The sequence below is a fragment of the Hyperolius riggenbachi genome, chromosome 4 (genome assembly GCF_040937935.1).
Source record: "Hyperolius riggenbachi isolate aHypRig1 chromosome 4, aHypRig1.pri, whole genome shotgun sequence".
Classification (NCBI taxonomy): domain Eukaryota; kingdom Metazoa; phylum Chordata; class Amphibia; order Anura; family Hyperoliidae; genus Hyperolius; species Hyperolius riggenbachi.
The window spans coordinates 97094124-97238302 of NC_090649.1; the positions used below are offsets into that span (position 1 = coordinate 97094124).

Here is a 144179-nt window from a genome sequence, read left to right on the forward strand (position 1 = left end):
GACAGAGTTGAGATATCTGAGCTACCGTTAGAGTCTTGCAAATCCCCTGGCTCATCACCAGGTAATGGCATTAGTGCTGGGCAATGGACCCTCAGAAGCTAATGTCTGAACTGGAATAGAAGGAAGTTGATTTTTCTTACTGAGGAAACAACCTCCTGAACTGCATCCTTGAAGCGTATTATTTATTCCTGCGGCATCGCTTTTTGTTCCAGTTCAATTGAATTTTTGATACAAGTGGGTCATAACTTCTTGGTATAAGCTTCTGGCAATCTAACATCTCGTGCAGAGCAAATGGGATTTTTTTCTTAGAAGAAACTATTTTAGGCTTAACATCTTCAACCCCATTTCTTTTTGACCTCCTTGTCCTCTACCATCCTACATGAAACATATAAGACCAACTATCAGCTTCTCTGGTAACTACTAATCAGCACAGAGGAAGCAAAAATAAATGTAAACCCACATACTCACACAGTACAACACAGAGAGAAACAGAAGCCCTGCCGCCCACAACATAAGATGCAACTGAAGAATACAATTAAATGCAACCTGTTTAATAAAACAATAAAATAACTTAGGCAAAAAAATAAATAAATCTGTCTTACCTGTTTAGTGACAATTGCATGCTCCTCCTTCTGGATACTTTTTCTTGCCAGAAACTAACACACCCAACAGTATTATAGTAGTATCACTATCTGTCAAACGCTTCAGGCTACAGAGTGCCCAGGGAGACTAGGTGTGTCAGAGTGCCCAGGAAGACTAGGTGTGTCAGAGTGCCCAGGAAGACTTGGTGTGACGCAGTGCCCAGGTGGACTTGTGGTGACACAGTGCCCAGGAAGACTTGATGTGCCAGAGTGCCAAGGGAAACTTGGTGTGACAGAGTGCACAAGGAGATATGATGTAACAGAGCGCTGGGGAAACTTGGTATTACAGATTGCCCTGGTAGACTTGATGTGACAGAGTGCCTAAAGAGACTTGGTGTGGCAGAGTGCCTAGGTGGACTTGGTGTGGCAGAGTGCCCAAGGAGATATGGTGTGACAGAGCGCTCAGGGAAACTTAGTGTTACAGAGTGCCCTGGGAGATTTGGTGTGGCAGAGTGTCTAAAAAGACTTGGTGTGACAGGGTGCCCAGGTGGACTTGGTGTGACACAAAGTACCCAAGGAGATATGATGTAACAGAGCACTGTCGAAACTTGGTGTTACAGAGTGCCCAGGTGGACTTGGTGTAACAGAGTGCCTAGGGAGACTTGGTGTGATAGAGTGTCTAGGTGGACTTGGTGTGACAGAGTGCCCAAGAAAATATGGTGTGACAAAGCGCTAGGGGAAACTTGGTATTCCAGAATGCCCTGGGAGATTTGGTGTGGCAGAGTGCCAGGTGGACTTGATGTAACAGAATGCCCAAGGAGATATGGTGTGACAGAGCAATCAGGGAAACTTGGTGTTACATAATGCCCTGGAAGACTTGGTATGACAGAGTGCCCAAGGAGACCTGGCGTGACAGCGTGCCCAAAGAGGTATGGTGTGGCATAGTGCTCGTGGACACTTGGTATTAAAGAATGCCCAGGGAGACTTGGAGCCCTATGCAATTGCTGAACTCACCACTGTTGAGCGCGCAAGTTCGAAAATGAAGTGATGAGATGCCACCTAATTTAATTGTAATTATCACCCGGCCAGGCGTTAAAGAACTCACATTGGTATTTAAACGACCCTATGCAATTGCCGGTATCACAAATTGGGAAACGGTGCTTCCCGTCAAAACATAGGTTACGTATCCATGCTTCATTGGGCATCTGGGACTGGAAGCCACCTTTACTAAGGAGACCCCAGATGCCAGGTAAAGGGAGTCATTTTTGACCCCCTACCTATTTTGCGTTATAAAAGAAAAAATTCTCAGTGCCGCCCACCAGCCCCAGGCATTGGCTCCAGTGGTTACTGATTGGAGGAAGAAGGAGGCCTGATGTCTACTGTGACTGCCGGGGACCAATGTGGTTCATTTTTGACGGATGCTTGTCTTAAAGGGACAGGTGTTACCATCACAAACACACGTATATAATATAGAACACTGCCGCCCCTTGCTTCCTGGTGCCCTAGGCCATGGCTTTTTGGCTTTGCCTGAAATCCGGCCACAGAATTCAAACCTTGCTGGAAATCTAGTCACACAGAGAAGACAGGACTACTGACAGACAGTCTCTGATGAGTATCAGGTCGGGGCTACAGGGGTTTTTTAAGCCACACTTTGGAAAGGCCAAGGATTCCAAGAACTCTAGACTAATAAAAGTATATGGTGGTAAACCCACAGGACTGATTACAATTACCCCAAATGACAATTGTGGGTCCTGCAGCATTTTTGCTGTACAAAATTGCTTTTTCTTCAGCGATTGAAAAAAAAATTTATATTTTAAAATACAAATCAGAATCGCTGATTTGCATTTTTTAATTATAAATGGCTCCAAAAACCACTTGCAACGCATTGAGCGTGTGTGCTCGCAATTTGCGATTTCCAGTGGACCCCAGCCCTCTGTCTCTGTCACTGTCCGTTTGGGACCAGGCAGGCAGTACAACAGACAGACTTGCCAGGGTCCTTTCAGCCTGGAATAAGCTGACACTGGAAAAACAAGACAGGTAATTAAGACAACAAGCAAATCTGAGCCACCATGAGTTTTTCCAAATTCAGATGGATGATTTTGGTTATTGGAAATGCATGTGTGCGATTTGTTCTGGTTAGGGTTATCTAAATAAGGTTAGCATAGTTGCATTTCAGCACAGGTAATGAATATCTTCAAACTCAAATGTCAAACAGCAGGTGAAATATTGTACAAAAAAAATGTCCCGTGTTCGGTAAAAGTCTCTCTTTAAAATGCCATGTCTCTTGATTAATAAAACATTTCGTTTCCATGAACTTTTTGCAGAACCCCTTCTACCTGGCTTGTGAAAACAGCGATCCGCGGGACATCGCTGACATTTTTCCAGAGATATTTCCTATGTAAAAACAGCTGGTATTTGTTTCATAAATCACTGCGATACAGCATGATTCCGGAGCAGTAACCAAGTAAATATTCTAAACACATATTTCTCCTATCTCTATGACCATCTCCTTACTTGCAGAATCCACCCAACGCTTCAAAATTTATTTTAACAGCTGCAGGCCTGTGTAATGCAATATTTTACTTACAAATATATATCATACAAGTGACTTTTTCACATAAAACAAAGCCTTTAAAGAGAACCCGAGGTGTGTTTAAAGAATGTTATCTGCATACAGAGGCTGGATCTGCCTATACAGCCCAGCCTCTGTTGCTATACCAATCCCCACTAAGGTCCCCCTGCACTCTGCAATCCCTCATAAATCACAGCCGTGCTGTGAGGCTGTGTTTACATCTGTAGTGTTAGTCTCAGCTGCTCCCCCGCCTCCTGCATAGCTCCAGTCCCTGCCCCCGTCCCTTCCCTCCAATCAGCAGGGAGGGAAGGGATGCAGGTGGGGACTGGAGTTCTGCAGGAGGCGGGGAGAGCAGCAGACTGACACTATAGAGATAAACACAGCCAGCTCTGACAAGCTGTTTGTCAGCAGCGTGGCTGTGATTTATGAGGGATTGCAGAGTGCAGGGGGACCTTAGGGGGGTTTGGGATAGCAACAGAGGCTGGGCTGTATAGGCAGATCCAGCCTCTGTATGCAGATAATATTCTTCAAACCCACCTCGGGTTCTCTTTAAAGTGACCCTGAACGGATACAGTACGCAGCATGATGGGATAAATGTGTATATAGTGCAGGGGGGTATCTAGAAATCACTGGTCTCCCTGCTTTGAATGAGGCCCCCCCAGGTATAGGTGCCCCAGTTTAGATAGCCAGGTATAGGTGCACATCCTCAGTATAGGCATGTGTAGGTGCCCCCAGTGTAGATAGCCAGTTATAGGTGCTTGTTCCTAGTATAGCCAGGTGTAGGTGCCCCCAGTATAGATAGTCAGGTACAGGTGCTGCTAATATAACCAAGTATAGGTATCCCCAGTATAGCTAGGTATAGGTTCCCTCAGTATAGCCAGTTGTAGGTGCCCCCAGTACAGATAGCCAGGTATAGGTGTCTCTAGTATAGCTAGGTATAGATGCCCCCAGTATAGGTAGCCAATTAAGTTCCCCAGACCCAGCGTTTAAGCACGAGTGGGGAGCAATGGCCACACACAGCATGGGGAGGAAGTAGCATGAGGCGGACCTCCATCGCATGGAGACCGGACCTCTGTCGTATGGAACGGGGAAGAGGTAAGTCCGCATTCCCTGCCCACTTGCCGCAATTGCTGAAGGAGGAGCCCAAGGTGAGGAAGGTCCCCCTACCAGCAGGTGTGTGTGGCCATTGCTCCCCCCTCATGCTAAAACCCGGGGCCTGGGGCACCTAACTGGTTACCTATACTAGGGCACCTATACCTAGCTCTACTAGGGGCACCTATACCTGGCTATCTATACTGGGGGCATCTATATCTGGCTATCTATACTGGGGACATGCACCTATACCTGGCTATCTATACTGGGGGCACCTATACCTGGCTATCTATACTGGGGTCATCTAGATCTGGCTATCTATACTGGGGTCATCTAGATCTGGCTATCTATACTGGGGACATGCACCTATACCTGGCTATCTATACTGGGGGCACCTATACCTGACTATCTATACTGGGGGCATCTATATCTGGCTATCTATACTGGGGACATGCACCTATGCCTGGCTATCTATACTGGGGGCACCTATACCTGGCTATCTATACTGGGGGCACCTATACCTGGCTATCTATACTGGGGGAATCTATATCTGGCTATCTATACTGGGGGCATCTATATCTGGCTATCTATACTGGGGACATGCACCTATACCTGGCTATCTATACTGGGGGCACCTATACCTGGCTATCTATACTGGGGGCACCTATACCTGGCTATCTATACTGGGGGAATCTATATCTGGCTATCTATACTGGGGGCATCTATATCTGGCTATCTATACTGGGGGCATCTATATCTGGCTATCTATACTGGGGACATGCACCTATACCTGGCTATCTATACTGGGGGCACCTATACCTGGCTATCTATACTGGGGGCACCTATACCTGGCTATCTATACTGGGGGCACCTATACCTGGCTATCTATACTGGGGGAATCTATATCTGGCTATCTATACTGGGGGCATCTATATCTGGCTATCTATACTGGGGACATGCACCTATACCTGGCTATCTATACTGGGGGCACCTATACCTGGCTATCTATACTGGGGGCACCTATACCTGGCTATCTATACTGGGGGAATCTATATCTGGCTATCTATACTGGGGGCATCTATATCTGGCTATCTATACTGGGGGCATCTATATCTGGCTATCTATACTGGGGACATGCACCTATACCTGGCTATCTATACTGGGGGCACCTATACCTGGCTATCTATACTGGGGGCACCTATACCTGGCTATCTATACTGGGGGCACCTATACCTGGCTATCTATACTAGAGGTACCTTTACCTGACAAATAGACACAGGTTGGAGGGAGCGCATCTGCCAAACAGGTACGTTTGCTCTGCTACAAATACTCTGTGGGGTAGCTCTACTCACTTTGGGGGGTCCAACAGCCAGTTCTGGGGCCCTGTGAGACAAAACAACCTAATGCTTTCTGGGGAAGGTGGGGGAGAGACAAAGGGCCACCTAATGCTGCATTACGGAGAAGCTCAATGCAGTGTTCTCCCCAGAATTGTTTTCCTGCCGGGTGGCATGAAAAAGTAGCCGGGTGGCATGAAGAAGTAGCTGGTGGGGCGAGATGAGAGAATACAGGGCTGGTGCTTCTCTGCACAATTCTGCTTACAGCATAGGAGGAGGTGAGCCAATGACAGCCGGGTGCTCACCAAAACTAGCTGGGTGGAGCACCCGGCTAAAAGGGCCTGGGGAGAACACTGGCTCAATGTAATTGGCTAGGACCAGCCCTGACTACAGGTGTATTTTAAAGTGTACCAGAGATGAAAGGAAAGTTGTGGAACATTCCAGTTTATTGTTTTCTGTTTGGCCTCTGCATCACCTAAACCCCATCTACTTAAAGTGTACCTGAGATGAAAGTAAAGAAGAAATATATACATAGCTGGAGGTTCCTCCGACCCCATTCAGGCTGATCGGTCCCTCGCTGTTCTCCATCTCCTGGATCCACTACTACGGCTCACCGTAATTCGGCCTGTCGGGGCATAGTGTGCAGGCGTGGGGCCCGGAGCATTCTGCGCCTGCACAGTACTTCTGCGCAGATGCAGAACGTTCCCAACCGGGAGAGTGCCGGCAACCGGATTGCGCCTGCGCCGACTGGTAGAGTTACAGGGAGCCAAAGAAGAGGATCAAGAGGAGGAGGAGGGCGGTGAGGGACCGATCTTCCTGTAGGGGGTCGGAAGAAGCTCCAGGTATGTATATATGTCTTCTTTACTTTCATCTCAGGTACACTTTAAGTAGATGGGGTTTAGGTGATGCAGAGGAAAAACACGAAACAATAAACTGGAATGTTCACTACAATACAACTATGAAATCAGAGTTTAGAGGTTTTTTTTTGTTTTCTTTGTACTAATCTTGAGGAAAGTGTGCACTACCAACTCATCGAAATTGGCTAACGTAACATCTAATAATATATAGTATTGCATAAGACAAGGTTTTCTTAAAAAAATAATTTACTGCAGGACTCCTCATTAGGTTAGTTATTTCAGTCTTACCAACATTGCAAATTCCTAACCTGTATGGCATTTTGTTAAAATGTAACTTTATAGTCAATACTGACATCTAGTGGTAAGACGTATGACTGCAACCATTGTAGATCATGGTCCTCTTTTAAAAAAATCTTATCTCCAAGTGGGATCACACACATACTGATATATTAAAATATGTAAAAGAAACCAACCCCACTCCCTCCCTAAGGGCCTGAGCCCACTAACGCAGTCGTACGCAGTTGTGTCCGCTTTTCAGCAACACAATGTTACAGATGCTGAAAAACAGACACAACTGCGTTAGTGGGCTCAGGCCCTAAGGGAGATTGGTAACAGAGCGAGTAGTTAGTGATTGGCATTATTTACCTGTAGGGAACTACTCTTTTGCACCCCATCTATGGATTTGCCATCCTCCCCAATGGAGACCCACAAGTGCTGCATTTTGAAACTCCTGGCGTTGTTGAACGCTCCTAGCCACCGCAGTCATTTGACTCTTGATCTCCCAGCATGCATTGCAGCAAAACGAGCATGCGACAAAACGAAGAGCTTGAATCTGCAACACTTGTGGGTCTCCATGGGGAAGATGGCAAATCCCATAGGATTGCCAATTTATCTCACTCAGGGGTGGGCAAACTATGGCCCGCAGGCCAATTTCATCCGGCCTGCCGATGCAGGGCCGGATAGTGTGCATCCCCAGGAGGTGAACTGGTTTGCGGCATTAAATGGACTCCGTGCCAGTTCACCAGCTGTGGCCCACAGCTCACCTCCAGCCTGCAGGAGTCTGTATGTTCCGGCAGGCAGATCAGGGCTACGGGAAAATGGCATCCAAAGCCCTGCACTGGAGCCTATTTGTGTCTCCAGTGCAGGGCTTCGGATGCCATTTTCCCATAGCCCTGCTCCTCCTGTCTGCGTCAGTTATCAGGGTGCACAAATGGAGGGGGGGGGGGGCATAGAAGAGGAACCCTACCTAATGTATTTGAAAGGGAAACATGTGTGTTGTATTTCGGTGAAATGCCTTGCACTGTGTGTATTTTTGGCCACATTACATCAATTTTCTGGTGAACCGCTGCCGCATTACATTCATTTTTTGGGGGAATTGCTGCCGCATTACGTGCATTTTCTGGTGAACCGCTGTGCCATTATGTGTATTTTCTGGGGAAGCGCTGGGCCATTATGTGTAGGTAAAACACTGCGACATTATCTGTATTTTCTGGTGATACACTGTGCTATTATGTGTATTTTCTGGTAAAACCCTGCCACATTATCTGTATTTTTTGGTGAAACACTGCCACATTACGTTTCTTGCTGTCTGAGGGGGTCTGCCTGCTGTCCTTGGGCCTTTGTTGTTTGGTGCCGAAGAAGTCTGGCTGGTGCCATTTGCTGTTGGGAAAGTTGGCCATTTACATTTAGGGCTCTTTCACACACAGATGTTGCATTAGAGGAGACGTTAAGGTCGCATAACGTTCCCCTAACGCAACGCATGGTGGTGCTAATGGTGGACGCTAAATAGAGCTTTGGTGCGCCGTTAAACTGTGGAGACCACGTGATCGGAACACTCCGCATCACGGGGTCCTGCTAGTGACGTCAGCACAGTGCAGTGAATAATAATTAGCCATGTGCCTACTCACAATAGACATTACTGCGCATGTGCACACAGTCTAACACAGCCGAATACGAGTATAACGCACAGCACGCTGCTGTGACGATTGTGGGATATCTCCTTGGTCAGCGCACAAGATGTGCGCTGACACTGCGGAAGTCCTCCACAAGCGTATTAAACGATAGAACCCAGATTTGGTGCATAGCACCTGTAGAGAGAAAAGTAGGCACAAAGACAGAATGTATGTGTGTCCACCAATCTAGTCGCCACCCAGCGATGGTGAACACACAATAGCGGAAACCAAGTGGGAACGCAATCGCAAGAGTGGCGATTGCCAACAGCGACACAAGACTGAACGAGCACAGAGATAGAATGTATGTGTGTCCACCAATCTAGTCGCCACCCAGCGACGGTGAACACACAACAGCGGAAACAAAGTGGGAACGCAATCGCACGGATGGTGATTGCCAATAGTGACACAAGACTGAGCAGGACAGAGCACAAGAGTAGCAAAGACACAGCAAATAACCAAGATCAGAACATCAAGGAAAATAACAAACGCTAGCTAAACGCGAACACCGCACTCATTCGCAACAGCGAACGCGTTTAAGCACGATCACTGCGCATTAGGCGCCCAGTGATAAGCGTGCCACCCTAACTAACCAATGACACACACACACAAAATAGAGAACGCGAACGCTTGCTAAACTGTTACCTCACCGAGCCTACAGCAAGCGTTCGTACCAGACAAGACAGACAGATGGGGCTACCAGTAGCAACTGCTGCTCTGGCTAGCACCCCTAAGGCAGAATACAGAAGGAACCACCGCTGCTACCGCTAGAGCGGATGCGATCCAGACAGACAAACAGATGGGGCTACCAGTAGCAACCGCTGCTCTGGTTAGCACCCCTAAGACAGAATACAGAAGGAAGCACTGCCACTACCGCTAGGGCGAGTGCAATCCCAACAGACAGAACGATTTCCTGTCGACCGCCGCTGGCGACAAGGCAATCACAAGACAGAAGGAGTAACCAGTAGCAACCGCAGCTCTGGCCTACACTCCCAGACAAAGTACAGAAGGAACCACCGCCCCTACCGCTAGGGCGAGTGCGATCCCAACAGACAGAACGATTTCCTGTCGACCGCCGCTGACAAGACAATCGCAAGACGGACAAGACAATAGGCAGTACAAATTATACAAAAACAGATTGCACTAAATAGGAGTGCAAGGAGCACTCCCCAGAATTAGCTATACAAAAGGTAGCAATGGCTGACACTCCAGGTGAGTTCAGCAGGAACAAACCTCTATAACCAGCAAGGGATTCTGGGAGCAAAAGGTATTTATACTGCAAGCCATCAAAGGAGGCGGGTAGGCAATTTGCATGTCAAGTATATGTAAATTCTTCAGCAGCAGAGCAACTCTGAAACTTGCAAAGGGAAGACAGGTCTCTTTTCCAGAGACGTGCAACACTCAGACCTAAACAATGGTCAAACAGCTGTCTGCCTGTGCGGACAGCTGAGCGGATCATTACAGCTGCACTTTCATTTACGTTATACTCCAACGCAAAGTGGGCACTGTGAACAGCCCATTGATTTATTATTGCTGTGAGTTGGGCTGCGTTACAGGCTGCTGTAGTGCGCCTGTAACGTCCCACTGTGAAAGCAGCCTTAGGGTAATTTTGCCTGTGCTTTGGGAGAAAACATGGGCCCACTGCGATATACTGAACTGGTGGTAACATCTTTTGTTCTGCCAAATGATCTGTATGGAATGTTCATTTACCGAGAGTTCTATGCACACAGGGAGATATTGCTTGATTGGCAGTTGGAAAAAGCTGTTTTTTCTCACAATGCAACAAGATTCACAGACAGCAAACTGTCAGGACCATGGTCATAATACAAGAGAAAGGGGCGCTCTGAGACTCCACAATTTACTATAGCACGCTCCCAACAGACAGGTCTCACCTGTAGCCACGGTGCGCTTGTGTCCCACTATGAGCCGGGGACCAGGCTCTCTACGATCGCCGGGCGGAGGTGTCGTCACGCTCCCAGGATCCTCCTCGTGTAGATCGTTATGGAGACCAGGACGCTCGCTCTGCTGGACCCAGTAATGCACAGCGAGCGGCGCCTGCATTTGCATGTAGTGTGACGTAGGGGGAATGAAGGTCGCCGCAATAAGCGGCATAAAGAAGATATTGAATACAGTAAAAAAAGTATACATTTAATAAAAGTGACAGCGCGTTTCACGGAGGAACACCCTCCGCTTTTTCAAGTCATTCAACAACATTTAAAATACACAGTTCATTATATACAACAGGGGTCAGGAACCTTTTTTGGCTGAGAGAGCCATAAACGTCACTTTTTTTAATTTAATTCTGTGAGAGCCATACCATATGTTTCAAACTGACACAGTGCGCATACGCAGCAGAGGGCTCACATCCCTGTTGCCATGGTAATGTGTATACAGTTGATCCGCCGGGCACCGGAAGTTTCAGACACGTCTTCAGCTTCTCTTGGGTTTCATCAACATCAGCGATTTCCCCGAGAGCCAAACAGGAGAAATACAGACTAACAGCTTGTACAATTAGCTAGCTGGCTTGGGGGTTGATTCACTTTGTAGGACGAGATCCCCACACTATGGCCCAACAGGCTGCCTGTCAAGTGGCAGAAAGCCTATTTGGCCAATCAAAGTGCGGAGATCTCATCCTACAAAGTCACTGGACCTGATAGGGTCCAGAGTGGGACAATTAGAGCAGCTGTTAGTTTTGGTAGGAGCGTGAGTAAGTTAGTAGTGCATGCTACAGCAGTAGTGTGCCAACTTTGAAAATTTCACTTGTGCTGCCACACTAAGCTGTACTTCTTGAGCAGTGTAGCTTAGTGAATCAACCCCTGTGAGCTAGATGTAACCATCAAAAGAGCCACATCTGGCTCCCGAGCCATAGGTTCCCTACCCCTGATATAAGATCTACATATGGACACAATCAGGAACTGGCCAATTAGCTTTGCAAGGGAGGGGATAAGAAGCCATATTGCTCCTAATAGTACTGAATGAATATATATTGCTCCTAAAATAAGGGCACTGCGAGCTCAATATTATGCGGAAGATACTAAGTAAAACCCAGTGAAAGTATGGTAAAAAGATATATGGGGCCATCTATCATCATATTTAGCCCATTTTGTCTATAATGCATACATACACACATGCAATGCCAATCGGTCATCCAAAATAGATTATTGCAAAGACTACACATGTATCAATTATATTGGTAACAATAAAAAAGGGGGAAGGGGGAGATAGAGAAGGGAGGGGGAAAGAAAGGTAGAATGACAAGGGAAAAACCAAGGGGGAGGGGGGGGGGATGTGGAGGAGAGAGAAGGGACTGGTGGGAAGGGGGGGAAGTAGAAAAATAAATAGATAAGAGGGGGAACTAGATCAAGGAGAGGGGAAAATGCCCAAATCATAGAGATATATAATATTAAACCCAAAACCTACATCAATGTACCATTGGCTGTAACTGGCTCATTTCTGCCAAGCATTTACTCTCACAGAGGTGCCTGGCTCTTCTACTGACCACATATGCTATTGCTCCGTTGTTATTGCCTGATGAAGCGGGATCAATCCTTCATAAATAAAATATATTGACTGTCTTTACTACAGTTGTTGTGTGTCTACTTGGAGGAGTTTAAGGTAACCAGGAAGAAGGCTGCATACCTTGAAGGCGGATCACAAAGCGCATTAGCTGATCTCCTACAAGTGGTCAGCACTGTGATCCGGTGAGCGGTTAACATTACCTTCATAATATCGGTGGAGGGTCGTCACGGTTTTAGCACTGTACGTGTGGAAGTGCTGTACTTGATGTCACTTACGTTATAGTGTATACTGGATTACGCTATGTCCTTGTATCCCTATTTGAGTTCTAGATAAAAGCTCGATTGGAGACCGATGGGATATCATCAAAAATACGCGTTTTTAGCTGATCTGTAACACAATCAGCCTGCAAATCCGGTGAGAGTACTCAGTGTGGGTCTGTTTGTTTGAGTGGAGTTTATGAAGATTATCAGCAATTTGAACTGTCACTATTATCTTATGAAGTTCATCAGGAATTGGAACTGTTGATTTTGACTTGAAATATTGGAACTGTTACTATTGTTGAGACTTGATGTTGAGCGCCTGCACAGATAACTACTATATCTGCCAAGCATTTGTTGAGGCTCCCTGGTTCTAGAGTCCCCAATTTCAGAATCCAAAAGGACTCGTGTCTACACAGGACGCAATACCTTACGTATTTGTTGGGATGATGTACCTGTTCTATAATTGTGGCCCTCAAAACATCAAAATTCCTATTGTGAACAAAATGGAAATGATTAGACACCCCATGTTTCAGTTCACCCTTATTAGACCTATGTTTATTAAGTCTGGCTTGAAATTTTTGGAAATTACGTTGTCCCTTTTATTAAATGTATACTTTTTTACTGCATTCAATATCTTCTTTATACCTCTTATTGTGGCGGTCTTCATTCCCCCTACGTCACACTACATGCAAATGCAGGCACCGCTCGCTGTGCATTACTGGGTCCCAATAAATCCCACACATAAATTCATACCTATTCAATAAATGCACTAATCAATACTGGCCAGTATCAAAGAACTTGCTGTGCACTGCAGTGCTAAAATATGAAAAAATGACTAAAAAATGCCTAGAAAATGACTGAAGTCTCTTCCCTTGCTGACATACAGCTTCTTCTGAGAGTAATCAGTTTGGTATTATATAGTTCGCTGACATGCAACTTCTTCTAAAAATGATCAGTTGTTCCAATGGTAGGGTTAAGGAAGATGAAAGATGAAAAAATGACTAAAAAATGCCTAGAAAATGACTAAAAAATGCCTAAAAAATGCCTAGAAAATGACTGAAGTTCCTTCCCTTGCTGACATACAGCTTCTTCTGAGAATAATCAGTTTGGTATTATATAGTTCGCTGACATGCAACTTCTTCTAAAAATGATCAGTTGTTCCAATGGTAGGGTTAAGGCTTTTGATAGCCCACACACTCACGGTTCCGTTGCTTAGCTTGGATACTTCCTTTAGTGTTCGTCCACTCAAGTCTGTAGCAGTTTTCTAGACTGGGGAGGAGTGGGTCAGGCTGCGTTCCCAGCAACTAACGATCGTTGTTACACAGGTCCCGGCCGGAGACCCGCTGCTTGAGGTTCGTGCAGCACACGGGGAGAGCTCCGATATGCGTGTTTGGAGTTGTGGGTGACGTCACCACTCTGCTTCCAATTGCCGACCGGTTTCAGTAGGCACGCCTACCTTCGTCAGGGCTTGCTCTATTGGATACTCTCCCGCTATTTCATAGCCACTGGGACATGCCTCCTCCTTCAACTCCTCACATAGGTACCGCCTTGTTTGCTAAAATGCAAACAATTCTATGTCCAAGTTTAACCCTTTCGGCGCTAGACTGTCTAGTGTGAATATCCATTGTGATTCGGCTCGGGACATTTTTTTAATATAATCTCCTCCTCGCCAGTCCTTCTCTACTTTTTGAAGCGCATAAAACTTCAAAGTATTTAGTGTACCCAAAGGGCAATCTTTAAAATCTTTGCTTAGCGGATGTTTACTTTTACCACCTTTAATGTGGCTAACGTGTTCTCCAATTCTTTCCAATAATTTCCTCTTAGTCCTCCCCACATACTGTTTTTTGCATCCACATTCTATAACGTAAATTACACCAGATGTTTCACAGTTCAAATTTCCGCTTATCTTAAACTCCTCCCCAGTAACATTGGATGTAAAACCACTGATTGGTGCTGCTTTTCTCGTGTTCCTGCACGGAAAACAAAAGCCACATCTCTTAAATGTCCCATCCTTTTTCACCACTGTTGGTTGTATTTCAGTCACCGTTGGGGCAATCATATTCTTTAAATTAGAGGCCCTCTTAAAAATCAACTTCGGTCTCTCTGTCAGTATGCCATTTAAAGTTTTATCCTGCTGCAATATATGCCAATGGGTTTCTATTACCTTCCTAATGTCCCTCGATTGATCACTGTACTGCAGTAAAATCCCCAATGGGGGTGTGGATTCAATTTTACTTTTTTCTTTCAATAAATCGTTTCTATTCAGAGTTCTTACATTTCTTATATCATCCTGCAGCCTTTGCTCATCATACTTCTTTTCAGCGAATCTTTGTTTCAATACATCAGCCTGTTCATCAAAAATAGATACATCAGTACAGTTCCTTCTTATTCTAGTGAACTGATTCCTCGGAACATTGCTCAACCACTTAAATAAATGGCAACTGTCTCTCAAAATATAACTATTTGTGTCAACCCTTTTAAAATAAGTCTTTGTTTTCACCTCATTACGTTCAATATAAATCTCTAGATCCAAATAGTTAACCCTCTCCTCACTATATTCACAAACAAAATTCAAATTGAAATCATTTTTCACATTCAACCATTCCACAAACACCTTCAGTTTCTCCTCCCCCCCCTTCCATACAAAAAGCGTGTCATCTATGAACCGCTTCCAAAGGACGAGGTCCGCACCGGGGCCCCCCGGCCCCCCCAAAATAGTCTCCTCCCAGTAGGCCATAAATAAGTTAGCGAACCCCGGCGCGAACCTCGTCCCCATCGCGGTCCCCACCCTCTGCAGGTAATATTTGGAATCATGCATAAAATAATTATGAGTTAGTATAAACAATATTGCTTCTTCTATGAATTCAATTTGTTCTTTTTGCATCGTTGTCATTTTTTCCAGGAAGTGTGACACTGCCATAGTTCCCAACTTATGATCAATAACTGTGTATAATGAACTTATATCGGCTACACACAGGATGTACCCTGGTTTCCATTCAATATCCCCCAAAATCCGTAAAATATGTCCGGTATCTTTGACATATGAGTCAGTCTTAATTACTACTTTCTGCAAGTATTCATCAATGTATTCTGATAAATTTGAGGTCAGTGACCCAATCCCTGAGATGATAGGTCTCCCGGGTGGGTCACTGACCCTCTTGTGTATTTTCGGCAAATGATAATATACCGGTAATCGCGGATGTTGTTGGATTAAATAATCAAATTCCTTTTCCATTAATATACCTTGTTCTTTACCTTTTCTTAATAGGGTTTCCATTTCCCCCTGGAATTTCTGACTGGGGTTATTGTTAAGAATCTCATATGTTTTTTTGTCCTGCAGTTGTCTATTCGCTTCTTTCATGTATTCAGTGGTGTCTTGAACAACAACCCCCCCCCCCCCTTATCTGCAGGTCTTACCACTATGGATGGATCCTCTCTCAAAGTTTTAATTGCCTTCTTTTCCTCGGCTGTCAAATTAGAGTTCTTTTTTAATTTAATTTTCCTCATATCTCTCAAAACCATATTTTCAAAAGTGATCATAGAGTCACTCATTTCATAAGTGGGGTTAAATTTCGATCTTTCTTTCAAATTGGTGTGCATATAAACATCTCTATTTAAATTCATTATTGGTTCTTTCTTTAAAAAATATTTTTTTAGGCACAATTGTCGCATGTATTTCTTAATGCCGACAAAAGTGTCAAACTTGTTCAGTTGATTAGTTGGGGCAAAATTCAATCCCTTCTTTAGCAGTGTTACTTCCGATTTGTTCAAACTTCGATTGCTGAGATTAAATATCCCATTTCTTATTTCTTTTGGTCCCATGTTTACTTCATCCTTTTCATTTATTTTTTCTTTTTTACCACGGCCCCTCCCCCTACTGCCTCTAGCTTTGGCTCCTCTGCCCTTCCCCTGTATAAAAAATGGTTCGTAATTCTATTACTTTGCACCCCACTCTGACTATGATGTGGCGTTTTCATGTTAGATCTTAATTCCATTTTTCTTTTTTCTGGGGCTTTGCCTCTCTGGTCTAGCACTGTTCTATAATCTATAAAGTTTAAGGATCTCCTCGGGGCCTCCTGAGTATTAGTTAGGGGTTGAAATTTATTGTGTGTTGGAATCTGTACAATTACATTGGTTTCCAAAGGTATTGGTGGTTTGTCCAACCCTATAGCCGTTATATCCACTAAATGGTCTTTACTACCAAAGCTAATTCTACCCTTTGTCCTTTTGCTACTCGTCTTATTCTTCTTTTCCTCCACTGTTCTAACAACCTTCTTTGGTGTCTGTACTCTAACCCTCTCCCCCCTCCCCTCCCCCTGATTGGTCTCCAATTCGTACTGTTCTGAGATGGCTTTCTCCCCATTAATTTCTAGATCTTCCTTGCTTGTGCTCCCTGTTTTCAAATTCTTCTCCCCAATTGGTGTCTGGTCTGGTGTCGCTACATACTCATCTAAGACCACTAACTGTGTTTCACTAGTGTCTTGTATTTCCTGACTGTCCACTTCCTGCTCACCTCCCCTGCACCTAAATGGTTGCAAATCTTCACAATGTACTGAATCTCTTGTGAATTTCTTTAATTTCCTCTGCATAATCTCTTCCTCCATTCTAATTAACCTCCCCTGTATACTCCAATCTAAATTCTTAAAGGTCTCGTTATCTGCAAACGATTCTAATTTCCCATAGAGACTCCTAACTTCCTCACTTCTCGCCATAACCTGCATCTCCCGCACTTCTTTAACAAACTCCAGTACTTGCATAGAAAATGATTTAAACATCCTGTCCCAACTTTCCTGAATTTCTTCTGTGTGTAAATCATAAGCTAAATTTTTATAAACTTCTAAACCAGGTGGACACTTCCCCTGCTCCCTGTATCTATCAAGTGTATAAATTTCCCAAAGATTCTTAGTTTCTTGGGTTAGTAATTTCTCAAGTTTGCGGCAATTGTACTTAATTTCATCATCATCATGATTGTTAATTGGTCTTTCATTCCCTGAATGGAAAAACGATTCAATCCTACTCAATCTATCTTCCCTGTATTTCCACAGGTCTGAGCTATAGTCAAAAATATTATTAGAATTGTCCTCCATCATACCAGCTGCTGGCAACAGTATGAGAGTAAACTAAATATAAAAATAAAAATGTTATGTCGCCGCGCTGTGATTCAATGTGAAACAGTTCCACTTAATTGGCAGCAAGGTAATTAATTGGGGTTTTACACTCTCATCCCCTTCGAGCAATATATGAAAAAATATATATAATACCTGCGCCTTTACATATCAATTATGCAATTTGGAGTTAATAAAATGTAAATTTATTCAAAATACACCAGTAGTCTTAAAAGTTAATCTCAATAAATCCCACACATAAATTCATACCTATTCAATAAATGCACTAATCAATACTGGCCAGTATCAAAGAACTTGCTGTGCACTGCAGTGCTAAAATATGAAAAAATGACTAAAAAATGCCTAAAAAATGCCTAGAAAATGACTGAAGGGATTGGGTCACTGACCTCAAATTTATCAGAATACATTGATGAATACTTGCAGAAAGTAGTAATTAAGACTGACTCATATGTCAAAGATACCGGACATATTTTACGGATTTTGGGGGATATTGAATGGAAACCAGGGTACATCCTGTGTGTAGCCGATATAAGTTCATTATACACAGTTATTGATCATAAGTTGGGAACTATGGCAGTGTCACACTTCCTGGAAAAAATGACAACGATGCAAAAAGAACAAATTGAATTCATAGAAGCTATATTGTTTATACTAACTCATAATTATTTTATGCATGATTCCAAATATTACCTGCAGAGGGTGGGGACCGCGATGGGGACGAGGTTCGCGCCGGGGTTCGCTAACTTATTTATAGCCTACTGGGAGGAGACTATTTTGGGGGGGCCGGGGGGCCCCGGTGCGGACCTCGTCCTTTGGAAGCGGTTCATAGATGACACGCTTTTTGTATGGAAGGGGGGGGGAGGAGAAACTGAAGGTGTTTGTGGAATGGTTGAATGTGAAAAATGATTTCAATTTGAATTTTGTTTGTGAATATAGTGAGGAGAGGGTTAACTATTTGGATCTAGAGATTTATATTGAACGTAATGAGGTGAAAACAAAGACTTATTTTAAAAGGGTTGACACAAATAGTTATATTTTGAGAAACAGTTGCCATTTATTTAAGTGGTTGAGCAATGTTCCGAGGAATCAGTTCACTAGAATAAGAAGGAACTGTACTGATGTATCTATTTTTGATGAACAGGCTGATGTATTGAAACAAAGATTCGCTGAAAAGAAGTATGATGAGCAAAGGCTGCAGGATGATATAAGAAATGTAAGAACTCTGAATAGAAACAATTTATTGAAAGAAAAAAGTAAAATTGAATCCACACCCCCATTGGGGATTTTACTGCAGTACAGTGATCAATCGAGGGACATTAGGAAGGTAATAGAAACCCATTGGCATATATTGCAGCAGGATAAAACTTTAAATGGCATACTGACAGAGAGACCGAAGTTGATTTTTAAGAGGGCCTCTAATTTAAAGAATATGATTGCCCCAACGGTGACTGAAATACAACCAACAGTGGTGAAAAAGGATGGGACATTTAAGAGATGTGGCTTTTGTTTTCCGTGCAGGAACACGAGAAAAGCAGCACCAATCAGTGGTTTTACATCCAATGTTACTGGGGAGGAGTTTAAGATAAGCGGAAATTTGAACTGTGAAACATCTGGTGTAATTTACGTTATAGAATGTGGATGCAAAAAACAGTATGTGGGGAGGACTAAGAGGAAATTATTGGAAAGAATTGGAGAACACGTTAGCCACATTAAAGGTGGTAAAAGTAAACATCCGCTAAGCAAACATTTTAAAGATTGCCCTTTGGGTACACTAAATACTTTGAAGTTTTATGCGCTTCAAAAAGTAGAGAAGGACTGGCGAGGAGGAGATTATATTAAAAAAATGTCCCGAGCCGAATCACAATGGATATTCACACTAGACAGTCTAGCGCCGAAAGGGTTAAACTTGGACATAGAATTGTTTGCATTTTAGCAAACAAGGCGGTACCTATGTGAGGAGTTGAAGGAGGAGGCATGTCCCAGTGGCTATGAAATAGCGGGGGAGTATCCAATAGAGCAAGCCCTGACGAAGGTAGGCGTGCCTACTGAAACCGGTCGGCAATTGGAAGCAGAGTGGTGACGTCACCCACAACTCCAAACACGCATATCGGAGCTCTCCCCGTGTGCTGCACGAACCTCAAGCAGCGGGTCTCCGGCCGGGACCTGTGTAACAACGATCGTTAGTTGCTGGGAACGCAGCCTGACCCACTCCTCCCCAGTCTAGAAAACTGCTACAGACTTGAGTGGACGAACACTAAAGGAAGTATCCAAGCTAAGCAACGGAACCGTGAGTGTGTGGGCTATCAAAAGCCTTAACCCTACCATTGGAACAACTGATCATTTTTAGAAGAAGTTGCATGTCAGCGAACTATATAATACCAAACTGATTATTCTCAGAAGAAGCTGTATGTCAGCAAGGGAAGGAACTTCAGTCATTTTCTAGGCATTTTTTAGGCATTTTTTTGTCATTTTCTAGGCATTTTTTAGTCATTTTTTCATCTTTCATCTTCCTTAACCCTACCATTGGAACAACTGATCATTTTTAGAAGAAGTTGCATGTCAGCGAACTATATAATACCAAACTGATTACTCTCAGAAGAAGCTGTATGTCAGCAAGGGAAGAGACTTCAGTCATTTTCTAGGCATTTTTTAGTCATTTTTTCATATTTTAGCACTGCAGTGCACAGCAAGTTCTTTGATACTGGCCAGTATTGATTAGTGCATTTATTGAATAGGTATGAATTTATGTGTGGGATTTATTGAGATTAACTTTTAAGACTACTGGTGTATTTTGAATAAATTTACATTTTATTAACTCCAAATTGCATAATTGATATGTAAAGGCGCAGGTATTATATATATTTTTTCATATATTGCTCGAAGGGGATGAGAGTGTAAAACCCCAATTAATTACCTTGCTGCCAATTAAGTGGAACTGTTTCACATTGAATCACAGCGCGGCGACATAACATTTTTATTTTTATATTTAGTTTACTCTCATACTGTTGCCAGCAGCTGGTATGATGGAGGACAATTCTAATAATATTTTTGACTATAGCTCAGACCTGTGGAAATACAGGGAAGATAGATTGAGTAGGATTGAATCGTTTTTCCATTCAGGAAATGAAAGACCAATTAACAATCATGATGATGATGAAATTAAGTACAATTGCCGCAAACTTGAGAAATTACTAACCCAAGAAACTAAGAATCTTTGGGAAATTTATACACTTGATAGATACAGGGAGCAGGGGAAGTGTCCACCTGGTTTAGAAGTTTATAAAAATTTAGCTTATGATTTACACACAGAAGAAATTCAGGAAAGTTGGGACAGGATGTTTAAATCATTTTCTATGCAAGTACTGGAGTTTGTTAAAGAAGTGCGGGAGATGCAGGTTATGGCGAGAAGTGAGGAAGTTAGGAGTCTCTATGGGAAATTAGAATCGTTTGCAGATAACGAGACCTTTAAGAATTTAGATTGGAGTATACAGGGGAGGTTAATTAGAATGGAGGAAGAGATTATGCAGAGGAAATTAAAGAAATTCACAAGAGATTCAGTACATTGTGAAGATTTGCAACCATTTAGGTGCAGGGGAGGTGAGCAGGAAGTGGACAGTCAGGAAATACAAGACACTAGTGAAACACAGTTAGTGGTCTTAGATGAGTATGTAGCGACACCAGACCAGACACCAATTGGGGAGAAGAATTTGAAAACAGGGAGCACAAGCAAGGAAGATCTAGAAATTAATGGGGAGAAAGCCATCTCAGAACAGTACGAATTGGAGACCAATCAGGGGGAGGGGAGGGGGGAGGGGGTTAGAGTACAGACACCAAAGAAGGTTGTTAGAACAGTGGAGGAAAAGAAGAATAAGACGAGTAGCAAAAGGACAAAGGGTAGAATTAGCTTTGGTAGTAAAGACCATTTAGTGGATATAACGGCTATAGGGTTGGACAAACCACCAATACCTTTGGAAACCAATGTAATTGTACAGATTCCAACACACAATAAATTTCAACCCCTAACTAATACTCAGGAGGCCCCGAGGAGATCCTTAAACTTTATAGATTATAGAACAGTGCTAGACCAGAGAGGCAAAGCCCCAGAAAAAAGAAAAATGGAATTAAGATCTAACATGAAAACGCCACATCATAGTCAGAGTGGGGTGCAAAGTAATAGAATTACGAACCATTTTTTATACAGGGGAAGGGCAGAGGAGCCAAAGCTAGAGGCAGTAGGGGGAGGGGCCGTGGTAAAAAAGAAAAAATAAATGAAAAGGATGAAGTAAACATGGGACCAAAAGAAATAAGAAATGGGATATTTAATCTCAGCAATCGAAGTTTGAACAAATCGGAAGTAACACTGCTAAAGAAGGGATTGAATTTTGCCCCAACTAATCAACTGAACAAGTTTGACACTTTTGTCGGCATTAAGAAATACATGCGACAATTGTGCCTAAAAAAATATTTTTTAAAGAAAGAACCAATAATGAATTTAAATAGAGATGTTTATATGCACACCAATTTGAAAGAAAGATCGAAATTTAACCCCACTTATGAAATGAGTGACTCTATGATCACTTTTGAAAATATGGTTTTGAGAGATATGAGGAAAATTAAATTAAAAAAGAACTCTAATTTGACAGCCGAGGAAAAGAAGGCAATTAAAACTTTGAGAGAGGATCCATCCATAGTGGTAAGACCTGCAGATAAGGGGGGGGGGGTTGTTGTTCAAGACACCACTGAATACATGAAAGAAGCGAATAGACAACTGCAGGACAAAAAAACATATGAGATTCTTAACAATAACCCCAGTCAGAAATTCCAGGGGGAAATGGAAACCCTATTAAGAAAAGGTAAAGAACAAGGTATATTAATGGAAAAGGAATTTGATTATTTAATCCAACAACATCCGCGATTACCGGTATATTATCATTTGCCGAAAATACACAAGAGGGTCAGTGACCCACCCGGGAGACCTATCATCTCAGGGATTGGGTCACTGACCTCAAATTTATCAGAATACATTGATGAATACTTGCAGAAAGTAGTAATTAAGACTGACTCATATGTCAAAGATACCGGACATATTTTACGGATTTTGGGGGATATTGAATGGAAACCAGGGTACATCCTGTGTGTAGCCGATATAAGTTCATTATACACAGTTATTGATCATAAGTTGGGAACTATGGCAGTGTCACACTTCCTGGAAAAAATGACAACGATGCAAAAAGAACAAATTGAATTCATAGAAGAAGCTATATTGTTTATACTAACTCATAATTATTTTATGCATGATTCCAAATATTACCTGCAGAGGGTGGGGACCGCGATGGGGACGAGGTTCGCGCCAGGGTTCGCTAACTTATTTATGGCCTACTGGGAGGAGACTATTTTGGGGGGGCCGGGGGGCCCCGGTGCGGACCTCGTCCTTTGGAAGCGGTTCATAGATGACACGCTTTTTGTATGGAAGGGGGGGGGAGGAGAAACTGAAGGTGTTTGTGGAATGGTTGAATGTGAAAAATGATTTCAATTTGAATTTTGTTTGTGAATATAGTGAGGAGAGGGTTAACTATTTGGATCTAGAGATTTATATTGAACGTAATGAGGTGAAAACAAAGACTTATTTTAAAAGGGTTGACACAAATAGTTATATTTTGAGAGACAGTTGCCATTTATTTAAGTGGTTGAGCAATGTTCCGAGGAATCAGTTCACTAGAATAAGAAGGAACTGTACTGATGTATCTATTTTTGATGAACAGGCTGATGTATTGAAACAAAGATTCGCTGAAAAGAAGTATGATGAGCAAAGGCTGCAGGATGATATAAGAAATGTAAGAACTCTGAATAGAAACGATTTATTGAAAGAAAAAAGTAAAATTGAATCCACACCCCCATTGGGGATTTTACTGCAGTACAGTGATCAATCGAGGGACATTAGGAAGGTAATAGAAACCCATTGGCATATATTGCAGCAGGATAAAACTTTAAATGGCATACTGACAGAGAGACCGAAGTTGATTTTTAAGAGGGCCTCTAATTTAAAGAATATGATTGCCCCAACGGTGACTGAAATACAACCAACAGTGGTGAAAAAGGATGGGACATTTAAGAGATGTGGCTTTTGTTTTCCGTGCAGGAACACGAGAAAAGCAGCACCAATCAGTGGTTTTACATCCAATGTTACTGGGGAGGAGTTTAAGATAAGCGGAAATTTGAACTGTGAAACATCTGGTGTAATTTACGTTATAGAATGTGGATGCAAAAAACAGTATGTGGGGAGGACTAAGAGGAAATTATTGGAAAGAATTGGAGAACACGTTAGCCACATTAAAGGTGGTAAAAGTAAACATCCGCTAAGCAAAGATTTTAAAGATTGCCCTTTGGGTACACTAAATACTTTGAAGTTTTATGCGCTTCAAAAAGTAGAGAAGGACTGGCGAGGAGGAGATTATATTAAAAAAATGTCCCGAGCCGAATCACAATGGATATTCACACTAGACAGTCTAGCGCCGAAAGGGTTAAACTTGGACATAGAATTGTTTGCATTTTAGCAAACAAGGCGGTACCTATGTGAGGAGTTGAAGGAGGAGGCATGTCCCAGTGGCTATGAAATAGCGGGGGAGTATCCAATAGAGCAAGCCCTGACGAAGGTAGGCGTGCCTACTGAAACCGGTCGGCAATTGGAAGCAGAGTGGTGACGTCACCCACAACTCCAAACACGCATATCGGAGCTCTCCCCGTGTGCTGCACGAACCTCAAGCAGCGGGTCTCCGGCCGGGACCTGTGTAACAACGATCGTTAGTTGCTGGGAACGCAGCCTGACCCACTCCTCCCCAGTCTAGAAAACTGCTACAGACTTGAGTGGACGAACACTAAAGGAAGTATCCAAGCTAAGCAACGGAACCGTGAGTGTGTGGGCTATCAAAAGCCTTAACCCTACCATTGGAACAACTGATCATTTTTAGAAGAAGTTGCATGTCAGCGAACTATATAATACCAAACTGATTATTCTCAGAAGAAGCTGTATGTCAGCAAGGGAAGGAACTTCAGTCATTTTCTAGGCATTTTTTAGGCATTTTTTAGTCATTTTCTAGGCATTTTTTAGTCATTTTTTCATCTTTCATCTTCCTTAACCCTACCATTGGAACAACTGATCATTTTTAGAAGAAGTTGCATGTCAGCGAACTATATAATACCAAACTGATTACTCTCAGAAGAAGCTGTATGTCAGCAAGGGAAGAGACTTCAGTCATTTTCTAGGCATTTTTTCATATTTTAGCACTGCAGTGCACAGCAAGTTCTTTGATACTGGCCAGTATTGATTAGTGCATTTATTGAATAGGTATGAATTTATGTGTGGGATTTATTGAGATTAACTTTTAAGACTACTGGTGTATTTTGAATAAATTTACATTTTATTAACTCCAAATTGCATAATTGATATGTAAAGGCGCAGGTATTATATATATTTTTTCATATATTGCTCGAAGGGGATGAGAGTGTAAAACCCCAATTAATTACCTTGCTGCCAATTAAGTGGAACTGTTTCACATTGAATCACAGCGCGGCGACATAACATTTTTATTTTTACATTACTGGGTCCAGCAGAGCGAGCATCCTGGTCTCCATAACGATGTACACGAGGAGGATCCTGGGAGCGTGACGACACCTCTGCCCGGCGATCGTAGAGAGCCTGGTCCCCAGCTCATAGTGGGACACAAGCGCACCGTAGCTGAGTACGGCCATTGGATAAACAGGTGAGACCTGTCTGTTGGGAGCGTGCGATAGTGAATTGTGGAGTCTCAGAGCGCCCATTTCTCTTTCTCTTGTATTTTCTCCTTTGTGGTTTTATCTGGGAGCAGCCGAGCATTTACAAGGTGGCCTGATCGCACCTAGAGGCATATCCACTACCATACAACGTGTGGGACCATGGTCATGACATCACACTGTGGGAATGGTTTCACCACAATATCAGCCACAGACCTCAAGGGAGGCAAAAAGACCACCGGACATTTGGGCACCGCCATAGGATGTAATGTGAATTTTGGCTACAGCTGCGTTCAGAGGGTAATTTGAACGTTGGCAAAAAACGGAGAGCAAATTACAAGAAAAGCAGCGCAATTCGAGTCCATGGCAGCCTGGAGGAAGAATAGTAATTGAAGAGCAATTGTTAGCCATAATATGCCCCCACAAAAAACACACATGTACAGTGGAGGAAATAATTATTTGACCCCTCACTGATTTTGTAAGTTTGTCCAATGACAAAGAAATGAAAAGTCTCAGAACAGTATTATTTCAATGGTAGGTTTATTTTAACAGTGGCAGATAGCACATCAAAAGGAAAATCGAAAAAATAACCTTAAATAAAAGATAGCAACCGATTTGCATTTCATTGAGTGAAATAAGTTTTTGAACCCCTACCAACCATTAAGAGTTCTGGCTCCAACAGAGTGGTTAGACACTTCTACTCAATTAGTCACCCTCATTAAGGACACCTGTCTTAACTAGTCACCTGTATAAAAGACACCTGTCCACAGAATCAATAAATCAAGCAGACTCCAAACTCTCCAACATGGGAAAGACCAAAGAGCTGTCCAAGGATGTCAGAGACAAAATTGTAGACCTGCACAAGGCTGGAATGGGCTACAAAACCATTAGCAAGAAGCTGGGAGAGAAGGTGACAACTGTTGGTGCGATTGTTCGAAAATGGAAGGAGCACAAAATGACCATCAATCGACCTCGCTCTGGGGCTCCACGCAAGATCTCACCTCGTGGGGTGTCAATGGTTCTGAGAAAGGTGAAAAAGCATCCTAGAACTACACGGGAGGAGTTAGTGAATGACCTCAAATTAGCAGGAACCACAGTCACCAAGAAAACCATTGGAAACACATTACACCGCAATGGATTAAAATCCTGCAGGGCTCGCAAGGTCCCCCTGCTCAAGAAGGCACATGTGCAGGCCCGTCTGAAGTTTGCCAATGAACACCTGAATGATTCTGTGAGTGACTGGGAGAAGGTGCTGTGGTCTGATGAGACCAAAATAGAGCTCTTTGGCATTAACTCAACTCGCTGTGCTTGGAGGAAGAAAAATGCTGCCTATGACCCCCAAAACACCGTCCCCACCGTCAAGCATGGGGGTGGAAACATTTTGCTTTGGGGGTGTTTTTCTGCTAAGGGCACAGGACAACTTAATCGCATTAACGGGAAAATGGACGGAGCCATGTATCGTGAAATCCTGAACGACAACCTCCTTCCCTCTACCAGGAAACTGAAAATGGGTCGTGGATGGGTGTTCCAGCACGACAATGACCCAAAACATACAGCAAAGGCAACAAAGGAGTGGCTCAAGAAGAAGCACATTAAGGTCATGGAGTGGCCTAGTCAGTCTCCGGACCTTAATCCAATAGAAAACCTATGGAGGGAGCTCAAGCTCAGAGTTGCACAGAGACAGCCTCGAAACCTTAGGGATTTAGAGATGATCTGCAAAGAGGAGTGGACCAACATTCCTCCTAAAATGTGTGCAAACTTGGTCATCAATTACAATAAACGTTTGACCTCTGTGCTTGCAAACAAGGGTTTTCCCACTAAGTATTAAGTCTTTAATTGTTAGAGGGTTCAAAAACTCATTTCACTCAATGAAATGCAAATCAGTTGCTATTTTTTATTTAAGGTTATTTTTTCGATTTTCCTTTTGATGTGCTATCTGCCACTGTTAAAATAAACCTACCATTGAAATGATACTGTTCTGAGACTTTTCATTTCTTTGTCATTGGACAAACTTACAAAATCAGCGAGGGGTCAAATAATTATTTCCTCCACTGTAAGTAGATAAATACTTGTCATACTTACATAACAGATGTATTGCACTGTCCACGTTTTGGATTTCATTTTTTATTTCAAATTTCTTCATTCTCCTGGCAGTGGCCATCTTGTGCCCTCCAGGTTAAAGAATCCCTACCTCCCCCCCCAACATCCCCCCTCCTCCCCGCACTATTTGTGAGCACAGCGGGGAGGATAAATGCAGCAGGAACAGACTCACCACAATAATGGATCCAAGCGCTGCTGTTCCCATCTATACCGCCGGCGGTAGTGCAGAGAGTATAGAAGGGAACTGCAGCGCCTGGAACCATTATTAGGTGAGTCTGTGTACGCCGCCTTTATCCTTCCCCAATGTTCATCGCGGGGAAGAGGGGGAATGCGGCGGGCGGAAGAGGAGGCAGACATGTCACTGGAGGAGGGGGGCAGAGGATAGTGACAGGAGACAGCCTCTGGCCCCCCTTCCTGCGCCCTAACAGCAGCAGCTACCACCGCAGTGAAGGGGAGACCAGGCGGCCAATCAGAAAGGAGAGAAGTGAGCGACAGAGGCTTCAGCCAATTAGGCTGATTCAGCATGCCATATCACTTCTCTTTTGCGTCTGCGTACCAATATAGAGCCTGGGGGCATGAGGAGAGAAAACCTAATTGGGAAAAAAGTAAGCTTGATTTTAAATTTTGAATTTCATGGTTAGCATTCTTTTTACCCATGTAACAGCCTACAATAGAATATTACTTTTGTATTTAATGCCTAACAGTTACTCTTTAACACCACCAGAACTTTTGCAGGAGCAGGGGGAGACATTTTTTTGGCTTCACCCTACTCCCAAATTTGCCGACACTGTTTCTGGATGTAGGTCACAAACCCCCCTGAAGATATGAGAAGAAAAAAAAAAGATTTTGTGGGAAAGGGGGTATCAGCTACTGATTGGGATGAAGTTCAATCCTGGGTTAAAGTTCCTTGTTTAAAGTGGATCTGAACTCTTGCACGGGACAGAAGGAAAACCTATAGAAATGCACCCTGTAAGTACTTAAAGCAGTTAGCCTGTCTAATTACTCCTCATCTGTGACTAAGCACAAGTTGGACTGGTTAAGGACTCTGCCTCTGACACAAGAGACCTGGGTTGTAAACACAGCATGTTAACAGCATGGCGGCTTCCGTGAAAACAGGAAGTAGACAAACTTCAGATTTATAGCAGGATTTGTATCAGCTGTAACAAAGAAATGTTATTTCTTTAAAAGGTTATTATGCTGCTGCTTATCTTTTAGAGCCGAGATAAAGTTCCAAGTTCAGGTACGCTTTAAGGACTGCATGAGGGAAATTACTAAGTGAATACTAAATGATTTATCACCAAGGGGATAATAGGAAAAACAACCCCAAGTCAGGAGATATGTTTAGAGAATTGTGCCCATGGTCCATATTTTTATGTACCTGTGTTTGTTTTGACTCTGTACAGCACACAAAAGAGTATGGTGTTACATAAATCAATAATAATAATATATAATGCAGAGAGGCCAAGGTATGCACAACAATAAGTGAACATACAATTAAACAAAGAATAACTGAAAGCAAATAGCAGGTTTACACATTTTTACTTTTTTTCCCTTTCTAAAACATTCACACTTTGGTCAATTCAGACAGCTGTTATTTCTGCGACAAAGTTGAGGCTCAGTATGTGTGGTACCCTATGATACAAAAGAACATTCATCTACAGCAAAAACAATCCCTTTAGAGTGATGCATAAGAAATATACAACATTTTATAGCAAAACAAACTAAAAAAACAAACAAACAAAAAAAAACGTTTTAGGAAACAAGGAATGGCAATGGTAAAAAAGAAGTATGCGGATCGTGAACTCAAAAGTTTAAAAACAGATCAACTTGCATAAAAGTTTAAAAATGACATTTCCAAACACGCATTGATGATGTAAGTCGTCTGTACATTGTGCGATCCAATCCTCGTATCTCCAAGATGGTGCGGTTCCCATGATCCAGATATGGTGTCAGACATGAACAGGAGTCCATACTAGAATGGCACGCTCAGTGTCTCTGAAGCTGGTGGGCCTGCAATGTATTCCATGTAACATACAGCCTCCAGCAGTGAACGCAGGGCAACGCCAGCCCAATGCATGCTCTCTTCATTAGGTTGGCAGAGGGTCATCATCACCTTTACTGCATTTGCACTTGCAGCACAAGACAAAAGGCGTGGCCAGTAAAAGGAAAGGTGAGGCTACTAACAGCAACAGCCCGAATCCTGCAAATATTCCCACCACCTGTGGGGAGATAAAAAACAGGTTGAGTATAGATACCTGTGGAAATCCAACAGTGTAATTGCAGAAAGCCACCACAAGGTGGTGCTGGTTGGTAAAGAATGATTATTGTGTTTGGACTTATTGGAATGGTACAAACTGTAGTTGTGGGGATAATAATAATGAAAATAAAAAATAAAAAAAAACCTATGGGGCTCATTCACACAAATGCAACAACATGCGATCCTACTAATGACAAACAGCCATAAAAAAGCGATAAAAAAAACCACACATTTTCCTTAGGGCTTTTTTCCACATATTCCACTACCACAAGTCCTCCATGATCCATCAAGTGTGCGGCGCAATTGTGATGTGTTTGCGATTTAAGCCAGGAGGAAAAAAATTGAGCAGCAAAACATTTTGTGCTGCCAAATCGTGGAAAAATCACATGGCAGTGCAATTGCCGTATAGGAGCTCAGTCGCAAACATAAAAAAATGCAGCAGAAAAATAGCGTCACAAACGGACTGCACTAATGGAAAATTTTATCTGGGGTTTCAATCATTTTAGGGGCCTTTTTCCCTACCAGAGTTTTGCGATCCAATTCAGATTAAGTGCAAATCACAAAAGGCTAGGTGCAGGGAGATGGAAACTGCGGAGGTCGTTTCCATAAGTGCGATTATGGGAACATTATGGGTGCACTATGGGTGTCGGAGGCAGGGGCAGACTGATCATTAGGGCACTTGGGTATGGACCGAGGGCCCGTGGTCAGTATGGGGCCTGCCCCTGGCGCGATTGAGAGGCAGGGTGCAGCGGCGGACGAAGCATGCATAGCTGTTTCAACTCACCTTCCGCCGCCGATCCTCTATCTTCTTCCTCTCTCTATGGCGTCCGTCGCGCTGGTTACAGCACCTCCCTGTGATGACATGCGGTCACGTCATCACAGTGAGGTGCTGTAACCAGCGCGACGGACGCCAGGGAGAGAAGGAGGAGAATAGGAAGAAGATAGAGGCTGCGGGGGATTGGCAGTGTAAGGTGAGTTGTAACAGTAATGCCCGCTCCCCCCACAGCTATGCCCGCTCCCTCTGCCGCTAGAGGCACCTTCCTATCTAATCTATACTACAGGCACCTACCTATCTAACCTATACTGGAGGCACCTACCTATCTAACCTATACTCAGGACACCTACCTATGTAATATATACTGCGTGCACCTACCTATCTAATCTGTACTGCGGGCACCTATCTAACCAATATTGGGGGAACCTACCTATCTAACCTATACTAAGGGCACCAATCTAACCTATACTGGGGGCACCCACCTATCTAACCTATATTCGGGGCACCTACCTATCTAACCTATACTGCGGGCACCTACTTTTCTAACCTATACTGAGGGTAACTGTACTGGCTACCTATATTGGAGGCACCTACGCCTCCACCACACAAGTGAGTGTAGCTTGAGGGTGTACGGGGCCCCAATAATAACCAATTGCCTGGGGGCTTAATGAGTTGTCATTCGGCCCCTGGTCGGAGGGACATTAAGGGAACACTATGGGTGATCTTGTGTCAGAGGGACATTATGGGTGCACTGGTGACGGAGTGACACTATGGGAAAACTATGGATGCACTTGTGATGTAGAAACCACTGTTGATGGAGGGACACTATGGTGCACTAGTAATTGAGAAATGCCTCTACCTCCACCCACCCCCCCCCCCCCCCCCCCCCATTGCAAAACAAATCTGTTTAGTGTGGAGAAATGGAATGTCACATGTCTGTACTGAAGAGGCTAAACTGTGCAGAATAAATGGTAAGAACCACAATAACCCACAATAGCCTCATGTGCCAAAGCATGCTTTCTCAAAGTAGTGCCGAGTGCTCTGGCATGTGGTACGGTTGTAGATTATTGTGGCTCACATGTTTACTGCTGGATTATATAAAGACATTTAAATTTGGATGTGCGGGATCCCATCTCTCTCTGCGCGGCTGGGTTGGACTTTGAGGTAGGATCTGAGGACCAAGAGACTGGAAATTACATACACAGAGGAGACTACTTGTCTCTCTATAACTAGACCTTCAGAACTTTTTAATGAGCGTTGCTTTTTTATTTTAGAGAGTCTAAAAGCTGGAAATCATTTTTGTTATGTAACGCAAGCTGAACATAGCATGTGTTTAACCTCCTGGGGACCGCCGAGTGTAAATCCTATGCCGCACTTGTGGCTGCCCAACATTCATGTGGCGTATGATTTATGCCGCCTGCTTTTACCGCTCCTGCTGCGATCGTGTGCACCCGAGAGGGGAGATTACACATGTCATATGACAGCCGACATCTCCCCTCACTGATCAGGAGCCATAGCGATTGGCTCCTGATCACTATGATTGCTGGCTGATCATAGTGATCACTGAAAGCAGCAGTGGTAGGAGGCGAAGAACAGGCCTAGGACTCACCTTCCTGATGTTCCAGCAATGCATACGAGAGATAACGGCGCCGGTAGACTTGGGCGCAGGACACAGCCAGTATATGGCTGATCCTGCTTCTGCACAAGTTCCTGGCAATGTTAATTACTATTCCCCCTACAGGCCGCCATGGATAGTGGGGGAATGAAATAATTCGGCTTCCAGCAATTGCTGGAAGCCGAATTATTGTTTTAAAAGCAACTTCAGCTCTGTCTTCTGACGGCGCTGAAGTTACTCCCTGTGCCTGCGATAGCCGTAGTTCCTATTACGGCCTATGGTGGCGCCGGCTGCGTCCAAGTCTCCTGCGCTCAAGTCTCCAGCGCTGGATTTAGCGTGTTCGCCAGCAATTGTCACTCTGCTCAGGCCAGCATCACAGCTCGCTCTGTCTCTGTTGGGTCCTGGCTTGATGACATCATCAAGCCGGGACCCGGAACTCAGCAGCAGTGCGAGCAGGGATGCCATCCAGAACGGAAGAGGGTAGAGCTGCTCATCATTGGACCCTGGGAGGTGAGTAGTGTTTGCTGGCTATACGTGGGACACCCATACCTAGCTATCTATACTGGGGATACTTCTGCCTGGCTATCTAAACGCCTCCAATGCACAAATTGCTCTGGTCCTTAAGGTGGGTGGAGTTGCCAGTCACCAGATGGTTAAGTGCAGGAGAGGGGCGATGTGTACAATGAAGGTTTGACAGCCTGTTACCTCACTGGCTTCTATCATGTCTAAAAATCCCTGCTGAAATTCTCTCTGATTAGTTAATCCTATCAACCTGCTATGGGCGTTTTAAAACAGCATGAAAGGGAACATGAAGTGAGAAGGATTAGACCCCGTTCACATCACAAACGCGGATGGCCATGCGTGCGGAACGCAACGCATGCGAATGCACGCCATCCGCGTTTGTGTGCATTGCGTGGCTGATCCCATCACTGAAAAGTGAATGGGACAGCCACGCGTTTTTTTACAAAAAATGCATGCAGCATGCGTTCCCGGACCGCATGCAGTGTGGACATCAGACGGTGCACTCAATGCACTGTCTGATGTCGTGCGTGTCGGCCTCCCGCACGCGTTTCCAAAACGCGGCTGGAAACGCGTGCAGTGTGAACGGGGCCTAAGGAGGCTTCCATATTCATTTTCTTTCAAGCAATACCAGTTGCCTGGCATGCATGCGGATCTCACACCCGAAACAAGTATGTGGCTAATCTTGTGAGAAACATATGATCTGCAAGCTTGTTCAGGGCCAATGGCTAAACATATTAGTGGCAAAAGATCAGCAGGACAGCCAGGCAACTGCATTGTTTAAAAGGAAATACATATGGCAGCCTCCGTATCCCTCTCACTTCCGGTTCTCTTTAAGATCAAAATGTCTCCATCCTCTTTTTTTTGTAACAATTTGTTACAACCTTTAAAAAGCTTACTAAAAATGCACTTGAAATAGTTCAAATCTTTGCGTTTACCTTTTTTTAAAACCTGATCAAAATTGGTGTGCAGATGTCTGACAGCAATAGATCCCTTTTTGATAAGATTCAGAGAGGGATCTAACTGATGACTGAATCTTTTGCCCATCTGCCAATGTATGGGCACCCCAACGCTACCAGATAATATTTAAAAAAAAAGAAAACTTTACAGCAAAATCTCTGTTATCCAGAACTCAGGCAACCAAAAGTCTCAACTAACCAGCATGGCTGATGAATAACGGGAACAGTTTTTTAGCGGGATTTGGAGGCATTAAATACTTATCGAGCCTCCAGCGATGTCTTGTAGACTCCCTGCTGCTTTCCGGCACCGTGCATGGAAGCCAACATGTCAGGTCAGGTGACGTGCACGGAGTACGTCGGAAAGCAAGCTGCTAGGAGCTGCAGGGAGACTACAAGACATTGCTGGAGGCTCGGTAAGTATTGAGTGGGGGAGTGTCGTGCTTTTTAGGCAGGTTGCTCAAGCAACTGGCAAGCACATGTATCCACAACAGACGATCCCCCCCAGTGCCAGATACTGGCGACTCTGCTGTATATATTTTACACAGAGGACACTTCTCTGGGACAAAGGAAGGTAGGATACCTATCTTGGTAATAAGGAATTGGCAGACAGGTGTTCATTGCATGATGTGCCAGACTGGAATCCTGTTACTAGTGGGCCTCTTTGTCAAATAAGGATAAAACCAAACCCTTCACCAGTGAGATGTACCAGGTGTGGGGAGTAACCTTCCATAAGGGCTTTTCACTTAATCGGTCCATAAATTCCTAGACTGAGCTCTCTCTTTATATATAAAGTACAAGATAAGGCTCACCAACCTGTGTTCTGTGCCATATGACGGATGCTCGGGAATGGCCTAGTTTGTTCCGACAAGGTCCCTTATCATAATGTATCAGCAGGAAGTCATCCTGTTAAAACATAATCATGTTTAGCAACTATACATTTTCCATTTCACAGCAATGCTGAACTGTGTGATGTAGAAGAGATGTATACTGACATCCAGAGACTCCAGGCAGTACCAGCAGAAGGCATGCTTGCAGTTCTTACACATCATCTGTGCACAGCCTTCATCCCGCTCTATGTAGACCTTACATTTAGGACAACGCTTGATGGGCACATCGTCTTCCACCGCTTTCTGTGCAGAGCTGAAAGAACAAAGCCTCAGATTGAGACAGGCATCCTCACGCAAGCATATCTATTATTATTATACCATATTATTATTGTACCAGCATATAACATTGGGGGGGTTGATTCACTAAGACTAATAGCGCAAGTAACCTCCTGTGCATAGAGAGCGCTAGTAACTTGCGTCTGCTCCATCCTGATAACAGGCTCTCTGCTCGTCCTGCCCTGAGCCCCTTTGGGTCCAGTGGTTTCAAAGGACGAGATCCCTGCCTTCTGATTGGCTCACTTGTCAAGTGACAGGCAGCCTATTGGGCCAATCAGAAGGCAGGGATCTCATCCTTTGAAATCCACTGGACCTGAAGGGGCTCAGGGCGGGACGAGCAGAGAGGCTGTTATTGGGATGGAGCCGAAGTTAGTTACTAGCGCTCGGTCCCGCCTCTTGAGCTCTTCACCTCACAATGGAATGTCTGTACCATCGTCATAGTCTAATGTTCCTAGCGCACTTGCACATCAATTTTCAGGTGAACCAATTTAACAGACTGATGTTTTTGGGAGAAAGCCCATATAAACACAGGGGACACATACAAACATCACACGGTGTTCTCGCCAGGATAATATGTTACCGTGCTGCCCCTTATTTTCAAAGTCCTATTCAGTAACATGATTGGTCTAATTTTAATACTATTTTAAACCTTAAAGTGGACCTGAACTCTTGCACAGGAGAGAATGAAAACAGATAAATGCACCTTGTATTTAGAAAGTTTAGCTTGTCTAATTCCCCCTCATCTGTGACTAATCACAACTGTAAATTGATCTGTCAGCTCAGGAATCACCTCTGACACAGCAGCTACTTTGTAAACACAGGATGTTAACCCTATGTCTGCTTCCATGAAAGCAGGAAGTAGACCCTGCAGATTTTTTTCAGAATTTATTTTAGCTATAACAAAGACATGTTTTTCTTTAAAGATTATCATGCTGTTTCCTCTTTTTTTAGAGCAGAGAGGAAGTTCTGAGTTTAGGATCACTTTAATGGATACTCAAGTTGAGTGGGATATGCAGATTCTCATCGTTATTACATCAAAAAAAAAAAAAATACCAGCGGCCTGACCCTTTTAGTAATTGTTTATTCTCAGTAATGTTTGAAAAAGGTGAGGAAAGAATTTACAATGGGAAACACTGACAAAATAATTTATAAATGAATTTTGTAAAAAAAAAAAAAAAAATGTTTATTCATTATGTTATTTTCACATTATCACATTATTTACAGTTCTGCCTTAAAAGGCTTTTCTTTTTTTCAGAAAATCAATCAACAGTTGAAAAGTTCATTTTGGCTAACTTGTTGAATATTGATTGCTGTAATGATTGCATCATATATAGCCAACAAGCGAAAAAGGTCAGGCACATAAAGGGGTCACAGCGGCCAATCAGGTTCCTGTTCACTGAAATAAGGTTATGAGAATGCATTCTAAACTTTCTGACACCTGACATTTTTATTTTACAATTTGTCCTATTAAAATAGGTCATGTGGCTGGAAATCTAACCTCTGGCTAGGCAAATACACACCCATTTTCTTTACAATAGTGTCTCAAGGGTATGCGATAGGACAACCTGAAAACTTTGTGAACCACTTAAAGGACAACTGAAGTGAGAGGGAAATGGAGGCTGCCATATTTATAACTTTTTAAATGAATACTATCGAAGTATGAATTTATTTTTAAATGCTGTATTTTGTAGCACACATTAGGACAAGTACTAGGAGCAATTTGATTCCTCACACAGCTGTTTCTCTCAGCTGTAAAATCCTCCTCAGTTTTGAATACAAAATGTATCTAAATACTGAGGCTCCCAGAGGGCTAGACCATGTCTCTGCACAGGGGAGTTGCTATCAACTCCTCGTTTTATAGTTTAATTATCACTTTGCTGAAAGAATCTTATTAATATGGTGGTAAGGGGTTAAAGATTCTAGCAATGTGCGTTTATTATCTTTGCTTCTCTTGACTGATAAAGATACTAATAATGCTAATTGTAAACAGTGGTCTGCCCCTCTCAGCAGCTTGTAAAGTGGATGCAGCCTGGAGTGAATAACCTCAAGCAGGCAACCAGACTAGTGTTATACTGTAGCTAGTTATATTCCAGCAATATTCCAGCTCATTTAGTTACCTGTTACCACCTCAGATGAGCCTATTTCTCCTCATGTCTCCTGCATGCTGTGAGTGACACAGTGACATATATTTGTGAGCTGTGTGAGAAATTACTTTTTATTGGTAATGTGTACACTAATTTAGAGAAGTAAAAAAAAAAATGAATTTCAATCGATAGTATTCCTTTAACCACTTGAGGACTGCAGGGCTAAACCTCCTAGTGACCAGGCAATTTTTAGCTAAATTGGCCACTGCAGCTTTAAGGCCAAGCTGCAGGGCCGCACAACTCAGCACACAAGTGATCCCCCCCCCTTTTATCCCCACCAACAGAGCTCTCTGTTGGTGGGGTCTGATCGCTCCCCCCATGTTTATTTTTTTTTTAAATAAATATTATTGTTATGGTTTTTTTTTTCAAAACCCCTGTTTCTTTAAGTTTATTCCCTCCCTCCCTCCCTCCCTCCCCACAGCCAGCCAATTATGGCGATCGGCTGTCATAGGCTTCTGCCTATGAGAGCCGATCGCTCTCTTGTCCCCCAGGGGGACAGCCGTGTCACACGGCTGTCCCCAGTGCAGCGCTGCTGCTCATCGCAGCGCTGCACCAAGTAAATAGACGGCGTGATCGCCGTCTAACAGTCTCCCGAGCGGCAATAGCCGCTCGGAGACTGAAGGCGGGGCGGAGCTCCGCCCTCCGAGCATGAGATGCGCGCGCACCATGCGCGCGATCTCATGCAAAACAGAGCCCCAGGACTTTACGCCAATTGGCGTTAGGCGGTCCTGGGGCTGCCGCCGCGGCCACGCCCACTGGCGTGACGCGGGCGGCAGAAGGTTAATTAAGTAATACCAGCTGCCTGGCACTCCTGCTGATTCTCTGCCTCCAATACTTTTAGCCATAGACCCTGAACAAGCATTCCGCAGATTAGATGTTACTGACATTATTGTCAGATCTGACAATATAAGCTGCATGCTTGTTTCTGATGTTATTCAGACATTTCTGCTGTCAAATAGACCAGCAGGGCTGCCGGGCAACTGGTATTGCTTAAAAAAAAATTAAACATTGCAGTCTCCATATCCCTTGTCATTTCAGTTGTCCTTGAAAGTGGAACTAAACTCAGAATTTCCTTGCTGCTTTAACCACTTGAGGACCACAGTCTTTTCGCCCCTTAAGGACCAGAGCCTTTTTCTCCATTCAGACCACTGCAGCTTTCACGGTTTATTGCTCGGTCATACAACCTACCACCTAAAGGAATTTTACCTCCTTTTCTTGTCACTAATACAGCTTTCTTTTGCTACTATTTGATTGCTGCTGCGAGTTTTAGTTTTTATTATATTCATCAAAAAAAGACATGAATTTTGGCAAAAAAATGATTTTTTTAACTTGCTGTGCTGACATTTTTCAAATAAAGTAAAATTTCCTATACATTTGAGCGCGAAAGTTATTCTGCTACATGTCTTTGATAAAAAAAAACCATTCAGTGTATATTTATTGGATTGGGTAAAAGTTATAGCGTTTACAAACTATGGTGCCAAAAGTGAATTTTCCCATTTTCAAGCATCTCTGACTTTTCTGCGCACCTGTCAGGTTTCATGAGGGGCTAAAATTCCAGGATAGTACAAATACCCCCCAAATGACCCCATTTTGGAAAGAAGACATCCCAAAGTATTTAGTGAGAGGCATGGTGAGTTCATAGAAGATTTTATTTTTTGTCACAAGTTAGCGGAAAATGACACTTTCTGACAAAAAAAAAAAAAAAAGTTTCCATTTCTTCTAACTTGCGACAAAAAAAAAAATGAAATCTGCCACGGACTCACTATGCTCCTCTCTGAATACCTTGAAGTGTCTACTTTCCAAAATGGGGTCATTTGTGGGGTGTGTTCACTGTCCTGGCATTTTGGGGGGTGCCTAATTGTAAGCACCCCTGTAAAGCCTAAAGATGCTCATTGGACTTTTGGCCCCTTAGCGCAGTTAGGCTGCAAAAAAGTGCCACACATGTGGTATTGCCGTACTCAGGAGAAGTAGTATAATGTGTTTTGGGGTGTATTTTTACACATACCCATGCTGGGTGGGAGAAATATCTCCGTAAATGACAATTGTTTTATTTTTTTTACACACAATTGTCTATTTATAGAGATATTTCTCCCACTCAGCATGGGTATGTGGAAAAATACACCCCAAAACACATTATACTACTTCTCCTGAGTACGGCGATACCACATGTGTGGCACTTTTTTGCACCCTAACTGCGCTAAGGGGCCCAAAGTTCAATGAGTACCTTTAGGATTTCACAGGTCATTTTGAGAAATTTCGTTTCAAGACTACTCCTCACGGTTTAGGGCCCCTAAAATGCCAGGACAGTATAGGAACCCCACAAATTACCCCATTTTAGAAAGAAGACACCCCAAGGTATTCCGTTAGGAGGATGGTGTGTTCATAGAAGATTTTTTTTTTGTCACAAGTTAGCGGAAATTGATTTTAATTGTTTTTTTTCACAAAGTGTCATTTTCCACTAACTTGTGACAAAAAATCAAATCTTCTATGAACTCACCATACTCCTAACGGAATACCTTGGGGTGTCTTCTTTCTAAAATGGGGTCATTTGTGGGGTTCCTATACTGCCCTGGCATTTTAGGGGCCCTAAACCGTGAAGAGTAGTCTTGAAACCAAATGTCGCAAAATGACCTGTGAAATCCTAAAGGTACTCATTGGACTTTGGGCCTCTTAGCGCACTTAGGGTGCATAAAAGTGCCACACATGTGGTACTGCCGTACTCAGGAGAAGTAGTATAATGTGTTTTGGGGTGTATTTTTACACATACCCATGCTGGGTGGGAGAAATATCTCTGTAAATGACAATTGTTTGATTTTTTTTTTACACACAATTGTCCATTTACAGACAGATTTCTCCCACCCAGCATGGGTATGTGTAAAAATACACCCCAAAACACAATATCCTACTTCTTCTGAGTACGGCGATACCACATGTGTGACACTTTTTTGCAACCTAGCTGCGCTAAGGGGCCTAACGTCCTATTCACAGGTCATTTTGAGGCATTTGGATTCTAGACTACTGCTCACGGTTTAGGGCCCCTAAAATGCCAGGGCAGTATAGGAACCCCACAAGTGACCCCATTGTAGAAAGAAGACACCCCAAGGTATTCCGTTAGGGGTATGGTGAGTTCATAGAAGATTTTTTTTTTGTCACAAGTTAGCGGAAAATGACACTTTGTGAAAAAAAAAACCAATACATATCAATTTCCGCTAACTTGTGACAAAAAATAAAATCTTCTATGAACTCATCATACACCTAACAGAATACCTTGGGGTGTCTTCTTTCTAAAATGGGGTCACTTGTGGGGTTCCTATACTGCCCTGGCATTTTAGGGGCCCTAAACCGTGAGGAGTAGTCTTGAACCCAAATGTCTCAAAATGACCTGTGAAATCCTAAAGGTACTCATTGGACTTTGGGCCCCTTAGCACAGTTAGGCTGCAAAAAAGTGTCACACGTGGTATCGCCGTACTCAGAAGAAGTAGTATAATGTGTTTTGTGGTGTATTTTTACATATAACCATGCTGGGTGGGAGAAATATCTCTGTAAATGACACATTTTTGATTTTTTTTACACACAATTGTCCATTTACAGAGAGATTTCTCCCACCCAGCATGGGTATGTGTAAAAATACACCACAAAACACATTATACTACTTCTCCTGAGTATGGCGATACCACATGTGTGACACTTTTTTGCAGCCTAGGTGCGCTAAGGGGCCCAACGTCCTATTCACAGGTCATTTTGAGGCATTTGTTTTCTAGACTACTCCTCACGGTTTAGGGCCCCTAAAATGCCAGGGCAGTATAGGAACCCCACAAGTGACCCCATTTTAGAAAGAAGACACCCCAAGGTATTCCGTTAGGGGTATGGTGAGTTCATAGAAGATTTTATTTTTTGTCACAAGTTAGTGAAAAATGACACTTTGTGAAAAAAACAATAAAAATCCAATTTCCGCTAACTTTTGACAAAAAATAAAATCTTCTATGAACTCATCATACACCTAACAGAATACCTTGGGGTGTCTTCTTTCTAAAATGGGGTCACTTGTGGGGTTCCTATACTGCCCTGGCATTTTACGGGCCCAAAACTGTGAGTAGTCTGGAAACCAAATTTCTCAAAATTACTGTTCAGGGGTATAAGCATCTGCAAATTTTGATGACAGGTGGTCTATGAGGGGGCAAATTTTGTGGAACCGGTCATAAGCAGGGTGGCCTCTTAGATGACAGGATGTTTTGGGCCTGATCTGATGGATAGGAGTTCTAGGGGGGGTGACAGGAGGTGATTGATGGGTGTCTCAGGGGGCGGTTAGAGGGGAAAATAGATGCAATCAATGCACTGGGGAGGTGATCGGAAGGGGGTCTGAGGGGGATCTGAGGGTTTGGCCGAGTGATCAGGAGCCCACACGGGGCAAATTAGGGCCTGATCTGATGGGAAGGTGTGCTAGGGGGTGACAGGAGGTGATTGATGGGTGTCTCAAGGTGTGATTAGAGGGGGGAAATAGATGCAAGCAATGCACTAGCGAGGTGATCAGGGCTGGGGTCTGAGGACGTTCTGAGGTGTGGGCAGGTGATTGGGTGCCCGCAAGGGGCAGATTAGGGTCTAATCTGATGGGTAACAGTGACAGGTGGTGATAGGGGGTGATTGATGGGTAATTAGTGGGTGTTTAGGGTAGAGAACAGATGTAAACACTGCACTTGGGAGGTAATCTGATGTCGGATCTGCGGGCGATCTATTGGTGTGGGTGATCAGATTGCCCGCAAGGGGCAGGTTAGGGGCTGATTGATGGGTAGCAGTGACAGGGGGTGATTGACGGGTGATTGACAGGTGATCAGGGAGGATAGATGCATACAGTACACAGGGGGGGGGGGGGGGGTCTGGGGGGGGGGGGGTCTGGGGAGAATCTGAGGGGTGGGGGGGTGATCAGGAGGGGGCAGTGGGCAGGGGGGGGGGGGGATAAAAAAAAATAGCGTTGACAGATAGTGACAGGGAGTGATTTATGGGTGATTAGGGGGGTGACTGGGTGCAAACAGTGGTCTGGGGGGTGGGCAGGGGGGGGTCTGAGGGGTGCTGTGGGCGATCAGGGGGCAGGGGGGGAAATCAGTGTGCTTGGGTGCAGACTAGGGTGACTGCAGCCTGCCCTGGTGGTCCCTCGGACACTGGGACCACCAGGGCAGGAGGCAGCCAGTATAATAGGCTTTGTATACATTACAAAGCCTATTATACATATGTTCAGCGGCGATCCGGGTGCTAGTAACCCGCCGGCGCTTCCGAACGGCCAGCGGGTTACTACGAGCGATGGGCGGTGCGAGTCCCCGGCGGCTGATCGCGTCACGAATGACGCGATCGCTGCATAGCCACTCCCGCAGCCGCCCCCGCCGATGGGCGTATTGCGGTCGTTTGGGCCCAGTCTTTGCCGCCGCCCATCGGCTGGGGGCGGTCGGCAAGTGGTTAAAGGACACATCCGAGCTATTAAAAAAAAAAAATCTACTTTCCTGGGGCTTCCTTCAGCCCCAAGCAGCTGATCTGTCCCATGCTGCAGCTCCACTCTGTGCCGCTCGGTCTCGGACCCCGGCAACGCCTCGGTAGGCCGTCCTCTACTGCGCCTGCGCGAGCACCGCTGTCAATCAAATCCACGGAGTCCGGACTGTACTGTGCAGGCGCAGAACTACTGCGCTTGCGCAGTAAACTCCGACCACGTGGATTTGATTGACAGCGGTGCTCGCGCAGGCGCAGTAGAGAATTTAATAGCTGGGACCTTCCCTTTAAAAGATTAACCACAGCTTTTTGGACACACACACACACACACACACACACACACACACACACACACACACACACACACACACACACACACACACACACGTTTAGAACTTGATTTCACCTTGCAGGAAGCACTTAAGGGTTTAAGTCAGAGGTGCCCACACTTTTTCACCTTGTGAGCTACTTTAAAAAAAATAGCAAGTCAAAATGATCTAACTACGTACAATTTCAGGAGCACACTTGTATATACAGAATGGAAAATGTAGTAGGGCCGGGATCTACCATAAAGTCCTTTGCAATCTACCGGTACATCATAATCTACCTAATGGTCACCCCCCCCCCCCCCCCGGTTTACGTAAACCTATAAAAGAAAAAAAGAGCCCCTGGGGGGGGGGTTCTTACCTTGGGAGGGGGAAGCCTCAGGGTCCACATGAGGCTTCCCAGTCTCCCTCCGAAAGACCCGATCCAGTGCTGTCAGCCTGGAGGAGAAGCCAGCCACAATATTTACATCTGCGCTCCTGCATAGACGCAGAATCTGCTCTCCACTCGGGCTTCAGCAGAAATAGCCGAGCCCCAATGGGTCTGCTCTGAGCCGCCTGCGTAATAGCGCAGAACCAATCAGGCTCAGCCATTTCCATTGGAGCCCTAAAGGAGAGGTGCTACTGCCCATGCATGCAGGTCAACAAGGAGATCTTCGTGGAGTACCAGCACTGGATCCCCTCTGCTGCAGGGGACAGGGGAAGCCTCTTTAGGATACAGAGGCTTTCCCCTCCTGAGGTAAGTACCCCCCCCCCAAGGGGCTCTTTTTCTTTTACAGGGTTTACTTTCAGCCTCAGTGTTGACTGCATGGGGAGAAAGCTGTAATGGTGCTCCTGCAGTCTATTCACAGTTGGTAAGAACTAATTAGACATTTTGATTTGGGTAGACAAACACAGACACAAAACAGTGGATTTCTTCAGCATCTATATGTGGAATAAAGACTTTTTTTACTGCCCACTGTGCAAGAGGTCAGTTCTGATTCAAAATAGAAATCAATTTGTTAAAGTTACAAAATTACATTTGGAGTGGACCTGCTCTTTATACAAAACACGGGGTCATCTATAAATAGAAGGATGAACAGAATTCTCTGAACAGTGGCAAAATGTGATTGAATAAGTTTTCTCTGAAAAATTAAAGTGGATCTCCTGTCACAGAAGACGCTTACAGTGTGCCTAATGTGAAATCAAATGGAATTATTACACCCTGCACCTTGGAGTACTCAGAAAGCTGCTGCTCATGGGTTTGTACTGTGCAGTCTGATACTCACTGATGTTCACACAGCTTATATTAAAACAGGCGAGTTAAATACAGGATTGCCGATAGGAGTGTATGATTGTTTGTATGAAGGGGGCGGATCTTGCCTCCTTCTCTGAGCCATCTCTCAGCGTTTATCGATCCTCTCCCCTCCTCTGGAACTCGCTCCCTCAACACATCCATCACTCACCCACCCACACTTGCCCTTTTTTGGCGCAACCTAAAAACTCACTTTTTCAGGCAAGCATACTCTCCTACCTAGGACACTTTGGCAACTGACCTTCATTTTGCCATCTAATACACACCACCTCTTCACTTATGACCCTATCCCTTAACCCTTTAAGACATTTTGGCCAGGGCTCGCTTTCCCCTTCTATCTCTGCTGTTTATTATGCGGAATTATCTTCCACCTCTGTGCAAAAATCTGTAGTCGATATATTCACTGCATCAGCCGTAACCACCATTGTCTTTAAGGTTAACTGTTGTATTTTTTTATTTTGTATGGTTATACCCAGTTTTCTGTTGTACAGCACCACGGAAGATGCTGCCGCTATATAAAATAATAATAATACATGAGTGGAGGCACATCAGATAGTGAAGGGAATTATATTGGATGTCTCAAGGATAGAAGGAGTGTTGCAGTCCACTAGACCTTGGGTTCTCAACATGTGGTAAGCATACTTCCTGGGTGGGTGGGTTGGTTTTGGGGAGTACTTGAAAGTGTCATATCAATCTATTACAGTAAATTAGTAGATTTAATAAGAAATCCAACATAAATCAATAAGCCTGAATACCTTATATACTCGCATATAAGCCTAATTTTCCATCACAAAAAAAAAAAAAAAACGTGCTGAAAAGTTACCCCCTCGGCTTATATGAAAGTCAGAACAGATGGTGGTGGAGAAGGTTTTGTTAATGGCAGAGGAGTTTAAGGATTGTGCACTAGTGATCCTGCTCTTGCCAGCTGGTTCCCTGATGTGTCCATGCCCCCCATCCCCTGCAACATGGTGCGCAGAGTGCACTGCTCAAGACTACCTGTGTTCCCGGGCTTGTGGATCAGAGCCTGCAAGCAACGTGTCAGCAGTGCAATGATCGGGTGTTCTTCCTGTGAGCAATTGCTGTCTCATATTCATGACGCCATCGAGTGGCATCTTGAGACAGCTGGATCATCCTTGGGTCACACCCAGCTATAGGGAGGAGGGCTGACTTGTACTGGGGGCACATCTGGCTACCATGAAGGGGGCTATACTGGGGAGGAGGAAAGTAATGTCGGTTAACCATAAAACAAGCATGTTTTTGTTCCAGTTGTTTGTATGAAAAGTAAGCATTTGTCCTGTACCTGGATTCTCCGGGGAGAAAGGTGATTGGCAGGTTCTCTTGACAAACCTGTCCTGGGTGCCAATTGGCTTTACATGATGAACAGAACTCGATGTCGCAGGAGGTGCACTGTACCAGCTGTGGATTCTGTGGACCCTTTTCTTGCAGCTTGCACACTGCTTGGCAGGAAGACGATGGACACCAAGTCCTACACGGGTCCAAGAGCACTTCTGGAAAAGAATCAACACATTTTTAAGCCAACCTATCAAAGAATCCATAAAAATAACTGTTTACACTGAGAGAGAAGTGTGTAGCTACATGGCCAAAGCGCAACTCTGTCCACATCATTGAAGAAATGTTGTACTGATACATAAAGGGAACTCAAGGTGAGAGGAATACGGAGGCTGCCATATTTACTTCCTTGTAAACCATGCCAGTTGCCTGGCAGCCCTGTTGAACTTCTGGCATAAGTAGTGTCAAAACCCTGGAACAAGCTTATAGCTAATACAGTAAAACTTGAGCCAGAGTACCTGATCTGCTGCATGCTTGTTCAGGGTCTATGGCTAAAAGTATTAGACACACAGAATCAGGGGACTGCCAGGCAACTGGTACGGTTTAAAAGGAAATAATTATGGCAGCTTCCATATCCCCCTCACCTTGGGTTCCCTTTAAAAGCTCTTTTTTGCTCTTACTACTTTAGCATCAAAACACTATTGTACTATGATGTCTGTTAATATTGTCCTAGGACAGTGATGGCTAACCTTGGCACTCCAGCTGTGACAAAACTACAAATCCCATCATGCCTCTGTCTCCCCGAGTTATGCTTAGTGCTGTCATTGCAATGCCTCATGGGACTTGTAGTTCCACCACAGCTGGAGTGTCAAGGTTAGCCATCACTGTCCTAGGATTTCTAGAAATCTCCCAAGATTTTCTCTTGATAAGTCTGCCCTATTGGTCTCTTCATTCACCCAGCCTCCATGTTGCATCACTTCCGTGGTACTGTGTAACCCCCCCCCCCCCCCCCCCTTCCCACATGGCAAAAAAAAAAAAAAAAAAAAGATCTCAGCCAGGGCAATATGCCTTATGTAAATGTATTTAAAGTAGTCCTGAACTCAGAACTTCCTCTCTGCTCTAAAAGATAAGCAACAGCATAATATCATTTAAAGAAAACATTTTCTTTGTTATAGCTTACAGAATCGTAACTGTGTCTCTTTCCTGCTTTCATGGAAGCAGAGAAAGGGTTACATGAGGCCTCGTTCCCATCATAAGCGCTTCCGTGCGCATTTGGAAGCGCATATGATGTGTTTAAACGCAGGAACCGCAGAAGAGCATAGACAGCCCTTCTACCGTTCACATCTACTGTGCTGCGCAGCAGTACGATGCGCTATGAAACGCTTGCGTACTGCTGCCTGCATTTTGCCCGCAAGCGCAGAGCTGATCCCATCACTGTCAATGGATGGGATCAGCAGCGCAGTGGGCAGCAGCGCAGATGGCGTGCGATCGTACGCGTTGCATTCCGATCGCACACCCATCTGCGCTGAAGAGATGTGAACGAGGCCTTAGCTGTGTCTGCCGAGTCTGATGAATTTCTAAGCTGACACAGCTGAGAGTTCAAATCACACTTGTGATTACTTGCAGATGAGGGGAGGGGGGTGGGGGGATTAGAAAGGCTTTTATGTCTAAACACAAACGGTGGATTTCTCGGTTTTCCTGGCGTCCTGTGCAGGAGTTCAGGTTCACTTTAGAAGCAAACATTCTCTAATGCTATTCAGTATTTTAAAAGTATTTTGGAAATATTGATTATATACAATTTAGTATTCCTTGAAACCCAAACATGTTATAAGGACCTCTATATCAATCATACTAAGTACCTCCTGTAATAAACATGTCACAATACTGAGAATATCTGCTCTCCACCACTCAGTTTCAAATCAATACATATTATATATATATATATATATATATATATATATATATATATATATATATATATATATATATATATATATATATATTTTTTTTTTTTTTTTTTTTTTAGTTCATTTTAGAGGGATAACATTAAAAACAATCTTGGAATTCAAAGAAAAATGTAGCAACAATTACATGCCTATCATTTTCAAAACATATTTTGATCAGTTGTTTAGTGCAGATATTATTTAGTATTTATATAGCACCGACATCTTCCACAGCGCTGTAAAGAGTATATAGTTGTGTCACTAACTGTGTTATGTAGTTTGGGTTGTGGGAGGAAACCGGAGTGCCCAGAGGAAACCCACACAGACACGGGGAGAACATACAAACTCCCTGGTGCCCTGGCTGGGATTTGAACTGGGGACCCAGGGCTGCAAGGTGAGAGGGCTAACCACTACGCCAACATGCTGCCCAAACTATCCCTTTAAAGGAAGCCTGTAATGAACTAAAAAAAATAAATAAGGTTGAGTTAAACTTACCTGGGGCTTCTACCGGCCCCCAGCAGACGTCCTGTGCCGGCGCCAGGACAAAACGATCCTTCGGTCCCCTGCCGCAGCTCCGTTTTGGTTTCACAGTTGGCTGCGCGGTGGCCTGTCCCTTTGCTGGAAGCGTCCTGCGCAGGTTTTCTCGCACTGTGTCTGCGAAGGACATTCCCGGGAACGGGAGCGCAAATGAAAATGCACGAGGCCAAGGCCGCGCAGGCACAGTGGCCATCGACTTGTAAGTCAGCAAATCCGAAACTGAGCTGCGGTGGGAGACCGGAGGATCGTTTTGTCCCGGCGTGGGCACAGGATGTCTGCAGGGAGCCGGTAGAAGCTCCAGTTAAAGAGAACCTGTACGGAGTAAAATTATTTAAAATAAACACATGAGGTAACTTCAAATGAACATTAAATAGTTACCTTGCCATCAATTCCTCTCAGAAGCGCACCATTTTCTTCTTCCAATGATCCCTTCCAGTTCTGACAATATTTTGTCAGAACTGAAATATATCAGTTGCTGTCAGTTATATATCAGTTGCTGTCAGTTACAGCTAAGAAGAGAACTGATGTGTCCATGTTTTCCTATGGCTCAAGTGGGCGATGTTACAGTTTAACAGTGTGCTGACCAGGAAGCTGTTATGGGGTAATGGCCATTTGCAAAATGGAGGACGGAGAATTCCATTGATCACAGTGGACAAACAGGACGCAAGAGAGGAAAAAAAGATTGAGGAGTAGACTACACAGGAGGTAAGTATGACTTGTGTATGTTTATTTTGTCTTTTAATCTTCAGTTCAGGTTTTCTTTAAGTTCAACGGTTTTGGTTTTTTTTTTTTGTTTGTTTGTTTTTTACTTCATTACAAATTTCCTTTACAGTAATATATGGTCCTCGACTTGCTTACCATCTTACCACAGAGTACAGAAAGAAATGCGCTGGAGCTGGCTAGAGCGAGTAATTTGTTGGCTTAAACATTACCTATTCTTTACTGTCCAGTTTCTGAATCATCACTAGAAATGTAAAACTGAGCAGGTCTGCTTTGCTGGAACACCATGTACACTAATACGGACATACGTATAGCAGTGTGCTTGTACTGATGTTATTTATTATACACTGGTTAGGGACACTAGTTATACTGTGACTTATAGGACCAGCGTAGAATACTAGGCTTCAATTATATCCCCTGTGGAGTGATTTGAACAGATTAAAAATTAAACAAAGATTTTTTTTTTATTTTCCATATACGTAATGTTACAACACTAAACACAGTGTGCACTGATCAGACAGTTCTGGAGAAACTGAAAGAACAGAACATTCCAAGTGACATCTCAGCCTACCATGATGGGCCTAGCAAGTACTCCTCATCCTACCATGATGGGCCTAGCAAGTGACTGCTCATCCTACCATGATGGGCCTAGCAAGTGACTGCTCATCCTACCATGATGGGCCTAGCAAGTGACTGCTCATCCTACCATGATGGGCCTAGCAAGTGACTGCTCATCCTACCATGATGGGCCTAGCAAGTGACTGCTCATCCTACCATGATGGGCCTAGCAAGTGACTGCTCATCCTACCATGATGGGCCTAGCAAGTGACTGCTCATCCTACCATGATGGGCCTAGCAAGTGACTGCTCATCCTACCATGATGGGCCTTGCAAGTGACTGCTCATCCTACCTTGATGGGCCTAGCAAGTGACTGCTCATCCTACCATGATGGGCCTAGCAAGTGACTGCTCATCCTACCATGATGGGCCTAGCAAGTGACGGCTCATCCTACCATGATGGGCCTAGCAAGTGACGGCTCATCCTACCATGATGGGCCTAGCAAGTGACGGCTCAGCCTACCATGATGGGTCTAGCAAGTGACGGCTCAGCCTACCATGATAGGGCAAGCAAGTGACTGCTCATCCTACCATGATGGGCCTAGCAAGTGACTGCTCATCCTACCATGATGGGCCTAGCAAGTGACTGCTCATCCTACCATGATGGGCCTAGCATGTGACTGCTCATCCTACCTTGATGGGCCTAGCAAGTGACTGCTCATCCTACCTTGATGGGCCTAGCAAGTGACTGCTCATCCTACCATGATGGGCCTAGCAAGTGACTGCTCATACTACCATGATAGGCCTAGCAAGTGACTGCTCATCCTACCATGATGGGCCTTGCAAGTGACTGCTCATCCTACCATGATGGGGCAAGCAAGTGATTGCTCATCCTACCATAATGGGCCTAGCAAATAACTGCTCATCCTACTACTTACCTGGGGCTTCTCCCAGCCCCCTGCAGGCGTCCTGTCCTGCGCCAGTACTCAAAGATCTTCTGGTCCCCTGTCAGGGCTCACGTTCATTACTGCCGACTTGTAAGTCGACAGCCACTGCGCGGCCCTATCTGCGTGCGTTATCGTTCATGCTCCCATAACTGGGAGCGTCCTGGTCAGCCGCAGTACGAGATAGCCTCGTACTGCGCCAGCACAGGACGCTCCAGGCTAAGGGGAACGTGAAAGAAGACACGCGCGGACAGGCCCGAGCAGGCGCAGTTGCTGGCGACTTGCAAATACGAAAGTGAGCTGTAATGGGGGACCAGAGGATCGTTCAGAGACGGCGCGGGCACGGGGAGGCTGTAGGGGGCTGGGAGAAGCCTCAGGTTGGGGAGGGGGGTGCATTACAGGTTTCCTTTAAAAAGAAAAAAAAATCTTTAGGGAAACATTCATGCCTAGAGTTTGGCTTCCACTGAAATCTGCATAGTAATCCCTCACAGTAATACCCCCATACACACCAATGAATGCGCTCTTGCTTTATGGCTTCACTCCAGCCGATTCACAATGTTTGCTGGCCGTGTCTACAAGCTGACATCTCAAAATGAAAAGCTTTTATGGTAACTGCTCCTAAACAGTGCGAGTAATCCTCCGCTGAATTATTTAACCTTCTTTGAAATAATGTAATTTAAATTAGGGATGTGTTGTTCCCAGAAAAGCTAAGGCCCAAATTAATTATTCAGCTTCAATCAAAGATGAAAGGACGGGGCAGCGCGAGTGAGCGAAGGACCCGAGTCGCGAGAGGAGACATTTAGGTGCTTTGGATTCCCAATCTTTGATCAGTAAAGACAATCTTCAAATTCGTCGTAAAGGAAAAGCAATTTAAAACATTGACAACCAGCATGCTTTTGCACTAACCGTAAAGGAAGCTAGACATCACTGGATGTATGGCCAGATCGACCATTAGCTAGATATCTCTCTAATCAAATCTGATCAAAGGGCGATCTCTTGCCTGGCCACACATTGCCCAGCGATTTCCAACAGATTTCAGCATGAACACTTTACACTGGGAGGACAACAGGCGGGGGTCTGTCTGTCATCACCATATCAAACACCGGTACTGCCGCGCATCCGATTAAGCCCTGTAGGAAGATCAATCAGGCGGCCATATTGCTGCACTGATTTTCCTACGATTACATAAAATGATTGAATCGGAAGGTCGATCGACCAGCAGAATCGAGTCGTGTATGGGCATTTTAAAGTGTACCAGAGCGGAGTTAAAATAAAAAAAGTGTTAAACATACCTGGAGCTTCCTTCAGCCCCATGTGCACGAATCGCTCCCACTCCGCCGTCCTCAGCCTTCTCCTGTGCCGGTACCGGGTCCCGTAACTTTCTCCAGTCGCGGATAGTCTGACACAAGGGAAGCGCGCACTTTATGTATTTTTCCAGCAGGCCCCGGAAAGATACGTAGAGGGCCCACTTCTCTTGCTCAGGCTGGCCGCGACTGGAGGAAGCTACGGGACCCGGTATCGGCGCAGAAGGCTGAGGACGGCGGCGTGGGAGCGATGCGTGTGCATGGGGCTAGAGGAAGCTCTAGGTATGTATAAAACTTTGATTTTATAGCAGCTCTGGTTTCCTTTAAAGAGGAACTGTAACCCAAGGATTGAACTTCATCCTAATCAGTAGCGGATACCACTTTTCCCACCAGTAATCTTTACCTTTTCTTGAATGGATCATCAGGGGGGTCTATATGGCTGAAACCTCCCCTCCCCCCTCCCCTCCAGGTCCTGACAGTTTCCTGTCTGTAAGCCTTGTTGCATTGTGGGAAATAACAGATGTTTGCTACTGCCTTGCACCCAGTATCGCCCTCTATGCATATGTATAGCTATACTATAAACTGCAAAATATCACAAGGACTTTTCCTGTAACCCAGTTTGAGCCCAGACACCTTACAGCTATTTAGTTATTCCACCAGTGCATCAGCTTTTACTTTTTGCACTGTATTAGTGAATGAGACTAGCCAGAAACACAGGATTCCGCCTTCTGCTGCCTCGCATGACTCATCTGTTCCATAAACACTAAGCCACTCTACCGCAAAGATGAATTCACAAAATACAAATGCAATGGTGTCATCGGATATTACAACTAGGCTTCCAGGTAGAAGACATGCCTATGCATATTGCATACATTCAATTATTTAGACAAGCAAACATTCGGTGGCAAAGCAAAGGCTCTTCCTGATGATATCTTACGTCTTCAAATGCCCTAAAGGCTCTAGAGAAACCAAAGAGCAATTAGATGAGTAGACACAATCCTCACAACTGTGAGATACTTGCTTGCCTGCCTGTTATCAATGGAAGTTCAATCCAACCACCCTCAGGGCTGTGAGATACACAAATGCCAACTTGTGATCAACAGTAGTACAACTCACACTCAGAAATGTGAGATGCGACTTATTATTAGGAACAAAATCCAACGACCCTCAGAGTTCTGACCCGTTCTGCTCTGATAGCAATAGAAGTACAATGCAAAAACACTCAAAACAGAAAGATGTTTACACCTTACCAATTGGTGAAAAACCCAGCCACCCACAGAACTGTAAGATGTCCACCTATTACCAACAGGAGCATGATCCAACCACTCAAGACAGTGGGGTGCGTATCTGCTACCATTTGAAGCACAAGTCGACCACCCTAAGGACTGTGAGACACTTAAGTTTCACCAACAGGAGCATATTCAACCACTCTTAAGCCTGTGAGATGCTCACTTAACTAACAAGAGCAAAGTCATCCAGTCTGTTACCAACAGGAGAGCTGTGCCCTATGTGGTTACTCTTATAGCAGTAACATGCCAACATCACATGTTACTCTTATGTCAGTAACACGCAAACACCACTGGCTCCAACAACTATGATCAAGAAAGGTTAACACGGTACAATACCCTACTGCTACAATTTTAGAAAAGCAGATCTCTGGCACCTTAAAGTCAATAGAAGCCTGGAAAAAAATCTACCAGATACTTACCTTAGGAGAGGGAAGGCTCTGGGTCCTATTGAACCTTCCCTCTACTCTCCCCGTCCAGTCGTTCCAGCGCTGGCCCCCCCAGCCATTGGAAGCTTAAGAGGTCTTCAGGAGCCGAGTGCAAACGGCTCCTGAAGACCTGCAAACGGGACTTCTTATGCTTTTCTGTTAACAATGGCTTTCTTCTTGCCACTCTTCCATAAAGGACGACTTTATGCAGTGCACGACTAATAGTTGTCCTATGGACAGATTTCCCCACCTGAGCTGTAGATCTCTGCAGCTCATCCAGAGTCACCATGGGCCTCTTGACTGCATTTCTGATCAGCGCTCTCCTTGTTTGGCCTGTGAGTTTCGGTCTGAATGATCGCTTGAACAGTGCTCCGTGGGATGTTTAAGGCTTTGGAAATCTTTTTGTTGCCTAAGCCTGCTTTACATTTCTCAATAACTTTATCCCTGACCTGTCTTGTGTGTTCTTTGGACTTCATGGTGTTGTTGCTCCCAATATTCTCTTAGACAACCTTTGAGGCAGTCACAGAGCAGCTATATTTGTACTGAGATTAGATTAAACACAGGTGCACTCTATTTAGTCATTAGCACTCATCAGGCAATATCTATGGGCAACTGACTGCACTCAGACCAAAAGGGGCTGAATAATTACGCACACCCCACTTTGCAGTTATTTATTTGTAAAAATTGTTTGGAATCATGTATGATTTTCGTTCCACTTCTCACGTGTATGCCACTTTGTATTGGTCTATCACGTGGAATTCCAATAAAGTTGATTCATGTTTGTGGCAGTAATATAACAAAATGTGGAAAACTGCAAGGGGGCCGAATACTTTTGCAAGCCACTGTATATATAGAACACCATTCTGTATACCGGCAAAGGGACTGAACTTAACCCAAGTTTAGCGACTACAGAGTGGCGACATTATCTGTGCTGCCTTTGGTTGAGCCTTTGCTTAACAAGGGCTACTGTGTGACCATGGATAACGTTTATAGTTCCCCTGAACGGTTTGAATTCCTCATCAAACACAAAACGGATACCTACAGCACTGTGAGGTCTAACAGGCGAGAAATGCCAACAACTTTCGCCCAAACAAAAACTGAAAACTGGGGACATTGTTGCTTGGCAGAAGGGAAAAATGCTGGCTCTCACCTGGCCTGGCAAGAAAAATGTCTATTTACTCAGCATATGACACCTCGATTGTCACCACCCAAACAAGAGGTAACGTAATCGAAAAGCCTCAGGTAGTGGGGGACTACAATAGCATGTGTCGTGTGGACAGAGCCGACCAGGCGATGACATTTTATCCGGCAGTCCACAAACAACAACAAAAATTACAAAAAAACTGTCATCTCCTAGAGCAAAGTTTGTGGAATGCGTACATCTTGTACAAACAGCGCAGTGACAGGTCAGTAACACATTCAGACTTTATCTGGAAAATTTGTGAATGAATCTGCATGAAGTATCAGACATAAGCAGATGCCAGAGTTGGGCGCCGTGCCTCCTACATAGTGAATCCCGAGTGCCTCACTTGCCGTCACTTTATGGACTACATTCTATCTACTCAAAAAAAAAAAATTCACCCACCAGGATGTGTGTTGTATGCTGCAGCAAGACTGATAGCAAAGGCAAACAAATCAGAGGAATTCTGATTGTACTGCTCTGATTGTAATGTCGCCCTCTGTGTCATTTCCCGTTTTAAAATATACCACACGCGGGAGGTGTATTAGGTATATACTGTATGTACATACTGAATAATCTGGTGCCTTATTTGTACAGTTTCACTATATTTTCAGTTTATTCATCAATGTGTTTCTTTGAACAATTTTGTGTTCCAGTCTTTCATTATACTTGGGATGTCTACAAGACCTTTATTCTGACATATTTTGGTGAGTTATGACTTAAAGGACCTCTGTCGTGAAGATCATAAAATGTAAAATACATGTAGACTTATACAAGTACGTTTCTTTCAGAGTAAAATGAGCCATAAATTACTTTTCTCCTATGTTGCTGTCACTTACAGTAGGTAGAAGAAATCGGACAGAGCTGACAGGTTTTGGACTAGCCCATCTCCTCATGGGGGTTCACAGGGATTTCTTTATTTTCAAAATGCACTTAGTAAATGGAAGTGTCTCTGTCCAACTGCCAAAAAAAGTGTACGGTGAGCAGGGAGGCTGGTCAGCATCTTTGTATAAATCCTTTTCAGGGAGTGTCTTTATAAAGAATAAAGACTATGCTGAGAATCCCCAAATAAAGAGATGGACTAGCCCAAAACCTGTCGGTAATGTCAGATTTCTTCTACTTACTGTAAGTGACAGCAACAAAGGAGAGAAGTAATTTATGGCTCATTTTACTCCGGAAGAATTGTGCTTCTTAATTGTATGAGTTTTAAATTTTAAGATTTTCTCGACAGTTCCTCAAAGAATTGGAGGCCTAAAATCCTTGAAAAAGAATGTACCGCTTTTAGACCCATAAATCCAGAAAGAAATGAACCGCCAGGGAGGTTAAAAAACAGGACAAACAACATCCCAAGGAAGTCCACCAGTCATGGAAATATTATCTGATCTAGATGAAAATGTCCAGGTTGGGTATGTCACGTCTAACAATAGGGCAACAAAAGAAGGTTCACTACCTGAATGGGGTAGCTGATGAATTTATTACACATGGCCGACCCCATACAAATGTCTGCCAATAATATTAGCATTGAAAGCATCGGGGCAAGCTGGTTAGAATGCATTACTTCATGCATTTAGCTATCATGCTGCACAGCATTGCACAGAGATGCTAAACACACATTTTGTATATCTTATACAATAGATATCCAGTATGATTTAATAGGTATATCCTGTCTGAAGTTACATTTGGCCATGGACATTGTTATAAATTAAAAGCAGGCATTTGAAGCGAAACAAGGAGACAGAATCAATAGCGGCTCAGTCTGGTTACTCATATAAATCAAAATGTGCAAGAATCACTACCAAGAAATCTATCACAGCCTGACCAGTGCAGAGTTAAAGGGGCTCTGCAGGATATTTTAAAAACAAAAAACTGACACTTACTTGGGGCTTCTAACAGCCCCCTGCAGCTGTCATGTCCTACACTGTCCTCTATGATCCTCCGTCTCCTCCCCGCCGGTCACCGTTCAATTATTCGTCTAACTCAGTGATAGGCAAACTTGGCTCTCCAAGGAGCTACAAGTCCCACAATGCATTGCAGGAGTCTGACAGCCACAGTCTTGATTCATAAAGGCAAATGCATTGTGGAACCTGTAGCTCCTTAACAGCTGGAGAGCCAAGTTTGCCTATCACTGGTCTAACTAGGCAAATGCAACTGCGCCTGAAGGGCCGCGCACGTCCTCACTCGCGTCTGCGCAGACGCAATACGAAGTTTTCTCATACCGCGCCTGCGCAGGAAGCTTCTGGAGACGCAAGTGGGAGCTAGGAGGCTACCTATACTAGGGGCACCTATACCAGGCTACTTATACTGGGACATGTATACCAGGCCACCTATACTATGGGCACCTATACCAGGCTACCTATACTGGAGGCACCTATACTGATTTTTTCTTTTTAATATTCTGCCTGGCTTACCTTTCCAATATCTGGTTGGGGATGGATATGGGGGGGGGGGGGGGGGGGGGGTTCATAGAGGGTGCCAGTGATTTCTAGTTATGCCTCTGGTAGCATGTGCTACAAAAGTGCACAACAGTATTTACAGCATCAATAATTCAATACTGAAGTCTTTATGTATTGTTAATGCATTACTGTAGCAGTAAAGTCAGGTGGAGAGTGGTAATGTATATTTATAAAGGTAATGGAGTGTAAAGATTTGAAAGCTATGAAAAACTGAAGCACATTCTTGGCTCTAATACCAGGTATTGCCCAACTTGGCAGAAACACTGTTTTAAGTCTTTTTCTTTTGGTCTACCAGTCTCTGACTTAAGACAGGAAGAAATTGTTCACATTCCTCAAGTACGGTATGTGATAAAAACAAGAAACACCAAGAGCCCCAATAGTGTAATATGTACTGGTAAATGGTTACTAGATAGAGTAAATATTAATACTCACAAACCATTGTTACCATTAGGCAACCGCTGTAAAGGCAGGTGGGGAGATTTTCCTGACCCCACTCAGGAATAAGAAGTCGCTCTCTGTAGATGAGAAAAAGGGGTTCAACCCTCCACCCAGGGTGGACTCAATATTATGCAGGAGAACAGAGGCGCCAAAAGGATAAAAGGAAGCTAAAGGAGCTTAAAAGCCAAATTCTTGGTAAATAGAGGAGGTAGTGGTGGACTTACCTCCTCCAAGTAGACACACAACGACTGTAGTAAAGACAGTCAATATATTTTATTTATGAACTCCAAATATGCAACGCATTTCGCAAGTTTGATCCCGCTTCATCAGGCAATAACAACGGAGCAATAGCATATGTGGTCAGTAAAAGAGCCAGGCACCTGGTATGTGATGTTTTAGGTCACCTTCACACTGGGAATAGAAAAATCCCTAGTGTTTTGCAAAGCGATTTGCCCGCTATTTCTCACTATACAGGAAAGTGGTTTTTGAACGACTGCATTTTGCGATTCTATACATTGAACTGCAACCGCTCCAAAATCACGAAACAAACGCTGCATGCAGATTTTAGCAAATCACAAATTGCTTGCGATCGCCAAGTGTGAACACTGCCATACACTTGCAGTAGCGTTTTTCAAAATGCTAGCAATCGCCAGCAATTGAAAGCACAGCTGAAATGGCTTGTAAAAGGCCCTATTGTGAAGGCGGCCTGAGGGTTTTTTTGTGTTGTTTTTGTTTTTTAATTATATGCACAGCCAGCTTCAAATTCCATCACAGCTTCGCATGAGAATTAGTTTTCGCTGTGCTGTTTAAAAACCCTTCTTTTTTTCCCTCAGTAATCCTTTGGTGGATTCAGTCTCTAGACCAGGGATGTCAAACTGGTCCAACAAGGGCCGAGGTCCTTACACATTTATGACACAGCTCAAAAGAATTGATGGGTCTGAATCAGGAAAGGCGTGGCTCATAAGGTTTAACACATTCCTCTCTTTCTCAGTCCATCCTAAACACTGGCACGGATCACATACTCTAGACACATTGGGCCTGATGCTCAGAAGGCTGGTAAGTTTGGCAATGTTAACGGTGCTTATGCCAGAAGAGCAGTGGCCATTACACTATTCCAGCCTTCTGAGTTACACACGTATTGCTAATAGTGTAACAGGTGCTGTTCTCCGGTAGTAGTACTGGTAAAATCGCTGTGCCATGCCTGCACAGATACAGCCGCACTGATTACCAAGAGCGGGGGAGGGGGGGGGGGAATGATATATACTGGCCACACTGATTATCAAGAAGGTGGGGAGGACAGATACTGGCCACACTGATTACTAAAAGGCCGGGGGAGGGGAAGAGAGTGAAAGAAACCAGCTGCACAGATTACCAGGGGGGGATGGAGGAGGGCAAAGGGGGACAGATACCAGCCCGGCCACATTAATTAGTGGAGGGATGGTCGATACTGGACACACTGCTCACGAAAGGGGAGGGGAGATAACTTATGCACCTAGGGACCAGGAGGGTTAATGGCTCCACTTAAGGACAATGGGGGTTAATAGCTTAACCACTGTCTCACTGCCTATGCAATGTGATGCTACTACAATAAAGGAATTGAAAACTGTGTAAAAAGATTTTATAAGTGCTTAAATAAAATTGGTGATTATGTGGGGAAATAGTCAGAAAATACTATCAGTATTTACCAGTAATATCAGTGTGTCTGAATAAATAAAAGGTTTCCTAAATTGATCAATTGAAAACTGCTGTTACCCTTGCATGTACCCTAAAAATGTTTTTGTAATAAGTCCACCATTTCCATGGGGTGTACTTACTTTTTCACATGTCTAATTGCTGGTGGTGTAGAATACAAGTATTCAGCATGCAAAGACTTCACCCCAACTTCCCGCGGCCCCGAGCCGTTTGTACTAGCTGGAGGAAGTAAACTTGGCTGCCATGTGACAGCCATACTTCCTCCTATCAGTAAGGAGCCAGTTTCCTTGGCTCCTTACCAGGTGATTACTGTGAGCCAATCACAGTGATCATAGAACAGCCACATTAAAAGAAGGCTCTGGGCCTTAAAGAGGAACTCCAGTGAAAATAATGTAGTAAAAAAAAGTGCTTCATTTTTTGCCATAATTATGTATAAATGATTTAGTCAGTGTTTGCTCATTGTAAAATCTTTCCTCTCCCAGATTCACATTCTGACATTACATGGCGACATTTTTACTGTGGGCAGGTTATGTAGCTGCTCCTAGCTGTTTTGGCTGTTAGAGACAGCTGTAAGCAGCTATTCCCTGTCTGTGAACATTGTTACATTGTGGCAGTTTTCCCAGAGCACCGCGGTACTGAGAGCTTCTTGTGGGAGGGGTTTCAGCACAAAATCAGTCACACAGCGCCCCCTGATGGTCTGTTTGTGAAAAGCATTCTATTTCTCATGTAAAAGGGGGTATCAGCTACTGATTGGGATAAAGTTCAATTCTAGGTTGGAGTTTCTCTTTAAGAAGCCATAGTGGCGCAGTCCGAAATAGGTTAATGTAGGTGTCTTTCAGATGAACTGGGAGAAAACAAACAACTAATGAGCCCCACCTCTCTTTCAGCAATATTACCCTTATAATAACATAATCAAGGTTCTTTACCTCTTTCAAACTGCAGCTTCTTATATCTTTGCATTATTTCCGTGGCAACCATGCATTCAATCTGTAAAAAATAATAAAGAATGTTTTTTATTAATGTTTCTACAACCAATGTGCGATTTGATTGCAGCAGAATTGATTTAAAGATCTTGAGTGCAACGACAAGCAAGAGGTTTTATGGAAGCGAACTAATAGCACAGGCATGCTAAATCAATGTCAGACTGCCCCTGATCAAGAACAGTCACACTGCACGGCGCTAGTCTAGTTTAGGGAATGAAGCAGAAAGCCTCATAGGAGACGTTTCTCCAATCACAGCATCCTCTACAGCACAAAGCGTTGTGATTGGCTGAATAGTGTGGGTGTGGTTTACTACAGCCTTTTGGAAACCTAGCAGCTGGAGAGGGTGCCATCCATCCAATTACGTTAGCTGAATTTCCCTATGAGGTTTCCTGCTGGGTCTCCTAAACCAGACTAGCGCCCACTCCACTAAGGATTCTGGTCCCCTGTAGAGATGTGAGGATTCACTGCCTGCCTAATGTTGTACAAACACTTCTTCATTACCAGCAGTCAGCACACTATGCACAAGTGACGCGTGTTGCCAATTTTCGCCTGCCTCGCCCTCCAAACTTCCCACAAGTGTTTTAAATCCCTTGACCTGCTTTATAGATTTATTTTTACTAAAACATGTGAATGATAAAAAGGGGCCTAAGGCCCGGTTCACATTAGCGGTGGCTATCCGGAATAGCCGTGCCGCAGCCGCACCGGAGCCGCACCGCATGCTGGCCGGACGAAACGGACGCACGGCATAGCAATGTAAGGCTATGCCAGTGTTCACATGCGTCCGTTTCGTCCGGACCGGAGCCGGACCGGATCCGGACTCCGGCGTCCGTTCCAACATGCGCTATTTTTGGGTCCGGCTCCTCCGGCAGCCGTATCCGGGGCGGAGCCGGACTGCACCATCCGGCCAATGGAAACCAATGAGAACCGGAGAGCGCACAACACACTGGCAAAAAATCCGGATGTTCTACCCCACTTCCTATGAGGATTGTTGCGGCGATATTGGCTGGGGACACATGGGCAACCATTTTGGAGTGGAGCAGCACGAGCTGGAGATGTTGGCAGCATGTTGGAGGTGGAGGTGAGTGCTAAACAGCGGAGGGCCTGATTCCACAGGCCCCCCTTCTGCTGACCTCCCAGACCCCAACATTTTTTTTTTTTTTAACGTGACTTTTGCCAAACGGATCCGGATCGCATCCGGATGAACACCTGATGCAACCTGACCGGATCCGGTCCGGATCCGGATCAGAACCGTACGGTTCCGATCCGGATCCGGTCCGGATCCGGTCAGGCCATCCGGTCCGTTTGGCTGAAAACCGCTAATGTGAACCGGGCCTTAGGGCACCAAACCACTAATGCTGCAGAGATTGAAGGGGCACTATGGCAAAAAATTGTAAAATTTAAAATATGTGCAAACATATACAAATAAGAAGTATGTTTTTTTTCCAGAGTAAAATGAGCCATAAATTACTTTTCTACTATGTTGCTGTCACTTACAGTAGGTAGTAGAAATTTGACAGAAGCGACAGGTTTTGGAGTAGTGCATCTCTTCATGGAGGGATTCTAAGGGATTTATTTATTTTCAAAAGCACTTGGTGAATGGCAGTTGCTCTGTCCAACTGCCAAAAAACTGTGTAGTGAGCAGGGAAGCTGGCCAGCATTATTGTTTAAATCCTTTTTGAGAATATCTTTATAAAGAATAAAAGCCTTGCTAAGAATCCCCTATGAAGAGATGGACTCATCCAAAACCTGTCGCTTCTGTCAGATTTCTACTACCTACTGTAAGTGACAGCAACATAGGAGAAAAGTAATTTATGGCTCATTTTACTCTGGAAAAAAAACGTACTTCTTATTTGTATATGTTTGCACATATTTTAAATGTTACAATTTCTCGCCACAGTGCCCCTTTAAGTTATCAATGTGGCAGAGACTGGTAGACACAAACAGCCCACATGCCATGGTGATACCAGCTTACAAAGCTTGCGGTTTTATTCTGGACATATACACACAAACACACACACTTGCATTATCCAGGTGAAATCTGAAATGATCATTTTTGCATACAGAACTTTGCCTATGTCTGTAACCAGTTACTGAGCCAGGCTGACAAATTAAAAAACATTTGTCTATACAAATTTATATTTTTTTCCAATGCAAATTTCTCATGTCTGGAAAATCTGCTCGGACATATTTACATAAAATAAATGGAAGATCAAGAAGGATGAATCAGCCAAGATACTAAAAACAATATCAATAGCATATAGCAAGTTACATCCACCTTTCCTGCTGCAGAGCCCATGGGAAGATGAATGCACATCTAAAACTCACAGGACTTTGGAAAGCAAAAACCATAAATGTGATTAACTTTTTAACCGCCAAGTTATTAATTAGTGGCTTGTTTAAGTAACACACTTAGGTAGCGTATAAATTTGTTAAAATCCTGTGCATTTAGCCGCCTAGCATGAAATATGCTTGGCCACACATATAATAAATGTCAATCTCAATTCGAGATTTTTTTTCTATTCCTTTGCGTTTCCCTTGCATTAACCACTTAAGGACCAGGCTTGTTTGTGCTGATCTGTGCAGTGTGGGCTCTCCAGCCCACAGCACAGATCAGCAGACAGCCAGGGCGACCAGACTTCCCCCCCTTTTTTCCCCACTAGGGGGATGTCCTGCTGGGGGCGGGTCTGATCGCCCTGGCTATTTTCGATCAGTGGGGGGGCTCTTCAAAGCCCCCCTCCGCAGCGATTTTCCACCTCCTTCCCTTCCCTCCCTCACCTCTTCCCCCTGGGCTTCAGCCTATCAGAATGCGGCGATCCCCGGCCAATCAGATCGCCGATCTCCTTTACGGCACTTACATGTTTACATTTCGCCTGCGAGCCGCGATCGGAGGCTCGCAGGCTGTTCGCGGAGACACCCTCTGTGAACTGACATGGAAAGGACGCTTTCCATGTAAAACCACTTAACACCTAGGTCCGCCGATCGGCTGACCGTGGTCGTTAAGTGGTTCAAGGATTAAAAAAGAAAAAAAAAAAACGGTCAATTTTCTCTTTTTATTCAGCATACTACACATTCGCTAATACGACTGAAATGAAGCGGCCGGCGGCCGAAGTGATGCGATGCGACTAGGTTGACGCATTTGCATCACTTTGTAGTGGAAACCAGCCATTAGTGTTTTTTGAAGTGGTTTTTCAGAGGGATTCTAGGAAAGTGCAAGGCGATTTTGTAAACATGCCTAGCAATTTTTGGAGCGTTTTGTGTAGTGTTTTTTTATCTTTTGTTAGGGCCAGTGCACACGAAAAACCTCTAGCAGATCCGCAAAACGCTAGAGGTTTTTGAAGCTGTTTTTCAGAGCGATTCTAGGCATGTTTAGAGAGATTTTCTAAACATGCCAAGCGTTTTTTGGAGTGTTTTTGTGTAGCAGATTTCATATATTGTTACAGTAAAGCTGTTACTGAACAGCTACTGTAACAAAACCGCCAGGCAAACCGCTCTGATCTAGCGTTTCTCGGAGCGGTTTGAGCTTTTCCTATACTTTACATTGAGGCAGAAATGCATCTGCAAACTGCAAAAATGCTGCAGGAGCCACGTTTGCGGTTTGCTAAAAACCTCAAACTGCTGGTGTGCACCATCCCTCTGAGATACATTAGCCAAGCGTTTTCACAGGCAGCAGCGGTTTTGAAAACGCTACCAGAAACGCTTGGTGTGCACCAGCCCTTACAGTAGATCTGTAACTGAATAGCTTCTGTAATAAAAACGCTTGGAAAACCGCTCTGATCTAGCCCTTTTCAGAACGATTTTCCTATTGAGTCAGAATCACCTCAGAAATCAGCAAAAATGCTGCAGGACCTGCGTTTGTGTTTGGGGAAAAAAACGGATCGCTCTGGTGTGCACCATTCCATTAAAACGCATTAGCCAAGCGTTTTTCAGATTGCAAGCGTTTATAAGAATGCTCAGAATCGCTCTTGGTGTGCACCAGCCCTAATAGAGATGGAAATAAAGTAGAAGTCAGATGTTTTGCTCATAGGCAGAAGCTGAGAATCCCTGCAGATCGCTGTGGTTCATACACGATTCAGGTAGGTGTTCCGTCCACGTAGAGGTCATCAAAATGCAGTGATGCCAAGTATCGTACTCCTCCCTTCTGGAGGTCTGTAAATTAGGTTTTGTGTATCAGATCATGGAGTTGAGACTGTGCCTGAACTGGTACTGACCTCATTCTCCTGTAAACGGCCTCTTTTCGGGCAACTGGCATCTGGGCAACTGATTGCAGTTTCTAGACCTTCTTTGATCAGAAGTTCGATGTACTGTTTTAAACACTGTTAAAAAATAAGAGAAATACATTTTAAATATCCAGCACGGTCAATGACATTTTCTGCAAAATAAAAAAATGCAGGGTTTATTTTGTACATTGAATAAAATGAACTTTTTGAAATTGACATGCTAATGCATGAAGAGAATATACTGCAATATCGTCCATTCCCTTTCATACCTGAGGCACCCACTCCACCACCGCTATCACCTAACAGTATGTACCTGCACGTATCAAGCTGCTTTGTACACTGATGTATTACCTCTGTATCCACATGGTATTTATCTGAAGCATCAAATCAAGTTACAAATGGACGGATGGTGCACGCTGCTGCTTCTTTGTTACATGGATGTTGCAAGTTACTTTCCTCTATGACATGAATGCGGAGCACACGTCCCGATACACTTGGATCTAATACCGAGGGGATTGTATAAGCGGTGAGTGTACACCAGCCTGAATGACTATCCACCCACATCATCTTCTGTACATGAAAGGGGAGTGCCACACCATTCTGCTTCTTAGAAAATAAGTTCTGGAAATAATCTATTTGCCCGGTCTATCTGACGGGAAATGACACGGTCTGTACTTGGCATAAGAGCTTCAGGTTTGTTTTGTTGTTCTGTCACTTTTATGATCATTCCCTTCTGGTCAGTGACTCAGACAACGGACATGTTTTAAAATAGGGAAAACACTTAGTAGCTTTCAGCAATTTTTCTCACTTCAGCCTTTGATAAAGGTGTTGGTGGCTTCAGCCCACTTTTTTATTCCCTCCACAGCTATGATGTTACCACAACTCCAGAAGAAATCGTTAATACCCATAGTTAGTTATAGAGACAAAAATACATCAAACTGCCGTGCCTGGTGACTGTCCAGTGTGCCCAGAACGACTTGGCGGAGGCTCCTGCAGCTCATTTTGGCACAGGCGAGCGGCACGTTCTTGAAGATTAGCATCGCGGCTCATTTACATACTGTACGCGCTCCACTGAGGCCCCAAGCTCCGTTTTTCTTAGCAGCACAAACAGTGATGTGGCCACCACACATATGGTTTACATATTGGCTTCTGGAAGAACATCAGCTTACTGTAAAATGTTAACTGCTACTGCTCTCATTCCAATCTCCCCTCTAGGCCAGAATGATTGTGGCTGCTCACATGCACGGCACATTCCAGGCTCTCGGCGTGAGGCTGCTCTGCTAAGTGAAAGCTCAGGAAGACCTCTGCATGGTGTGAAAGCCAAACACAAAACTGCCACAATGAAGACAGTCAGTCACTTCAATTCCTCTGCTGTCTGCTTTATAGGTTAAAGGGGCACTTTGGCGAAAAATTGTAAAACGTCTCCTATGTTGCTGTCACTTACAGTAGGTAGTAGAAATCTGACAGAAGCGATAGGTTTTGAACTAGTCCATCTCTTCATGGGGGATTATCAGGGATTTATTTATTTTTTAAAAGGAACACAACATAGTTATTTGTGTGCTAGGCACTACACATACACATGTCTATCTCATCATGTCACTTCGGGTATCCTTTAAAAGGGAACCTAAAGTGAAATACGGTATATGTGGCTAGTTTTACTTACCTTTAGCTCGTTCCATCCCCCTGCAGTCCTAGTCCCTTGCCGTCGTTAACCTCTGCTTTGCTCCATTCAACAGCTGCCCCCTTGAAATCTGCATGCGAGGGCCAGGGCCGTCCTACTCCTGGTTCGAACTTCTGTTGCCGGGAGCATTCTGCACTTTGCTCAGTTAGTAAAAATTGCATGCGCTCAGTTGCAAAACTATACACAGAAAAATAGACATATGCATATACATGTTCACCAGAAACTCAGACCAGATGACCCCAAAACAGGCAAATCACAACCAATAGAAAAAGACGACCTGGGACTTCACCTGAACTTAAAGCGGACCCAAACCAAAAATGTTTTAATTAAAAATATTTAGTTGCACCACTCTGACACATACAAAGATAAATAAACACTCCTTCAACCCTATAATAATTTCAGTGCATGCTTTTCACCCTTCTCTTTTCATAGCTAGGGTTATACAGGTGGCAGCCATTAGCAATTCCTCCATTGCCGGACACCATCTACTCCACCAGTTTGCCGGAAAAATCCTGGCAATTTGAAAGGAAGGGAGGGGTTCCTCCAATAAATGTAAAATATTTTATATTTGTCATCATGCAGATGAAAAAAGGCTACTATTTATTATTATAATTTAGAAAATAGATTTTATTTCTGAAATCTTGTATTTTTAATTTGGGTCCACTTTAACCTAAAAGGGAGCCTAAAGCGAGAGAGATATGGAGGCGGTCATATTTATTTCCTTTTAAACAATGCATATTGCCTGGCTAGCCTGCTGATCCTCTGCCTCTAACACTTTTAGCCATAGACCCTGAACAAGCATGCAGATCAGGTGCTCTGGCTGATGTCTGACTGGATCGGCTTGCATGCTTGTTTCCGGTGTGTGATTCAGACACTATTGTAACCAAAGAGTTCAGCAAGACTGCCAGGCAACTGGTATTGCTTAACAGGAAAAAAATATTAAAGCCTCACTTTAAAGAGAATCTGTATTGTTAAAATCGCACAAAAGTAAACATACCAGTGCGTTAGGGGACATCTCCTATTACCTTCTGTCACAATTTCGCCGCTCCTCATTAAAAGTGGTTAAAAACAGTTTTAAAAAGTTTGTTTGTAAACAAACAAAATGGCCACCAAAACAGGAAGTAGGTTGATGTACAGTATGTCCACACATAGAAAATACATCCATACACAAGCAGGCTGTATACACCCTTCCTTTTGAATCTCAAGAGATCATTTGTGTGTTTCTTTCCCCCTGCAGTTCTCATGCACTGAAGTTTCAGGCTGCTCGTTTCTTCCTGCAAACAGCTTTGCCTTTGTTTGTAATTCCTCAGTATGTGAAAGCCCAGCCAGCTCAGAGGACGATTTATCCAGCTTGTAAAAGATAAGAGAAGAGAGAAGCTGCCCTAATCTAAATAATACACAGGCAATGTGCATAGAGGGGCCTGGAAGGGGGAGTTCATAGCAGAACCACAACACTGAAGAACTTGGCAGCCTTCTAAACACAGGCTGACAAGTCTGACAGGGGAAAGATACATTGATTTATTACAGAGACTGTGATAGTAGAAAGTGCTGCAGTAAGCCAGAACACATTAGAATAGCTTTTGGAACTTGTAGGATGATAAAAAACAGGATGCAATTTTTGTTACGGAGTCTCTTTAAGTTCCCTTTAAACAGCAATATGCTTTGTTTCACACTCAAAGTACTAGAATTACAAAAAGCACAGCGATTTGATCAATAAGACCTTTATGAAGTGCTCTATGATATTGAAGTCCAAGTCGATTGATTCTAGTAGTTCAATGGTCTCTGTAAAGAGCTGTAATAATAAGTACAATAACTAACACCAGTAACATTCTAATTAAGTGCAAGTGTTGGCCGCCTCTGTCTCTCACCTCGGTGCAGAGTACACAGAAACAGCTCCAACAGCTGCTTTTTACCACAGCAGCACTGCTGCATGCTGAACTAGGGGCGGCTGCTATTGCCATTATATGCTTGCAGCTGTGTCGCTCTTCGAAGAATACCGCATCAGGGATTTCCTGAAAGAAAAACACAACTGGCTCCCTTACAGAAAGGGATTATTTTAGGATATAATTGCCACAATAAGCGAGCCGACATCTGGCACAAGAAGCACATTTATTAAGCACCGCCGCCAGATTTTCCTGCCTTGGAAATCCTGTCATCAGAATTCCTCAGCAGACAGCCGATGATTGTTATGCTGGACAGAGATGGGACTTTCTGAGTGTGAGGAAAAATGAGAATATCTCGTGAAAGGTGGGTGGCCGTTTATGAAGGGTCAGATACTGGACCAGCCAAACATTCATTCGGGTCCCTCAATTATATACTTGCGGATAGGCTGATCCATGCATAAGCCCACCAAGTACATATTGTGCCACTGCCACATCAGTTGGCCGCCGGGTGGTGCCGCTAATAGGAAAATATGGGTAATTTAAATGACCTATATTTTTCTATGCACTGCCTAGCTCCCATTTTCACTTGAAACCTCAGCTATAAGTGCTTAAAACCGAACTACTCTACCTAATACCCCCCTGTAGGTGCCTAACCTTAGCCTCCCAACCTGTTTCCTAACACTAAGTGCCTAAAAAGAACACCCCCATCTAATGCCTAACCTGAATCCCCCCTGTAAATGAATAACATTAACACTGCCAACACCTACTTCCTAGCTTCAACTCCCTACCCCAGTACGTGCCTAAAACTAATCTGGGAATCTGTATATGGTCGGCTACAACCATCATGTACTAAGAAGTAACCGATTGGCAACTAGCCCCATTGGGCAGCTAAATGACCACTTGGGTACCCATTTACCGATCACAGCACCCAATTGAACTTACATGAAGCCTCCTCCACACTTTTGGCCTAATAAAAAAAAAAAAAAAGTCAAATGCAGTGACCCACCGAAAAGTTGACCACCAAATGTGTGGGCCGAGCCCCCATACAGAGCATGCATTGGGAGTGTACTGGAAAATCATAGCAACCTGTCCTTGTTCCAGCTCATGTGTCTCCTCTGCGGCTTCGTACTTCCCGCTAGAACTCCAGGCTGCTCACTTCGGTCACATGACAGAGAGACTGGAGCTCTAGCAAGAGTTATCTGTAGGTTCACAACTCGCACCTAGATCTCCAGTTTCACTGTCAAGTGACTGGTGTCAGCCTGGAGCTCTAGCTGGGAGTGCGCAGCTGGCGGATCAGAAACAATAAAGACCCATAAACAAGATGGTGGTGAACGGATGACCCACTGCTGGTCTACACATATATTCATATAGATTTTGCAGTTTCTGCAACTGGAGCACACACATGCCCCATGTGCTATAATGCCGACAACCACGTAGGGGAACAAAAGCGGAAGTACGAGCACTGTTTGGTTGAGCCCTGGTCCTTTTAGCACTGTACCTTTTCTGTCCATCCTCCACCTAAAAATTCCTTACGTTGCAAGCTATTATCTTGGCTCACCCCACCCTTTCCACTACTTAAGATGCTTGCAATCAAAATACCTTCTAATATTACTTAAGAAATTGAAAGTTAAGCCCGTATGATCAGGATGTGACACTGTGGATTGTTCCGGAAGGCTCTAACTACTGTTAGAGCAAAGAAAGCATTGCATGCAGTGCTTGGCCTCTTTTTGTGAGTCTATTGCTTAGGAAATCATTCTGCAATAAGCTAGCTCACGCGTGAGTCCACCATCCTCCAGCAGCATGACTTCATGTGGCATTGAAACATTTAACAAGCGCAAAGAAAGAGAAGAGAAAAGAAGGGCACAGACCATTCCGCACGTGGCCTACAGAGGACATGTGCCAAGACAATCACAGCTAGGATGTACATGTGCCTTCTCTGATGTGCGTGTCATCCTGTCACACCACTCCTTCCTCCATTTATCTCACAACGTGTGTGAGGAGAAAATGCTTCCTATGGCAACAGACCCACAGCCTACACTTCTGTTTCTGAAACCCCTGCAGAAGGAGAAATGTGGGTTTTTTTACGTATTCTACAAGGAAACTGAACATCTGGGTTTCTTATTACTGACCCTACTGAATGAACCTCCCAAGAGAAAACATTCAAGCGGCAATGTTATTACGACTCTGCCAAGCACCTCTTCCGTATTTTTGACAAATGAATTAGAAAAAATGAAGGGAAAAAAAAAAGTGACAGGAGTCTTTGATGAGGGAAAAATGAGTCACACGGCCTCATGGCCAGACTGCAGCTCCAATTAACCTACAGATTTGGCAGGGTAGGAATAAGTGTAGATGGAAATTCATCAATCTTTATACAGTACTGGTCTTTGAAATCTTGTTTTGGTTTAAAGCGGACCTGAACTCAGAACTTCCTCTCTGCTCTAAAAGATAAGCAACAGCATAATAACCTTAAAAAAAATCTTGCAGAGGTCATAAAAGAAGAGTGGATATCATAAACACCCATATCAAATGTGGCCACAAAAACACCTGATCTGAATGATGGACCACTTTATCGGAGAAAGTGAAGTTGCAGTTGGGCCCCCTTACAGCTCTGGGACCAGCTGCGGTTGTAGGGGCTGCTCCTCTGTAGTTACGCCCCTGTGCGCACAGAGTTGTTCATGTAGTTGCTGTACCTGCGTGTGGCTGGGCATGCGCACAATGGACAAAGATGCAGGTGGAAGATGCAGTGAGTTTTTATTAGGTAAGTTAGGTGGTGGACATCTTAGGAATAAGATTTGTCATTTATCTAAAATGTCCTGTTTATTTGCCAATAAAGCAAGGAGAATGAGTACAACTCCACCTTACCCAAGCCTCATTTGTAGCCGCACAGAAGAAAACTGCCCGGGCATTTTTCCCCTAATGCTGTCCAAAGCATGATGGGATTTCTGATGATGATGTTCTCATTCTGCTGTTTTGGTGCATTTTTTTTTTTTTACATTTTGAATTTGAGATTTGAAGTCTAGCGTGTGCAGCTGGGAGGGGTGATCAGGACACAGGACAGTTGGAACTGTGTCTCATGCTCCCTGTCACCTCCTTTCAACCAAAAAGATGGCTGCCCCCATGAAATCACAAACATTTGCCTGTTCTTTTAAAACAGGGTGGGGAAGAGAATATATTACCAATCTATTTTAATTAACAAAACTAATGTAACTTAATGACAGTATGTTTGTTTAGGCTGACGTTCCCCCTCCTGGAGACATTTTCCCCACAGCTTCCAGGATAACTAAACGCAAGTGCATTCGATCAAAGTACAGTTATAGAACTCTATTCTGAAAATAAGCACATTCCCAGAGACCCATGCATGACAGAGGCTTACACTGTGCTCATCAAATCCAGCTTCTTCTGACCTCCTATTTCCTCTATAGGACAGGACTCTAGTATGCTATTAAGCATTGCAGTGCCTACATCATGCTATTGCTAAGCAACCTCATGAATGTCGGTGGGTAGGAAAAGACCTCAACAACCCAGCACATTGACAGCTACCGTACTCCATTATATAGATAGATTTAGGACTGAATAGGCTGAAATTGCCAGGAAATTCAGTGTACCAAGACCATCCAGCCTGCTTTCTAAACAGGAAAAGGACAAAATAGAAGAGTTAGACTAAGTAAATGGCAGAAAAAGGTGGTCACGCACCTGCCACCAGGTTGCTGGATATAGGCGCATTCAGCGGGGATGAAGAGAAGATAGGTGACTTTTCCAATGCACAGATGAATGGCAAAATCACAAATCACTAGTGATTTTAAAATCGTTAGGGTTGCTACCTTATCATAGAAATCATGAGAAGTATTTTCCACTATAGTGATTGGATTTGGAAATCGCAAATTGCAATCGCTTTCTGGAGTGATTGTAAGAGGGATATTGCAATGCAAATGAAGAATCACAATCGCAAAACAAAATGAATGAAAAATCGAAATCGCTGTTTGCACTATACTGGCAGCAACAGATCCCTCTCAGATCAGGCTTGATCAGAGAGTGATCTATCTGATGGTCATCTGCCAGTGTAGGGGCACTTTTATGCTGCTTGAAGAATTCACAGTTCTTCTAGGTTACCCCTATTCTGACCTGCTGCTTCTTGGGAGCAGCCTGGTGATTTATCTAGCTAGAACACCTGCTAGAAGATTTCTATGATGCTCAGTGTTCTCCCCAGAATTTCTTTCCAGCAGGGTGGCATAAAAAAGTAGCCGGGTAGGGCGCGAGGGGGGGAATGCAGGGCCGGTGCAACTCAGCTTACAGCACAGGAGGAGGATGAGGAGGCAAGCTGATGACACTCGATCGGAAACCTACTCTACTGCACCGGAGCCCTGAAGATAAATATTGCCACGTGCTGCTGCCCCGGAGCAGTGCTTGTCGGGGGAATTTTCAGATAAGCCAGCGCTGGATCCCCGAGGCTAAAGAAAATAGGGAAGCCCCATTGGGATCCTGAGGCTTCCTTCTCCCAAGATAAGAACCCCATAGGGGACTCTTTTTGTTTTTTTTACAGATGTACTTTAATTTAGATATGGAGAGGTCTATTTGGAAAAAAAATCATATAGGGAGAGATGAATTGTGAGTTAATAAGTAAGAAGAGATGATTCAACAGAAAAGCTTTGTGAATCAGCCCCATTGTACTGCCGTGGACAATTGCAAACACGCAATGCCTCTAAAAATACGTGAGCTATTTCCAAGCAACCAAGAGTGAGCCTACCACAAGTGACAAAGCAATCAATAGGACTTCAAAAGTCAATGTTTGTAAGGACTGAAATGCATTCTGTTGTGCTGGTCTTATTCACAAGGTGTGCTTTATCAGTTTGCCAGTAAAAAAAAAACCCAGCTTGATAAAGCCCAGGACAGAACAAGAGTGGAAAAACATTCAGCCAATCTCATGTGTTAACATGGATTCCTTATCACACGCAGAAAACATAACCAGGAGGGACACGTATCCTCTACATACCAGCGTGCAGAAAATGCATTGGCATTGCGATATGGTGGTCATCTGTTCCACGGGATATTCTCCAAGGCAAAGTTTGCAGGAAACCAGTGGATCTAAGGCCAGGTCCCACGTAGGCCTGTATCGTGCTGTAGTCATGGCAAATCAGTCTGCAATCAGAAACACAACGCAAACATTTAATGCAAAGCCAAGGCAAAATAACACACAGAACACACAGGAGGGCAGTTTGTGCTTACAGTCTGTTTTAGAAATGTGAGAGCTGGCTGCAAATTGAAACGAAAAGGCAATTTGTAAGAGCATTAAAACAGTACCTCAGCCTGACAGATTTTTTTTATGCTTATACTGGTAAATATTTTTATTGCATTATTGCACATTTGTACTTTTTGTAATAGATATATGTTAAATACTTGGCTGTTGGCTACTGTATTTCCTTGCTGATCGCAAAATCAGGGTTGTTTCCCCAGCACAGAGCCATAACTTGGCTACACCCACTGCTAATTTTTTGTGACCAGCAATGCAGCTGCAGTTTATCCCAGCTCAGTATACAATAAAGCATAAAAACAATGTCTACCTGGTCACCATTCTATGCTTTAACTCTTTGGGTAAAAGGGGGGGGGGGGGGGGGGAGTAAATGTTTTGTTTTTTACACAGGGGAAAGGGAGAGAACTACAGTGTGCTCAGTTGTCGTGCTGGAAATGGATGGGATCAGGTGTATACACAGTGAGAGACTGACTACAAAGCATGCCCAACTTCCACCCTTGTCTCTTCACGGAAAGGAACAGGGTGCTAGGTAGTAGGTGATCGGTGTGTCGGTACACCAAACATTCTTAAAACGGTCAAAAAACAGAGAATAGCGCTCGTATCCAAATTTATAATTGATAGTTTATTTATCTATACATAAAAAAATATATCTAGCCTTTGGAATTAAAACCATATAAGCATAAAGGGTTTCATATACAAGGTCACTTTAAAAGTTCTCCACTATATCCCCTTCTGCATATACTTTCTAAAAAAAAATGTTTTAATAAGTGGAACAATATAACTTCATTCATGCCATACGCACTCACTGTCATGCATACCATGGAGCCACCTGAATCTCTAATAAAAATTCCCCATAAAAAGTTCTCCAATAAAATCCGTGTAGATAAGTGTATTGGGTCAATCCGCCTATATATTTATAGCAGTCCCCTCCGTTATCTCAGAGTGTCTATCCACCTGCCGCAAAGGACGCTTTCAATCACTTGTGCGTCCAGTCACTTACGCGTCTTGCAGCTTTTCTAATTCTCACATGCGGGCTCCGGCCGGTAGCCTCGCAAGCAGGACTCCTCTCTCTTTCCGTATCGCTGCTCCCCCGGTATGGCGTCCGTTTGCCTCCTTACAGCTCCGTGCGCCGGCTGCACAGCTTTCCGGGTGATTGGCCAGTTGGGAGTGACTGGGAGCTACCGGCCGGAGCCCGCATGTGAGAATTAGAAAAGCTGCAAGACGCGTAAGTGACTGGACGCACAAGTGATTGAAAGCGTCCTTTGCGGCAGTTGGATAGACACTGAGATAACGGAGGGGACTGCTATAAATATATAGGCGGATTGACCCAATACACTTATCTACACGGATTTTATTGGAGAACTTTTTATGGGGAATTTTTATTAGAGATTCAGGTGGCTCCATGGTATGCATGACAGTGAGTGTGTATGGCATGAATGAAGTTATATTGTTCCACTTATTAAAAAAACATTTTTTTAGAAAGTATATGCAGAAGGGGATATAGTGGAGAACTTTTGAAGTGACCTTGTATATGAAACCCTTTATGCTTATATGGTTTTAATTCCAAAGGCTAGATATATTTTTTATGTATAGATAAACTATCAATTATACGAGCGCTATTCTCTGTTTTTTGTCTATTTTTATGTTTGGTGGGGATTAAAGGGATACTCACACCTTGAGAATCAAGCAGCTGATTGATTGGGGGGATAGGGAGACAGAGTAGCGCCTTTTTACTTCTCCTTCTTTTTGATTCTTAAAACGGTCACCTGAAAAGAAATCACTAAAGGTCGGACAATTGTTACTCAGTGGCTACATGAGTGTATACATGCGACTTAAGGGTGCCCTTACCCTAGCTGAGATGTTTAATACTTGTAGTAGAATAAATGGAAAAGCACATGACTTGTTTCATCCACTATCCAGCAGTGGGCTCTGCCTCTGACACAGGAGACCAGGGTTCAAATCACGGCTGTTCCTGTTTAGTAAGTCAGCACCTATTCAGTGAGGAGACCTTGAGCAAGGCTCCCTAACACTGCTACTGCCTATAGAGCATGTATTGAGTCCTCAAGAAAAAAAGCACAGCATAAATGTTCTGGGTCTTATCTTGTGTCATGTTTTTCATCATGTGATCAATTTGCACTCCTCCGATTGGCTGGTTGTCATCTGTTCAGACAGGAAGTAAGAGACCAGCCAATCAGAGAAGAACCAACTGATCATCTCATAAATAGATCGCTTGCTTCTCCATTAATTTGGTAAGCAGCAGAAATACTCCAAAGAAAATTGGAGAAAAACGAAGAAAAAACTAGCCCAAGTTTCAAGACAGAAATACTGCTATGTTAGCCGACTATCACTTCACACAAAAAAGTACTGTGTCTCCTTAAAAGGGAGAACACAGGAGAAATGGAGATCCTCTACTTTCTACTGACATTCTTATTGGTTTTCCGAGAATTCGGCAAGCAACATCATGAAGCAGAAATGACAGCCCTTTACTTGGAAAATGTGCCCCAACAAGAATGCAGGTCTCAATTCAACTTTCAAAAGCTCAGCCACAGCTTAATTTTAGTCTGCCAAGACAGAAATAGTGGCAGCTTTGTGGTTTCTTGGTTATATGTGCTCCTCAGCTGAAGCTTCCAAAGCACATGTCTGAAGGTCATCTTGGCTTGCAAAACCAAGTCAAACCAATGATTCATGGAGCAGGTTTCCTACTCACCTTTCCCGGAAAATACAAGATGAAGGCCAACTTGCTGGCATGCACAAAAAAATTCCAGTCCATCCTTGGCTGCTACCATAGTAGCCTACCCACATCCTCTGGCACTATAAGACGTTCTCAAGCTTCGTATGAGGACACTCAAGCATTTATGCAGTGAAGAATGCTCGGAACAAACTAGTAGGTTCAGTCACTGGCATGAGGCTTGCAAATGGGGAAATGCAAATCAGTAACCACAGGTGTGATGGGATAAGAAGCAGTTGGGATAAGTGACTTGAGTTGGACGGCAGAGAAGGCAATGGCTGATCCTTTCCTCTAATACTTTAAAGGGAATGTCCAAGCAAAATAAAAAAATGAGTTTCACTTACCTGGGGCTTCTACCAGCCCCATGCAGTCATCCTGTTCCCTCGTAGTCACTCACTGCTGCACCAGTCCCCCGCTGGCAGCTTGCCGACCTCGGAGGTCGGCGGGACGCATTGCGTACATTTTTACGCATTCCCGCTAGTGCAGGAACATTAACACATACATTTTTACGCGTTACTGGTTCAATGCGTAAATTTGTACGCATTGAACCAGTAATGCGTAAAAATGTATGTGTTAATGTTCCTGCACTAGCGGGATTAATGCGTAAAAATGTACGCAATGCGTCCCGCCGACCTCCGAGGTCGGCAAGCTGCCAGCGGGGGACTGGTGCAGCAGTGAGTGACTACGAGGGAACAGGATGACTGCATGGGGCTGGTAGAAGCCCCAGGTAAGTGAAACTCATTTTTTTATTTTGCTTGGACATTCCCTTTAAGCCATAGACCCTGAACAAGCATGCAGATCACATGTCTATGACAAGATTAGCTGCATGCTTGTTTCAGGTGTGTGATTTAGACCCAACTGACCAGAAAAATCAGCAGGACAGCCAGGCAACTGGTATTGTTTAAAAGGAAATAAACATGGTAACTTCCATATGTCGCACACCTCGGGTTCCTTTTAAAGTGGACCTGAACTCTAGCACTGAACAGAAAGAAAACAGAGAAAAAGGCACCCTGTATGTATTTAGAGAGTTTAGCCTGTTTAATTCCCCCTCATTTGTGTCTAATCACAAGTTGCAATTTGATCTCTCCCGTGTCACATGACTGCCATGGCAGAGATGATAGTTAAGCTCATTTGAAAGCACAGGCTGTAAACAATATGTCTGCTTCCATGAAACAGAAAGCAGAAACAAAGCAGATTTATTTTAGGATTTGTATCAGCTGTAACAAAGAAATATTTTTGTATAAAGGTTGTTATGCTGTTGCTTATCTTTTTAGAGCAGAGAGGACGTTCTGAGTTCAGGTCCGCTTTAATGCACTTGGTTAATAGGCAGAAGAAACAGATCAATCTTAACGTGTTCCTGATTTATGTTCGACAAACCATGAATATTTTAAAGTGAACCCGAAGTGAAAATAAATGGATGAGATAAACTATTATATTTATCGTCCTACTTCTAAAAAGGACTTTTTAAAGAGAACCTGTAACAAAAAAAAGTTCCCCTGGTAGGTACTCACCTCGGTAGGGGGGAAGCCTCAGGGTCCCATTGAGGATTCCCGCTCCCCTGTAGCTGCAGGCAGCCCAGCGCTGGCTCCCCCGAAGTGTCCCGGAATCCTCCCTCGACAAGCCTGACAAGCGCTGATTAATTTACCTCCCCGGCTCCAGCAGGGCGCTGTTGCAGCTCTCCGCACGGATATAGACGAAAATAGCCGATCTCTGTCTGGTCCGCTCTACTGCGACTTGTGCTACAAAGCAGGACCCAGGTTTTTCTCCCCCGACTACCTGCAGTAAGTTTTGGCCACCGGGATCCCCATGTCCCCGCTATTCTTCCGGGGACCCAGCGGCCAATCTGAGCGGAGGAGCGGCAGTGACATATGCAGTATTTCTGGGTCCCATGCGCGACCGCGCTGCACAGCAGGACCCAAGCATCTGCCTCCTATTTTGGCCGCCGGGATCCCCATATCCCCGCTTTTCTTTCGGGGACCCGGCGGCAAATCTGAGCGGAGAAGCAGCAGTGGCGGCGTGACATCACCGGAAGCGGAGCCAATTTTTTTAAAGTGGACCTATGATGCACAGGGCAGACGGGAAACGTTAGGTATGTCTCTCCTGTGCAGCGTTGACCTATATGGGGGGGGGATCAGACAGGCTATCCATGTATATATGTATATGCATATACATACATGTATATACACGTATATATGAATATACATGTATACATGTCTAATTCCTCCTCATAGGTCTCTAATCACACGTTGTAATTTGATCTCTTCTCTGTGTCACCCAACTGTTTGGATTTTGACTACTCTCTGCCTGCCGCCTGCACGGACATCTGCCTGGATTCTGCCTACTCTCTGCCTGCCGCCTACACCAACCTCTGCCTGGATTCTGCCTACTCTCTGCCTGCCGCCTGCACTGACCTCTGCCTGGATTTTGACTACTCTCTGCCTGCCTTATTTGTATTCACATTTTTTTAAGTTTATTCATAAATTTAATTCAACAAATGTGTTGTAGTCTTTTATTTTTATGCAGAATGTCTACCAGGCTTTATTCTGTCATATTTTGGTGAGTTATGACTTAAGAATTGGAGGTCTACAATTCTTGAAAAACAATGTACCGATTTTGACTCATAATTCCAGAAAGAAATGCACCACCAGGGGGGTTAAAGGGACCCTAAGTGGTAATTAAGGACAGAATTTGGACAAACCTGGTGTTTTCTCCAGCCCCCTGTAGCCTGCAAGGTCCTCTAGGATCCTCTTCTTCCTTCTCTTCGTGCCGCTGGTGGCTTCCAGTAATCAGCGACTTCGGGGGGAAAATCACAATCCCGTCACATCTTCACACCAGTCACCATGGTGGCGTGTACGTTAACCCGAAGTCGTCGATTACTGGAGCACCCAGCAGGACTTGGAGAAGAGTATGCCGGAGGATCTCGCAGGCTATGGGGGGTGGGGGCTGAAAGAGGCCCCAAGTTAATTCAAATTCCGTTTTTAATTACCGTTCATGGTCCCTTTAAAGGTAACCATAGCAGAGGGATATGGATGTTTCCTTCTAAACAATACCAGTCGCTTGTCAGTCCTGCTGATCTCTTTGGCTGCAGTAGTGGCTGAATCACACACCTGAAACAAGCATGCAGCTAATCCAGTCTGACTTCAGTCAGAGCACCTGATCTGCATGCTTGTTGAGAGGTTGTGGCTAAAAGTATTAGAGACACAGGATCAGCAGGAGAGTCAGGCAACCGGTATTATTTTTAAAGGAAAAATCCTTATCCTTCTCAGTTTAGGTTCCCTTTAAGTTTCCCAGAGTTAGAAAAAGGTCAAAAGTTCATATATTTTATCTCTTCCTGCCCTCAAAAGTTGAATCCTGCCAGGAAAACTTTTAAGGCAAATACTTCCCATCAGTGGATGCCCACAATTTTATCAATCATAATAGTTTTGTACAGGATCTTACAGTTTGTGCTGTGAATTATATTGCACCTAATGCTGGAGTACATAGTATTACTAACAGGCCTGTGCAAGTGGAAGCATGCTGGAGTTTTATGCAGCAATCTTTATCCCCCTTGGGCATCAATGAGAAGCTAGATATTTCTGTTTCCTGTAGGGGCGAGATGCCATTAGCCTAATTAATGAATATGCAGGTCTAGTATCCAGCATTATACCTTATGTGCCTTTGCAAGATTGAGTGTTCATCCTAATCCATTCAATGTACCTGGTTTATTTTTTGTTTTTTTTCAAGCTGGACACCTTTGATTATTATTTTTATGTATATAGTGCCAACGCTGTACATAGTACACAACAAATATTGGGGAACAAATATACATGAGAAATTCAAGACACTGCATAATCAGGACATCCAGCAATACATACATGACTGACGTGTGGTTTGAGACATCACCAATACTGGCATATGTCCTATGATTAATTACAGCAGAATAAGAAACACTAGGAGGAGGTCCCTGCCTTTGCAAGCTGACAATCTACAGCAGTGGCTTTTAACTTGTGTTTGATCAACATAAAAATTCAAGCGATAAGGACTATTCAGGTCGAAAAAGGCTGGTGATTGAGAGAGGTGAAACGAGAGTAGCACGCATAGACCACAGCAACAGAAGGGCAACAACATGACAAATTACAGCTGAATTCAATGCAGGTGCATCACAAAGCATATCCCAAAGCCCAACAAGAAGGACTTTGCAAAGGATGGGCTTTAGCAGGAGACCATCAAGAGTGCCTTTGGTATCACAGTAAAATAGTAAAAGACGCCTGTTGTGGGCCCTTGCCACAATGCTTGATCAGTTTCCAGATGGTTAGAGGAACATCAGTCAGAGTTTAACCTACTTCCATGGCAAGCTCAGTCCCCTGACCTCAATCCCTATTGAGCATTTGTGGGACAAAGTGAAAAAATCACTTCAAAGACTAGGAAACACCACCATCCAATCTGGCCCAACCATTATGTCAGCATGGGCCAACATTCCTCAGCAATGGTCTCAGCATCTTGTTGAGTCCATGCCAAGAAGAATATCGGGTGTGACCAGAGCTAACGGTGGACCAACTCGTTATTAGATGTCTAATTTTTTAGCCACTCAGTGTATAATCGGAAGTAATTTGATTATAACATACATGTAGTCAATCTGTGTTTATTCCTGCATTTACTTTCCGCTGCTTTGTGTTGTATTATTTATTATATTGGCACAGTTGGGCAGCACGGTGGCATAGTGATTAGCACTCTCGCCTTGCAGTGCTGGATTCCTGGTTTGAATCCCAGACAAGTCAACATCTGCAAGGAAATTGTATGTTCTGCCCATGTCTGCGTGTGTCCTCTGGGCACTCTGGTTTCCTCCCACATCCAAAAAACATACAGATAGGTTAATTGGCTTCCCCCTAGACTACGATACATACACTACACGATACATACATAGACATAAGACTATGGCAGGAATTAGATTATGAGCCCGTGAGGGACAGTTAAGCGACAAGACCATATATACTCTATACTCTGTACAGCGCTGTGTAATAGGTCGGTGCTATAAAAATACTAAATAATATTAATTTTATAAAGAGCCAACATTACACAACGCTGGACAATAAATACATTCATTAGTACAAAAGGACAGACATAATGTAACAAGGTTAAACAACATTGGTACAAAATACACGATCATGCAATTTCAGGGTGGTTAGGTAGGCCCAGTTGGACAAATACGAGGTGATCATAGGCAGGGGCGGAGTCAGAAGACGTTTTTGGGTACCTGGAGTGGGAGGTTTCATAAACTGAGGAGTTGAAGTCAGATGATTTTTGTACCGACTCCACAGCCCTGGTCAAGGGAGAAGAGCACACGATCATGTAACATACACTAGGGAAGGAAGGACCCTGCAAAAGGCTTACAATCTAGGTGTATTTAGTGGAATGCTGCATATCCTGTTTTCAACTGCTTTTGAAAATAATTGGATGTGAATTCACCTGCAAACTCGTTAATGTGTGTTTACCGATGTAACCAGCATACAAGCTGTAATTAAGGAAACGTGTGGTAACACAAATACACGTCACAATGGCGCGTGCGATTCCAGTGTCATTCTGACGCGTCATACCTGCGCTGACCTAGTATCTATGTTTACACAAACCACTTACAGCAGTTGTGCAGGGAAAGGTTTTATTAGAGTGATCACCATCAGACTATGAGGCACAGTAACCTACCTCTCTGTACTCTACCTAGAAACACAGCCGGTGCCAAAGGGGAGATGCGCACCCAATTTTTTTTTATTTTTTTTGCGTGTGGCAGTTGAGCTGGAATCAGGAACCTGCCTTGTATTTATCATTTTTGCAGGTTTTTTCGTCAACTTCTGTTACGTTAGTGATAAGGGGAGGGTGGTTAAGGTTAGGCATCAGTAAGGGTGTGTGTGTGTGTGTGTGTGTGTGGGGGGAGGGTGGGGGCGGAGGGGTTATGGTTAGGCGTCAGGGTGTGTGTGTGTGGGGGTATGGTTAGGCGTCAGGGTGTGTGTGTGTGTGTGTGTGTGTGTGTGTGTGTGTGTGTGTGTGGTTTATGGTTAGGCATCAGGAAGTGGGTTTGTGCAATGGGACAGTTACCGTTCGGCATCAGGAGGAGGTGGTTTGTGTGAGAGTAGGGTTAAGGTAGGTACACACGTCAGATAAGTCTTTGGAAAATGAAAGCTCACAGACCAATTTTACCCCCTTCCATGTAGTATGAGAGCCATACCTACAGTCTTTTCTATGGAGCTGAACTCATCAGATAGAAATCTTTGCAAGATGCTGAACACAAAGATGCTGTACTCATTCAAAAGATCAGTATCTGCAAAAGATCAGTTCCTGCAAAAGATCAGTTCCTGCAAAATGCATTCATAGTCTATGATATCTGCAGATCTCATACACACCTAGTTTAACAGACATTCATCTGCAGATCAGATCCACCAGGATGGATCTTCAGATCGGCAGATAATTGTCTGATCTGCAGATGAATGTCCGTTAAACAAGGTGTGTATGAGGATCTGCAGATATCATAGACTATGAATGCATTTTGCAGGAACGGATCTTTTGCAGGAACTGATCTTTTGCAGATACTGATCTTTTGAATGAGTACAGCATCTGTGTGTGCAGCATCTTGCAAAGATTTCTGTCTGATGGGGAGTTCAGCTCCATAGAATAGACTGTGTAGGTATGGCTCTCATACTACATAGAAGGGGGTAAAATTGGTCTGTGATCTTTCATTTTCCAAAGACTTATCTGATGTGTGTACCCACCTTTAGGCTTAAAGGACCAATATCGCGAAAAAAAGTAGGCAGTTAAATCTGACAGAACCGACAGGTTTTGGGTCAGTCAGTCAATCTCCTCATGGGGGATTCTCAATGTTTTCTTTGTTTTCAACAGCATTTCCTCCCATGCAAAAAGAGTGAACGGCCTTAAAAATTGACTAGTTTCTATATACTGTACAGTATACACACTGAGTGAACACAAGACTGGAGATAGACAGAAGTATGACATGTGAAGCATGGTATAGATTGAATAGTATGAACCTCTATGCAGACACTGACATGACTTGCGCTGATTAATCCACATTATCTGCACAAAACTAGTGCTTCAGATAAATGTTTCTATGACTACCATTTTCCTTTCAATAATGTGAAGGATATAATTTCCTGTTGCGCAGAGGCAAGAGGACAATTTGTTTACTTGCTGGATGCACTGAAGGCTCTTGGCTCTGGCATGTTCAGGTGTATATAATACAGCAACCATAGTCAATAACATTAAACCCCTTCTTGGTTCTGACTATAGAGGTATTGGTCACACCCAGGACTGCCCAATCAATTCATGATCAATACTCTCGGATGTAAAAATGCCAGTCCCAGAGTAGTGATCAGAGCGTAACACTTCATCTGTGATTGTGATCAGATATCTGGAGGTATCTGACCAGAAGGGATCAAACCTATCTTTCAAAACTCTATTTATGAATATGTATTGTTTAATCCACTACTAAACTAAAAGCTTGTCAATGCAAAGTATGAATAAGGCCTGTAACCCACTAGAGCACTTTGAGCGTTTAGGGAATGCTTTAAATCGCTACCGATTTTCCTAAACGCTCTGCCAATGTAAATAAATGTAACAAATTACACAGTAGCGATTGGGATTATCAAAATCGCAATCGCAGTGCATGCAGCATTTTGGGAGCGTTTGGGCTTCAATGTAAAGTGCTGAATCTCTGGCAAATCACTCATGAAGCAATACACATAGCGATTTGTGTGCGATTTTAAATTACCGGTACTGCAAACTGTAAAAAAATTATAATTATTTGAAAGGACCAATCAGAATTAAAAATCACTAATCGCAATTCGCTATCACAATCGCTGCCAAAAAGATGACACTTTTTCAAATCGCTCCCAAAATCGCAGAAAAAGGTCATGAAATTGCTTACAAAACGCTACTTAAAAACGCTAGCTATTTGTAGTTGGTTCCAGGCCGTTACTCTTGTAGCTTCATCCTAATTTGTCAACCCCCTTCTTAACCTCCCTGGTGGTATCACCGAGTCAGGCTCGGGGTGGAAAAAAGAAGCCAGGAGTGGTAATCCCGAGCCTGACGCAGGGTATCTGCCAGGCTTGTGCAGAGCCTTAAAGAGCACCCGACGTAGGTTCTAAGAATGATATCCGCACACAGAGGCTGGGTCTGCCTATACAGCCCAGCCTCTGTTGCTATGTAGTGTCCCCCCAGGCCCCACCTGCGCTCTGCTATGCCCCCATAAATCACAACTGTCGACACGCAGCATGTCACAGCCGGCTGTGTTTACCTATGTAGTGTCACTCTCGCCGCTCACCCCCATCTCCTGCATAGCTCTGGTCCCCGCCCGCGTCCCTTCCCTCCAATCAGCGGGGAGGGAAGGGACACAGGCGGGGACCGGAGCTATGCAGGAGGCGGGGGGAGCGGCGAGAGTGACATCTATGTGACACGGGACTTTAACCAGTTAGCGTGCAGAAGCCCACCTTTACCTGTAACTAGACACCACATGTAGTAGTATAGAGCTGCTTGTACATGAGCAGCTGTAGCTTACTGAGAACGCGGAATTGCACAGCCATGCTGCAGCAAGAGGAGCTGTGCAGGCACGATATAATTAGCGACTTGTTGCTAATCTTCTGGGGGAGCGCTAACCCATGGGGGACATCAAAATAAAGAGAGAAGCCTCAATAGCATCCTGAGTCTTCCCTCTCGTTAGGCAAGTATCTCATGTTGTACCAAAGCTTCTACTCCGGTACAATTTATCTAGTCTAGTTGTATGGAGGTGCCACCCACCCGCTGCTTCAAGACCCCAATTACCTGCAAGTATGAACGGGTACAAGCAGATACCAGTGACCATCTGGGGACCAACTTGTCTCCTGTAAGCCTCTGCATAGAAGCATTCAGAGGATGAGAGGTTAAATAATGCTATAATAACCCACATATTATTATTTATATAGAGAGCTGACATCTTCTGCAGCGCTGTACAGCGTATACTGTATATAGTCTAGTTGCTTAACAGTCCCTCAGAGGGGCTCACAATAGAATCCTTACCATCGTTGTATGTCTATGTATGTATCATGTAGTGCATGTATCATAGTCTAGGGCCAAATTAGGGGGAAGCCAATTAACGTATCTGTATGTTTTCGGGGATGTGGGAGGAAACTGGAGTGTCCGGAGGAAACCCACGCAGACACGGGGAGAACAGACAAACTCCTTGCAGATGCTGACCTGGCTGGGATTCGAACTGGGAACCCAGCGCTTCAAGGCGAGATCACTAACCACTACGCCACCGTGCTGCCCGTATAGCGAATATCCTTGCCAGAGGAGAGTCCACAGGGAGGACACGCTGTCCAGCTGGCACAGCCTGACCACTCTGCATCTACAGCGGAGGAACTGTGAGGCCACTCTGCTGGCTGTGCTGCGTTATCACAGGACTAGCTGCACAGCATTACAAGTTATCTCACATGTATAAGATTTCAGCTTCATACTGAGCTGTTTTCTGTTATTTCAAGCTAAGCTCCAAGCACAGACAAAAAGTCACGCATGAACTATGCGCACAGCAGCCCAGTCCTTCCCTGCAAGCCATTCAGGCCAAGCCAGAGGAGGACGACAGGTGTTCAGATCCAGCTCTATAAACAGCTGCTCTAATGCACATCGAGGCATCCGCACAGCAGGAAATAAGCAGCCATGTTCTCTAAATGCTGACTGACACTAATCCTCAGCAGGTTAAATCCTGCAAGCCAGGTAGTAAATGAAGTCTATTACATTCCACTAGCTGCTCAGGTAACCTGGCTCTGTAAAAGAGCAACGGTCATGAGAGAAGATGATGGAGGATATTTATCGCTGAACTTCTCAAGATGCAAATGCTCATCCTGATCTGGCTAGAACGTACGTTCATCTCAACACTGCATTTATAATACAAGGAAGGAGGGGCTATGCTCACCCTGCTTAGGGACCAGGATTTTAAATGGAAAAGTAGGTGCTGAGGGGAGTGGTCAATTTACATACATACAATCATTAACCCTCTGCACTCAGCACACACATTTCAAGCCAAAACACTAGAAGCATTATAAACAACTAAGATGCAAAATTATGCAGTTGAGGACAGGGAACTTTGCTTCCAAAGTGGATTGCATGCAATAGCATTCTGTACTAGACGGTCCCTTACATCAGCGATGAGGTTTTCCCATTTATGGTAAGGGCCCCTACTCTACCGACCGTATACAAGTCGAGCAAAGCAAAGCAAGCAAATATTCCATGCTCATAACCTGGGATTCACACTGAGGCCTCTCAAGTTCTGGCTAAAGCTCTGGCTGTAGCTCTCCTGTCCAATGTGCCAGTACAGCCCATCTATCGGATAGTGTGAGTAGAGCAATTTGTTTCTCCTGGACATCCTCAGACTTATTTATGGGCATGTGTGTTCACTAGAATGGTTAATCCTGACAGACCTCAGCAGGAATCCCAGGTTATGAGCATGGAATATTTGCTTGCTTTGCTTGACTGGTATACTGTCAGAAGAGTAGGGCTCCTTACCATAAGTGTGGAAACCTCATCGCTAGTGTAAGGGTCTGGTACAGAATGTTATTGCATGAAATCCATTTTGTAAGTGAATGTTCCTTTTCTTCAACTGCATAATTTTGCAACCTAGTCGTTTTTAATGCTTCTAGAGTTCCAGCTCGTGTGAGTAGTGCAGAGAGTTACTGATTGTATGTATTTATAATAATCACATGATACAGACGACCAAAAGCAGCTTTCCAAGAATGACCAGTCAGGCTCGGTCCACACCTGAGGGAAACCGCCGTTTTCCAGATCGGAGATCAGTGGAGGGCACGCAAACAGTTCCTTTGTTAAAGAATACCAGAGCCCAAATCATTAGGAGAAAGGGGGGCATGCTTCCTTTCATACCTGAAGCCCCCCAGCAGCCTCTTCTGGTCGCCGAAGTCTGGCATCACTGCACCTGTGCTGGCCCGCAGCCAGGAGCATTCTATGGATGACGTAATTGTAACATCATGCGAGTACGTAGAACACTCCCAGCCACGGGCCATTAGGCATCAACACAGCTCCCCTAACATGCCTGCCCCCCCCCCATTTCTCTTAATGATTTGGGCTCTGGTATCCTTTAAGGCACATGTGTCGAACTCCAGGCCTGGAGGGCCAGATCCATGCCAGTGTTTAGGATGGACTGAGAAAGAGAGGAATGTGTTCTACCTGATGGACCACACCCTTCCTGATTCAGACCCATCAATTCATTTGAGCTGTGCCAAAAATGTGTGAGGATCTCGGCCCTCGTAGGATCGGTTTGACATACCTGCTTTAAGACAAACGTAAGGATTGCAACCTAACATTCGGAATACTTACTTCAAGAGAGAAGCCACTGGATCCTCCAAAGAGTATATTGAAAATGGCCCACCCTGTGCACGCTGAAACTCCTGGGTGACGTTAATGCTATTTCCCCCTCTGAGTTGTAGCAACTGGGGGGGGAGGGGGTGGAGGGCATGTAATTCGGTTACCGGCAATTGCCTGCGGCCCAGTTACCTTTTTTTTTCTAATTTGAGCTACGCAAATCTCCAGCACCCAAATTAGTCACGGAGCACCGCTGTAGCCATAATTGACATTAAGTCCTTTGGTGCGTCCAGAGGCTTCCTGTCGTCTTCTGCCAGGTTGATCCAGAGCGAGACCCTCAAAGACCGCAGCCGTGCTGCACCTGCGCTGTAATACACACACCTACTCGGGCTCCGGCAGAAAAAGCCATGCCTGATCAGGTCCGTGCTGCTGCGCAGGCAGCTCGCACATGCACAGTTGCAGTCCTGATCATACTTTGCTTTTTCCCCCTGAATCCAAAGGGGGCCTGTGCTATTGAGCATGCGCCAGCCGTCGACAAGCCCTTGTCAATGGTCTTTTGGGGGAATCAATGCTGGAACAGCCCAATGGAGGAGAACGGGGGGGGGGGGAGACTCTGGGGGACCCAGAGGCTTCCCTCTCCCAAGGTGAGAACCCTTTAAGAATAGGAATTGTTTACATTTGATTGCAATGTAAAGTCCTAACCTGCACGACTTGTCTGCATGCGGATATGGCTCACTGACAAAATCAACAGGACAGCCATGCAGATTGCCTGGCTGTTCTGCTGATCCTCTGCTTCTAATACATTTAGACATAATTATTATTATTATTATTATTATTTATTGTATTTATAAAGTGCCACCATATTACGCAGCGCTGGACATTAGTTTAGGTTACAGACAATATTTAGGGGTGACATACAGCAATAAGACAATACAGGGATACAAGAAAATCAGATCACACAGCACAGTATGAGTACAAGGTAATACTTAGTCAGTCACTGGAGGGGAGCATGGAGATTAGGCAAGTTAGGGTCACTCAGATGCATAGCATGGGTGCACAATAATGGAGGTGCATGATCAGGTAGGACACAAAAGGAGGAGGACCCTGCCCAAAGGCTTACAATCTAGAGGGAGAGGTAGGGACACGAAAGGTAGGGGACCAGAGTTCAGCTGTGGGTTTAGAGCACTTGTGAGGGGTAGTAGGCCAGAGTGAAAAGGTGAGTTTTGAGGGCTTTCTTGAAGATGTTCATAATCCCTGAAAAAAGCATGAAGCAGGTCAGGTGTTTCTGACTGAAGTCTGATTATTACCTGCATGCTTGTTTCAGGTGTGTGATTCAGACACTACTGAAGTCAAAGAGGTGAGCAGGATAGCCAGGAAACTGGTATTGTGTATAAGGTAACAAATATGTCAACCGCCAGTTAGTAAGTAAAACTGATATAAAAAAATATCGGTTATTACTGGTTAAACTAGTATAGTGCTAATCGTTGTTTGGCCCTTAAAGGGAACCTGAACTGAGAACATTTTTTTTAAGATAAACACATGAGGTAACTTCAAATGAACATTACATAGTTACCTCACCATCAGTTCCTCTCAGAAGTTCACCATTTTCTTCTGACAATAATCCCTTCCAGTTCTGACAACATTTTGTCAGAACTGAAATATATCAGTTGCTGTCAGATATATATCAGTTGCTGTCAGTTATAGCTGAGAGGACAACTGATGTGCCAGGTAATGGCTATGTATCCCTATGGCTCAAGTAGGCGATGTTACAGTTTAACAGTGTGCTGACCAGAAAGCTGTTAGGGGGTAATGGCCATTTTCAAAATGGAGGACGGAGAATTCCATTGATCACAGTGAACAAACAGAACGCAGGAGAGGAGAAAGAGATTGAGGAGTAGACTATACAGGAGGTAAGTATGACCTGTGTATGGTTATTTTGACTTTTATTTTATTAATTTTCAGTTCAGGTTTTCTTTAAAGCTGACCTGAACTCGGGACTTCCTCTCTGCCCTAAAAAAATAAGCAACAGCATAATAACCTTTAAAAAAAACATTTGTTATAGCTGGTAAAAATCCTGCAATAAACCTGCAGTGCGTCTACTTCCTGCTTTCATGAACAGAGACATATGATTAGGATCCAGTGCTTAAAAATTAGCCAGCTGACACAGGGGAGGGATCAAATTATGGTGGTGATTAGTCACAGATGTGGGGGAATTAGACAGGCTAAACTCTGTAAATACATACAGGGTACATTTCTCTCCATTTTCCTTCTGTCCTGTGCATGTTCAGGTCCACTTTTAGGCTGGTTTCACAGTGGGACATTAAAGTCCCACGTTACAGCAGCCAGTAACGCAGCCTAACTCACAGCAAAGATAAATCAATGGGCTGTTCACAGTGCACAGGTTGCGTTACACAGTAACGCAGCACGTTTAAACAAAGTGCTGCATGCTGTACGTTATACTGGGCTAAGCCACGTTAGACTGTTTGCACATGCTCAGTAATGTTGGAGGAGGAGGTCTCCCCTCCTCCAGCCACATGGCTAATTAATATTCACTGCACTGTGGTGACTCGTGGTAGGACTGTAGTGTTGTCCGGATCATGAACGAATCGTTCAATTGATCCGGATCTTTTTTGTGAGTCGAATCATCCGGATCATCACAATGAAAGATTTGGTTCACAGTGGATGTCTGTCTGAAAGAAACAGGAACATACAGAATGTACAGTGCAGGGAAAGTCATTTCACTCAGTCTGCTTCCCTAGTAAAATGATTCGAATGATTCGGTTCAAAGATCCGGATCTTTTCAATGATCCGATTCAAATGATTTGAATCCTTAAAAAGATCCGGACTTCCTATTACTAACCTGGAGTGGCTGCTTTGAGAGCTGCATAACGCAGCTCAATCTGACGTCCAACTTCACCACCACCACGCGTTGCGTTAGGGGCACGTTATGCGACCTTAACGTTGTAACGGTTGGTGTTAGCAAGAACAGACTTCTGTTTATCAAGTGATCTGCAGTATCACCTATAATCAGATATATACCGGATTATATGGTGATCTGCAGAATCACCAATAATACTGGTATATAGGTGCTGATGTGTAACAGGCAAATAATACCACTTTAATGCACAGAGTGTAGTGATTAGTGCAACAGTATCTACTGATAGAGTTAACTATACCTCACCAGAGGAGCTGGTGGGTACTATCAGTACAGCACTCCTCACCAGGGACAAGGGCTCCCTGGTGAGTGTAGAGAGGTCAGACAGATCGGTTCAGCAACAGACAGACAGACAGAGCAGGTACAGAATCGTTAGGCAGAGGCAGAACGTATATCAGGCAGTGTCGGCAACTAGATCAGATGGGCAGAAGTACTAAATCAGAAGGCAGAGACAGAACGGTAAGCAAGCTGAGTTGGCAACAGGGTCAGATAGGCAAAGGTACAGAATCACTAAGAGTAAGATAGGTCAGAACTAGCCAGAGTCATACACAGAAAATACAATATAAGTAAATGCTAACTACAGATAAATGTATATTGCAAACGCTGCATATACATCCATCATCCACAAGAACCTCTCTAGGTCTGAGTGCTAACACGAAGTATTCGCAACAGCAGACCGTTTGCAAGTGAAGCCGAGAGGCTTAAGAAGCGAAGGAGACCCCCAAGGCACGCCCACCAGCTCTGGCCAATCCAAAGCGGCGAGCGCTCCCTCTGACGTCAGCCGACCGGCCGGTCAGCTGACGCGCCTCCTCCTAGCATAAAGATTCTGACGGCAAGCGCGCGCACGCGCTAATGTCCCCCTGAGCTGAGCAGAGAGACGCGTCCCCGGAGTACTAGACGCCTGGGACGCAGATGATCCAGTAGGCAGGGACCCAGTAATGATTGCGGTGGACCCACCGTCCACCGTGGCTGACATGCGACCATTCCCCGACCTCAGCGTGCTAGACGGCCGAGGTGCGGGGAGACTGGCAGACAGAGAACCAGCAGCAGCTGCGGTGGTACTGCTATCCACCGCAGCTGACATGTGCCTATTCATTACAAACGTCCTCTAAAACGCAACGTCTTGGTGGGAAAGTAGCCTAAAGGGAGCCTAAACTGAGAAGGATATGGATTTTTCCTTTTCAAATTATACCAGTTGCCTGACTCCCCTACTGATCCCGTGTCTCTAATACTTTTAGCCACAGCCTCTGAACAAGCATGCAGATCAGGTGCTCTGGCTGAAGTGAGACTGGATTAGTCAGTTGCTTGTTTCAGGTGTGTGATTCAGCCACTACTGCAGCCAAAGAGATCAGCAGGACTGCCAGGAAACTGGTATTGCTTAAAAGGAAACATTCATATCCCTCTCAGTTAAAACGTATCCGAGATGAAAAACTAACTATAACAAGTAACTTGTCTATATATCTTATCTAAAGTTTAGATAGTTTACACAGCAAATCTAACAGCTTCAACAGTATTGTTTAGTTTTTAGGGAATTAGAGTATTAAAACAAAACAAGTATTTGGATTCAGGAATGCCCTATAAACTATATGAAAGGAACACAATTATGCAATGAGTAAAAGTTTATCTCGGATTTCACTTTACCGCAAGTTTTCCGTTCAAAACAGCGGACTTTCCCGATCATTTAGCAAAGTGGGCATTCATAAAAGCTGTTCCCGCATGAAAATCTACAATCCCCCAGCAGAGCGAGAAATTTCCGCCTTCTGCAGTGTTTTTCTAGATTTATCTAGAAAAAAGTAACAAAATGGCCATTCATAAAGATTAGAGGAAGCGGTATGTGGACGGGAAATACCGCTTCCTCGAAGCCTGCGGATTACATACAAGTGAATGGGACAGACCTCTCAGAGAGAGCAGTGCACGGAGGGACTCTGCCGGCGTGTTTCCGCATGCCTTCCGACAGCTTACCGCCAGCTTTCAGCGGGAGATCTCCGCACTTGCATCGCAGCTGGCAACATTTTTATGAATGACCACCCAGAAGTCTAAAATACCGCTGCGGTATTTTCCCTCCAGGAGTTTTTTCGCCACAAATTTTTTATGAACAGAGCCCTTTATGGACTTTGATGCACTCAGTAGCTGTTAGGTGAACTGGGCTGCATACTAAGAGGCCTGCAGAGCTGTACACAGGTTTCTGGGTGAGACTGAATAAAGCACTCTGTAGGGGAGTGGTGCCTCTCTCTAGCAATGCCTGCATCCACAAATTCTGCTCTCCTTGGCATCCACTCAACTACACTGTACTTTAATGTGTGGTTTTGTGTTAGGCCCAAGTGACTGCTGTATTCTCCTGCTCCTGTGTTTTCCTACCACAGTACTTGCTTCATTGCAGTCTATTGTCCACACACAATTAGCAGTTCTGTGTGACATGAGAAGCTGGGGGTTGCTATGTATATTCCTGCACAGAGATGCCCTGTGTGAATTGTTCCAGATCCTCTGTGTGCTTTTTTGCTTTCTGCAGACTATTTGGCACAATTCGGTGCAGCTTGTCACTGGGTTCATTGCACAGAGCGTAGAGCATGGCTGTTTGAGGTTTACGGTCACTCGATTTAGTATTCAAGTTAGCATTTGTGAAGTGATCATATTGTGTGGAATTCAGTGACTAGAACAAGTCAAAGAGGTACTGAACTAAAAAACAAAAAAAAACAAAACTGCTTTGAACTCGATGGACGTATGTCTTTTTGGGCTGTGGAGTCGGGACAAAACTCTTCCAACTCCAACTCCTCAGTTTATGGAACCACGACTCCGGGTACCCAAAATGGCTCCGACTCCTCGACTCCGACTGCTTAGCCTAATACTTAACAGGGCTGTGGATTTTGTACAATAATCATCCGACTCCTCAGTTAATGAAGTCAACGACTCCGACTCCAACTCCGACTCCAACTCCGACTCCGGGTGCTCAAAATTGCCCCGACTCCGACTCCTCGACTCCGACTCCAACTCCACAGCCCTGCTTTTTTCAACCCAAATAACTATGTAACTATGCTTTGGATATATTGCACCCACAACATTATACCGTGAAAAGAAAATACAACAGCACTACGTAGCTAAACCTCACCAACTGTGGAAGATTTCTGTCCGGTGGGTTGCTGTATGAAATTCAGGCTATCTTAAAAACGCAAAATGCATGCAATTTTTCTGTGATTGCAAATGTAGCAGCCTCCTGAGGAGGTGCTCCCAGCAGTACTTGCGGTATTGGACCTTGATGTTGTGGTAGTTGCATGCTGTTCATAATCCCCAATGGAATACGCGCCTAGTGGGTTCCAGGCCTTAAAGCGGACCCAAACCAAACATCTTTTTAATTCAAAATATTTAGTTGCACCACTCTGACACATACAAAGATAAATAAACACTCCTTTCCTATGAGCATTTCAGTGCATGTTTTCTACCCTTCTCTTTTCATAACTAGGGTTATACAGGTGGCAGCCATTACTTCTGAGCTTAGTAGGAGGTTTTAGATCATTGGTGTGTTTGTCATCAGCTACCCTCCCTCACAGGGGCATCGTCTATGTAAAATCTCACACAAGCTGAGATCACCTCCCCTGTGACATCATCAGTAGCAGCCTGTGTTTTGTTTTTGTTTTTTATCTCCTCCCCCAGTTTGCCGGAAAAATCCCGGCAATATGAAAGGAAGGGAGGGGTTCCTCCAATAAAATGTAAAATATTTTATATTTGTCATCCTGCAGCTGAAAAAAGGCTGCTATTTATTATTATAATTTAGAAAATAGATTTTATTTCTGAAATCTTGTATTTTTAATTTGGGTCCACTTTAAACTGAAAATAAAAATGTGATACTCACTTCTATGCTACTAAGGCTCTACTACCTGCGCGGGCGCAGAACGTTCCAGGCAATGGGTTGCGTAGTGAAGCCCAGCTGGCGCAACTGAAGCTTTTCTAAACAGGGAATAGTCAGGACAAACTGAGCCACCCGGAACAACGCCAATGGAGCCCACCAGCACATGGGGCTGGAGGAAGTACCAGGTAAGTATAAATTCTTCTATTTTACGGGTCTCACTTTTTTTTAAAGGACCACTATCGCGAAAATCGTAACATTTAAAGTATATGCAAACATATACAAATAAGTGCATTTCTTCCAGAGTAAAATGTGCTACAAATTACTTTTCTCCTATGTTGCTGTCACTTACAGCAGGCAGTAGAAATCTGACAGAATCCTTTGTAGGGAGTGACTTTATAAAGAGTAAAGGCCATGCTGAGAATCCCCCATGATGAGATGAGCTGGTCGAAAACCTGTCGGCTCTAAGATTTCTGCTACCTACTGTAAGCGACAGCAACATACAGGAAAAGGAATTTATGTCTCATTTTACTCTGGAAGAAAAATACTTCTTATTGGTATGTGTTTACATGTATTTTAAATTTCACACTTTTTTTTGCAATAGTGGTCCTTTAAGTACTTGCCGACCGCTCCACGCCAACTGGCGTGAACGCGGTGGCAGCCCCAGGACCGCTCCACACCTATTGGCGTGAACGGCTAGCAGGAGATCGCATGCGCAATGTGGAGCGATCGCCGCTGGGAGACTGTTGGTTGGCGATACTGCCATCTAATTTGAGTGTACAGCGCTGCGGTCTGCAGCAGTACTAGGGACAGCCGTGTGACACAGTGTTCGTGTGAGACAGGAGCATTCCGCTGTCATAGGCTGAAGCCTATGACAGCTGATCGCTATGATTGGCTGGCGTGGGGGGGGGGGGAGAGGGGGTTAAATTATTGAAAAAAAATAGTAACATTTAATAATATATTTACATTAAAACAAACAAACCTTGGGGGAGCGATCAGAACCCACCAACTGAAAGCTCTGTTGGTGGGGAGAAAAGGAGGGGTGGGAGTGAATTCACTTGTGTGCTGTGTTGTGCGGCCCTGCAGCAAGGCCTTAAAGCTGCAGTGGCCCTTTTTGTGAAAATTGGCCTGGCCATATGGGGGGGGGGGGGAGGGGAGTTTAACACTGCGGTGCTCAAGTGGTTAAGGGAACAAATCTGCATTAAGGGCCTGCAATCAACTGACTGAAAATCATCCATGTATTTTAACTCTACACAGAGAATCCTAAATCCTGAGGTTGTTCTTTGGGAACCTCATGAGTTCATGGGATACATAGGATGTTGTGATGTAACGCGGCAGAGCGAAAACATTTACTACTTTACTATACAGTACATTGTTGTTTGAAGTGATGCTGTCTCCCTACAGGGCTGTGTGACCTTCCTGGCAGCAGGATTGTTATGTTTACCCAGCCGCTCGTGCTACACGACTCAGAGCTCTGCCCATTTCCTCTCCCTTCATGGACTTAAAGGACACATCCAGGCTAAAAAATAAATAAAAATCAACTTACCTCAGTCTTCCTCCAGCCCCTGGCAGCCGTACTGTGCCCTCGCTGCAGCTCTGCTCCCCGCCAGTGGCCCGGGCTCCCCTCTGGTCTTAGAGGCCTAGTTGCGCTCCACCGTGCATCTCACGTAGTCGTGGTGACGTCATCCGGACTGTACTGAGCAGGCGCAGTAGTTCTGCGCAGTACAGTCCGGATGACATCAGTGCGACTTCATGGGCCGCACATTGGAGCGCAAGTGGATGCCAACCTGGCGAGGTCGGCATCTGCACCAGAGGGGAGCGGGAGCCACTGGAGCTGTAGCAACGGCACAGGACGGCTCTAGGGGCTGGAGGAAGTCTCAGGTAAGTAGATTTTTGTTTATTTTTTAGCCTGGATCTTCCCTTTAACCACCCTGGTGTTCTATTAAGATCGCCAGGGTGGCTGCGGGAGAGTTTTTTTTAAATGAAGAAAAAACTATTTCATGCAGCCAACTGAAAGTTGGCTGCATGAAAGCCCACTAGAGGGCGCTCCGGAGGCGTTCTTCTGATCGCCTCCGGCGGCCAAAAGTAACACGGAAGGCCGCAATGAGCGGCCTTCTGTGTTTTGCTTACTTCGTCGCCATGGCGACAAGCGGAGTGACATCATGGACGTCAGCCGACGTCCTGACGTCAGCCTCCTCCGATCCAGCCCTTAGCGCTGGCCGGAACTATTTGTTCCGGCTGCGCAGGGCTCAGGCGGCTGGGGGGACCCTCTTTCGCCGCTGCTCGCGGCGGATCGCCGCAGAGCGGCGGCGATCAGGCAGCACACGCGGCTGGCAAAGTGCCGGCTGCGTGTGCTGCACTTTATTTCATTAAAATCGGCCCAGCAGGGCCTGAGCGGCACCCTCTGGCGGTGATGGACGAGCTGAGCTCGTCCATACCGCTAAGGTGGTTAAAGGACACCCCCGGTGAATGTAAACTAATGAAATAAACAATTGTATCTATCTTCCTTCTTCTCAAAATGTCTTAAAGTTAAATCTACTTTTTAAATTCTTACTGTTTTAATTGTTTTTGCTCAGGGACACATTCATTGAAGTATGCCAGAGCTAAAATCTATGAACTATTGACCCTTTGTATCTGTTTCCTGCCCTCAGAAGCCATTTTCAGCTAGGAAAGAGTAATGGCCCATACTCACGAGGGACTTTTGTCGCCTCAACACGCGGCGCGCGCGTGTTGCGGCGACAGGTCGCCCGTGAGTATGGGCCGTCGCACACGCGCGCACCCCGAACTGTCGCCCGCCGCTCATGTCGCCATGCGATTGAAAGTTTCAATCGCATGGCGACAGTCGCCGCCGCACCTCCCCCGCAACTGTCGCTAGTCCGCGTGAGTACGCGGACTAGCGACAGCAACCTCCATTGTATCAAATGGAGCTTCCGGCGGGGGGGAGGAGGAACGTCGGCGACAGCTTCCGCCTCGCCGCTGGTCCCTCTTCCGCGTGTGTACGCGGAGGGACCTGGCGAGAAGCTGTCGCCGGCCTGTCGCCCACACGCTCACGTGTGCTGGCGACAGGCAACATTTGCAGCCCGTGAGTACGGGCCTTTATGGTTGTAATTTCTTATCACTGAGGGTCACGCTGTAGTCTGACCCAGTCCTGACTCAGACAGGAACTGCCAATTAAGCCCCATACACACGCTCAACAGCGGTCTTTCATGCAGCACAATTATCAAACATCTTTTGTTGTGAAACAAGTTAAAGGGGAACTGAAGTAAGAGGTATACGGAGGCTGCCATATTTATTTCCTGTTAAGCAATACCAGTTGCCTGGCCCTCCTGCTGATCCTCTGCCTCTAATACTATTAGCCATAGTCCCTGAACAAGCATGCAGCAGATCAGGTGTTTCAGACTTATAAGTCTGATCTGACAAGACTGGCTGCATGCTTGTTTCTGGTTTTAATCAGATACTACTGCAGAGAAATAGACCAGCAGGGCTGCCAGGCAACTGGTATTGATTAAAAGGAAATAAACATGACAGCCTCCATATAGCTCTCTCTTCAGTTCCCCTTTAAACAACCCAAAAAAAAGTTGCTTGCTATGTTCACACAACTGATAAGACTGATAAGATGTGAATCCAACAGTTGGATTGACGTCTTATCAGTTGTGTGAACAATACCAAGCAACTTTTTTTGGGGTTGTTTAACTTGTTTTACAACAAAAGTTGTTTGATAATTGTGCTGCATAAAAGACCGCTGTTGAGTATGTGTATGGGGCTTAACACATACCTGGTGTTTAACTCTTTCAGGCAGAGAAAGAAAAAAAGGAACACAGCATAGTTATTTGTGTGCTAGGCACTGTACATACTACATACCCATGTCTATCTCATCATGTCACCTCGGGTATCCTTTAAAGTTACAGAGTACCCAGCAAGCTCATGGTGAAGCAGAACTCCTAAGAGTTATAAGGGGCTTAAAAGGACCAAACAGCCCTTTTACTAGAATGCTATGCAAAACAGAAGTTTGCCTTCTTAAAAACAGAAGGTACTTGGAATAATTTAGGTTGGAGTGAGCTTGTGATGTCTCCCACAATGCATTACTGCTGAATATGCAAATCATCCCTTTATTGCCCTGTAAGCTAAACACACCTCCAGAACTGCTGGATTCTCATCAGAGGTGGTTGTTATGGCGCAGCGCATATCATGGGGACAAGGCTCTAAGAAAACTGTTCCACTTTAGACTTCAAGGCAGTGTGGGACGGGGTCATTTACAGCTTTCAGGGCTCGTTTCCACTAGAGCGAATCTGCATGCGTTTCCTGCATGCAGATTCGCTCAACCAATACAAGTGGATGGCGCAGTTTCCACTTGTCAGGAATTCTGTGCGGCTCGCTATGCAGAAAAAATCTGCACAGCAGAGCCGTCAGAATTCGCACGCCGCACACCCGCACGCGAATCGTCGGTCATGTAACTAAATAGGAAAACCGCAAGCACTTGAGTCTTGCAGTTTTCCCGGCGTTTCCGCGTGCAATTTCGTTTAAAATCCCACGTCAATGCTTGCCGGCATTGACATGGCTAAAATCGCGTTGTTAAAATCGCGAACGATTCCGCGTGAAGATCCGCATGGAAACGTCAACGAATCCGCAACCGTATGCGGATTCGTTAACGCGGTTTCCGCGAGCAAATCGCGCCGCACAAGTGGAAACGTACCCTCAGTGTTTCCATCTTGGGAAGTTTAATCTAGTTAGTCCCTAGTAGGAGCAGACATACAAATAAACATACATATACCTTTTAAGATTGTGAGCTCCTCTGAGGACAGTCAGTGACATGACTATGAACTAAGGACGGTTCGTGACATGAATTATGTACTTTTAAGTGCTGCAGAAGCTGTCAATGCTATATAAATACATAATAACAACATGCAAGTTCTGTCCAAGGCGGAATAGAAGTGTGACAACCGCCAAATCAAAGCCAGGAGCTGTCAATTAATTAGCAAGCAGGCTGCTGATAAATATACACAGCTACCAATTAATTGTTCTGGCTTAGATTTTGCCACTGTCAAAGTGACAGCTGCGTATCTGTCCTTTTTCTGCCCATCACAGATGTTCTTCTGCATTCTCCACTGTATTTCCGATCCTTGAAAATCAACCCCACAGTTTCTGCAAAGCTCAGTCCCTACAATTCAGATTTCATTTTTGGATTGCTTGAGGAGAATCTGAAGTGAAAAACGTATGATATAATGATTTGTATGTGTAGTACAGCTAAGAAATAAAACATTAGCAGCAGATATATGAGTCTAATATTGTTTCCAGTACAGGAAGCGTTAATAAACTCCAGTTATTTATGCAAAAGCTTCACTGATCTCTCTGACTTTCAAAGTCGCAGAGAGCTCCGTCTTCTGAAGCTTAATATCTCAAGTGTCTGACACTGTATTTTGTTTCTTCTGCAGAGGACAGTTCAAAAGGTCATTAGCCTGCTGTGTGAAATCATTTAGAATGCCGAGTGTAGTGTGTAAGCTGCAAATATAGGAGAATGATGCAATGTAACAAAACAAAAAAACAAAAAACGAAAACAAAAAACAAAACAAAACAAAACACTACAACTGAAAATAAAAATATGAGACTATTTGCTTTGCTACTAATGCTCTACTAATTATCTGTACTACACAACCAATTCATTACATCATTTTTTTTCCGCTTCAGTGTCACTTTAACCACCTTGGCGGTAATGACGAGCTCAGCTCATCCATTACCGCTGCAGTGGCTTTCTCAGGCCCTGGAGGGTCTTTTAGCACTAAATTTTCGGAGGGGGGGTGTAGCTAGCCCTTGGCTAGCTACATCACCCCTCTGATCGCCGCCGGCCCGCTCTGATCCCCCGATCGCCGCTCTTTTGACTAAACATTCAGTATGTGGCAGTCCTCTGGGTGAAACTGCCTTGTTGATGCTAAAGGTCAGAGGAGAATGGGCCGACTGGTTCAAGCTGATAGAAGAGCAACGTTGACTGAAATAACCACTCGTTACAACCGAGGTATGCAGCAAGTCACAACACGCACAACCTTGGGGCAGATGGGCTACAATAGCGGAAGACTCCACCGGGTACCACTCATCTCCACTACAAATTGGAAAAAGAGGCTACAATTTGCACGAGCTCACCAAAATTGGACAGTCGAAGACTGGAAAAATGTTGCCTGGTCTGATGAGTCGCGATAGTCAGAATTTGGTGTAAACAGAATGAGAACGTGGATCCATCCCGCCTTGTTACTACTGTGCAGGCATGTTTTCTTGGCACACTTTAGACCCCTTAGTGCCAATTGGGCATCGTTTAAATGCCACGGGCTACCTGAGCATTGTTTCTGACCATATCCATCCCTTCATGACCATCAAGTACCCATCCTCTGATGGCTACTTCCAGCAGGATAATGCACCATGTCACAAAGCTCGAATCATTTCAAATTGGTTTCTTGAACATGACAATAAGTTCACTGTACTAGAATGGCCCCACAGTCACCAGATCTCAACCCAATAGAGCATCTTTGGGATGTGATGGCACGGGAGCTTCGTGTCCTGGATGTGCACCCCACAAATCTCAAACTGCAAGATGCTTTCCTATCAATATGGGGCAACATTTGTAAAGAATGCTTTCAGCACCTTGTTGAATCAATGCCACATAAAATTAAGCAGGGCTGTGGAGTTGGAGTCGGGCAATTTTGGGCACTCGGAGTTGGAGTCGTGGTTTCATAAACTGAGGAGTCGGAAGATTTTTGTACCGACTCCACAGCCATGGAATTAAGGCAGATCTGTAGATGAAAGGGGGTCAAACACCATATTAGTATGGTGTTCCTAATTATCCTTTAGGCTAGAATAGGACTAGCGGTTTTGAAAAAAAACTAGCGGTAAGCGGGAATCGCGCGATTCCCGCTTAGGTGTGAATGGAGCCGGAAGTTGATATTTTCAGCTTCTACACACTTCCTTCTGCAGACCCCATTTTGCTCCAGATCTCTGCAGTAACGTACACCAAAGGATGGCCACCAGTTTCTATCATCAGAACAATCCCTCCACACACTGTGAACGCGCACAAACTGTTTTTGGAAGCCAACATCCTCCATTTAGTTGCATTTGTTTTGAATGCAAGTTGTGTATTCTGCCTATATTTAGGCTCTGCACATCCATGCAGTTGGTCATTCAGATGCAGCCTGCCTTGTGACACACTATCAATACTGTACCTGTATTTACTGGTAAGACCTATACTTCCTGCGTAAGCTGTTGCATGATTATTGCATGCAAATCCCGGCATATTGAGCGCTGTGCATTGTCATCCAGCTTAGACACTGTGTGCATGCAGCATATCAGGTGTTTCTGAAATTTGTCAGATCTGACACGATTAGCTTAGCATGCTTGTTTCAGCTGTTATTCAGACACGACTGTAACCAAATAGATCAACAAAGCTGCCAGGCAACTGGTATTGTTTAAAAAGAAATAAATATGGCAGCCTCCCTATACCTCTCATTACAGTTGTCCTTTAACCTCCTTGCCGGTCTAAAAAATCCGGCAAGGAGGCAGCGGCGCACATTTTTTTAATTTTTTTTTTTTTTAAATCATGTAGCGAGCCAAGGGCTCGCTACATGATAGCCGCTAAGCGGCGGCATCCCCCCACCCACTCCGATCGCCTTCGGCGATCAGAGTATGCAGGGAATCCCGTTGAGAACGGGATTTCCTGCAGGGCTTCCCCGGTCGCCATGGCGACGGGGCGGGATGACGTCACCGACGTCATGGACGTCGGGACGTCATAGGGAATCCCGATCCGCCCCTCAACGCTGCCTGGCACTGATTGGCCAGGCAGCGCAGGGCTCTGGGGCGGGGGGGAGCGACTCGGCGCGGCGGATTGCGGCGGATCGGCGGCGAGCGGCGGCGATCGAAAGTTACAAGCAGCTAGCAAAGTGCTAGCTGCTTGTAACAAAAAAAAAATTATGCAAATCGGCCCAGCGGGGCCTGAGATATCCTCCTGCGCAGGTTACCCCGAGCTGAGCTCGGGATAACCGGCAAGGAGGTTAAGATAAAGTACTATAGTATATTTTACTGCATGTGCTTGAGTATGACAATTTCTGATATACTAAACTACTTTGCCCGATCCCTTGGAGTTTGCTATAAAGGGATTCTACTGTATTGACCACAGAGGCAATTTCTCATCTCATTTTATGAGCGACTGTTCAAGACCGATGTACAGACAGTCCAACATGCAAGTTTAAAAAAACTCCCTGCCGACATGATGCACAGGTGCAATAAAATAACAGATAGCATGCGCTCATGATATGCAGGTGCAGTACTGCGAAGCATAAGGCTGCATTTCCACTTGTGCAATGGGAATCGTCACGGGAAAAATTCGCATGCGGATGCGAATTTCGCATGCGGGTCTATGCAAATTTTTATGCGAATTCGCATGGATGACGATGTATGCGAATTTAACCATGGCAGTGCTGGTGTGATTTTTCCATTGTTTCTATGCGAATTCGCATGCGAATTAGCATTAAAATTTGCATACCAATACCGCATGCGAATTCCCAATTAAATACATTGTATGCGATTCGCATAGCGGTATGTGAATTCTGATGGCTCTGCCATGCGATTTTTTTCTGCACAGAAAAACGCAAAGGAATCCTGACAAGTGGAAACAGTCCCATTCACTTGTATTTGCTATGCGAATTCGCGATAGTGGAAATGGGCCCTCAGGCGTGTTGGGGGTTATTGCAGATATATACTAACCAACTGCTAAATCAAACATCTCCAGAATTGGTGCATCTCCTTTTCGGTAAATTCTTAAAGTGGACCTGAACTCCTGCACAGGACAGAAGGAAAACAGAGAGAAATGCACCCTGTATGTATTTACAGAGTCTAGCCTGTCTAATTCCCCCTCATCTGTGAATAAGCACAAGTTGTAATTTGATACCTCTGCTGTGTCAGCTGACTGCTCATTTGCAAATACAGAATTAACAATAACTGCATATTTATTGCAGGATTGGTATCAGTTGCAACAAAGGAATGTTTTTCTTTACAGGTTATGATGTTGTTCCTTCTCTTTTAAGAGCAGAGAGGAAGTTCTGAGTTCAGGTCCACTTTAACATTTGTTGTTATCTTTGGGCAGCTTTCTTTGCAAACAATGGTGGAATGAACTTACCAAGACTGCTTGTTTCAAAAGACTTTGCAGCTGCAGATGTGTACGGCTAGTAGTTGCTGCTTCTGCTAAGGGTATCCAATGAGGTTAAGAACTATGAAACGTGACAGCGATAATTGCTGATGCTCTACTGGGGCTTGCGTCTTAGCAACTATTAGCAGCTGTGCCTAGCAATAAGTCTCCAGTGACAGCCCTATAGTGGTAAGGATTACATTAGACTAGTACCTAGGTTATCAACACATCGTATGCATACTCCTAGGGGACTTGAACCAGTCATTGCCAACCTATTACAGTCCATTTTGGGATTAACGTGAACCTGCGGCAATAAAAAAAAAAAAAAAGTTAAATGCTTACCTAAGCAGAAGGAAACCTCTAGGACAGTGATGGCTAACCGTGGTACTCCAGCTGTGGTGGAACTACAAGTCCCATGAGGCATTGCAATACTGACAGCTCTAAACATAACTCAGGGAGGCAGAGGCATGATGGGATTTGTAGTTCTGTCACAGCTGGGGTGCCAAGGTTAGCTATCACTACTCTAGGAGGATTCAGAGACTTTCCTCTTCTTGGGTAAGTATTATTGTTTTAGTATTTATATAGCACCAACATCTTCTGCAGCACTGCACATAGTACATAGTCATGTCACTTAAAGGACAAATGAAGCAAGAGGGATATGGAGGCTGCCATATGTATTTCCTTGTAAGCAATACCAGTTGCCTGGCTGCCCTGCTGATCCTTTGCCTCTAATACTTTTAGCCATAGACCTTGAACAAGCAGGCAGCAGATCAGGTGTTTCTGACATTAGGATCAGATATGACAAGATTAGCTGCAGGATTCTTTCTGGAGTTATTCAGACACTACTACAGCCAAATAGATCAGAAGGGCTGCCAGGTAAGGGGTATTGTTTAAAAGGAAATTAATATGGCAGCCTCTATATTCTTCTCACTTCAGTTGTCCATTACCTGTCCTTCAGAGGGACTCTGAAATCTAATCCCTACTATATACATATGTATCATAGGCTAGGGCCAATTTAGAGGGAAGCCAATTAACTTCTCTGTATGTTTTTGGGATGTGTGAGGAAACCAGAGTACCCGGAGAAAACCCACGCAGACACGGGCAGAACATACAAACTCCATGCAGATAGAGCCCTGGCTGGGATTTAAACCAGGGACCCAGCGCTGCAAGGGGAGGTTGCTAACCACTACACCACCATGCTGCCCAAGTATCAAAACTTTTATTTTAAAACCACCTCAGGTTTGCTTTGAGGACATGGCAAATCATAAGGCAGGGGTAACACTTACCGGCTTTCGTACGCGTTTTCTGCACAGAAAAACTGACTTCAACTGAGAACTCATGTTAATCAATGAGCTAGGTCACACTTTAATGCAGATTTCACATGCAGAAAAAAAACTGACATCTTGCGCAATTTGTCAGTTTTCTCTATAAATTACAAGACAAGACAAGACAAATAACATTTACGGTATATTGCGCTTTTCTCCTTGCGGACTCAAAGCGTCAGAGCAGAGCAGCAGCCACTAGGGCGCGCTCTATTGGCAGTAGCAGTGTAAGGGAGACTTGCCAAAGGTCTCCTACTGAATTAGTGCTGGCTTACTGAACAGGCAGAGCCGAGATTCGAACCCTGGTCTCCTGTGTCAGAGGCAGAGCCCTTAACCATTTACCATCAGCCAACTGCTACACCATCAGCCAACTGCTACACCATCAGCCAATTACATTAGCTGTTATAAGGTAGAGGTCACATTTGTCTTTCAGTTTTCTGAAAAGTGTAGAAACTGAAAGACAAGTGTGACCCCTGCCTAAATAAGCCTTTTTCAGTTAAACACAAGCATAAAGGACTTCTTTCAAGTATTTATACACAATTATTGAGTACCCCCCCCCCCCCCAACAAATATATGCTGTGTTCAGGGATACTTGAGACAATATTATAGACAATAGGGGGTACTTAGCAAATACTGTCTTTCAGAAAAGGGAACATGTTGAGAACACTGGACAAGTATAGTATGCAGCAGTACAACTCAGGCCTTCAATTTGTGGTATGATCCAGCTGTTTCAGGCATGCAGCCTCTCTCCATGCTACTTCCCACACAGACATACATATATACATAGATGGAGCTTACCCCAGGCTAGCCCCATCAGCCTGGCTCCTGTGCAGAGAGAACACAGAGGAGTCCTGTACTTTCAGCAGCACAGCTCAGCCTGATCCCCCTTCATCCCTCCCTCGCCTTTTCTGTGACCTCACCAGCGCCGCCTGCAGCCCCAAAAGGAGGGGGCACACTGCAATCCCCAACCACAGGCTCTGTAGTCACACTGCGATCCACAAACTACAGGGGACGCACTGCAATCCTCAACCACAGGCTCTGTAGTCACGCTGCGATCTACAAACTACAGGGGACGCACTGCAATCCCCAACCACAGGCTCTGTAGTCACACTGCGATCCACAAATCACAGGGGACGCACTGCAATCCACAGGCTCTGTAGTCACACTGCGATCCACAAACTACAGGGGGCACACTGCAATCCCCAACCACAGGCTCTGTAGTCACACTGCGATCTACAAACTACAGGGGACGCACTGCGATCCCCAACCACAGGCTCTGTAGTCACACTGCGATCCACAAACTACAGGGGACACACTGCAATCTCCAACCACGGGCTCTGTAGTCACACTGCGATCCACAAACCACAGGGGGACGCACTGCGATCCACAAACCACAGGGGGACGCACTGCGATCCACAAGCGCACGGAAGGGGTTGTTCCGGGTGTACAGAACACCCCCCTGCACCAAAACCGGAAGTCAGAGACTATTCGCAAATGTCTCCTCTAAATCTGAGCAGCGGCAGCCACAGATGCGCAGCTGCCGCCTGCTCATATCTGTGTGCGGGGCGAGGAGGACTCTGACTAGAGCGGGGGGCCCAGAGCAGATGCATTAACTTATCGGCAGCGCCGGCCGGTGATGGCGTCCCACTGGTCTCCATGGCTACCTTCCGGATGACATGACGTCACCACGCCATGCAGCGGCCGGCCCGCGCTCCTCCCCTGCCCATGATTGGACACTTCAAGTCCAGACCGTGGAGAGGCTGCCTGGAGAACAGTGAGGCTCGTTTGGAGTAGTGATGCGAGCGTGCGGTCTCAGTCCCCTCAGGCAAGTGCAGCAGCCCGCCGGGTGGAATGTTTGGAAGCCAGCCATTCTGGCTACATATACTGGGACATATCCCCCTGCTGGCTACATATACAGTCTGGGCACATATCCCCCTGGCTACATATACTGCCCCCCCTGGCTACATATACTGGGGACAATATACCCCCTGGCTACATATACTGGGGGCATATACCCCCTGGCTACATATACTGAGGGCATATACCTATCTAACCTATACTGGGGCCATATTCCTATCAAAGCTATACTGGGGGACATATACCTATCTAAGCTATACTGGGGGACACATACCTATCTAATCTATACTGGGGGACACATACCTATCTAAGCTATACTGGGGGACATATACCTATCTAATCTATACTGGGGCATATACCTATCTAATCTATACTGGGGGGAGTGCAATTTAGCCTAGAAACTGCTAGTATTTGGCTCCACACACACCATGTTTTGGCCACGCCCACACGCCACTTTCAGGAACCCCCCCCCCTTGGAAATCCTGGATTTGCCCCTGAGGGGGACGCACTGCGATCCACAAACCACAGGGGGACGCACTGCGATCCACAAACCACAGGGGGACGCACTGCGATCCACAAACCACAGGGGGACGCACTGCGATCCACAAACCACAGGGGGACGCACTGCGATCCACAAACCACACAGGGGGACGCACTGCGATCCACAAACTACAGCGATTGTGGATCGCAGCGTGCCCCCTGTCGATTGTGGATCGCAGCATGTGGAAAGGGACCACGGCTCTATGGAAGGGGACCACGGGGTCTATGGAGAGGGGGACCACGGGGTCTATGGAGAGGGGGACCACGGGGTCTATGGAGAGGGGGACCACGGGGTCTATGGAGAGGGGGACCACGGGGTCTATGGAGAGGGGGACCACGGGGTCCATAGAGGGGGGGGGGGACCACGGGGTCTATAGAGGGGGGGGCACCACAGGATCTATGGAGGGAAGGGCTACATTATCTGTTGATAGTTATCACCACACCAGCTCTGCAATACAAATCCATCAAACTAAGCAAAGCGCAGCTGCAGCAGATCTCTCACTTTCCCAAGGACAAAGCCCAGCGAGGAGACTCTCCGGAGTCCGGGCTGTGATAATAGAGATCCGCGGATCGCAGCAGCCTCCGTACATATGAAAGGCCGGGCATGTCTCCTGCACCCCCAGCGGGTGTCACAGAGAAGGGAGCAGGCTATCCACATCTACAGCACGAGGCAAAGCGAGTCCTACTCAACATAAGCAGATAGGGTTACTTACCAGCAGCCTATGACATCCAGCCCCTCAGCCCGAGCAGCTTGATGCAGTCTGGGAGCCGCGCATGCGCAGTGCGGGGTGATGCTGGGATAAACGCTGCTGGGAGCTCCTGAGTCCTGATGCTACTGAGCAGTAGCTGGAGGAAGCCTGGCTGAGATGGAGGAGGCATGGCTGCTGCTGCTGGCAGGAGGAGCTCCAGTGAGGCACACATGTGGGGTGGGGGCTCTGCCTGTGTGTGTGTGTGTCTGCTGCTGCTGGAGACAGGGTACCCTGCAAGGCTCAGCATCCACACCTCTCAGCTGGGGCAGTCTGCTGTAGGCATGCTGGATAGTCTTTGATGAAATAGTCTGGGTCTGCATGATCTGCATCAAGAATAAAGACCATAATTAAAACTATAAAATCACACTACCTTGTGAAAAGTGGCTATCCAATCATATCCAGCTACTGGTTTAAAATGAATTGCTGGATGAATATAGACCATGAAGAACTTTAATAAAGCTCAGATGAAAATAAATCATTTTAACTTAGACAGATGTTTCTTCAGAGTATTATTATTATTGATTTGTAAAGTTATTTATAAAGTGCCAACATATTTTGTGGCGCTGTACAAAGTAAGAAAAACAAACACGAGGTACATAATAATGCAGGCAATGGTACACAACAATGCACAAAATGCAGAGTTGGTACAAAATACAGAATCGGTGCAAAGTACAGAATTGGTAATCACAGTGAATAAGGCCCGGTTACATCTGCATTTGGATCCGGGAAAACGGTCCGTTTTTACAACCAGTGTGCTGTAAAATGTCAATTTTCCATAAGTTCCTATTGTGCTGCAAAACCCTCCGTTTCCGTTCCGCTGAGCGAAATGGTCTGAAAAAAAGAGACCACAGAACCGTACGGCCAGTTTCATTGGCAAAAGCTAATGTGAACCGAGCCTTAAAGTGGACCCAAATTAAAAAATAAAAGATTTAAGAAATACAATCTATTTTCTAAATTATAATAATAAATAGCAGCCTTTTTTCAGCTGCATGATAACAAATATAAAATATTTTACATTTATTGGAGAAACCTCTACCTTCCTTTCATATTGCCGGGACAGAATCTGGCAAACGGTGGAGTAGGTGGTGTCCGGCAATGGAGGAATTGCTAATGGCTGCCACCTGTATAACCCTAGTTATGAAAAGAGAAGGGTGAAAAGCATGCACTGAAATGCTCATAGGCTTGAAGGAGTGTTTATTTATCTTTGTGTCAGAGTGGTGCAACTAAATATTTTGAATTAAAATAAATATTTGGTTTGGGTCCGCTTTAATATAAATGAGGCATGGAACTCACTGGGTGCGCATTTCTGAGCGCTTTGTGATTTGAAAAGCTCTTGCTAATGAATGATATGACTGTGATCCCACTTGAGCGATTTGATTTAAAATTTCCCCCATAGCATTGCATTAGCAAGAGCTTTTTTTAAATCACTAGCACATAGAAAAGGCTGCTAGTGGGTTTGAGCCCTAAATGTGAAACAAAATCCAGTCACCACCGGAACCTGGTCTATGTTACCCACAGTCACCCCATTCTGAGATAACAATGGCCAACTTCTAGTCTCTAGTCTCAACCACATGCACCCTTCTAGTCTCCTGTGTCACCTACAGTTAGTCCCCTGTTCTCCTGTATTACCCAGTCACCCCCACTACTTCCTGGTCTCCTGTGTCTCAAGACTAGAGATGACCCAGCCTTGGAGAACTCATGGAAAAGCACATGATCAGTTTGATCAGCTGATAGATTTGTAAGCCTCTGATTTGCTGTGACTTTTTGGTTTAAAGTATGATCATGACCAGCAAATCAGAGCCTTACAAATCTATCAGCTGATCAAACTGATCATGTGCTTCTCCGTGAGTTCTCCAAGGCTGGGCAATCCCCACTCAAGACTGACCGGATTACCAGGAGTCATAGTGCCAGAATGGAGGGGAGGATAGTGATGGAGCAGTGGCGTCCCTACCATGGGGCGGCCAGGAGCGCTCCGCTCCGGGTGTCAGCTCCAGGGGGGGTGTCATCAAGGCCTCCCCAGAAGCCTTGATGACACAGGAGGGGAAGCAGCGCTGAAGGAGGGGTGGCAGCGTCGGCGGGGAGGGGGGAAATACCCCCCCACATCTCCCTCACCTGGGTCCCCTCCTTCGGCGCTTCCCCTCCACGGGCAGAACGGGCACTGACAGGGCGGCTGATAGCTGCCCTCAGTTTACCCGAGCAGGGCTACGGGAAGATGGCCGCCGAAGCCCGCACTGGAGACAAAAATAGATGGCAAGATGGCCGCCGACGCCATCTTGCCGTCTATTTTTGTCTCCAGTGCGGGCTTCGGTGGCCATCTTCCCGTAGCCCTGCACTGATGACGCAGCAGGAGACGGCGCGGGACATTCAAGAGGAGCTGCGGAGGCTGCCTGGGATTCGGAAGAGAGGTTTCATCTGCAGGTAAGTGAATGTTTTTTTTTTCTTTTACAGGTGCACTGGCCCGGCCACCCACCGCTGCTGCCCACCTACCCACCGCTGCTGCCCACCACCTACCCACCACTGCTGCCCACCTACCCACCAGGCTACCCACCGCTGCTGCCCACCTACCCACCGCTGCTGCCCACCTACCCACCACTGCTGCCCACCTACCCACCAGGCTACCCACCGCTGCTGCCCACCTACCCACCGCTGCTGCCCACCTACCCACTACTGCTGCCCACCTACCCACCAGGCTACCCAGCAGGCTACCCACCGCTGCTGCCCACCTGCCCACCGCTGCTGCCCACCTGCCCACCACTGCTAGCAGGCTACCCACCACTGCTGCCCACCTACCCACCACTGCTGCCCACCTACCCACCGCTGCTGCCCACCTACCCACCACTGCTGCCCACCTACCCACCAGGCTACCCAGCAGGCTACCCACCGCTGCTGCCCACCTACCCACCACTGCTGCCCACCTACCCACCACTGCTGCCCACCTACCCACCACTGCTGCCCACCTACCCACCAGGCTACCCAGCAGGCTACCCACCGCTGCTGCCCACCTGCCCACCGCTGCTGCCCACCTGCCCACCACTGCTGCCCACCTACCCACCACTGCTGCCCACCTACCCACCACTGCTGCCCACCTACCCACCGCTGCTGCCCACCTACCCACCGCTGCTGCCCACCTACCCACCAGGCTACCCAGCAGGCTACCCACCGCTGCTGCCCACCTACCCACCACTGCTGCCCACCTACCCACCACTGCTGCCCACCTATCCACCAGGCTACCTAGCAGGCTACCCACCACTGCTGCCCACCTACCCACCACTGCTGCCCACCTACCCACCAGGCTACCCAGCAGGCTGCCCATCTACCCACCACTGCTGCCTACCTACCCACCAGGCTACCCAGCAGGCTACCCACCACTGCTGCCCACCTACCCACCACTGCTGCCCACCTACCCACCACTGCTGCCCACCTATCCACCACTGCTGCCCACCTACCCACCACTGCTGCCCACCTACCCACCAGGCTACCCACCACTGCTGCCCACCTACCCACCACTGCTGCCCACCTACCCACCAGGCTACCAAGCAGGCTGCCCACCTACCCACCAGGCTACCCACCACTGCTGCCCACCTACCCACCGCTGCTGCCCACCTACCCACCGCTGCTGCCCACCTACCCACCACTGCTGCCCACCTACCCACCAGGCTACCCACGACTGCTGCCCACCTACCCACCACTGCTGCCCACCTACCCACCAGGCTACCCAGCAGGCTGCCCACCTACCCACCAGGCTACCCACCACTGCTACCCACCTACCCACCGCTGCTGCCCACCTACCCACCGCTGCTGCCCACCTACCCACCGCTGCAGCCCACCTACCCACCACTGCTGCCCTCCTACCCACCAGGCTACCCAACAGGCTGCCCATCTACCCACCAGGCTACCCACCACTGCTGCCCACCTACCCACCACTGCTACCCACCTACGCACCACTGCTGCCCACCTACCCACCACTGCTTCCCACCTACCCACCACTGCTGCCCACCTACCCACCAGGCTACCCAGCAGGCTGCCCACCTACCCACCAGGCTACCCACCACTGCTGCCCACCTACCCACCACTGCTGCCCACCTACCCACCACTGCTACCCAGCAGGCTGCCCACCTACCCACCAGGCTACCCAGCAGGCTGCCCACCTACCCACCACTGCTGCCCACCTACCCACCACTGCTACCCAGCAGGCTGCCCACCTACCCACCACTGCTACCCAGCAGGCTGCCCACCTACCCACCACTGCTGCCCCCCTACCCACCAGGCTACCCACCATGCTACCCACCTACCCACCACTGCTGCCCACCTACCCACCAGGCTACTCAGCAGGCTGCCCACCTACACACCACTGCTGCCCCCCTACCCACCACTGCTACCCAGCAGGCTGCCCACCTACCCACTAGGCAATCAGGCTGCTCACCCTTAAAGTGAACCTTAAGCCAGAAAAAAAAAATGAGTTTTACTCACCTGGGGCTTCTACCAGCTCCCTGCAGCAGTCCTGTGCCCTCGCAGTCACTCACTAATCCTCTGGTCCCCCGCTGCCAGCTAGTTTCGTTTTTGCCGACAGGCCCGTCAGGAATGGCCACGCGTAGCTTTTTCCGCATTCCCGACTGCAATTAGCGCTATTGCGGGCCACAATGCGTACAAAAATACGCGTTGCCGCATTACGCACGCATAGATATGCGGCAACGCGTATTTTTGTACGCGTTGCTGCCCGCAATAGCGCTAATTAGTCGGGAATGCGGAAAAAGCTACGCTTGGCCAGTCCTGACGGGCCTGTCGGCAAAAACGAAACTAGCTGGCAGCGGGGGACCAGAGGATTAGTGAGTGGCTGCGAGGGCACAGGACTGCTGCAGGGGGCTGATAGAAACCCCAGGTGAGTAAAACTCATTTTTTTTTTCTGGCTTAAGGTTCACTTTAACCACCTACCCACCAGGCTATCAGCTTGCCAACACTCAAATCTGCTACCGATATTGTGTATTTTGTGGTCAGATCTGCTACCGACATTGTGTATTTTGTGGTCAGATTAACTGCCGACATTGTGTATTTTGTGGTCAGTTTAACTACCGTCTTTGTGTATTTTGTGGTCAGTTTAACTACCGTCGTGTATTTTGTGGTCAGTTTAACTACCGTCATTGTGTATTTTGTGGTCAGTTTAACTACCGATATTGTGTATTTTGTGGTGAAATCTGGTGCTGACATTGTGTATGTTCTGGTCAAATCTGCCGACATGATTGAATGTATTTTCTTGTGAAATCTGCTCATATAACGTGTAATGTCTGGTGAAATGTTCTCGCATTACGTGTATTTTATGTTGAAAGCTTCTGACATTTTGTGTATTTTCTGGAGAAAAGCTGCGCAATGATGTGAATTTTCTGGAGAAAGGTTGACTAAAACTTGGGTGCACTTTTAAATTAGCTCCGCCCCATCCGGTCATAGCCACGCCCATTTTTTCGCCGCGGCGCGCTTCAAGCGCCGCAGGTGGTTGACCGTGGGTGGGGGGGTGTCTTTCAATACCTAGCACCGGGTGTCAAATGCCCTAGATACGCCACTGTGATGGAGGCCACGGTGCTCATGGGGCTGGAGGAAGCCCCAAGCAAGTATAAAAAAGAACGTCCAGTGTAGCGTCTCGGGTACACTTTAAAGTGGTATGAAACTCATCATTTCTTCTTTGCACTAAAAGATTATTTGCAGACTTAAACCTACTACCACAAAAAAAGAAAAACAGCATTCAAACAGTTAAACACAGCACATTGTTCTTCAGTGGAAAGCTCCTTGCTTCAGTGGGCTGATTCTGGCCGCATCTGAAGAGGTGATCACATTATCTTTTGTTTACATTCCTTTGCCAGGTACATTTAGTAAACATTAGCAAAGTGCTGAAACTGAGCTCTCTGAGAAGAGATCACTAGATAGATTTTTTAATATATAAATACAGCAGCTCTGCTTAAAAATACAATGGCAGTTTTCAGAGCACATAAACTGCACTTTGGGACCATGTAATTTGTAAGCAGACAATATCACTTGTGCACAAAAACAAATATGGTAACTGTAGTGGTAATACAAAGTAGGAAAACACATTTTTATTGAATGTTATATCAGAGTTTTAACCCACTTTAACTGTCCCCACAGGTTTACTTTAGTAATGCAACCCTTATGTTAAAGCCACACATATCTGTCTCCACAGATCGGCTCATCCAACGTTTGAGGTGCCATGCTACTAGAGCGCTGCTGCTGAACTATTACTATTACTGTACGCATGTAAGGCACAGGTTACTGAAGCAAGGGTGTGCCAACCTGCACGTTCTGTAAGTATCAGCACTCCACCATTTCCTAATATTACATCTAGCTCAGCAATACAGGCACCACACCTCATTATAACTATACACAAATATTTTGTTGACAGGGAAAGTAAAACAGGTTTGATCAGTATCAGTGAGTGACACAGTCAGCATTTGACTCTGCTGTGGCTGAATTCTGTATTTTAGCTTCTGTATTTCACATAAGCCTCAGGCTCTTCTTGGACCCTCATATTTATCTCAATAGGTCAGCTAGGCCCAAGTCTACTACTTACATAGTATTTTACTAGAGCCGTGGCTGACAGCATATCCTGGCGTGTGTGTGTAAAAAGTCCACTCTTATAAACATCCTGGAGGCCAAAAGGGATTTTCCACTTTAGCGCAAACATTTATCACCACTCAGGGGCAAACACAGGATTTTTAAGGGGGGGGTTCCTGAAAGATCCAGAAGCGCGTATGTCCCCGAGTGCTTCTGAATACAGGTGGCTCCATACTGCCCATGCACAAAAGTGTGCTGGCGTATTACGGAGCTGCCTATCTTTGGAAGTACTCAAGGACACGAGTGTTTCTGAGGGCTTCTGGTAGCAGCAAATGTGAACGGGGTACAGCGCTGGCACAACTCCCCGAGAGAGGAACGGGAGATAGACTTAGTTTGGACAATTCAGTGGAATATGCCACATAGTGTCAGATAGCGCATGCGATACCCATATGATGCAGGGATATATGCATCTGCAGAAGATGGCGGCGCTATATAAATACTAAATAATAATATTTTGCCTCACCAGGATTGCACTTTTATTTAGCTTTCCTGTATGACAAGAACACACAGTCAGCACTAGGGGAAGAGGGAAACAAAGGTGAATGAGGGAGGGCTGGTGCACACCAAGAGTGCTTCTGAGCGTTTTTTAAATCAACAGTTATTTGAAAAGCGCTTGGCTAATGTTACCCTATGTGGGTGTTCCCACAGCAGCGTTGTGATTTTTTCAAAATCGCACGTATACTGCATGTAGCATGTTTTTGAGCAATTCATTCAAAAATCGCTCTGAAAATCACTTCACAAAATCACACTCACAAATTGCTAGCGATTGCTATTGTCATTTTGGCGTGCACTAGCCCAGAGAGAGGAGTGGAGAAATTGAGAATAGCCTGAGATGGAGCAGAGAACGTATCTGTATTGCAGTCCCACATCAGACAGGTTACTTGCCTGTAATCGGACTCCTGTCCCTGTCAGTCTCTCACACAAGTCAGAAAGAAGCCCTCCTGGAGTCTAGGGACTGTCAAAAACTTTTCAGCTTGTTTAACACCTTACCCACACATGCAGTCATTATAACAATGGGGAGAGACCAGACAGATGTTTGCCCACAGACCCTGAGTCCAGGCAAGCTCTGCATCATGCTGTGTGGGGCCTAGGGCCATAAGTGTAGGCCATATACCGCTCCATATGTATACCGTATGGTGACGGGACGCATTAGCGGTGAGGCTTGGATCTGGATCGGGGTTATGGAAGTTATGGAAGATGGGGCCACGAGGCGAACGTAGCAGGGAGAGGGACAAGATGCAGACAGCAGCCCAGCTTAGGCTGAAGGGAGGCCTCAAGCATGGGCGCGTCTTGCTTGTACGCTGGAGGTGCCCCTGCTCTCGCCCCCCCCCCCCCCCTCCCCCCAAGGCTGCCACTGGTCTCTACCTTCTTACACTACAGTGAGGAGGAGAAACTTTCATCCACATAGGGTGACGCCGTGTTGGGCTAGATTCGGCAGCGGTGCCCCTAGTACTTAGTCCGAATGCACTCACAAAATATTTAAATGATGTGGCGCAGCAGTGTAGGATGGGGCTGGCAGTTATCAGCATGTAGGATTTAAAGCAAACCCGCGATGTTTACAATGCATATTTACTGATACTTACCTTGGAAGGGGGCAGCCTCTGGACCGTAAAGAGGCTTCCCCTGTTATCTTCCACAGACCTCTTTAAAGAAAACCTGTAATGAGAAAAACCTCCCTTGGGGGTTACTCACCTGGAGTGGGGGAAGCCTCCGGATCCTATTGAGGCTTCCCCCATCCTCCTCGGTCCCACGGCGGCGGAGATAAGGCCCCCCGAACTGCGGGAATGTAAATATTTACCTTCCCGTCTCCGCAGTATCGACTCTCCGCTCGGAGATGAGCAGAAATAGCCGATCGCTGTCGGCCCGCTTTACTGCGCAGGCGCAAGTCGCCTGCGCAGTAGAGCGGACCTGACGGAGATCGGCTATTTACGCCTACCTCCCTGCGACGAGCCACAACAGCGCCCCCGCTGGAGCCAGGAAAGGTAAATAAATCAGTTCTTGTCAGGCTTGTCGAGGGAGGATTCTGGGCCACTTCGGGGGAGCCAGCGCTGAATTGCCTGCAGCTACAGGGGAGTGGCAAGCCTCACTGGGACCCCCAGGGGAACTTTTTTTTGTTACAGGTTCTCTTTAAAGAGACTCAGAGATGAAGTCACATAAAGCTCTGATACTTACCCAGGGCTTCCTCCCGCCTCATAAACATGTTTAAGTCCCACGCAGTCTGCCGTTCAGTCGCAGTGAGCCGCGGTTAAAATGGCTCAGTGACGTCAGTCCAGGTTTACTGCGCATGCGCGGGAGGTTGCGGGTGAGCAGTAAACCCAGACTGGCATCGACTGACCCTGTTATCGGGGCTCACCACGGCTGAACGGCAGACTGCGTGAGCACAGTGTGGGACTTAAACATGTTTATGGGGCGGGAGGAAGCCCCAGGTAAGTATCAGAGCTTTACTTTACTTCATCTCTGAGTCTCCTTTACTGCTGGAACTTCTGACGTGCAGCCTCTGTACACATGCACACTACCACAGTCCTGCTCGGGCTCAGACACTGGTAAGATATAAATCTACTGCTTCATGTTTGGAAACCTGTTATACGCTATCTTCCAGAAATAGGTATGTTTTTGACGTATACATGATTGCACATTGTGTGTTTTTAACAGATTTTATGCATATCGTGCACCTCTGAGGAAGCGGCTTCGATCCATGAAACATGAGTCAGGCTGTTTTGTTGTGAATTGGAAATCTGCTTTGTGCGCCTGATCTTGATGAACCCACATTTTGTATCTAAGCAAATAAGAATCAAGAATAAAGAGTGATATTGTTATACGTGACATTGTGTGATTGGCTCCATAGAAGCCCCAAATTAAAGGGAACCTAAAACGATTAAAATTATTTAAAATAGATATTACAAATGAATATGACATACTAACCTCACCATCAGAAGCTCACCATTTTCTTCTTACAGTGATCCCTTCCAGTTCTGACAATATTTTGTCAGAACGGAAACATACCAGTTGCTGTCAGTTATATATCAGCAGCTGTCAGCTACAACGGAATGTGCAAGGTAATGTCCATGTTTCCCTATGGCTAAAGTGGGTGATGTTACAGTTTAACAGTGTGCTGACCTGGAAGCTGTTATGGGGTAATGGCCATTTTTAAAATGGACGACAGAAAATTCCATTGACCACAGTGGACAAACAGGATGCAGGAGAGGAGAAAGAGATTGAGGAGTAGACTACATAGGAGGTAAGTATAACCTGTGTATGGTTATTTTGACTTTTCATTTTCAGTTCAGGTTCTCTTTAACTGACTTTTTCTTATTCAAATTATCCTGACTTTACTTTTAACCCATGGGAAGCTGCAGGCCCAGTTCACACTGGCAATTAAGTGGCAAATGGATCAGTGAAAATAGAACGAGATTACTGGTCGATCCGTTTCCACTTAGCTGCTTCTGTTCCGTTTCCCCATATCCCCCCCCCCCAAACCCCCATCAGCATAGTGTATTTTGCTGGCTAAAACGTTCTGTTTCTTCATTAGTGTGAAGAAACGTTCCGTTTTCTCATTGCCCCCAATGCAGTGCTTCAGCTTCCGTTCCGATGGGCTCAGCAGCATGGGCGTAACAATAGGGGATGCAGCCCATGCGCCCGCGGGGGGGCCCCCTGGGGCCCGCTCGTGGCCATTTTGGGGGGCTGGAGGGGTCGCACCATGAGGGGAAAGCTATGGCCACACTCGGGAGGGAGGGGGGAAGGTCCCCCCCTCCCTCACCTCGGGCTTTCCCCTCTGTGCTCCCCTCCAGCTTCAATAGCTGTACAAGTGCAGCGGAGCGGTGGGCAGCGGCAGGCAAACATACCTTCCGTGCGTTCCAGCGCGGACACTTCTCGCTCTAGTGACTGACGCGACTTCCTGTATAAAACAGGAAGTCGCGTTAGTCACTAGAGGGAGAAGCGTCCGGACGCACGGAAGGTATGTTTGCCTGCCGCTGCACTTGTATAGCTATTGAAGCTGGAGGGGAGCACAGAGGGGAAAGCCCGAGGTGAGGGAGGGGGGGGGACCTTCCCCCCTCCCCGCCGAGTGTGGCCATAGCTTTCCCCTCATGGTGCGACCCCTCCAGCTCTCCAAAACAGCCACGAGCAGGCCCTGGGGGAGGGGGGCCCGCTCACAATTTCTGCAGGGGGGCCCGGAGGCTCTTAGTTACGCCCCTGCTCAGCAGTCCAGAAAAATTGCGCAACGGATCCATTAGAACTGACCAATGTGAACAGGTCCAAAGGATGATATTGGATCCATTTCCATTCTTTAGGACCCATTCTGTTACTATTTGCGCACGGACCGTTTTTTACCGCCAGTTTGCATCAGGCCGAAGAGATATTTTGGGCCAGATTCATGATGCAGCCTGTATAAACTGATTCCACTATACTATGGTGTTACGTGCAATGCTAATGTAGAGGCTGCTTTGTTATTTGTGTTTCATAAACTGAGCCTCATTGGATCTGCATGATGATAAACACAATTTGCAGAGAGAAAAGAATGTCACGAATGCTTCCTGTGCCTCCCAGCAACCAAGTCAGGGATCGTTTGGAGATAAAAATATTCCGCTTCGTTGAGAAACATACATTGGAGGGAACGGCATTGTCCATCCAGCCCACAGCTTCCGGTGCTTGTCATACACAACCTTGGGGCAGCAGGTGCAATGTACGCTCTTCATAATTGAACATGGCAGTGTTTGTCCTCTGCCTCATGTTTGCAGAATAATAATTGCTTTATGCGATGAGCGTATGCTATGACCTGCTGTCACTCACTGAGCTGAGGAAAATACAGCACTTCCTGTTCAGAAAGAATGCATGAAATAGTTTCTTCACAAATCATAAAACATATTAATACAGTATAATCTAGTTATAGTAACCTCCAAGGGGCCAAGAAAATCAGAAATTGTCCTAGAAATGGCCCAGCATGCCTTGGTACTTTCTGCAAAGGACCAATTCTGTCCTCCCATTGGATGTACAGTACTTGCACTTGCACATTTGGTGGACTACAAGGTTAAGTATACCTTAGGACTGCATAACTAGGCTGGACAAACTGATGGTACACTATATCCAGGGCTCCTGAAAAATTGCAGCCATCACTGAATAGAGGCAGCCACTCGCTTCCTGTGAGTGGCTCTGATACCTCAGTGGGCGGGACTTGCAGTACTTGTCCTGCAAAACGTTCTGCTCACATTAGGGCCATATGATGCCTGCGCCGCCCTCTGTTTACTATATCCAGAGTCTGCATCATGTAGTGGGCAAAAACATGTTTACTATAAAAGAAGTTTTATTATATCCGGGTTTACTTTATCAGGCGTTGCTCTCACAGACTTATAATAGAATGTTTACGTGAATGTTTACTATACCCGAGTTTATTATAATGAGATTATATTGTACAAGATAAATGATTATCATAAGACCACAAATAGCACTGAGCCCATGCTTCCATGCGCTTAAAAAGATGTTAAAGGGAATCTGAAGTGAAAATAAACTTATGAAATAATAAATTGTATGAGTAGTACAGCTAAGCAGCTAAGAAATAGAACATTAGTAGCAAAGAAACAAGTCATATATTGTTCCCAGTACTGGAAGAGTTAAGACATTTCAGTTGTATGCAAAAGAGCTTCTCTGAGCTCCACAACCAAATTGGCCACTGATTTCTGGAGCGCTATACATCAAAGAAACAGTGACAGACAGCTTCAGATAAGGTTCAGTGAGAAGAGAAGTTCAAAGGTTCATTAGCTCTGCAAACCATACTCTGTATTTTAAACTATAAAGGCCTATACACACGGCGTACAAATGTCTGTACAGACATTTGTCGTGCGAACTGTCATTGGTGTGTATGCTGTGAGTGACAACGATAGTCTGCAGACAAGGTCTAGTTTGAGCAATTATACAATTTCAATTCAATCGCTTGTGGCTTTTGCCGCGCAAACCGTCGCGTAGTCTGTTGTTGTCCTGCGGTGTGTACGAAAGTCTTCTACAGACGGCAGGGTCTCTACCAACAGACGTCTGAGGAAACAGCCGGTGGAGAGTCGTCACTACGTAGTCTGTGACAGACAGCTTCAGAACGTGTCTCCACCATGTTTGTTGTCGCGTGTGTACACTTCAGTGTCACTTTAAAGTGTACCTGTAGAGGAAAAATTGGCTTGACCAAATTTAGATATTTACCTCAGTAGTGGAAAGCCTCTGGTTAATCCATGTCCCCCTCCACCTCACCATTCCAGTACTGAGACTCCCCAACCTCCTCTCAAGGGCTTGTCAAATAGAAAAGGAGGCGTGCTATGTAAATAAAATACTTATTCATGCAACACTTTAAAATAAACAATGCACTTCACAGGGTTTTACCGGATTCTTCTTCAGGTTAATCAGACAACAGCGTCTTGCAGATTTGCTAAAAAAAGTTGATAAACTGAAGGGGGGGGAGGGAACGTTTTTTCCCGGCAGGCTCCGACGGTGGTTGCAAATTCTTACAAGCCACCTTTGTAAGTATAAAAGTCTTCTAACCTTACAGTGGACCCAAATTAAAAATACAAGATTTCAGAAATAAAACCTATTTTCTAAATTATAACAATAAATAGCAGCCTTTTTTTCAGCTGCATGATGACAAATATAAAATATTTTACATTTATTGGAGGAACCACTCCCTTCTTTTCAAATTGTCGGGATTTTTCCGGCAAACTGGTGGAGTAGATGGTGTCAAGCAATGGAGGAATTGCTAATGGCTGCCCCCAGTATAACCCTAGCTATGAAAAGAGAAGGGTGAAAAGCATGCACTGAAATGATCATAGGTTTAAAGGAGTGTTTATTTATCTTTGTATGTGTCAGAGTGGTGCAACTAAATATTTTTAATTAAAAAAAATGTTTGGTTTGGGTCCGCTTTAATGTAAACCAGAGATGATTAAATGTAAAGATTCAATACTTACCCGGGGCTTCTTCCAGCCCCATAGACACGGGTGAGTCCCTTACCGTCCTCCCGCGGTCTGCCATTTACATTTAAAGGATACCACAACTGAACGTGTGTGGTTAAAATGAGTGCAGCACTGTATAGGGTGTAATACGCACATACCTACTGTTCCTCCCGCCCCCCTCCGTTTGCCGCCGTTCACACTCTATACACTCCGGTGTGCGGCGACTTGCTTGACCTCTGCCCCGGACATACTACGCCCTGTGTGCGCAGTATGTCCTTCCCCCTTCACTTCTGGCCGGCGCACAGCGCGAGGCTCAGAAGCTGCTGTCCCCTCTACGCTGCGTGTGCGCTCCATTACACCGAGCGTCACATAATTAGCATGCACACAGGGCGCAGTATGTCCGGAGCAGAGGTCAAGCAAGTCGCCGCACACCGGAGTGTATAGAGTGTGAGGGAGGGGGGCGGGAGGAACAGTAGGTATGTGCGCATTACACCCTATACAGTGCTGCACTCATTTTAACCACACACGTTCAGTTGTGGTATCCTTTAATCATCTCTGGTACACTTTAAAGGATACCCGAAGTGACATGTGACATGATGAGATAGACATGTGTATGTACAGTGCCTAGCACACAAATAACTATGCTGTGTTCCATTTTTTCTTTCTCTGCCTGAAAGAGTTAAATATCAGGTATGTAAGTGGCTGACTCAGGCAGGAAGTGACTACAGTGTGACCCTCATTGATAAGAAATTCCAACTATAAAACACTTTCCTAGCAGAAAAAGGTTTCTGGGAGCAAGAAAGAGATAAAAAAGGGAAATTATTATCAGTGAGGGTCGCACTGTAGTCACTTCCTGTCTGAGTCAGCCACTTACATACCTGATATTTAACTCTTTCACAGTTGCATGTAACTGCGCAGGCACTGCTTTTCCATCTGTAAGTGGCTCTCTCCTATTGCTCAGGCATTGGCCGTCAGTGCCCAGCAACCAGAGTCCCAGCAACCAGCAGTGGACTTAAAGGAATACTGTAGGGGGGTCAGGGGAAAATGAGTTGAACTTACCCGGGGCTTCTAACGGTCCCCCACAGACATCCTGCGCCCACACAGCCACTCACCGATGCTCCGGCCCCGCCTCTGGTTCACTCCTAGAATTTCAGACTTTAAAGTCTGAAAACCACTGCACCTGCATTGCCGTGTCCTTTCTCCTGCTGATGTCACTGGGAGTGTACTGCGCAGGCACAGACCATACTGGGCATGTGCAGTACACTCCTATCCAGGGGCTTCCCTCTACTGTGTTAATAATTAACTCTTCATTTCTTGGGACCTGTTATTCCTACCAAGGATTTCAATTGCCGCACCGCACGCTCGAGCCGATCATGCCAATTCCCGTGGCTGCAGCCCTTTCGCTATGCTGTCGTTATGACAGCAGAGCTCCGGAAGCCGGTCAGGAGCAGATTTCATTGGCTCCTGACCATGTGATCAATGTGATTGGCTTACAGTGATCACAGGGTCAGAAGACAATGAAATGGGCTACTGACTGGCTCATGGAGCTCTGCTGTCATAACAACAGCAATGGGAGAGCGGCGTGACGTCGGTGAGCCCTCTTTTTTTAAACAAAATGTCTCTGGCCCTTAAGGGGCCAGAGACTATTGGTAAGGAAAGGGTTAAAGACATCTGTGCTGCATACACAGCTTCTGATCACGTGACACTGGGAGCCGTGTGTGCAGCACAGAGTGTATGCCAGGAGGAAGAGGAGATGGGGGGCATCAGGATCAGGTTTAAATAGTGCTACTGCGCCAATACTGGAGTGTGTGGGAGGGGGGGCATATGCCCCTGGTGGAAGAGATTTTCAGGGAGGGATGGATCCTTCCACTTTGTGCTTTGACTTCTCTTCTAATGAAGCTTACCGAATACTTACGCAGTGAAGTTAGCTGTGCGCAGCTGCTAGGAATGTTTAGTAATAGGCAAGTAAATGACTCAGGGAACTCATCTGCTGAGTATTACCTTAGAAACTGTTCTTGTTCCATTGACGTCAGTGCTGGCTGTAGAGCACTCCCAGCTATTGATGGCCTGTCATGCTGCTTTTTGTGATGTACTGTGCTGGGGTCACATGTTCTTTTTCAATTCTTACTTACCAGGACCTATTAGCAGTAAGAACTCATCTAACTTGTTGCCAACCACCTCCAATTTCAGGGAAAACCACGACATCTGTCTCTGCAGACGTAAATGGCTGTCAGAACTGAACAATGACTCTGTAGAATCTTTTTAGTGTTTTTCATCCGTAAGTGATTTAAAAAATACTGCATGTTAATAAAAAGGAAGCATGAAACAGCATCTTAACATTCTCTTAAAGTGAGCCTGAAGTGAATTTTAAATATAAAAACAGATACTTATCTAAGGAGAGGGAAGGCTCTGGATCCTGTAGAGCCTGCCAGTTCCTCTCCTGGTCCCCTCGTTCCAGTGCTATCACCCCCTTAGCAGTCTCCGACCAGTGGGTCGAAGACTGCTCTCTTCCACCGAGGGAGACTTTGGAAGTCCTCTTCAGGAGCCTCCGAGCCTGAGTGCTCCTAAAAAGCGGCATCTCCATAGTGGGCATGTGCAAGCGTGCTCTCTTGCATGCACAGTATAGAGCCACCCGTCTTCGGGCTCCAAAAGGCTTCTGAAGCCTCCTGTGGCAGGAGATTTGAATGGGGATAAAGCCCTTGAATGAAGAAACCGTTAGAGGAAAGGGAAGTCTCATTAGGACCCAGAACCTTCCCTCTCCTTAGGTAAGTATCTCTTTTTTACTTCAAAATCACTTCAGGTTTGCTTAAAAGGGACACTTAAGCGAGGAATAAAAATATCAGTTTTACTTGCCTGGCGCTTCTACCAGCCCGCTGCAGCCGCCCCGTACCCTCAAAGTCACTCACAGAACCTCCGTTCCCCTGCCGTCAGCTAATTTCGTTTTCGCTGACAGGGAGTTGGTGGGCTTTGTGCACCTGCGCAGGACTGGCCACGCATATTTTTCTTCATGTTCCCGTCCTCGATAGTGACCTGCACAGGAGCAGGACGCTATTGCGGGCGAGAACACGAAGAAAAATATGCGTGGTCAATAAATAGGGATACATACAATATTTAGGGGTGACATACAGCAAAATGACAATACCTGAATACAAGAAAGATCAGATCATGCAGCACAGTATGAGTACAAGGTAATGCTTAGTCAGTCACTGGAGGGGAGCTTGGAGATTAGGCAAGTTAGGTTCACTCATATGCCTAGCATGGGTTCACAGTAACGGAGGTGCATGATCAGGTTGGACACAAAAGGAGGAGGACCCTGCCCAAAGGCTTACAATCTAAAGAGAGAGGTAGGGACACGAGAGGTAGGAGACCAGAGTTCAGCTGTGGGTTTAGAGCACTTGTGAGGGGTAGTAGGCCAGAGTGAAAAGGTGAGTTTTGAGGGCTTTCTTGAAGATGTTGAAGAACTAGTTGTCAGCGGGGAACCGGAGGCTCCGTGAGTGACTGCGAGTGCATGGGACAGCTGCAGGGAGCTGGTAGAAGCCCCAGGTGAGTAAAACTGATTTTTTTATTTCACAGTTTTCACAGGCTGAGGGGTGGAGATGCAGAGCAGCTTGCCTGTGTGATGACAAGCAGAATATGGCTGCTCTCATTGTATCACAGGAAGAGGTAATCATATACTAGATAAGATATATATACAAGTTACTTGTTATAGTTAGTTTTTCATCTCGGATCCGCTTTAAGTGTGTCATGAATTCAAGCCTGACTCTGGCAAAAACACACAATTACCCGTGCATACTGTTCAATGGGATTACATATAGAGATGGCCCGAATGGTTCGCATGCGAATTTATTCGCGTGAACATCGCTGGTTCGCGTTCGGAACATTATGGGAGTTTGACACGCCCCTTATACTACATCATTGGGCTAAACTTTGACCCTCTACATCACAGTCAGCAGACACATGTAACAATAATGGCTGTGAATCAGTTAATTCCCAACCAAATAGCTCCTGCTATGTGTCAAATGGAGCGGATGTGGTGCTTGTAGTAGTGCTGGTGGCTGCGGAAGATGAGGTGTTCTGTATTAAATAGTCAACTACATCCTGGCAATCTTGGGAGTTGATGGCACGTGCCTTCTTCTGAACACTGTACTTTGGTCCAGGGCTGCACGAAATCAGGTCAGCACGACCTCGAACAGTCCTGCTGGGTGGCCTGCCTCTGGCTCTGCCTCTGCCTGTTGTTTTGTCCATATTGGGGGGAAAGAAGTGAAAGGTATGCATTGACTTGACTAATATAATGTGCAGTCACAAAGGTGCAGTGAAAAGGTATTCACGGACTGGTATTACAAATGTGCAGCTGTCACACACAGGTACTGTGAACAGGTATGCAGTGACTGGTATATAAAACTGTGTGCTGTCACGCAGATGCAGTGAACAGGTATACACAGACTGGTATTACAAATGTGCAGCAGTCACACTGGTCAGGTGCAGTGAACAGGTAGGCACGGACTAGTATTACAAATGTGCAGCTGTCACACACACAGGTACTGTGAACAGGTATGCAGTGACTGGTATATAAAACTGCGTGCTGTCATACAGGTGCAGTGAACAGGTATACACGGACTGGTATCAATACAATGTGCAGCAGTCACACAGGTCAGGTGCAGTGAACTGGTAGGCACGGACTGGTATTACAAATGTGCAGCTGTCACACACACAGGAACTGTCAACAGGTATGCAATGACTGGTATATAAAACTGCTTGCTGTCACGCAGGTGCAGTGAACAGGTAGGCATGGACTGGTATTACAAATGTGCAGCAGTCACATAGGTCAGGTGCGGTGAACAGGTAGGCACGGACTGGTATTACAAATGTGCAGCTGTCACACACACAGGTACCGTGAACAGGTATGCAGTGACTGGTATATAAAACTGTGTGCTGTCACACAGGTGCAGTGAACAGGTATGCACAGACTGGTATCAATACAATTTGCAGCAGTCACACAGGTCAGGTGCAGTGAACAGGTAGGCACTGAATGTGCTGGGCCTGGCACAGTATAGCAATTAGCAAGGGCCAGCTGCGACAGACAGAGCTGTATATGCAAGACACTGACACAGTGGGCCACACACACAAAAAAAAAAAAACAGATCACAAGAACATCAGCTCTCAAAAGAGCTGTTTTGGGGTGCTTTTTAGCAATAAGTATCAGTAAGGAGCAAGATAACAAGCCTAACAAGAGCCTAACTAAGCTTTCCCTACTCTCTGCAGCAACCTATCTCCCTTCTCTCACTAATTTTGCAGCACACAGAGTGAGAACATGGCCGACGCTGCTGCCTTATATAACGGGGGTGGGGGCTCCAGGAGGTGAGTGCAGCCTGATTGGCTACCATGTGTCTGCTGACTGTGATGTAGAAGGTAAAAGTTTAGCCCAATAATGTAGTATAGGGGGCGGGTCGAACTCGCATAACGTTTGCATTCGATTGCGAACGCGAACCCGCGATGTTCGCGCATGCACCGTTCGGGTCTCTATCCCTTACGATGAGCGTCCAGCAATTCATTTTCCTGCCAGAGGGTCACACGTCATTACACGACGGACGCGAACGGAAAGTTAAGTGATTACGGTACTTTGCGTGGTATTATTGGGGTTCTTAAAGATCTGATCTGATGGTCTTTTATTGCTGCGCTAGGCTAAGCAATGTTCACATAATCATACATCTGTACCCACGTGTAAACGACCGCTCATATCTAAAAAAAAATCGACGGTCGTCAGGAAAATTGTCAGAAAAATCGTTAGGAGGGTACACAGCTTTAGAGTATATCTAAGGCTAGGTTTACAGTGGGAAGTTGCACTGCGTTTCCTGTAAAGCAGGAACGCAACGGAATGTAAAAGTCCTACCACACGTTATATGCTCATTGCGTCGCATACAGTGACGCATACATTTTTCAATTGTTTACCTTGTCTTATTCTTGAAAATGGACTTAAAGTGTACCTGAGCCGAAGCTTGGGTACGCAAAATCAGATACTTACCTAAAGAGAGGGAAGCCTCAGGATCCTATTGTGGCTTTCCTCTCTATTCTAATGTCCCCCGTCGCTGAGCGTGGCCCCCCGGAGAGAGAAGATTAGCGACAATGCGTTGCTAATCAGATTGGGGCTGCACAGCTCCTCTTCCTTATTCATGGTTGCGCAATAGCCGACTGAGCCCGTCCGTGCAAACGCAGTGAGCCAGAGCCTTAGTCTCCGCTACTGCGCATGAGCTCCAGCGGCTCCAGCGCGGCAATGAATAAGGAAGTGGAGCTGCAGGGCCACAATGTGGAGGGGGGCCGCACTCTGCAACGGGGGGGGGGGGGGGGCTGCCGACAAGGAAGGAAAGCCTCAATAGGATCCCGAGGCTTCCCTCTCTTCAGGGTTAGATCTTGTTTTGAAACTGAGCTTTAGCTCTGGTTTACTTTAAAGAAGAACTGTAGTGAAAATAACCTTGTTCGTTTTTACAATATTCACTTAGAAATGATTTACTTAGTGTTTGTCCATTGTAAAATCTTACTCTCCCTGATATACATTATGAAATTTATCACAGGTGACCACAACTTTAGTCCTGCCTGGAGATCCTGTTGAATGTTTTTCTTAATCGTTTTCCGGCGATTTTTTGGGGCGTTTGCTCGTTTTTGTAAGCGCTTTTGCAATGTATTTTTAAAACAAAAAAAACGCTCACGCAATCGCTTGCCAAAGCGATTTTGTGAGCGTTTTGCATTTTTCCTATACCTACCATTGAGGCAAATCGCCTCAAAAATGGCCCAAGCACCGCTTTTCAAAGCGGATTGCAAAGGAACCGCTCTGATATGAACTCTCTCATAGAGAATCATTGCACAAGTGCTTTGAAAATCGCCCGTGCTTAAAATTTTACAAAAACGCCTATTATGTGAACAAGGCCTTACTGAGAATTCTGTGCACAAAGGGAGATATTGCTAGCTTGGCAGCTGGAAACAACCATTATATCCCACAATGCAACGAGGTTCACAGGCAGCAACTGTCAGGGCCATGGTCATCACATCACACTTTCTGAGGGGGTATACCTCAATTTCAGCCACACATACCTCCCCCCCCCCCCCCCCCCCCCCGGGATGATCTATTTGAGTAGAGGTACACATTTTTTGCGAGAAAGGGTTATATTGCAACTTTAAATTTATCTAGGCATGGTGGTTGCCGTGGAGATGACGTAGTTAGTGCGCCTGCATAAAACGGACAACGGCATATACAGTATAGACCACTGTCAGCTGATGCTGCCCCCTTCAGCACTGACACAACAGGTATGCCAAGCAATATGGGCAAGCCAATAAAGGTCTATTGACCATGAGCTAGCTTGTCCATAGACATGCCGTACTCCAACTTATGCCCAGTATAATCCAGCCAGTCTCAGTTTTTCAGCAGACAGTGGACATTTCATCAGCATCTGCAGAGCATCATTTGCAGCAATAAATGTTCTTCCACTGGCGGCCACACAAACGGATCAGTGCCAGCGAGTTCCACAGCAACACTTCAAATCTTTGGAGTACTTAAAGTAAACCTGGTACTTCACCAAGATAAAGAATGGTCTGTACAGGGTATATTTATTGCTTACTATAGATAGACTTCTTATTTTTATAGTGTTAGTGTTCTTATACTTAAGTGTGATTAGGTATTTATACTTAAAATGTCTTAAAATAGGACCCTGATCAATAATGTAATGCACATGGAGTATTATTCCCCCCCTATCTTGCCAAGCCCAATGTGTAAAGTACAAGCTGTTACTGAGTATGCTAATCCATGTTTTTCTGTTTTGTTACTAATCCCAGACCTTTTTCCTTGGCAGAAAATAGACCCTATTTGCTTCTTAACCTGGTGCAGACATTACTATCACTTCAGCACACGCTGGGGACAGGATTAGCCAAATTCACAACATGGAAGTTGTATAACGCCTGCACTATAATGTGGACATAATGGATCACACACTTTTAACGTGAAACATGGCCGCATTTTGAAGGTAGCAGTAGGTTTGCGGAGCCATTCGCGCTCGTAGAATAAAGCCAAGCACGAGTAGCTCCATGCTCCTTTGCAGGCACGGGCCGTACTCTGCGCCTGCACAGTGCGGTCACACTTGTACATGGACAGGGACGAATTTGTACTCTTTATCGCCCAAGGCCACTGTCACCAGCCACTCCCCTTCGGTATAGGTAGTGAGATGACCCCCCCCTACTATAGGTAGCCAGATGACCCCTCTCCCCCTTCCCTCTAGTATAGGTAGCGTGATGACCCCCCCAGTATAGGTAGCCAGGTGATCCCTCCCCCTTTCCATCCAGTATAGGTAGCCAGGTGACCCCTTCCCCTTTCCCTCCAGTATAGGTAGCCAGATGACTCCCTTAATCCCTCTTTCTCCCACAACCCCTTCAGTATAGGTAGCCAGCTCACCTTCACACCACAGCAGCCATCAGTGTCATGGGACTGCATTCAACATTTCATTGAGATTTTTTTTTTAACCATAACCAAAATAACTTTATTTATTTACAACCATTTTTTAACATACTGAAACACACACACAAACCCAGCGACAAACTGATTAATGGTCTTTTGACACAACTTAATCCCTCCAACAAATGTCCTTCCAAAGTCCACAACCTCCCGCCTAAATGAAGCCCGCAACAAAACCTGATAGAGAAAACAAAAAAGGGAGGGCTGGCGGGCAGCTGCTCAGCTCCATCCTCAAGTGTGATAGCTCTGTGACAGGAACAGTTTTTATTGACACCTGTCATTCATTCGATTGTCTCCTTCTCACTGGAGGGAAAATGCTTCATCCAATCCTCTTCGAGCTGCAGCTGATTGGCTCACAACTCTTCCTACTGCTTAACGACAGCATCCCAGTAAGGCAGTGGTCCTCAAACTAAGGCCCGCGGCTCGAATGCGGCCCCCTGAGGCTTTTTTACCGGCCCCTTACACACAAAATGTATTACTTATAGATGCAGTGAACTACATCTTTAAATGTTGGTGGTCCACATATAGAATAGAAGTGTTGGCCCCACCCATACACATGGAAGCCAGAAAGCAGTAATTCGCTGGTTTTCAATCAAATTCCACATCAGGTGACACTGCTGTCCAATTGGACTTCAGGTTGTGTGACCTAAGTATGCTTCACTGTCTGGCCCGCTAAGACATCATTTTATGTATACTCCGGCCTCCCAGCAGTCTGAAGTATGTTGACCCGGCCCTCAACCCAAAAGGTTTGGGGGCCCCTGCAGTAAGGTAAGCTAGAGTGACCATATTTTTGTGGGTCCAACCTGGGACGGGAGGGGGGGGGGGGCGGCGCGCGCAGCGCGCCGCGGCGAAAAGTGGGAAGGAGTAGGAGCACGCAGCGGCGAAGACTGGGGGAGGGGGGCTGCGGCGCGCGCAGCGCGCCGCGCCGAAAAAATGGGCGTGGCCATGACATTGTATGGGCGGAGCTAACGTAATGATGTAACAGCGAGGCATAAGAAAGCAGTGTTTACGCCATGATGTGGACAAACGAGACTTTGTATCATGGGTGTGCAGAAACTGTGTGATGCTAATAGTATACCGTAACCACAAAGCAGCAAACATAGCCATCTATGACCATTAAATAATAAATGCAGTAACAGTTACCCCGGACACCAGAAAATAAACGCAATAGGCAACATGTCAGTATAAAATAAATGCAATGCGGGCAAACATGTCAGTACAAAATAAACGCAATGCGGGCAACATGTCAGTACAAAATAAACGCACTGCGGGCAAACATTTCACCAGAAAAGAAACGCACTGCGGCCAAACATTTCACCAGAAAAGAAACGCACTGCGGGCAAACATTTCACCAGAAAAGAAACGCACTGCGGCCAAACATTTCACCAGAAAAGAAACGCAATGCGGGCAAACATTTCGCCAGAAAAGAAACGCACTGCGGGCAAACATTTCGCCAGAAAAGAAACGCAATGCGGGCAAACATTTCGCCAGAAAAGAAACGCACTGCGGGCAAACATTTCACCAGAAAAGAAACGCACTGCGGCCAAACATTTCACCAGAAAAGAAACGCAATGCGGCAAACATTTCGCCAGAAAAGAAACGCACTGCGGGCAAACATTTCGCCAGAAAAGAAACAATGCGGGCAAACATTTCACCTGGAAAAGAAACAATGCGGGCAAACATTTCACCTGGAAAAGAAACAATGCGGGCAAACATTTCACCTGGAAAAGAAACAATGCGGGCAAACATTTCACCTGGAAAAGAAACAATGCGGGCAAACATTTCACCTGGAAAAGAAACAATGCGGGCAAACATTTCACCTGGAAAAGAAACAATGCGGGCAAACATTTCACCTGGAAAAGAAAGCATTTACTCACCTGGCAGAAGTGTCCGGCCTCTGGCGCGCTGCTCCGTCCCGGGACCGTCTTCCTCCTCCTGCTCTTCTCTCCCGCGCTGACAGGGCTACGGCAAGATGGCGCCTGAAGCCCTGTACTAGTGACACAAATAGGTCTCCAGTACAGGGCTTCGGCAGCCATCTTGCCGTAGCCCTGCTCGCCTGCCGGTGTCGGAAACAGACACCGGAAGAGGAGGCTGGAGCGGGGCTGCGGGCAATGAACTGGCACGGCGTCTATAGACGCCGCTGCCAGTTCATTGAGGAGAGAGTGGCCAGAGTCCCGAGGCCGGGACGTCCCGCTGCTGAAAGCGGGACGTTTCCCGGGACCTCATGCTGCCTGGGACAGCGGACCCCAAATCCGGGACGTGTCCCGGGCAATCCGGGACGTCTGGTCACTCTAGGTAAGCTGATCTCCACACAGCACCTGAAACACAAAGGAACACTGCCAGTACCACGGCTCATATTAATCCTTCTCATTCAGTTTCAGCAGTCCCATGTTCACAGCAGCTTTATATAAGCTGCTGTTCATCCATTCATTTCTCCTCTTGTCTCCAGTGTAGAAGCTTCCTCTTCCTTTCTGTCTCCAATGCTGCCCAAGTCCATAGCCGCCAGCCACAATGCAAACGTGCTCAGAGAGCAAGGTGATTGCTGCACAGGCGGCTAGCAGCAGAGTACTGCGGCCAAGTGCTCGCCTGATCTCTCTGCATTTCAGCATTTGCAAGCTTGCATTGGATCCGTTTGGATTTGCTAAACTTTGACGCCTTACCTCACAATCAGCAGACACATGGCAGCCAATCAGCTAGCACCCCTTCCTGGACCCCCCACCCCCCTATCAATAAGCAGTTGCGGTGGCCATATTGGATTAATTATCTGCTGGCTGCTGACTGTTAGTGAGAGCAGGGTCAGACTTGCTGCAGATAGGTAGGGAAAGCATTAGCTAGGCCTGTGTTCTTGTTACTCACTTGCTGTGAAAGCACCCAAAACAGGCCTTTTGAGGGCTAGCACATCGGTCTCCTGTGTTTTTTGTGTGTGTGTGTGTGTGTGTGACACTCCACAGCCCACTGACACCCAGAGCTGTGTGCACACTACTGCTATTGTTGTTGCCTCATTTAGCTGCCTGCAGGCACAGAACCACTCCAGTGCATTATTATTTCACTGTATTCTGATAGTACTATTGCATTTCTGTGTGTGAGACACTCCACAGCCCACTGACACCCAGAGCTGTGCATAATGTGATTTCTGCCCTTTAGGGATTAAAACCAAACTTATCGTCAACTCCGTAATTTTTGGTGAGACTGTGGCATGGACTCCCCTTTGGCATGTCCCTGTCCAGGTATTAGACCCCTTGAAACTACTTTTCATTACTTTTGTGGCCTACTTCTGTAGGTTTTAAAATTAGCCTGCCCATTGAAGTCTATGGCGTTTCACCTGTTTTCAGATTGGGGATTTCGGAAGTTCGCATTCACCGTTCGCAAACAGAAAATTCTATGTTCACAACATCTCTAGTGCTATCTATTACTGGAGGTCCCTCTGATTATCTATACAGGGGGCTGCCTGATACTGAAGCACAAAGGTGCAACCAAAATTTTGCTATGAGGCCCCTGGGTTTCTCGCGACACCCCTGTTAGTTACCACAAGACAAAAAAAATTAACAGCCACCCAGTTGTTTATTGGTGGAGGTATGAGGCACAGAGCCGGGGGAATGTCTTGTATGGCTGAATAGCAGAGAACAGCTGTTAATGTCTTGTAGCTCCTGCAGCAGCACTGTGTGGTCTGTGCGGACATGGTGAAATGATATTATCATTCTTATCATGGCTGGATTGCATGGCTTTTAATCTGTCTACAACAAAGATTGACTGCTTTTAAAAGAAGTATCATTTGGAAATGTAGTTGATTAATTGTTTCTGCTTTTGGCCTGAGGACATAAATGCTGTCATGTCTGGGCACTTGTGAAATTCATTTGTAAATGGTTTTGAAGGAAATTAGGATAATGCTTCCATTATGAACATCCTGGACACATTGTTTGCGTTTGACGTCTTCAGTCTATGCGTCTCGACTCTGTGACTAGTTGTCGCTCTTTTTCATATGAATGGTGATTTTTAACGTTTTTCATTTTGTCGGGGCTAAAACTATGGTCTTCTTGTTTGAGTTTCAATGGATTGGACCTTCTTATTGAAAAGTGACTATTTGCTGCAGTAGTAAACAAATCTCAGTATGCCCTAACATTGCAGATGTCCAGGCCATAGGCAAACACGGGCCAGTGCAGTGTCTGGGGACAGCCACAAGTTGAGACACCAGAATGTCTGTAGGTATCCTGCAGCTCAGAACACCATGCGCCGCCCCCTTTCTTTCCCGGCTACAGTTGACTTTGGATGTATTGGCATTGGTTTTTACGCAGCAAACTTTGACATGCGAAAGCAAATGCATATTTGCATGAGCAATGTCTCGTGAATAGCCAATTAGGCCAAATTTGCAAAGCCAGATTTGTCAGGTGTTACTTGGTTTGATGCACACATAAATTCTCTATAAAGTGTAGTGTTTCATTTCTATCCCCCTTTGGAGGCGGGTGGTGGATGGCTTGTTCTAGGAGGGGAGAGCCCTGGAGCGAGCTGTCTGTGCCTGCCCCCCCACCCCCCCTTGGAGTGTTGTGTGAAAGCCAGCTCTGAGCTCCAAAGCTTGGAGTGGCCCATGCTTCAGTCCTTTCTCATGTGTTCGCTCCCAAGTCACGCTCATGTAGCAGAACACAATGGACGTTACGGTAAGTGCCTGTTTTTAAATTTTGGGAGGCAGGTGCGGGCGGCTCTTCCCACGCTTGGGGGGGTCGCCTGCACCTCCCAGCCTCCCCCTCCAGGATGCCACTGTGGTTTCCAGGCAGTGATAGAGCTTGGGACCCTGCGGCACCCCGGTTGTATGGGGGCATTGAGAAGCCTTCCCGTGGCGCTCCTGGATAGTGCTAATGTGGCATGAACTAATACACGCAGGGCAACCGCTTTGCGGTATTAGTTTTAACCCTGCAAACTTTGGCATGCGAAAGCAAATGCATATTTGCATGAGCTATGTCTCGTGAGAAGCCAATTAGGCCAAATTTGCAAAGCCAGATTTGTCAGGTGTTACTTGGTTTGATGCACACATAAATTCTCTATAAAGTGTGACTTTGGATGTAACAGCAGCATATGTACAGGAACTAAACAGAGCACAGAGTCAGGTATGAGCACAGACCTGTGCCCTGCTGGGTGAATGCTTCACTTTCCCTTTCATTAGCAATGTCAGCTGTCCTCATTATTATCTGTCTCCAAACTGCTCGTGACCGATCCCGTTGTAGATCAGGAGCAGATCGGACATTTAGGAAATAATTGTCAGATCCTGTCAGTTGGACAGGAAATTGCATTATGTCTAACCAACATGATGTCTTACCAAAGTATTATACTGTATTGTGCGTGGCTGAGGGAGACCTTTTCGTAGTCCCCCCTAGAAAACCCTGGGTTTGCCCCTGCAGACCTCCAGATTTGGTCAATGATTGTTGTTTTCAGCCAGCAGCCTGTTAGTTTGGTTGCCGGCTGATACCAATAGGAGAATATTGATATTATGTTGTTTTCCTATTGGCTTTTCAACCAGACTTTGCCCCTCCCCCTTTCCAGCTCAGTAACATACAGTTAACTGTTTTCAGGCTTCAGGAGCATACACTGAACATGACAGGACCTGTAGAAAACTCTCCATGTCAGCCTATGTAGGCATTAAGTAAGCCAAGGTTCTCATCTATTGACATAAATACCTCACAATCCTTGCAAGATCCCTTGTAACTAATGTATCTGGTTACACTTTTATTTGCAAAAAAAAAATCTCTCTATCTCCTTCTGATTGTATGTTCTAACACTGTCAGCCAACAGTAATAGAGTCTGAAGAAGGCTTACTAGCTGAAAGCTTACTCTTTTTCTTTTATGTTAGCCAACAAATGGTATTGCATGGAGCATGCTGTAAAGCAAGCCTATAGGCAACGCATGTAATATGAACGTTGGGGTGCGGTGTAGAGCGGGGAACATGAATGGACCAACGGGAATCCCAGTGACGTACTTCCTGCCCAGCAGGGAGTAATGGTGTGTACACACTTGAAAGATAAATGAAAGATCTTAGACCAATTTTACCCCCTTTCATGTAGTATGAGAGCCATACTCTACACAGTCTATTCTATGGAGCTGAACTCCCCATCAGAAAAAAATCTGCTCCTGATCTACAACGGGATCGGTCAAGAGCAGTTTGGATACAGATAATAATGATGCTATACACATTCAAAAGATCAGTATCTGTTCCTGCAAAAGATCCGTTCTGCGGAAATTCGCAATTGCGCGCGAAAACGCACGCAATCACGAATTTCCACACGCAATTGCGAATATTTCCACAGGCAATCACGAATATTTCCACTAAAATTCGCAATTGCGCTTGAAAACGCATTCAAAAAATGCTAGCGCAGCCGTGATATGAGTTATCACGGTTTAGTGAGTCAAGCCATATGTGCGAAAGAAGCAGCCCCAGCCGTCACGCGCACAGGAACCTACTGCTGCACTGCCCACCGCCGTCTAGGATGGACCAGATGGGAAACTTCAGCATGGTATAGCAGGTGGAGGCGGCAAAACTCACCACTCTCACACCCACTCTGTGTACAGCCAATAAGAGGACCAGCGGAGACCATGCCCACCGCATCACCAATGATGCAGATGTTTGCGGAAGTTCTCCATCTCCTCTCAATGCGGTTATTACTAGGACAACAGGAGCTGCCTCTCCCTCAAATCTGATACAATGAATATGCGATTACATCCCAAACACGCTCTACCAGATAATCCCTGAAGGCACTACAGGGGGCAGGCAACATATAGTTACATAGTTACATAGTTATTTTGGTTGAAAAAAGACATACGTCCATCGAGTTCAACCAGTATAAAGTACAACACCAGCCTGCTCCCTCACATATCCCTGTTGATCCAGAGGAAGGCGAAAAAACCCTTACAAGGCATGGTCCAATTAGCCCCTAAAGGGAAAAATTCCTTCCCGACTCTAGATGGCAATCAGATAAAATCCCTGGATCAACATCATTAGGCATTACCTAGTAATTGTAGCCATGGATGTCTTTCAATGCAAGGAAAGCATCTAAGCCCCCTTTAAATGCAGGTATAGAGTTTGCCATAAGACTTTGTGTGGCAATGCATTCCACATCTTAATCACTCTTACTGTAAAGAACCCTTTCCTAAATAAATGGCTAAAACGTTTTTCCTCCATGCGCAGATCATGTCCTTTAGTCCTTTGAGAAGGCCTAGGGACAAAACGCTCATCTGCCAAGCTATTATATTGCCCTCTGATGTATTTATACATGTTAATTAGATCCCCTCTAAGGCGTCTTTTCTCTAGACTAAATAAACCCAGTTTATCTAACCTTTCTTGATAAGTGAGACCTTCCATCCCACGTATCAATTTTGTTGCTCGTCTCTGCACCTGCTCTAAAACTGCAATATCTTTTTTGTAATGTGGTGCCCAGAACTGAATTCCATATTCCAGATGTGGCCTTACTAGAGAGAACAGGGGCAATATTATGCTAGTATCTCGAGTTTTTATTTCCTTTTTAATGCATCCCAAATTTTTTTTAGCTTTAGCTGCAGCTGCTTGGCATTGAGTACGATTATTTAACTTGTTGTCAATGAGTACTCCTAAGTCCTTCTCCAAGTTTGATGTCCCCAACTGTATCCCATTTATTTTGTATGGTGCTAGACCATTAGTACGTCCAAAATGCATGACTTTACATTTGTCAACATTGAATTTCATCTGCCATGTATGTGCCCATATAGCCATCCTATCCAGATCCTGTTGCAATATGACACTATCTTCCTGAGAGTTGATGATTCTGCACAATTTTGTATCATCTGCAAAAATAGCAATATTGCTCACTACTGCATCTACTAGGTCATTAATAAATAAATTGAAGAGCACTGGACCCAGAACAGACCCCTGTGGGACCCCACTGCTAACAGTCTCCCATTTTAAGTACGATCCATTGACCACAACTCTTTGTTTTCTGTCCATTAGCCAGTTCCCTATCCATGAACACAGACTCTTCCCCAGTCCTTGCATCCTCAACTTTTGCACCCGACTTTTGTGGGGAACAGTGTCGAAGGCCTTTGCAAAGTCCAAGTATATCACATCTACAGTATTCCCAATATCCATATTAGCATTCACTACCTCATAAAAGCTGAGCATGTTAGTCAAACAGGACCTGTCTTTAGTAAACCCATGTTGATGCTGAGAAATAAGATTATTTTCTACTATGAAGTCATGTATAGTATCTCTTAGTAACCCCTCAAATAGTTTGCATACAACTGATGTTAAGCTTACAGGTCTATAATTTCCTGGATCCGATGTTTTGCTCTTCTTAAATAATGGGAAAACGTGGGCTGTACGCCAATCCACTGGGACTCTGCCAGTTGCAATAGAGTCACAAAAGATAAGATAAAGGGGTTTATCTATAACTGAACTTAATTCCCTTAGGACCCGAGGATGCATGCCATCCGGGCCAGGTGCCTTGTCTATTTTTAATTTATTTAGTCTTGCCTTCACTTCTTCCTGCGTTAAGTATTTAATATTACAGTTAGAAGATTGAGACTCTTCCGCCTCTGTAGTTTGCAACAGTGCTGTTTCTTTTGTGAAGACAGAAGCAAAGAACGCATTTAATAACTCTGCCTTACCTTGGTCATCAACCATTGAGTTCCCACCCTCATCCTTTAGGAGTCCTATACAGTCAATCTTGCTTTTTTTAGAGTTGATGTACTTGTAAAACTTTTTTGGGTTTGATTTGATATCCTTAGCGATTTGTTTTTCAGCTTCAATTATATGTACATTATATTCATACCCATTAGAGATAAATAAAGAATAAATAAATATGAAGAATGAAGATGAGAATAAAAAAAATATAAAAAAAATAATAAATAAATAAATAAAAATTTAAAATAATAAGTAATAATAAAAAATGCAAATCACAACTATAAAATAAACAAAACAGAATGAAATAGGATAGATGATTAGCAGAAGGGACTATCGGCAGTTAAATAAAGGGAATGAGATCTAGTTCCCTATTAAGTCCCTTGGGTTCCATGGTGTCTAATTTTTTATTCCATCATGCTTCTCTATACAACAATTTTTTAACCCGATCTCCTCTTCTTTTAGGCCTCTTTTCCATGGGCAGTTGATAGGCAGTGAAATGCCTCTCAAACTCTCACAACTGCTCACTGCTGCCTGGTAACTGCTTGCTGCTGCCTGGTAAGTGCTCACTGCTGCCTGGTAACTGCTTGCTGAGCACACAGTTCAACTGTCCGTGGAAAAGAGGCCTTAAAGAGGAACTCCATTGAAAATAATGTAATAAAAAAAAAGTGCTTGATTTTTACAATAATTATGTATACATGATTTAGTCAGTGTTTGCCCATTGTAAATTCTTTTAAATCCCTGATTTACATTCAGACATTTATTACATGGTGACATTTTTATTGTTGACAGGTGATGTAGCTGCTGCATGCTTTTTTGGCAGTTGGAAACAGCTGTAAACAGCTTTTTCTCACAATGCAACACGGTTCACAGACAGGAAACTGCCAGGAGTACCACGGTCCTCAGAGTTTCTTGTGGGAGGGGTTTCGCCACAATATCAGTCATACAGCCTGATAGTCTGTCTGTGAAAAGGAATAGATTTCTCATGTAAAAGGGGGTATCAGCTACTGTTCAATTCTTGGTCGGAGTTTCTCTTTAAGGGGCAAAACTTGCTCTAGAATTTGAAATCTAAGTTGGCTGACATTATGTCCTGTCTGTACAAAGTAATATTGAACTGACTGTTTAGTCAGATTTTCTCTTATCGCATGTTTATGCGCTGAGAAGCGCACCTTTATTTTCTGTGTAGTCTCACCGATGTACCCTAGATCAACCCACATAGGGGCATTTTAATGCATATACTACAAATGTGGAGTCACATGTGTGACATCCTTGAATCTTAAATTTAGTACTTCTGTAGGGATGCCTGATTTCATCTCCTTTAAATCGCCAAACTGCAATGTACACAGTTTAAACATGAATATGTGCCCCTGTGGGTCAATCCACGATGGCCAGAACCTGTCTGTACCCATATCTGCACTTTATAGTAAATGCTTCCGCACCAATGGTAAGGCGATGTGCAGCGATCAACTCTGGAGTAACAAGTGCTTGCAGACACTCCACAAGATCTGCACCATCAAGTTTCCATCTTTTATTGTTCCATAAAATAGGTAAAAAACTGTGTGGGTAAGTATACGGTGATGCACAGGCGTTTCGGGCTGTATCAGTCCTTTCTCAAACCATCACAGACCCACATAAACATCACAAGTAAAAACACACATTTATATAGGACAAAAATGGACCACATAGAGAACTGCAACATTACCATATATACATATGCATGAAAAAACTTCCACCAATCAGGAGCTATCAATGCAGCATAGCAGGTTCGCAAAATAAACATATACATGTGTGGACTTAACATTGCCTCAGATATATATATCTGTGGGTCTGTGATGGGTCTATGATGGTTTAAGAAAGGACTGATACAGCCCGAAACGCCGTATACTTACCCACACAGTTTTTAACCTATTTTATGGAACAATAAAAGATGGAAACTTGATGGTGCGGATCTTGTGGAGTGTACCCATATCTGCATGCACCAGTTTGTCCCTCAAAGTTGGAGCTTTTTTGTATGAAAAAATAGGTACATTTCTAAATTCTTCTATTTTGGGAAAGCTAGTATCCGTAAGCAAATAACAATGTTTTTTTAATAACCTTAGCAATATTATTACTTTCAGCATTAAATTTACAGACAAACGGATTACATCCCGAAATATTTCTGTGCTGTCGTCTCATACGGCCATCTCCCACCTTTTCAAAGGCACCATCTACTGTGCAATCTCACTAGGATACCCCCTTTGCCAAAATTTGTTCTCAAACCATCTAGTCTGACACATCTCTATGCCTTATCCAACACAATCATCTGCACCTACCAAGAGCTCTTGTGATAGGATATCTTTTTTGGATACCATGGTTATGAGGAGAGGCAATTCTCTTATAACTGACCTCTATGTTTAACCCACAGATGTGAACTCCTTTCTCCATTACAGGAGTTTCCATCCGTGAGCTACTAAGAGGTCCATTCCTATTAGTCAATTTAGAAGGGTGCAGATGATTGTGCTAGCCCTCTGGATCAGGTAGCAAGTTGTTTTTTTTGTTTTGTTTTGTTTTTTTTACAAAAATGCCCACCTCAAGTTTCCTTTAATCCATCATCGCCTGGGATTTCTGCTCATAATGGCTTTTGCAGATCAGGCCCAGAATGTTTGCAAAGCCATCAGACATAATCATAGCTCCCAACTGTCCCTCTTTCAGAGGGACAGTCCCTCTTTGGGAGCTCTGTCCCTCTTTCACCCTCATTGTCCCTCTTTCTATGTAAACATATATATTTCTCTACTAAAAAATGTTTGATTGACTCTAAACTTTATTCCCATCCTTTAAATTGATATATTACTAATTTTAAAATGTTAATATGAAGGAAAATAAACCAGGATAGAAAAGACTAGTGTGGTTTATCTTATAAAACATATTTTTCTTATGAAATCTTTATCGCATGCATGACTAGGGCTGTGGTGGGGGCGTGATCAGGGGTGTGGCTTAAGTGTCCCTCGTTCTCATCTCAAAAAGTTGTGAGGTATGCATAATCATCACAACAACCAGGCAAATAAGATTATTAAGAGGAAGTCAGCAGTGGTCCTCTCACTTCAAGTTTCTTTTAAAAGTCAGAAAAACTTCCCGGAGAATTTGAGACATTCACCTAAGCACTGGCAGTAGGCGATGGTCAGCCTTTCCTCTATTTCTGTGCAAATGACAGATTCTGGGTGAGATGAAAGAGACCGCACTGCTGGACATATTACAAAAATAACTGGTTTTCTAAAAGCAGTCTTCAGCAGCATTCTCCTCCCACTGTAATTACTGGCAGAAGAGAGCTGGTGCCCCTGTGATCTTGGAACAAGCAAAGGCTGAAAATAGGCTAGTGTAATAATCACACCATTATAGTGGTTAGCCATTTACGACAGGGAGAGAGGTTTGAGAGCAGGCACTGTAGTTGGGAGTGACTCATCTGAAGCTTTGGTTATATGAGGTACGTACATGTTTAACTGAGCCCTCCTTCATTGAATTTATCATTCTTTGCAGCGCATAAAAAAAAAAATTAATTCATTAAACAAGTTGGCATGGTAAAAAACTTTTGTCACATAAGCAGTGAGCAGCACTGTACATAACCACAGCTGGCTCAGTCCTCCAGCAGGTCTGCACAGGACTGGGACAAGGTTCTGCAGCACTAGAGGCAGAGATTTGAAAGTGCACCCCCCCTGGAGTGGACCTGCCCCAGTATTAGTAGCAAATTTGCCCCCAGTAATAGGTAGGTTCCCCCTGTATAGATATCTAGATGTTCCCCCAGTATTAGGTAGGTTGCCCTGCCCCCCATATAAGTATCTAGATGTGCCCCTAGTATTAGGTAGGTTGCCCTTCTCCAGTATAAGTAGCCAGATGTGAACCTAGTACCCAAATATTCAAAGTCCTCTTCCCAGGAAGTATAGCAAGATGTGCCCTTAGTAATAGGTAGCCCCCACCCCCATATGAAGAGTATGCAGAGCGTGAGGATAAATCTCAGTCTGTACATCAAACAGAGTGAGATCCATCTTGGCACCGCCGACAGGTGAATGATACCTGCATGCTCCGTTCTGCATACTCTACATATGGCCGGGAGAGAGGGGGACACTCGGAGAGGCAGAGGTGCACCCAGGGCCGGCTTAAGGGGCTCCGGGCCCCTGGGGCAAATTGAATGGGGGAGCCCCCTGCCCGAATACCCCCCGGCAATTACCTCTGCTCCCGGGGCCCTTGCTAACGAGCTGCAGCAGCAATTACTCACCTTTTCCGGCGGACGGCACAGTCCGGGCACTCTTGCAATGTTGTCCTCCACCTCCTCCATGATCCGGCGCACGTTATTAGTAAACATTGTTCGGGTCATAGAGGAGGTGGAGGACAACATGGCAAGAGTGCCCGGACTGTGCCTTCCAATGGAAGAGGTGAGTAATTGCTGCTGCAGCTCGTTAGCAAAGGCCCCGGGGAGCAGAGCGAGCGGGGTTGCAGGCAGTATTCAGCAGGGCCGGCAGTGCGGGGCCTCTATAGAGGTCGGGGCCCTGGGGCAAATGCCCCCTTTGCCTCTATGGGAGCGCCGGCCCTGGGTGCACCTTAGGGCTTAGACTGGTGCCTCTCCAACCTCTGCCTGGCCCTGGGTCTGCAAGAGTATTTGCGTCTAACTGCAATGAAAAACAAGATAGGGATATCAGCTGCACACTGGGAAAAGGATTGGTAGTCTCTACTCACAAGTTGTGGAGCCTCTTATATACTCATTACCAAAGGAAGGAACATCTGGAACACTTAGGAACGCCGGGCTTCTGCTGTGTTACCCGAAGGTACAAACCACATGGAGTGGTAAGAGCCTGGTCTGGGCAGGACAGTGTTTCCGGTGGAGACGTACTCATTAGCAGGTTTTGGCCAGGGATAGCCAGAAACTTAGATTAGAGGTAGAGTAAGGGGAGCGCGGGAACCTTTCGAGTACTTGAACTTTTTGGCATACACTCTCTGGGAACAGAGTGTGGACCAGCCGTTTAGAACTGGGATGTCAAGAAAAGTGTATACCCTTGTGCTTTTTTTAGACCTATGCCAGAAAAGGCCAACATCAGACATAGTCCAACATAGGATTGGAGAGGGTTAAAGGATAGCAGAGGCTGTGACAGCATCAGGGCCCCTGCATCACAGGAGCCCACTGGGGGCCCTCCTTCAACTGCTGTTGTAGCTTTTCATTGGTGCTATGCTGCTAATACTTACATCTTTATGTGCTGTGAAAAGTGGAAATCATTAACAGACGGTCGGTCCCTTTACTTTGCTAACACCTCTCTGACACTGTGACTGTCCTTGGCAGGTTTTGGAGCTCCCTATCAGGAGGTACAGTATGTATAGAGTGCTTGAGGGAGCCCCAACTTGCATTGAAGCCCATAGCTCCTTAGCTACGCCACTGCTAAGATTTATTTTGTTTTTGTTTTTTTCTTTTTTAGCACTGTAAGCGGTAAAATTATAGGCCTCTAAATGACAGTTTCTCTCCAGTTAGACTGCCTGTTAAACTTAAAGAGACTCCGTAACAAAAATTTCAGCAGTATTTCTCCTATCCTACAAGTTCCTAAGGCTGTTCCATTGTGCACTGGCTTACTGCAGCACTTTCTACTTGCACCATCTCTGTAATAAATCAACTTATCTTTCCCCTGTCGGATTTGTCACCTGTGTCTGGAAGGCTGCCAACTCTTCAGTAATGTGAAAAAGTTAACTCCTTCCAAGCCCCTCCAGTGCTCCTGTGATGATTATTCTTCACAGACAATGTCCCTTGCTCTCACTGTCAGCTTGTCTGCTATCTGTAAGTTTGATAAACACAGACTGATAAACTGAACAAAGAATAGCTGGCTGAGGAGGAAGCTGCCTGGCAGGCTAACACGACTCCAGGCTCTAACACAGCTTGTCATGCTTCATTGACACAGAGCTCTTTCAAAACTTGCACATAACCTCTGGAGACTGAATTCAATGTGTAACTCACTGAATTCTCTGTGTACTTACTGTGTATTAACTGAATTCACTGCTCTGCTGATGTACTTCCTGTTTTGGTGGCCATCTTTTCTGTTTACAAAACAGATTATAAAACAGTTTTTTTACCCTCTTTATTGCAGCGGAGAGCAGCAAAAATATTGCAGAGGGGGCTAGGAGATGACCCCAAACAGGCAGGGATGTTTGTTTATACTTCATTTTGTGAATACAGATTCTCTTTAATGAAAACCTGTAACATCAAAAAGTTCCCCTAGGGGGTACTCACCTCGGGAGGGGGAAGCCTAAGCGTCCCAATAAGGCTTCCCACGCCGTCCTCCGTCCCTCGGGGTTCTCACAGCAGCCCTCCGAACAGCGGCGATGTAAATATTTACCTTCCTGGCTCCTCCGCAGGCGCTGTGGCGGCTCTCGGCTCCGAAATAGGCGGAAATACCCGATCGCCGTCGGGTCTGCTCTACTGCGCAGGCGCAAGTCTCCGGCGCCTGCGCAGTAGAGCGGACCCGACTGAGATCGGGTATTTCCGTCTACTTCGGAGCCGAAAGCCGCAACACCGCCCCCGCTGGAGCCTGGAGAGGTAAATATTGAACAAGCTGTCGGATCTG

The 144179-nt window shown here is 45.2% G+C and overlaps 1 protein-coding gene across 4 annotated transcripts; it reads right to left on the reverse strand.

The window, feature by feature from the left end:
• Positions 1-28682: 28682 nt before the first annotated feature.
• Positions 28683-107059, reverse strand: RNF144A (ring finger protein 144A). 4 transcript variants are annotated; one of them, XM_068279097.1, is made up of 8 exons: positions 106896-107059; positions 72211-72356; positions 63648-63752; positions 59383-59443; positions 44985-45192; positions 34278-34425; positions 34099-34188; positions 28683-29379 (listed from the first exon to the last, which is right to left on the reverse strand). In XM_068279097.1, the coding sequence occupies exons 2-8, from the start codon at positions 72343-72345 to the stop codon at positions 29248-29250; spliced, it is 879 nt and encodes a 292-aa protein (XP_068135198.1). In that variant the 5' UTR covers positions 72346-72356; positions 106896-107059; the 3' UTR covers positions 28683-29247. The 4 variants fall into 4 exon arrangements, with proteins under 4 accessions (XP_068135198.1, XP_068135199.1, XP_068135200.1 ...); XM_068279098.1 differs by lacking the exon at positions 106896-107059 and adding an exon at positions 106685-106771; XM_068279099.1 differs by lacking the exon at positions 106896-107059 and adding an exon at positions 104584-104643.
• Positions 107060-144179: the final 37120 nt, after the last annotated feature.

Excerpts from the sequence above, each read along its gene's own strand:
- RNF144A (XM_068279097.1), bottom strand. The coding sequence starts at position 72,345 with ATGACTACAGCACGATACAGGCCTACGTGGGACCTGGCCTTAGATCCA. Across the intron at positions 59,444-63,647 it reads GCCGTTTACAGGAGAATGAG|ATTGAATGCATGGTTGCCAC; the intron begins GTCAGTACCAGT and ends TATTTTTTACAG. Across the intron at positions 34,189-34,277 it reads ACTGCCTGGAGTCTCTGGAT|GATGACTTCCTGCTGATACA; the intron begins GTCAGTATACAT and ends ATGTTTTAACAG.